We start from the raw sequence: 144,179 nt of genomic DNA, 5'->3' as shown, positions 1-144,179 counted from the left end.
CGTATGCTGCCCACGATTTAGTATGGATAGCGTTTTGCGCGAGAATCATAATCATTTCAAAATACACACTGTATGCTACGGCACACGGGTTTCGCCAGACTAGGGCGCAAAAGACGGTCTCCGTAGCGTCGTTTTACCGCTTTGCCGCGTGATGGGTGGCGAACACTAGCACAGCCCACCCTCCACTTAAAGCAGTTTTCTTCCAGATCCTGGATCGTCGCATAATGCCTAATCGACTATTTCACTTAGAATGCTAGTTTACGACTTAAATAATTTTTTCCTGCAAATTGTTTATTAAAGTTACAGGTGAAGTGCCACATTTGGCAAAATGAGATTTTTTTTTTTTTTTTTTTTTTTTTTTTTTTTTTTTTTTTTTTTTTTTTTTTTTTTGCTGACCTGAAGTAACTGTTTATTTCAAACATAGTAACAGTCTGTGCAGGAAAGTGATTTCTTTCAGACATTGAACATTGATTTACTGCTGCACATAATTTCGTTTTATGGCCCTGTATATCAAATCTTTTCTTGATAATTGTACAGGGTGTAAAAATTTTACCTAAAAAAAAATTTTGGGTATTTAGAGGACCCCAGCTTGGGGTCAATGAAAGTTTTTACGCTAGTGATGTTCAGAGACACTGTTCGGACAGCCGTGTGATGAACATTGTTTCAGAGATGTTGCTGGAAATGTCGTCTGTTTACGTGACTGTACAACTGCCATCTGTGTGCTGATGATTGTGCAACACGCTCAAAACATACAGGTGTTTCACGGATATTGGCCGGGGCTTCAGCCGCTCTGCTGGAGAGTGTCTGTGTCTCATGCACCAAACGCTTCATCAACCCGCCGCCCCCCCCCCCTCTCCCCCTCAAACAAAAGGAAACCTCGAGGGGTAATGTTCGGAGAACGCGGTAGCCAAGGTACTGGCCCACCCCTCCCAGCACAATAGTTTTTTTAGGAAGATACTGTCTAATTGTTGTCTGATATCAGCGGCAAAGTGTGGTGAGGCCCCTTCGAGCTGCATCCGTAACCGGTGTCTGACTGCTAATGGGACACAGAACGACGTTTCCGATACTTCTTCACAGAGAAAGATACGGTCATTTCCTCCACCGAGCATGCCAGACAGAACATATGGCCCAATCAGAACAATAGCACGTTGTGTTAGACGATCATCAGCACTTCAAGCACCAGTTGTGCATTAACGCAAATGGACAACATTTCCAACAACATCTCTGAAACAATGCTTGTCATACAGCTGACTGAACAGCGCTTCTGAACATCAATAACGTCACAAGCTTTATGGACTCCTATCGAGGAAATATTTTTGTCATACAAGATAGTGTTTGAAGTTAAAATCTTCTGGGTTATTAGGCCGCGCCATGTTTCTTCTAAAATGTTCGACGTTTCAACCCCTTTGCTGGGATCTTCCTCAGAATCTTTCGGTGTCCACTACTGCCAGAACACTGTCAGAGACGAGTGTCTGGTCCACTTATAAAGGGGGAATTTTCTGGCGTTCGTGCTGTTCGTTGACAATCTAGCCACTGATGACGACCAACCAATAGCGGTAGCAGGCATTTCAACCAATAACCCTTCTCCAGCATAGTGTGGAATAATGCCTTTCCATCCAATGACGATGACCGCCAATGGTATCCACAGGAGATGAGCTACCAACGCCATTTCTTCTGTATTAGCCTATGACTATGGCCCACCAATGGTAGCCATATGAATTTTAACTAATACTATCACTTCTCCAGCACGAACGTCAGAAAATTCCCCCTTTACAAGTGGACGCGACACTCTTCTCTGACAGTGCTCTAGTAGTAGTGGACACCAAAAGATCCTGAGGAAGATCCCAGCAGAGGGGTGGAAACGTCGAACTTTTTAGAAGAAACATGACGCGGCCTAGTAACCAAGAAGATTTTAACTTCAGTGACAACGGCCACGAAAGTCTGCAGACTTACATAAAGATAGTGTTTCTTTTTTCACCAACTGCGACATGGTCGTGTATACGAACAGTGATCCAATACTGCAAATCTTTTTTATTTCAGTCTTCGATCACAATATGAAATCTTTAGACGTTGACCGATTTCAGTCCGTAATAACCATCCTCTGATCTTTTTTACACCATGTCCTAAAGTGATTAGGCCATAATGGCATATGTTATGACGATGCCATTATGGCCTAATCACTTTAGGACATGGTGTAAAAAAGATGTGAGGATGGTCATTACGGACTGAAACCGATCATCGTCTAAAGATTTCATATTGTGATCGAAGACTGAAATAAAAAACATTTGAGTGTTTCTTTTTACCTCCTCTGAACACACAAAAATTTTGTACGCATTGTTTTTTTTTTTTTTACTCCCTGTATAAACTGATGTTGCTAAGTATCAGTGTGACGAAAACATGGAAACTGACCCAGAGCAATAGAGTTGAGCCGTGTCGTGGTGTTGCAGCTGATGAAGGCCTCCTACTCGTACTACACGCTGCTGAGGCAGCTGGACAGCCACTGACGCGGGACTCGCTTTCACGGCAAGGTGAGGCGAGCAGCGGGGAAGAAGACCGGGCAGCCGGGGCAGTGCGCGAGGCGTAGCCGGCGAGCACAGCTCAACCCGACCGCCTCGAACCAGAGATCACTGCAAGAGGGGAAGCTCGGCGAAACACATACGACGGCACTGTGGCTTCTGTCCGCTGCTCTGACATCTAAAAGAAAATGAATGTTGAGAATGAAATTGACTCTCTAACACTGCAAACTTTAACAAAATGTCTTTCATTTACACCTACAGAATTCCAACTCATTAATAAAAACGGCCTCGCCATTTATTCAGCGGATCTGTCGGTCTTGAATACATTTTCAGAAAATTTGAAACACGCTAAATTTCTTCTGTTCAAACAGGTCACAGATGACTCATCGGCGTTCAGCTGACTGTGCGCTAAACCGTGAATGACCAAATTATCAAGAAGACAGTCAACTGTTACCTTCCGCACTTCTGTTCTCAGATGTTATTACCTTGTTCCGTGCTCTGGGCACAGCCACTTCCCAATTGTCTCCACTCAAAACATCACGTTTCATAATATAGTAGTTCATAGTTGTTCAGTAACTTTGTTTAGACAAATAGCAACTTTTGTACATTAGTTAAAGTTCTGTCAAAGTTACAGTTTACTTTTAACTGCTCTTATCCCGCAGATATAAGTATTATTACTGACATAATTCTTCCTCTATAAAACGCTAACTTACTTCAGTGATCAATGCCATTCAATTCATTTAGTCTGCTTTCAGCTTTCGTAGTATCAGTCTGGACATTGCTCAATAACGTTTCCAAAATCATTCAGCTATTGGTTTTATGCATAATGATTTGCAGAATGGTGTATGTGGTACAAAATTGTGAAATATGGTATAGTTTGAAGAACCAGCCTCAATTCCTTAGTGAAGCTGTCTTACCGAATTGGTCACAAAACGAAGTGGCGTTTTTTCTTAAAATTGGGCTGTAGTAGAGCCACAATCTGAACCTATCTTTTATCATGAGTATTGAAATTTTGCAAGTTTCACACATCGCTGAACAGGGGAACAGCTATTTTAGAGCAAATAGAATACATTTACTGAAGTTAGTAAAACCGCGGCCAAGAAAAGTATTGTCTACTTTATCGAGAAAATATTGAGTTTGGTAACCTAAAATTGATACATACACATGCAAACATTTTTAATACTTAATACTTTGACTAAGGCTGCAGTGTGAAAGCAGTGTTATGACCATCCTAATTGGTTAAAATTGGATACTTTGCACTCAGTTAGTGAGAATTATGCTAACGCTGCACACTGTACTGTTTATTATCAAGTACAAGTCAAACAACAATAGGAAGACTGCATTCATGCCCGCACAGGCGCTTTTTAAAATTATTTTTTATGCAAAACTAATTGAATTACAATAAATGTTAAAGGTGTTGTGTTAATACTCTCTTGCAGATCATTCACTTTGTTTGTCTCCAATTCCGTATCTTAGTTCATGGATAAAAACGTTTTGTGGATTAAATTTAGATAAAGGCACATGTAATAAGAACAAGGCAGCAAAGGTCGCCCACCCATTGCTAGCAGTTTTCCCACGTTCTCTACATCCAGCAAGGCTCACGACAAAAACCTATAGTCTTTACAATGTTTAAATCACAAGAAGAAGCAGTTTCCAAAACACCAACGTTTTAGTCTCTTGGCTCTGTCTGTAGTGGCGCTACGTCAAGACTGAGAAAATGGCACCAGGAGCAACATAGCTAGCACACACGTGTTTTGTGCGGCCACTTACAGTTTGTATAAATAGATCAAAGAAAGGGAGGAGGCTTACATTCTTTCACTTGTTTTCATTCTTCAATATGTGCGGATGTGGTAAGTACATCGAGAAGCAAAAATTTCGCTGTCACATTCACCACAAGCAATATAGACGGTAATGGAACACTGGAGAAAAAAATATGGTTCAAATGGCTCTGAGCACTATGGGACTCAACTGCTGTGGTCATAAGTCCCCTAGAACTTAGAACTACTTAAACCTAACTAACCTAAGGACATCACACACATCCATGCCCGAGGCAGGATTTGAACCTGCGACCGTAGTGGTCGTGCGGCTCCTCGACTGTAGCGCCTTCAACCGCTCGGCCACTCCGGCCGACGAACACTGGAGAAATTGGCAATATTTCATTTCTGAGCTACTGTACATAATTTCAAATAAAAATTCAATGAACTATGGGTTTCAAAGAAATTTATTTCATTCGGTGGACTTCGCCTTAATATAACCCTCCGGTCTTCGAGCGCGTGCCATAAACGTATAGGTTGTGCCTAGTGTGCAAGGCTTTGAAATGAATCTGCTGTCGACAAAAATCGAAGAGTAGGAGCAAATTCAGCTACTTTCCTGACGTTTTATGTTCATAAAAAAAAAGAAATGGTGTGACTATTTCCGCCAGAATTACAAAATGGAGAATGACATCCTAGATCAGTTTCGGAAACCAACACCATCATCTGTATTCGGCTCTCATGCCGTTTATTTTTACCATTTCCGCTACATTATGTTTTTGTTCACCAAGAACGACTACACCCTTCTGTAATGTGCTTAACCACTAGAGTATTAGTAGTACAGCAGCACGTATCGATACATCGTTCTCTCCTAAATGAAAAGCTTTACAGACTATACGAATGCTCTGTAAGAAATAGCGTTGCAAAGTATGCAGGTACTGTGCCGGAAGTGTTTGCCACCAGTGTCGAGAGAGACCTTAACAAAACGTCTACTTGAAAATATGTCTGAGGCACAAACTTCTTTCCAGTGGATGCGGTTTGGAATGTAGTATATGCGATTCCAACGTTGTTTATTTGTAAGTACCTCATTTTTGACGAACGCGCATCACCCACGAAATCGATTACGGCCATTTTGCACTGCACATCGACGGAATGAACCGGAAGCCGACATCGTCGTCAAATGCAGGTCTGTTCAGATGAAACGTCAGCACATCATCACTGTACCTGGTCCAGCCCCAACCCTGAAAGTATCTTCCACGACTTAAAATGTCCGGAGATAGTATCAGAATTAAGGATCTAGCAATGTTTAAGTTTGTTAATGCCGAAAGTGGAAATTATAATGAATGTTCTTGACAAAATTTGTGTAGTAAATTACTAAGAAGGTCAGCAGTAGGAAAAATTCAAAACATATTTGCTATGGAAACTATTCATACACAAACACATCAGAGAATATTAATGAAGCAACACAAAGTACCTTTCTACCTTATCGATAGAGGTTTTTCTTTCTAAATACCAAAAAATGTAAAAAAAATCTCATTTTATCCTTCAATGCACTAACTTCCATAGTTAAAAACTATTTAATAAAAATGGTTTCACCCATTTGTATTCTTATTTATGCCCCATGTAGGCTTCCTCATGTCCAAGTACTCTAAAACACAAATCATTGTTCATTTTCATACATCTGTCCTCTTTTGTGGAGGAACACTCACAGGAGAAATATATCCAAGTAGTCGAGGAACCTTTGCAGTAAAATAGATACTAAGAACGTAACATGGGATGAAACTCACTACAAGTTAATATCACTCAAATCTGGCTCAGAAGTGACATCAAAATGACGTGTCACTTGGTGCGACCAAGAAAGTCAATAGTAGTCCACAAACTTCAACTTTCAGGACGCCATGTTGGTCATATTTCGCTGATTGCGTATTATAACTTCTATGCTGTAGCAATACCAGTAAACCTTAATTCTTGAAAGCATCAATCTCGCATGTATAAAACAGCTGAATCCTTTAATGTGTTTGGCGTTAGGCACGTAAGCGACAAAAAACTTGAAGTTATACTTAAAAGTTGGTGAAAGTCGCTTAGTGGTCTCATCATGAGACAGTGGATGAATATAGTCTGAGTAATTTGCGCTACATTTTAAGCAAAAGCAAGTTTTTGATGCATCTCAATGTTTATGAAGTCATACCTCTTGTGCTACAGTGAAGTAATGGCAGGTACATTCAGTGGTGTAAGCAATTTTTCTGCTAATTTTTCTGCAAATAGAGTTGGTAGTAAAGAAGTAATAAATTAAAATGTCATGCCTAATGTTGAAATTTTCACTGTTCGCCATTTTAAGCAGAAGGTAATTTCTTGTGCGTCTAAAGATCTACGACGTCATCTACCTTCGTGACATGCGCGCCGCGGCCTGTCTTTCTCGCCGACCTCGCCTGAATGTGTCGTACAATGACGCAACGTCTGCACGTACATTCGTGGTGGATACCGTCTAGAAACTGTTGCGAATAGTCTGTAATAAAGCAGTTATAAGAATTGGTGTGTAGGGCATTCACAACTGCGAGGCATGATAATTATTTTAGAGAGATTTACAACTAAAGCAGATTGCTTTCTGGCGGTGAAGCTATGTTGCACGAAAAGCGAAAATGGAGTAACCGCTTAAGTTTTTTCCTTTCATCATGTTATTGAAGATGTTGGCGAGAACATCTACATTTATTCTCCGCAAGCCACCCAACGGCGTGTGGCGGAGGTTACGTGACACTGTCATTACCTTCCTTTCCTGTTCCAGTCACGTATGGTTCGCGGGAAGAACAACTGCCGGAAAGCCTCCGTGCGCCCTCGAATCTCTCTAATTTTGCATTCGTGATCTTCTCGGGAGGTATAAGTAGGAGAAACCAATATATTCGATACCTCATCCAGAAACGCACCCTCCCGAAACCTGGACAGCAAGCTTCACCGCGATGCAGAGCGCCTCTCTTGCAGAGTCTGCCACTTGAGTTTGCTAAACATCTCCGTAAAGCTATCACGCTTACCAAATGACCCTGTGACGAAACGCGCCGCTCTTCTTTGGATCTTCTCTATCTCCTCCGTCAACCTGACCTGGTACGGATCCCACACTGATGAGCAATACACAAGTATAGGTCGAACGAGCGTTTTGTAAGCCACCTCCTTTGTTGATGGACTACATTTTCTAAGGACTCTACCAATGAATCTCAACCTGGCACCCGCCTCTCCAACAATTAATTTTATATGATCATTCCAGATCAAATCGTTCCGTACATGTTTCGTAAAGGTTTGAAATTGTGTGTAGAGTTTGTTGTAAGTCGCCAAGTGCTGTCATTCTCAAAAACAGAATTGCTCACCGTGAGTTGCTTGTCTTCTTATGTTAAACTTACAATATAAAATCACAACTCTTAATGAGTAGATTATTACAACATTTTAAAATTTATATTCGGTGAATAATTACGTGAAATACTGGTAGTCACATATCTGTTGCCTCTGAAACATGTAAGACAACAGCCAACCTGCAAGTGGTACCTGATTCTGAGTTCAGGAGTAGCCGTGTTTTAGTAATACGCAGTACAGATTTCAGGGTGGGACAAAGATTGGCAAAAGATTTAAATGTACTGTGTACTCATCAAATTTCGTATACCTGGAGGTAGCAGTTTGTATGAAATGGAGTGAGTGCATAGACCGAGTCGCAGTCAAGGCAGGATGGTGGGAAGGTGTTCCCAGTCCACAGTGGAGACTGGTCCAGCATGGTTCAGGTGTGTGGGGCCCGTCCTAAACAGGACAAGCGGGGCACGCTGAATGGCCACACAGGAGGGCGGCGCGACTGGTCACACGTCTGTTTGACTGGTGGCAGAGCGTCACGGAAACGTCCGGAAACCTGAAACTGCAGGCACTACCCATACGTTACATGTCGCTCCCGTGAGGACCGTTAAGACATGTGTTATGGTGCTAAGTACCTTCCGCCATGCACTTCACAATGGTTTGCGGGGTATGTATATCGATACAGACATAGAAGTGACGGAGAACATTTGGTGCTAAACAGTAAGTCGCGTGTGCCCGTGGTGTGACGTCACAGTTGTGTGTAATGGCGTGAGGCATGTAGCGATCAGTAGAGTACATAGTGGTTCTGTGAGAAACATTTTCTGCGTACGCGTTTTAGATGCTGGCTAGACGGTGACGAGTTCCCGGCACGGGACCCATGTAAACATTTGCAACTAGTAAGGAATATTACGAAATTTATTTAACAAAAATCGTTCAAATGGCTCTGAGCACTATGGGACTTAATTTCTGAGGTCATCAGTCCCCTAGAACTTAGAACTACTCAAACCTAACTAACCTAAGGACATCACACACATCCATGCCCGAGGCAGGATTCGAACCTGCGACCGTAGCGGTCGCGCGGTTCCAGACTGTAGCGCCTAGAACCGCACGGCCACTCCGGCCGGCTTTATTTAACACAACTGAAGCGAAGGGAGTAGTTAACTCAGCGAAGCGTGCCACATTTCTAAAATTTTTCGTAGTTTTCCACTTGGCTTAACTAACTATAACAGTCACAACACTGTTATTAGATCAAAACTTAGCGAAACATGTCTCTTGTACTGAACGAGTGCTCATAGCTTTTACAGCCCATGATTACTGGACTTTTTTCTCGTTTTGGTCCAGACTATCTCCTCCCAAAATCTGGAAAGCAAAGAGCTTGCAGTGGAAGAGATGTGTTTCATAATAACTAAGATCAACAAGTGGCCATGTCCCTTAACGTATACGCTTTAAAGCCCTTGTTTAACAGACTTTTCTTTCTCGTTTTGGTGCACCGAACCTGTCCCTAAAGTTTGTCGGTGTTTTTTGAGACTCCCTTAAAATATGCTGTTAAACAATAAAAGCGCTTTATATTTTGTGTCATCAGAGGACCCTCAGGGTTCAGATTCCGCAACAATCATTTCAACCTGAACGCCAGCTATTGTCTTGGCGTTGAGAGACTACACAGGAATTCGTCGAATTACGTGCGTCTCGACGTGGGGGAACAGCGCCGCAGAAACCGACGCCTTCTATGACAGCGCATTGGCGGTGAGTTTGTCCGAAAAAAGCCGCTAGAGATTCATCTACATCTGCGTACATACTCTGCAAGCCACCATATGGTGCATGGCGGAGGGTACCCTGTACCACTACTAGTCAGTTCCTTTTCTGTTCCACTCGCAAACAGAGCGAGGGGAAAACTGCTTTCTATATGCCTCTATTGAGTCCTAATCTCTCTAATTTCATCTTCGTGGTCCTTAAGTGTAATGTACATTGGCGTCAGTGGAATTGTTCTGCAATCAGCCTCAAATGTCGGTTCTCTAAATTTTCTCAATAGTTCTCCTCGAAAAGAATGTCACCTTCCCTCCAGTGATTCACATTTGACTTACTGAAGCGTCTTCGTAATACTCGCGTGTTGTCCGACCCTGCTGGTAACGAATCTAGCAGCCCGCCTCTGGCTTGCTGCGCTGTTTCCCTTTAATTCGACCTGGTGCGAATCCCAAGCAATCGAGCAGTACTCAAGATCGGTCGTACAAGTGTCCTACATGCGGTCTCCTTTACAGATTTTCCCTAAAAATTCTCCCAGTAAACCGAAGTCGAACGTTCGCCTTTCCAATTACAATCCTTACATCCTCGTTCCACCTCATATTGCTTTGCGACGTTACGCTCAGATGTTTAATCGATGTGACGATGTCGAGCAAGACACTACTGATTCTGTATTCGAACGCTGTGGGTTTCTTTTTCCTACTCATCTGCATTAACTTACTTTTTTTTTTACATTTAGAGCTAGCAGCCATTCTTCACACTAACTAGAAATTTTATCTAAGTCATCTTGTATCCTCCTCCTTCAGTCACTCAACGACGACACCTTCCCATACAGCCCAGCACCATCAGCAAACAGCCGCCGACTGCCGCTTAACCTGTCCACCAGATCATTTATTTATGTGGAAAATAACAGTGGTCCTGCTACACTTCCCTAGGGCAATCCTGATGATACCCTTGCCTCTGATGAACACTGGCCGTCGAGGACGACATACTGGATGGTAAGTTCTCGAGCAACTCACATATCTTTAAACCTATTCCGTATGATCGTATATTTCGTCGCCCTTCATCCGTGGTTCGCAGGATTTCATGCGAGAAAAGGGCAAGCTGAGCTTCCCACGAGCTCCTTCTTGCCGAAATACTCTCCTAACCTTTTTGTTTGATTATTTTAGTAACAAATGTTGCTCTGATGAGACATAGTGGTCACTAATCCCCGTCTCTATACTGACGCCGTCAACTAGGTTAGGCCTCTTGTAGCTGAGAGGTCTAAAATATTTCCGTTGCTGTGGGTTGTCGAACTAGCTGTCAAAGACAGATTTCGGAAAGTGTGTTCAAAAGAACTTCGCAAGACAGTCTGTCTGTACCCTCTGCAATGAATCCGCAGACGTCTACCTAACCTTGATTTGTTATTCAAACTTAACGCGGCAAGAATACGGATAGCGTCTGACAAGAATGTCGCCCCGAGCAACTCCTTCCCAGTAGTAAAGGTGTTTCCGGCCCAGAGCATGTTTCGCAGGATCTATAAATTCCACGTCATTTTGCATAACAGTAAGCTGAAAAGAGATGTGGTTACGGTGATGAATTGATGAGGCTTTATCGTTTATGTAGTTAAATCGGAGAGCGTACATTTCTTGCTATTGTTACTGGGTTAAGGGAGAGAAAACTATACATTTTCAGTCTATTCCCGAAGAATTGGGAGTTATCAAGACATTTAACCGAGTTGGTCAAGTTGCTTCATCGCGTCGATATTAACGGCGACCTCATTTAACAACATATCTGGTTTAGAAACGGAACTTAAGCCGTTATCAAAAGATTACTACCGTTACTTGCTAGAGACGCGCTCTTAGTTCCCAAATAAATTACTTCACATCGCAAGAGTCGAATACCAACAGAAACATAAATGAGGAGGGGTTAATATAATTATATAATGTTTTTTTGTTTTCATTCTGGTCGTAATATGTAGGTAAGGTACAAATGTAGCATTACCCCCCACCCCAATAAACCATGGACCTTTCCGTTGGTGGGGCGGCTTGCGTACCTCAACGATACAGATAGCCGTACCGTAGGTGCAACCACAACGGAGGGGTATCTGTTGAGAGGCCAGACAAACGTGTGGATCCTGAAGAGGGGCTGCAGCCTTTTCAGTAGTTGCAGGGGCAACAGTCTGGATGATTGACTGATCTGGCCTAGTAACACTAACCAAAACGGCTTTGCTGTGCTGGTACTGCGAACGGCTGAAAGCAAGGGGAAACTACAGCCGTAATTTTTCCCGAGAGCATGCACCTCTACTGTATGGTTAAATGATGATGGCGTCCTCTTCGGTAAAATATTCCTGGGGTAAAATAGTCCCCCATTCGTATCTCCGAGCGGGAACCACTCAAGAGGACGTCGTTATCAGGAGAAAGAAAACTGTCGTTCTACGAATCGGAGCGTCGAATGTCAGATCCCTTAATCGAGCAGGTAGGTCAGAAAACTTAAAAAGGAAAATGCATTGGTTACATTTAGATATGGTGGGAATTAGTGAAGTTCGGTGGCAGGGGGAACAAGACTTTTGGTCAGATGAGTACAGGGATATAAATACAAAATCAAATAGGGGTAATGCAGGAATAGGTTTAATAATGAATAAAAAATAGGAATGCCGGTAAGCTACTACAAACAGCATACTGAACGCATTATTGTGGCCAAGATAGACACGAAGCCCACGCCTACCACAGTAGTACAAGTTTATATGTCAACTAGCTCCGCAGATGACGAAGAGATTGATGAAAAGTATGATGAGATTAAATAATTTATTCAGATAATGTAGGGAGACGAAAATTTAACAGTCATGGGTGACTGGAATTCGACAGTAGGAAAAAGAAGAAAACGTAGTAGGTGAATATGGAATGGGGGTAAGGAATGAAACAGGAAGTCGTCTGGTAGCATTTTGCACAGAGAATAACTTAATCATAGCTAACACTTGGTTCAAGAATCATGAAAGAAGGTTGTAAACATGGAAGAGGCCTAGAGATACTGGAAGGTTTCAGATATATTATACAGGGTGGTCCATTGATAGTGACCAGGCCAAATACTCACGAAATAAGCATCAAACGAAAAAATTACAAAGAACGAAACTCGTCTGGCTTGAAGGGCAATACCAGATGGCGCTATGGTTGGTCCACTAGATGGCGCTGCCATAGGTCAAACGAATATCAACTGCGTTTTTTTAAATAGGAACCCCATTTTTATTAAATACTCGTGTAGTACGTAAAGAATATGAATGTTTTAGCTGAACCACATTTTTCGCTTTGTGGTAGATGACGATGTTGGTTATAAACTGTAGACTAAAACCGAAAAAACTGCAAAAACGTGGGAATTTAAGGAGACGGGACCTGGATAAACTTAAAGAGCCAGAGAGTGTAGAGAGTTTCAGGGAGAGCATTGAAGAACGATGGACTAGAATGGGGGAAAGAAATACAGTAGAAGAAGAATGGATAGCTTTGAGAGATGAAATAGTGAAGGTATCAAAGGATCAATTAGGTAGAAAGACGAGGGCTAGTAGTAATCCTTGAGTAACAGAACATGTGTTGAATTGAATTGACGAAATGAGAAAATATATAAATGGAGTAAATGAACAGGCGAAAAGGAATAAAAATGTCTCAAAAATGAGATCGACAGGAAGTGCAAAATGGCTAAGCTGGGATGGCTAGAGGACAAATGTAAGGCATATATCACTAGGGGTAAGATAGATACTGCCTACAGGAAAATTAAAGAAACCTTTGGAGAAAAGAGAACTACTTGTATGAATATTAAGAGCTCAGATGGAAACCCACTTCTAAGCAAAGAAGGGAAATCAGAAAGGTGGAAGCAATATATACAGGGCCCATACAAGGGCGATGTACTTGAAGACAATATTATGGAACTGGGAAAGGATGTAGATGAGGATGAAATGGGAGAAATGATACTGCGTGAAGAGTTTGACAGAGCACAAGGCCCCAGGAGTAGACAACATTCCGTTAGAACTACTGATAGCCTTGGGAGAGCCAGCCCTGACAAAACTCTGGTGAGCAAGTTGTATGAGGCAGGCGAAATACCCCCATACTTCAAAAAGAATACAATAATTCTAATCCCAAAGAAAGCAGGCGTTGACAGATGTGAAAATTACCCAACTATCAGTTGGCGGCAAAATACTAACATGAATTCTTTACAGACGAATGGAAAAACTGATAGAAGCCGACCTCAGGGAAGATCAGTTTGGATTCCGTAGAAATGTTGGAACACGTGAGGCAATAGTGACCCTACGACTTATCTTAGAAGAAAGATTAAGGAAAGGCAAACCTATGTTTCTAGCATTTGTAGACTTAGAGAAAGCTTTTGACAATGTTCACTGGAATACTCTCAAATTCTGAAGGTGGCAGGGGTAAAATATAGGGAGAGAAAGGCTATTTACAATTTGTACAGAAACCAGATAGCAGTTATGAGAGTCGTGGGGCATGAAAGGGAAGCAGTGGTTGGGAAGGGAGTGAGACAGGATTGTAGCCTATCCCTGATGTTATTCAATCTGTATATTGAGCAAACAGTAAAGGAAACACAAGAAAAATTCGGAGTAGGAATTAAAATCCATGGAGAAGAAATAAAAAATTTGAGGTTCGCCGATGACATTGTAATTCTGTCAGAGACACAAAGGACTTGGAAGAGCAGTTGAACGGAATGGACAGTGTCTTGAAAGGAGGATATAAGATGAACATCAACAAAAGCAAAACAAGGATAATGGAATGCAGTTGAATTAAATCGGATGATGTTGAGGGAATTAGATTAGTAAATGAGACACTTAAAGTAGCAAAGGAGTTTTGCTATTTGGGGAGCAAAATAACTGATGATGGTCGAAGTAGAGAGGATATAAAATGTAGACTGGCAATGGCAAGGAAAGCGTTTCTGAAGAAGAGAAATTTGTTAACATCGAGTGTAGATTTAAGTGTCACGAAGCCTTTTCTGAAAGTATTTGTATGGAGTGTAGCCATGTATGGAAGTGAAACGTGGACGATAAATAGTTTAGACAAGAAGAAAATAGAAGCTTTCGAAATGTGGTGCTACGGAAGAATGCTGAAGATTAGATGGATAGATCACATAATGAGGAGATATTGAATAGAATTGGAGGGAAGAGAAATTTGTGGCACAACTTGACTAGAATAAGGGATCGGTTGGTAGGGCATATTCTGAGGCATCAAGGGATCACCAGTTTAGAATTGGAGGGCTGCGTGGAGGGTAAAATTCGTAGAGGAAGACCAAGAGATGAATACACTAAGCAGATTCAGAAGTATGTAGGTTGCAGTAGGTACTGGGAGATGGAGAAGCTTGCACAGGATAGAGTAGCATGGACAGGTGCATCAAACCAGTCTCTGGACTGAAGACCAGAACAATAACAACAAGATAGTGTACGCCGACAAACTAAGAAACATAATTTTGGGGAAGAAATGAAATAATTTCAACATTACTATCTTCTGACCATAATTAAATGTAGTTTCATGTACAGGGTGAATCAAAATGAACATACTGGTTCTAAGGCATTTATTACGTTCAACTTACAATTGTAAATAATACGCCAAATGAAAGAGCGACTCAAACAGTTCTGTTTGTATACCTGTGCACAATGGGAAGATTATGGAATTACAAAAATAAAAATGTAAATGTCGTTTACTAGGGCCTCCCGTTGGGTAGACCGTTCGTCGCGTGCAAATCTTTCGATTTGACGCCACTTCGGCGACTTTCACGTCGATGGAGATGAAATGATGATGATTAGGACAACACAAAACCGAGTCCCTGAGCGGAGAGAATCTCCGACCCAACCGGGAATCGAACCCGGGCCCTTAGAATTGACATTCTGTCGCGCTGACCACTTTTTTTTTTTGTTCTGATATTGTTCGATATTGTTCGTTGCATTTTTTCGGTGCGGATGTCCCATGACAGCCGATCAAGTTCAGTGTTGAGCCGTTGACTCAGTTTTTTATTGCAGAGGGCAGCTAACCCTCTGACCGAACACGCTGAGCTACAGTGCCGGCATGAGTTACAGCTATGGCCCGTGCCTCAATGGGAAGAAGCTGAACAACACATTTTTATTTGGGAGTAAGATGGTGCGCCGCCTCACTGGCATAACTCAGCACGCGACTGGTTAAACGAAGTTGCATGCGACCGGTGGGTTGAGAGCAAGGGGCTGGTTGACACAGCACTTTATGCATGACCTCCACGATCACACACGATCTACGCGATGACGTGTTTATGCCTCCGATACCAGCCGATCTATCCGACTTCAGAAGCAGTGTTACCCCAACAGTTACTCTTGACACGTTGATCAAGATTTCGGAACAACTCGCCTATCGACTCCATGTGTGACCGGTGTTCTCACTGAATAATTGTAAGAAAAACTGTTTGCGTTTCTGTTTCGTTTGTTGTATTATTTATAATTGCAAGGTGAATGTAATATGTGCTAGAAAGCCTTAAAACCTGTGTATTAATTTTGAAACACCCTCTATCACAAATATTGCATAAACTGAAAGGTGTAAAATATTCTCTACCGATCGTTAAGTGGATAAGCTTAAAGATTGTAATGGTAGCTCGGAGTTTCGATATTTACTCGTATAACAAACAATCGAAAGCGCACTGTTCGTCGTTTATGGGAACGATCTGACTACGAGACACGCTTACCCACACACACCAAGTTTATTAGTGATAAACTTAAGTTTTCAACACGATGTCTACTTCTATACCTACATACACACCCCAAAAACCGCCATACGGTGCATGTACCACTGCGAAGCATTCCCTTTCCTGGCCCACATGCAAATGGAGCGACGGAAGAACACTGTCTACATGCCTCGGTACGAGCCTTGATTTATCTCATCTTGTCTTCGCAACCTTCACGCAAGCGTACCTCGGTGTGAGTAGAAGCGTCCCGTAGACACTCGCCAATGCTGGTTCTCTGAGCGTTCTCAACAGTGTTTCACGGAAATAACATCTCCTCCCTGTGGATACCCGTTTGAGTTCACATTTTCGCAGTCCCCGTGTTGATCGAACCTACCGGTGATAGATCTACCAGCAGCCTTCTCAGTTTTATCCGTGTCTCCCTGTAATCCGATCTGGTGAGGACCCTAAACACACTAGCAGTGCTCAAGAACGGGTCGCGCTAATGTTCTGTACGCGGTCTCGTTTATAGATCCACACTTTCCTAAAATTCTGCCATTAAACCAAAGCTCACCATTCGCCTTCCTTACAACCAACGTTAAGAGTGCAATCCATTTCGTACTACTTTGCAACGTTACTCCTAGACAGGTCTGTTTACTCGACGATACAGTGATTTTGGCTTGCCAGATGTGCTTGTCGTTTACTATACCATGGTTATGAAAGAATAGGCAGATATACGAGTCGCACCAATTCCTGGTACAGATTTGGAAAATGGACAGCACTCTTGATAATACAAGATAAAATAATAACTTCCAGAATTTGTAAAACCTCACAGCACAATTTCGTAAAGGAATATGCCACAGTAAGAAAACAGGTCGAGAATCGTCTTCTAGAAATGTAAGTAAATCAATGAAAACTAAATGTAAACCGCCAAGTTCAAAATGATCTGTTAAGTGCAGGGCCGTCTTTACCAGGCTGTACATGTGGTTCGAGGTACCACGACTCAGGTACCTAGACATCGCAAGGCGGAAGCCTTATACCGTGTGTAATCCGCCAGTTTTGAATATTACTGAACAGACATTAATTACACTTGTAAAAATACAGGCACCGATATTTTTTACAAATACGCCTCATGGAGCTTGAGGCACAGTTGCGACATGCGACGGGCAAGTATAAGTAACACAGGAGAAGAAGACGGCTCGCGCAGGCGGGTGGCGGAGTGAATGGAATAACCCGACTGCCGTTGCAGATAGTGGAGACGTGCGACAGGAAATGTTAACGTAATACACACACGGCGTTGCCAACCAATGCCTAGATTACCCATGCAATAATGTTGGTATAACTTCTAGCCCGATGCCGTTGGAAACAATCTAAAAGCAAGTAGTTCTGCTTGCCAGTCGAAGACGTATTCATTGGGTGTAAATTGTATCGAACATACAGTTGATGTGACGTTGAAACTGACTTTTCGTTGGCACTTCGCAATCCAGGCTTTCTGCCGTTGAATGTCATTCGGGAAAGAATGATAGATTACATCCGTACTTTTAGCCATTCTACTGTGCGACAGATTTCCTGTTACATCAGCCAGGCATTTTAACACGATACTTCATACCGCAAAAACGCGGGAAACTAAACCAGACAATAACAACAACACTAATTAAAAGAAAGAAAACTTGAAGAAAAAGAAAGAATTAATAAGCAGTCTGCTATAGCTCACAGTCTTTCTCTGTCTGATAAGTACATTTTAGTTAAGTTAAAAACAAACTGTTCGCTATGTACACTATGTGGTCAAAAGTATCCGGACACCTGGCTGAAAATGACTTACAAATTCGTGGCGCCCTCCATCGGTAATGCTGCAATTTAGTATGGTGTTGGCCCACCCTTAGCCTTGATGACAGCTTCCACTCTCGCAGGCATACGTCAGATCAGGTGCTGGGAGGTTTCTTGGGGAATGGCAGCCCATTCTTCACGGAGTGCTGCACTGAGGAGAGGTATCGATGTCGGTCGGTGAGGCCTGCCACGAATTCGGCGTTCCAAAACACCCCAAAGGTGTTCTATAGGATTCAGGTCAGGACTCTGTGCAGGCCAGTCCGTTACAGGGATGTTATTGTCGTGTACTCTGTGCCACAGACCGTGCATTATGAACAGGTGGTCGACCGTGTTGAAAGATGCAATCGCCATCCCCGAAATACTCTTCAACAGTGGGAAGCAAGAAGACGCTTAAAACATCAATGTAGCCCTGTGCTGTGACACTGCCACGCAAAACAACAAGGGGTGCAAGCCCCTCCATGAAAAACACGACCACACCGTAATACCACGGCCTTCGAATTCTACTGCTGGCAATACACACGCTGGCGGATGACGTTCACCGGGCATTCGCCATACACGCACCCTGCCATCGGATCGTCACATCGCGTACTGTGATTCGTCACTCCACACAACGCTTTTCCACTGTTCAATCGTCCAATGTATACGCTCGTTACACCAAGAGAGGTGCCGTTTGGCATTTACCGGCGTGATGTGTGGCTTATGAGCAGCCGCTCGATCATGAAATCCAAGTGTTCTCACCTTCCGCCTAGCTATTATAGTACTTGCAGTGGATCCGGACGCAGTTTGGAATTCCTGTGTGATGGTTTGGATAGATGTCTGCTTATTACACTTTACGACCCTCTTCAACAGTCGGCTGTCTCTGTCAGTCAACGGACGAGGTCGGCCTGTACGCTTTTCTGATGTACGTGTCCCTTTACATTTCCACTTCACTATCACATCGAAAACAGTGGACCTAGGGATGTTGAGGAGAGTGGAAATCTCGCGTAGAGACAATCACCGGACCACGTTCGATGTCCGTGGGTTCCGCGGAGCGCCCCATTCTACTCTCCCACGATGTCTAATGACTACTGAAGTCGCTGATATGGAGTACCTGGCAGTAGGTGGCAGCACAATGCACCAAGTATGAAAACCGTATGTTTTTAGGGGTGTCTGGATACTTTTGATCACATGGTGTATGTTGGATTTGGATAGATTTGTTTTTCATAGGCTACCTATGATGGTTGGATAGGTAGAAAAAAGGTTTAGGTAATTTTGCAAAAATGAAATGGCTGTGAGCACTATGCGACTTAACTTTTGAGGTCATCAGTCCCCTAGAACTTAGAACTACTTAAACGTAACTAACCTAAGGACATCACACACATCCATGCCCGAAGCAGGATTCGAACCTGCGACCGTAGCGGTCGCGCAGCTCCAGACTGTAGCGCCTAGAACCGCTCGGACACTCCAGCCGGCAGGTAATTTTGCAGTTCGGGGAGATAAATATGGCGCATATGCGCCTTATTGTTATTGCGATTAGCGCCTCCGTCTGCGCCTGTTTGATATTAATAAGTAATAACGTAACAATAACACTTTTTACTGTAAGACAAGCACAGTCAGGGGAGCTAACCATAATATTAAAAGCAGCACATGCGCCGACGCCATGTTTATTTCCTCAAATAAATTACCAAATTAGTTAATTAACCAGTTAATTATTTCATATAATATTACGCCTTGGTAATTTGGTAGTATGCTTGGCAAACGCTACATCTCTATCGCGTGACTATCGTGCTGCGAGGTATCGATTGTCACGCAGCACGCGTTAAGTTTTCCATTCTCTTGGGCGATATCATGCTTTTTCCATAAAAAAAAAAAATTATTCTAATCAGACATACGTTGTAATAACGCTTTTTAATGCGCAGGGTGTTAATTCTGATATGTAAACAGACGCTTACGAGCACGTGCGATTTTTTTTCCATTCAATAAAGATTGATTCCGAGGCTCAGGGAACACATTTAAAATCAGAAAATGCTTTCTTGACACAGTGGTATTCGCGTAAGCAACATAACATTACTTTTTGAAGCAATTGCTACCTGCACACAACAGTAAAGAAGAAGATATCGTGAAGGACATAGTCTGCTAATGTTGTGGAGTACATAATAGGGCAGCACTGGCTTCAAGACGAAGCACGGCGGAGGTCCGTGTCACCGTTATCCATATATGATCATGAGCTGTGGAAAAAGCCATCTCTCACATATAAAACGTTGGCGCTGCATGCGAATGTAAATAAAACCACGCAAGTCTGTGCGTGATAATATATTATGCTTCTGCAGTAACACGGCTTGGTACTTAACTGAGAATTAAACAGATTTATAATTTTCACAAGTGTTTACTTTCATATCGAAACTATCCTCACAAACATAAACATTTGATACGTTGGCTACATCATTTGGATCTCTACGAACGAACTGCAAACATATTTTACGTATATTCCCATTCTTAGCCATTTTAAAAACAAATTTACGAAATTTTTATATATGTACTTCTACAGTGTGGAACCAGACACAAAGTGTAACTCACTTTTTATGGCGCAGATTCCAGAACCGGGCACTATAGTGTATAGGCGTTTCGAGTACAATAAAGATAAAGGCTAATAAAAAATGACGCCACAGGCATCGCGTGACTCGAGGGAAACATTTTTGCAGGCTTTCAAATTATTTTAGTTTCAATTCGATTTTTTTGTAAATACGTACAATTACGAGGGAAAAAACTTATTATTGACATAAAATAACGCAATTAACTGTTAAAATAATTTCCTGAAAATATCCAAGTACAAAATACCCCATTATATTTCTGTATTGTCTCGGTTTTTAACAGTGGAAACCTTTGAGGTACGACATTTGGCTACCTGCCTAAATTGTTGACTTATGGTATGTTGCATTTCAGGGACATCTTTGTCAATCAGAAGAGGCACCTGCTTCAAAAGAGACACTTACTTCAAGAGAAAGGAATACTCTCGCTAATAGTACCTCGCCTGCTCCATATGAATCAATCATGACTCTGAATTTCCATTGGATGGACGATTTTCTGAAAATACCGCGAATGATCCTGCTCGCTGACCACAAATACGAGGGTTGGAACTTAAACAGTCGCAACTATTTATTCACAACCGATACAAAAGAGTTACATGTTTGGACCTGTTGCTATCCTTCAAAGTAGTCACCAGCGTTGTGTAGAACCAGTTGCCAGCGATGTGGAAGGTGTAGTATACCGTTAGCAGAGCCTGTTCTGTTGATGGTGCGAATGGAGCGGTCTACCGCCTGCCGAATCTCTGGAACAGTTCCGAAGCGAATACCACGAAGTGGTTCCTTCATCTTCGGAATCAAGTCGGAATTAAGCCCGGGGAGTGTGGTGGATGGTACAGTACTTCCCAGTCCCATCGACCGAACAGAGCAACCAGAGCTTGCGCTGTATGCGCCTTCGTATTGTCGTGCAAAATGATGGGTGGGTTGCGCAGAAATGTCGCCGCTTCTTTCGCAAAGCTAATCGCAGGTGATGCTTCAAGAACGGACAGTAATATTGTACACTGACGGTCTGCCGTGGAGGAACGTAAAGCGTTAAGGTAACACCATCACAGTCGTACACCAGAATCACCGTAACTCCGTCAGAGCCCCAGTATGGTGAAAGTTATGGTGATTCTCGTGTACAAATGTGATGGTGCTATCCTAACGCTTTACGTTCCTCCACAGCAGACCGTCAATGCGCAGTATTACTGTTCGTTTTTGTAGCATCACCTGCGACCAGCTTCGCGAAAGAGGCGGCGACCCTTTCTGCGCAACTCACCCATCATTTTGCACGACAATGCCCGGACGCATACAGCGCAAGCTGTGGCTGCTCTGTTCGGTCGGGACTCGGAAGTACTGTACCATCCACCATACTCCGCGGATTTAAGTCTTTGTTACTTTGATTTGATTCCGAAGATTAAGGAACCACTTCGTGGCATTCGCTTCGGGACTGTTCCAGCGATTCGACAGGCAGTAGACCGCTCCATTCGCGCCATCAACAGAACAGGCTCTGCTAACGGTATACTACACCTTCCACATCGCTGGCAATTGGTTCTACACAACGCTGGTGACTACTTTGAAGGACAGTAACAGGTGCAAACATGTAACTCTTTTGTATCGGTTGTGAATAAATAGTTGCCACTGTTTAAGTTCCAGCCCTCGTAATACCCGATAAAATAAGACTATCTTTAACAGAAAATTGACCATTTCACATTAAAATATGGACATATCCTATTGATAGCAACATTAGGTCGTTTAACGATACGTATTATAGTGATAATTTACAAAATAACGAAATTATTCGTCGTGTTTGGCTAGTTTATTCAACATTTACAGATTCGCTAGTTTGTATTCACTGTAAGCTTTTGACGCAAATCTCACTGGGTTTAATGGTCAGATTGGTTTCAAATGACTGGATGCATTTACCGAGACATTTAGAAAGGCATGGAAATAGTTAGGGTCACATATTTTCTTTAAAAAATATTAAAATCTAAAAAATGAGTTCCTAAATGGTCAAACAATAGATTCTGTACATCAAGCTCAAATGGACCTCGAGAAAAAGAGGTGAACGGCAGTTTTGGACAGGATAAACAATATTATATAGTTTTTAGCTCGTCAAATTTAGCTTTTAGAGGATATACTGAAAAATTCTTCGAATCACGTAACGAAAAACTTTTAAAGCTAGTGGAATGTATTTCTAACTTTGATAACATACCATCAGAACAAATTTCAGGAAATCAAAGTGCTCAGCATGGCATGCCCCATTATCTTGGCTATAATAGTAAAAAAAAACTAATTAATTTAATTTCTGAACAATTAAAACTCTATAGTTGTTCTTTTAAAACAATCTAAATTCTATTCTGTGATTCTGGATTGCACAACTGAAATGTCACATAGAGAACAGCTTACTATTGTTATAAGGTTCATTTATTTTCATCCATCAAGAGAACATTTTTAGGTTTTTTTACCTGAAAATGATACCACTGGACGAAGGTCGGCAACTTATTTTCCAGATTTCTTAAAATCATGCAATATTGAACTAGAAGATTTACGAGGCCAACGATATGATAATGGGGCAAGCATGAGAGGAAGAACTATAGGTCTCAAAAAAATTAATAAATAAATCAATCAATAAAATTTGACATGAATCCTTGTGCTTTTTACGTTTCGAGTGTGGCACATACACTCAGGTAGGTAGAAAATGATGCCTGCTAGAAGTGCGCTGGAAATCTCAAACTTTTTTTCTGTTGTTCAGGAAATATGTTTTTTTCTTTTTTTTGCATTACCTTCTAAAGCCTCTTTTAAATACCCAATGGTGCCTGATACAGTAAGAACTCTTTAGTTTAAAATGGATAAAATTGATGATGCATTGTACCCTACTTTTATCAGTGACAAGTATGACAGTGACACGAGAAACATGGCGAGTCATTAATATCAAAACTAACAACTTACAGGTTCAAATGTTCAGTTGTGGTATGGTACAACATTTTATCAAAAATTAATACTGTAAGCAAAACTTTGCAAAGGTCAGACGTTTTTCTTTCAGAGGCGGTGAAAATTATCGATCTGGTAAAAAAAAAAAAAGTGGGTGTCTGCGCATACATTGCATTTGAACAATTCCTAGTTGATTTAAAATTAATTGCTGAGGAATTAGAATGTCAATCTGAACTCACCCTAACTGCTCGTCCAAGTCCTCGAAGACGACACTTTGCTTACAGAGCTACAGATGAGTCCATATTAGACCCAAAAAATAAATTTAAAGTAAATTTTAATTTTTTTACTTTACAAAGCGATCTTACTGTTAAATGAAAGATTCGATCGGTTAACACAACAAAACAACAGGTTTTTATTTTTGTAAAATATTGAAAGCTGCAGAGAAGTGGAGGGTAACCGAAGAAAAACACAATGTCTCAACCTAGAACAAAAGTTAACACACGAAAGTAGATCAGACACTGATGGGGAAGATCTGTTTAATGATTTAGAATTACTTCTTTTATTTTTTTTGCAATGAAAAGCACAACACTGCTCGATGTGTTAAATCATATTTATTCCAATAATCTAACGTCTGTTTTTCCAAATGTTTCAATACATTTACGGATGGGATACCGCAATCACTGGTTATACAACGTTACTTGTAATCCGTCTTGATTGCAAGAATGTTGATTCACATGATCGGTTTCAGTTCCTCTAGAACCATCTTCAGCTCTGCAATTTCGGTTACAGGTGTAATCCGTCCACACACACAGTAACCTTCACATTCTAATGTGACGCAGCATGTGACGGTTGCTGTGTGTGGACGGATTACTCCTGTAACCGAAATTGTAGATCTGAAGATAGTTCTAGAGGAACCGAAACTGGTCATGTGAATAAACATTTTTTTCAATCAAGACGGATTATAAGTAACATTTACGGATATATTTAACACTTTCTGTGACAGTAGCAGAAGGAAAAAAGGTCATTTCCAAAATTGAAAATAATAAAAAACTATTTACGATCAACCATGACCCAAGATAAATGTCAAATTTAGGCATTGTAAGTATCGAATCGAGAGTAGATTTCAAAGCAGATGATGTCATTAAAAAGTGTGCCAACTTAAAAGGCAGAAAAACTGAACTCGATGTCTGAAAATGTAGCTGCCTTTATTTTAGAGTAAGAACTAAATAAATAATGGAACATAAAAATGAAATTTTGTTGGTCTTTTTCCTTTGTTGGCAAAGGGTGGGGGGCAGAGGCTGAATTTTCGCACCCTAGCGCCCATTATCGTTAAGACAGCCCTGGTTAAATTACGCCTTTAGTATGTTTTTAAAGAGTATTGAGGCTAAATCGAAACAAAAAGCATGCCCTTGATGTTATTTAACTTCATAAAACAATGAATCTTTTTGAGAAGTAGTTGTATTTTGCAAGTGAGAAGAATAACTCTTTCAGTTACTGGATACCAACCGTACAAACCACACAAATATTTTAAAACAAGGCTTACCTGATAGCGTTTTCAAAGATACTATACACAATATACACCATTTAATAACTGAAATGTTAATAGTTTTGCTGTAATTTCTAACTCCTATGTTTTTATTGATTGAATTGTGGTTGACATTTTATTAGATGCATCGTACTGCAGAGATAATTTTGATATACTTAGACGTACTCTATCCTTTTTTGTTGAATAAGTACAGATAATAGGCGTACTTAAAAATGTCCGCCCTTGTCGGTCTTAAACTCTCCCCAGTGTCGAGAGTCACTTATTCCAGAGCAGGCTAGCTGCTGCCACCCCTCCGTGGCCATTGGGTTAAAACCCCTTTGGCTGCGTGCGGAAACTGCCCTTTATCGCTGAGCGCTCAGCGCTGCCAGGGAAGGAGTCATCAGATCGTCAGACCACGTATGTAATAGTAACGAAAGTCGAGAATCAAAGAAACGTGCCAGAAACATTCTAGATAAAACTGGTTCTGTTATGAAATGTCTATTGAACGATAGTAATGCCGCATTTCATCACTATGCACCACAGGTTTCTCACGCTTACAGTAAATTAAATGTAAAGTGCGTTTCACCATTCAATTCATCTTTAAAAATTTACCCTGACTAGTAATACATCCTATACATTGTATTTCATAGGTACTGCACATACTGTAGGCCAGGGACACCGTACTCAGATCACCCGACAAACGCTAATAATATTAGCGCAAAACAAGATTTTTCATGAAATTTTCATAATTCAATGGAAGTCAGATTTCTGAGCAAACTATTTCCAGTAGTTCCGTTATATTTAAAATAGGAGAGTTAAATTTTTATGTATAACTCAAATAAATGAGAATATTCCCCACCATACGAAATGCATGAAACAAAATGCCGGAAGAAACACAAGATATGTCGGAAGGACAATATATATGCAAAGGAAAAAATACACTCGCGAAAATTTATAATTTTACGTTCACATTCAACATCCTGGCCTGTCCGCAGCTTCCAGATGCTGTACGTGTCCAATAAAGGTGTAAGCTAATGGACAGAACTGTTCCCCGCCATAATGAGTCGCAAGTCAAACAAAAACATCGAATCTCAATTTTATAAAAACTTCAGGAGACACTGAATAGGCACAAAATAGTTTATTAAAAACAGATGGCAAGCTCCCAAACCGAATGCCTCACCTTAAAAATTGCATTTATACAAAACATTTAAACACAGTGCTACAAAGCGCGCACTGCATCTCTTACCAAGATGTGTACATGCACTTGAAGGAAAAAAAAAACAAAAACATGACGTGTCACAACGGAATTATCTTGAGGTACATATACAGGCAAACATATGTTAACAGTTTCAGAAAAGATAGATAATTTATTCAAGAGAAGAGCTTCACAAACTGGGCAACTCGTTGGTCGACCTCTATCCCTTACACAAACAGTTATTCGGCTTAGCATTGATTACAAGAGTTTTTGGATGACATCGTCAGGGATATCCTGCCAAATTACGTCCAACCAGCGTGTTGGCTCGTCAAAACCCCGAGCTGGTTTGAGGTTCCTGCTCATACTGCTACGAATGTTCTCGATTGGGGAGAGATCATACGACGTTGTTGACAACTAAGCTAGGGTTTGGCAAGCGCAAAGACAATTTAGTCAGGCTGGTATCCCACCGCTGCCTGGGACGCCTCCAGAAACGTCCTCGCTGGTTCTAGGGACTCAGTTCTAGGCGAGTCTCGTCGCTGAAGGCAGTTCTACTCCAGTCAATGAGATTCCAGGACGAAGACGTGTCTGGTGACTCACCAGACAGAGCTTGGATACCAAACTGACTGTCGCCTACCATATGGCCTGACAACCGGGAGTTATGGTCCGGTTTCCCATTTCTTTTCATAGCAGGACCCCTCTGGCTGTCATTCGCGACACCCTTACGGCACAGCGGTACGTCGACAACATTCTGCATCCCGTATTGTTGCCTTTCATGGTGAGCCATCCTGGGCTTACATTTCAGCAGGATGATGACCGCCCACACACGACGAGAGTTTTTACTCGTGCTTTCCAAACCCTACCTTGTCCACTAAGGTCGCCGGATCTCTCCTCAATTGAGAACGTTTGGACCATCATTGGCAGAACCTTCCAACCAGCTCGAGACTTTGACGATCTAACGTGTCAGTTGGGCAGAATTTGGCACGAATTCCCTCGACAGGAAATCCAACAAGTCTATCAATCGATGGCAAGTCGAATAACTACTTGCGTAAGGACGAGAGATGGACCGACGAGTTACTGACTTGCCCAGTTTGTGAAGTTCCTTCTCTTGACTAAATCATCCAATTTATGTGAAATTGTAATTATTTATTTGTCTGTACACGTAAATCACATCTATCGTTTTCTTTTTTTCTGAGAGCATATATCCTTTTCCGACCGAGGTGCTAGCAGTACCTCGACAGAGATTTATCGCGAGACCCTTCAGTTGACTGATACATCTTAAAGCAATCCTGAAGGAGAATACGCTAGATGATAGGTTTGATGCTAAATGCCACGGGTGCGAGACTGCGAGCTTATCGTGACCTTGGGAAAATATTTAATCAGCATGTCAGAAACTACTAAAATTACACATTACGTTATCCTGAATTGAATAAATTTTCAGTTTGCAGATTAAACCGGTTTTTTCAAAATTTGGTACGTCGTTTGAATTATCGAGATGTGAAATGATTTCCCATGAAATTACGACTGTGCGTCACCCCAGCCCATAAACAAACGGAAAATGAAATGGTCAGTAAGTGCCTAGTTCGCAAACACAGAAGCAATCTTCACCGGCAAGACAAAAGTGCTTTCGTAGTAGGCACTCAAATTCATTCAATATTTGCCTCAGGCTGTTGCTACATAACGCCTCGACTATTGTTACAGGTTTTGCTGGTGGTAGGGACTAATGCACTGGAAAGTGCACTTCCCCATCGCAAGAGAACGCTGCGCGATTAGACGTTTCTGCCTGAGACGGAAATCTAGTTAAGGGCAGGGGGCTAACTGACAGTCTCAAGATTCTGTCACTTTCGTATCTTCAGATAAATACTAGACATGACCACACCGAACATAAAATTTAGTCACCTCCATGCGATTTTACGCCAATACCGTGTAAGACCGCATTTGTCCTAAAACAGAGGTTCAATATACGAAGGAAGACAATCTACACGTCTCTCCCGTATGACATGTCCAGTTTAAGCAGATAATCGATAATTATAACCCACGTAACTACCAAATTGCGGGAATGTTGACTGCAACAATTCACGCACTGTTCAGTATAGTCCCAAATATTTTCTGTAGAGTTAAGAAGTTAAGATGGAGAGTTTGAGTTAGCCAGTAGTGGTGCGACAGAATGCCTCGGCTTTCGTAAAACCATCTGCGTACGGGTTCAGCCCTGGGAACACGGCTGTTATCATCTGAAAATACACAAGTCTTCACAGAGATCTCGGCACGAAAATAAAGAAGAGAGGCCAAAACACGGACACCGTGAGTGCTGAAACAAGCGTCCCGGTTCAGTTCGTTATAATCTGAATGGGGCATAAGACTAGCTGGAAATATGCTCCCACAACATGACAGGACAGTCTCTGGCTTAACTAAATGCTCCGCACACTGCGTGTTAAACGACTTACTGGTTCGTCACTGCACTCGACGCCTGATATCATTTGGAAAGACGCAAACCCGTGAGCTGTGGCCCCTCAATCCGCACTAAACGCTTCCTTTCAGCTGCCGCCTAGCCGCTGTGTTATTTGGCCCACCAAAAATGTGCAGCCATATCTGCCACCGTGAAATGGACTCTGGCGAGGCATGGATCTACAGATGTGCATTCTACGCTATTTTCTTTGCAGTATTGGGTTGGGAATTTGTTGAGATTGGCCCGAATTAATGGCAGCAACTTCCATCTGCTTGACTTCGATTGTCGTTTCATTTCGCAACAATGGTCTTTGCCTCCCGTGAGTTAGCTTCTTTTACGGTCACTGCTCCTAAGCCGTGTTACACACGGTTCGCATAGACACACCAACAATTCGGGCAACTTTATTCACGATGCACATCGAAACACGATATGTCCTTTTGTCGTGTTTATTTTAACAACCATTTTTATCTGGGCGGAAAGGCGCATTTACTAGTCTCACGTCGAATCTGTCCTGAAAGTTGCGTGTTTTGTTTCCTCGGTCATTAACAGCTATGGATTTGTAAAAAAAAACGGCACACATTGAGTGACTTGTTACGTACTCTGTAAAAACGAACGTCGGTGCTTAATTACATCCATTTTTCCATGACAGTGGAAAATTCAACACCGTAATTATAATCATCTACTTCACCACACTAAACATTTTCCAAACACTGTCAGCGAGTATTTGGAACATAAACACTCCGATTTTGTCCGGCCTCTCACCACCTTCTTGTTAATAAGCTGGCTAAGATTTCTGAATGTTTCCTTCACTCATTTTGTCCACTCTTCTTTTGTCGTTCCGCTTGGTCTGTTCTCTTCCATCTTCATCTTCAGATCTACCTTAGTATCCTTGTCTCATCCAGTCTCTTCTCCTGTCCATACCATTTCAATATTTTTTGCTCAGTCTTCTCTCATTTTATTTCTCTAATACTATCATTCTCGATATACCGACTTAACTTCTGAAGAATTTGATCTCACGTTCTCGCACTTTACTTTCTTCCCTTCCTTTCACGTCACAGTCTTCTGTAGCGAACAATGAAACTAGTGTATGATACGTTTGCTACACCACCTTATTACTTTTCTGAGGGGAACTTCTTTGTTCCATATCGTGCATCTCACACTTTCTATTTCGTCCACTTATGTCTTTGTCATTATTTTGAGTTTCTTGTATTGCACTCCTCTGGTTCTTGAATCTTTCCACCATTTTCAGCTGCTTCCAACCCAGCTTATTATTTCACTACAAGTTTATTACGTCTACTGGTTGTGGCCACCATTTCACACTTATTTGCCTTAAATATTAGGCCATACTGTTCATAACTTCTTCCCAAACTACTGTTTTGATATTTTTCGTCAATCTTCCCTTATATCATCAAATCGTCAGCACTCACGATTCCTGTCCTTCTGTAGCCTATCTCCCTTACCACTTTCGTCATTATCTCAATCACCGGTATGAACTGTAACGGAGACGGTGGGTGCACTTCCTTGCCCCTACCTGTTTTTCTGAGTCGCACTTTTCCCCCTCACACATCCCAAACACTCTCCTCCTTGGAAGGGAACCTTACGTACATGACCTTTTCGATTACCGGTAAGCACGTTCATAGTTAGAGTATGTGAAGCTTATTGCCAGGACATTAATGTTTTAAAACTGTACGATGCAACTGTAAATGAACAAATACATTCAAAATTAGATTTCCGAGCGCTACTAAGTAAAATTATTTGTAACTGAGCAATAAAGTTGTCAGAAGGTGATGCTTACACAGATGCAAAAACTGTCTGTATATATAAGTGAGCACAGAAGGGAAAAATTCTGAAAACTTTCGAAAAAGATTGATCGTAGTTCCTGATGGTGGATCCGGTAAACTCTGTGTCTAATATTTGAAGCAACTAATCTCTCCTCATGCAGAGGTTATTGTTTCGTAGGTGGACGACTTTTGATCACAGGAAAAATAAGTTTTTAGTGATGTAATGAATGAATGAATGGCAAACACCCTAGTAACTCGAAAGTGCTGTGTAGTAGAGGAAACCAAGTAATCTTGAAATTATCTATTTTTAAGCAGATTATGTGTTAGCATACTTCTAGAGAGATATTGAAATAAAGCTTTTTGTAAATGTAGAACTGAACCTTTGTGATCAAAGCCTACTAGAATGTTCCTCACACTGACGAACAATTTTAGCATAATACCTGTGTTGAAAAGGTCAGATTAAAAATTGTATGGAGGAATAAAAACAGTTTAGTGGCTCTCCAGTTTCAGTTAACGTTTTTTTCTCGTTTTTATACGATATTAAAATTAATATCTAACGATTTGCTGATTACTGATTATTGAAGCAGCGTACATTTGCATTTACCTGTTCACTGCCAGGAAAGTTCAAAACGCTTTGCGGTACTCCCTGGCGTTTCCGCGGTTGCCCAAAGTCAAAACTCTTACCGAAATCGAACTTTCATTTAATCTTTCCTTATAGGATAGCTGCAACATACAGCCTTCTACGTTAATCGTCGAAAGAAATGTAACCCTCATAATAGGTTCAGTCTGGGATCTTCAAAAACAGGATTGGACGATCCGCTCGTGCCTTGACAAAGACAAGATAAAGTGAAGTTTTGTAGACATTTCGAAAGAAACGAAAATTTTTTATCGGTTAAAACTGTCAAAATGATAGTATGAACAGCAGAACATTAAAAGTGTAGGTACAGCTAATCCAGTACCATTAAATGTTTGCTCTCTTCCAACAAGCATAAAGTGAGTCGTCATAGCGAGCATGAAATAGGAGAAACAAAGCAACGTACCTAATACCACCGAGATGAAACTGGTTCAGTTTAGAACGATACTAACGCTTTATTACTTCACCATGCGACATAGGTTACAGCTGCTTAACAAAAATTAAATGTAAAGTACGTTTCACCATTTACTTCGTCCTACTATGATATGAATACTGACAGTGGCTGCGTTAAATTTACAACAGTAAAACTGAATATGTAGGACTAACTCAAACGAATTGGTCTATTTATAAAAATCTTCTTGGTGTTCAAGCCACGTCAAGTTGAATAAAATTTTCGTGCTACCGATGAGCACCTCTGCCATCGCCATCAGGAATAAAACGACTGACTACTAGGGCTGGTTTTTTTTTTTCTTTATTGTGATTTCATTCCCCTGCCCCATATTGGCAGGGGAGGGCTGTCAGCGGCACAGTCCGCTGCTCTTCAGCAGAGCGACACGACAACTAAAACCGCGGGTTCACGAAGAGGCACGAGACACGTGGGGCGGGAACTAGGGCTGGCACGGTTTTCTGCTTATATAGCCACGGTTACTTCCTCTGGGACCAATCAGAAAAGACCGAAACGACACGTGCGCACAAGCTGACTGGGTGGCTCGTAGCAGCTCAGGCCAACCACAGGGCCGAGGCCCGCGAGAAACACAGGCTGTGGCGCGTGTGTCTAGCAGCCGGCTCCGGCGGGAAGCGAGTAACTACGCTACTGGCCATTAAAATTGCTACACCAAGAAGAAATGCAGATGATAAAAGGGTATTCATTGGACAAATATATTATACTAGAACTCACATGTGATTACATTTTCACGCAATTTGCGTGCATAGATCCTGAGAAATCAGTACCCAGAACAACCACCTCTGGCCGTAATAATGGCCTTGATACGCCTGGGCATTGAGTCAAACAGAGCTTGGATGGCATGTACAGCTACAGCTGCCCATGCAGCTTCATCAGGATACCACAGTTCATCAAGAGTAGTGACTGGCGTATTATGGCGAGTTGTTGCTCGGCCACCATTGACCAGACGTTTTCAATTGGTGAGAGAACTGGAGAATGTGCTGGACAGGGCAGCGGGCGAACATTTTCTGTGTCCAGAAAGGCCTGTACAGGACCTGCAACATGCGGTCGTGCATTATCCTGCTGAAATGTAGGGTTTCACAGGGAGCGAATGAAGGGTAGAGCCATGGGTCGTAACACATCTGAAATGTAACGTCCACTGTTCAAAGTGCCGTCAATGCGAACAAGAGGTGTCCGTGACATGTAACCAATGGCATTCCATACCATCACGCCAGTATGGCGCTGACGAATACACACTTCCAAACACGGATGCGACCATCATGATGCTGTAAACAGAACCTGGATTCATCCTCTAACAACCCTACCACAACAAAGCTCAAACATTAATTATGATTGTAGTGTTGCTCACGCTGCTAGACATTGCATTTTCAGGGAACAACAAAGTTATATTATGTGGCAGGTGTCATTAGAGCGCAGTCAATAACGTCATTTCATGAAATAATGGGTTAACTAGGCACTCATCTTTTCGTGTTTCCCACGATGGTCTCGTTCTGAACTCATGGCTCAATCGACGAAAATCTAGGTAGTGATGATTCCAAGCTCGGGTGCAAAGAGGCCTCGGTGATATTCTGCGATATTCAAAAGTTTTATAGATGTGTTTCATAAACCATTCCTGAAGATTAAACTTTTGCAAGTTGGAACAATGGTGATGTAAAAAAGTAATCAGCACTCCGAATTTAAGTTACACTTCTTTTTCATTACTTTTGTTGCAACATCACTTCACAATATGAAACATACTTGAAAATATCTTCCTCACTGTTAAAGTTCACACTACATAAACTGACTACAATTTCCGTCTTTTCAACAAGACTACCAAGACTTGACTCTCTTATAACCGCTTACGCGCCCAAAAATCAGAGTTACAAGTACATCAAAGATCATAGTGACAAAAGAAAGGATACACATAAGAATAATACCATTGCAATATATACATATCGACGTATCGAAGTACCTCTACATTAATGAAATCAAATCTGAATGTTGTCACAGAAATATGTTAAATATTTTACAGAAACACAGTAGAATATTGCTGTTATCGAGAGGTTGAGGCGAGGTGCCGCAATGGTTACGTAATTCCACTACCATTACAATCCGAAAAAATGACTTTTGTCATTCGTGCATCCAGGTTCGTCGTTGAGTACACCATCGCAGGCTCACCTGTCTGTGATGCAGCGTCAAGTGTAACCGCAGCCATAGTCTCCGAGCTGATAGTCCATGCTGCTGCAAACGTCGTCGAATTGTTCGTGGAGATGGTTGTTGTCTTGCAAACGTCCCCATCCGTTGACTCAGGGATCGAGACGTGGCTCCACGATCCGTTACCGCCATGCGGATAAGATGCGTCTTCTCGACTGCTAGTGATACGAGGCCGTTAGGATCCAGCACGGCGTTCCGTATTACGCTCCTGAACCCACTGATTCCATATTCTGCTAACAGTTATTCGATCTCTACCAACGCGAGCAGCAATGTCGCGGTACGATAAACCGCAATCGCAGTAGGCTACAATCCGACCTTTATCAAAGTCGGAAACGTGATGGTACGCATTTCTCCTCCTTACACGAGGCATCACAACAACGTTTCACCAGGCAACGCCGGTTAACTGCTGTTTGTGTATGAGAAATCGGTTGGAAACTTTCCTCATGTCAGGCGTTGTAGGTGTCGCCACCGGCGCGAACCTTGTGTGAATGCTCTGAAATGCTAATCATTTGCATATCACAGCATCCTCTTCCTGTCGGTTAAATTTCGCGTCTGTAGCACGTAATCTTCGTGGTGTAGCAATTTTAATGGCCAGTAGTGTATTTCAGAAAAGTTAATTAATTTTTGACTGCGTTTTTAAATACATGGTAGCTTTCAGCAGCCCACAACGAAGTTAAGACCTTTAGTGGACACCTTTTCAATTAAATACTGAACTCCGGTGGCCCTTGCGCAGAGTCGAGCGTTCGGGAAGTGCGGCAGGCAAGCCGACTTGTGTGACGTCACAAGTTCGTCGTATATCTCGTCGGACCCGAAGCCAATCAGTGTGAAGTCACAAGACCGTTGTATCTCGTGGGTCCCGCCATGGGAGCGAATGCCATGAGGTGGCGCAAGGGGCTGGCAACATATTCGAAGTTGACACTCGCGCCTGGCTGTAACTGTCAAGCATTCGCCCTGGCTTCGTTTCGACATCCAAAGCCCGCCCTCGCGCCCTGTTGCGTGTGTACCCCCAGTCTCTGTTAAAATGGTTGCTGTTCACCCTAATCTCAGCCGCCCAGTATGTTGACACATGAGCCAACACTCTTGTGTTTTCAAACATTATTTTGTGTCTTTTTTCCGGGCTATGGCCGAGTTGTCAAGCTGCCTTTGTTTAATATGTCGCTTGTGCTCGCTAGAACGCTCTGCAACTGTGCGAATTGTCTGACCTGTACAGATGTTGCTGCACTCACAAGGGACAACATACGCGCCGTGCTCACGAAGAGCTGGGTCATTCTTACTATCTTGGGTGCGGGCCGGGACACTGGCCTTAGTCCGTGTCTCTCGCTCCAGGTAAATGCCGGGATGGTTCCTTTGAAAGGGCACGGCCGACTTCCTTCCCCGTCCTTCCCTAATCCGAAGAGACCGATGACCTCGCTGTATGGTCTCCTCCCCCAAACAACCCCCAACCCGTGTCTCTGCAGCTCTCGTCCTAACTCGCTGCTTTTTGCCCCACAGTATGTCAGGAAAGCAGCCGTCCTTCTCCCGTGGCACCTGCAAGTATCTGCGATGCCTCTCTTGCTATAACCATTCTCTCTGAACGTGCCTCACGTCCTGCAATTCAGACTGTACATGGTCGCCATCAGAAATAACTTTTGCTCTGCGTATTAGGCCTAACGTGGTCATCGCCACTTTCTTGCGTACATAGTAGTGAAAACTATCGGCGTTCAACTATCGACCATTGTGTGCTGGTTTCCTGTACACTGACCGACCAAGCAGGAATTCTGTTTTCCACTTTGCACCGATCACATACGCCGAGTTATTCACCGTTTTTGCAACGCTGCTGGGACAAGGAAGCAACTCGTTGCTTTACTGTAGTGAAGCACCACAACCGACCTGCGGCAGCGGACACAGTTTTGAGGAGCACAAGTCTCACCAGATACTGCAGACAAGGTATGAGATTTATCTTAATGCCAGAAACCTATGCCATCGTCAGCAATTTTGGTCGTCAACGTTGTCGCCATTCGCTTGGGAGTGGGTGGACGTAGCCACGGCAGCACAAAAGCGTGCAAGGCGACCTCTAGGCCTGGCCGCTTCACTCACAGGAGAACTGATGTGGAGAATGCAAGACCCGTAGGGCAGTCGCTAATCTCTCCGACCGACAACTGGACGACAGCTCTGTGGCAGCGCTGAGCAAAGATCTTAATTTTTCACCAGGCCCGCAATGTCTGCCAATTTTGGAGATTATTAGCAGAATGGAGCAGCGCATTCGGCATCTCTCGCACGACACAGCTGAGGGTGTCGGACCAACCACCAGCCATGTACTTGCGAAAGCTAAGCTACTGAAATCTGATATTAGCCAGGAGGAATGACGTGGCTTATGCTTACTGCATCAGAATGAGGGCTTGGTTGTGTTACCAGCTGACGAAGGAAATGCCACTGTGGTTCTGAACACTGAAGAATTCCAGCTGAAGGTGCTACATTTATTTATTAGAAGATGCCGCGATTTGATGTAGGCCGTCGTCAGGAAGACAGGGAAGTTATTAAAGGACTCTGGTTTACGAGACGAAGTGGTGAAGAAATTAATGCCTCATGCTGCCACACCTCTCAGGCTCTATGGACTGCCGAAGGGGCATAAGGAAAATGTCTCTTTTAAGCCCATTGTTACAGCAGCCATTTCGCACAACTACAGGCTCGCAAAACATCTTGCAGGATTGTTAGCCCCAAAACTCGTATATTGTGAACACTATGTTGTAAACGCGCAAAAAATTGTTGAAACACTCAAGATAATGAAAATGGCCAGTACAAGACACGCTGGATCTCCAATCTCAACAGTTTCCACCTGGAATCGTCAAATTGTTCCTTCATGTTCTAACTTCGATGTACTTCTTGTACCGCAATCAATATTATGAAATAACGGATGGCACAGCAATGGGCTCACCACTGTCTCCGGTAGTCGCTAATTTCTTCATGAATTTCACGTGACTTCTTTTCGTGCAGTTTTCCCCCAGTCTCACACGGTGAGTTACATCTTCACAGAGGACAAATGAGTCTATTCCACCTGAGGAGAGCTGTATGGAACAAACTGCCAAAAGATACATAAAATACGTCAGCAGGTTGAACTACGACAAAATCTAAGTCCACATTCTATCATTTCTAGGCTTTAAAATATTTCTGGATGTTCTCTCTGAGACATTAACATCACTGTACTGCTCTAGACTTGGATTTTGGAAGATACTCGAGACTTTGAAATGTTTCATCACCTGGCTTATGGCATTACTAGTGCTGAAATTAATTGAGAATTTGATTGGTTTTAACATTAACAAGTAACGTGTTCCCAAACTTAGTTCAATAATATCACATTATTGGTGAACATACGCTATCAAACTTTGTCGTTCTACCCACAATTTAAAAGCATTCAACATCAGCAGATCAGAGTCTTGTTTTGTGCAAATACTGCCATATCGGAGAGAAATTTATCTTATGCTGCCAAAATCCAATTCAGCCACAATGTTACACTTATGTAAGAGTCTCAGCTAACCAGAGACCGTCCATTGTTCCACTGACAACAAGTTGGCAGACAGCTGATAGTAGTAACTGGACGGCTAAAAAAGCTAGAGAAGGGAAAATGGCAAGAGAATGTGGACTGGCTAAAATGTATGGAATAAGAGACATAGTATATGGAAAGTGCTCTGTGAGAAATTCTACTACATGGCTTCATAACTGTGAAAGAATGTCCTGTGTATGGCAGATACCTGGAGATGTTGGAAGGTTTCAGGTAGGTTATATAATGGTAAAAGAGACGTTTTGCAACCATAGTTTAAACTACAAAACATTTCTACAGACCGATGTGGCTCTCATCATAATTTATTGATTACAAAATGCAGATTAAAGCTAATGAAATTGCAGAGGGGAAGGAAATTGAATAGATGGGACTGTGATAAATTAAAATGAACCAGAAGGCAGTTGTGTAGTTTTGGGAGAAATGTAGGGAAGGCAGCAGGGGACCAAATGGGCTCAAAGCCAAGGCCCAGTAGAAATCCTCTGATGACACACATTATATATTAATTGATGAAAGGAGAAAACGTAAAAATGCAGTAAATGGAGCAAGCAATAGGGAATACAGATACCTAAAATGTCAAATTGACAAATTGCAAGAAATGGCAAAGCGAAAATGGACAGAGGAGAAATACAAAGCTATAAAAGCATGCATGACTGCGGAAAAGGAACTTATAAATTCTGAATATAGTAATAACAAAGCAACCTTTGGAGAAAGAGAAACATCTGTGGCATAAAGTGGTGCAGGAGGCAGCAGGCTCGAAAAAGATGATGTCAGCAGTTGATGCGCGCAGGCGGCTGGTCCAAAAGAGAGCTACTAGACCAACAAGTTCGGTGTCCTCTGTGTGTGACTCAACAACCACAAGACTGGAACAAACTAAGATAACATCTAAGTTCCAGCACCACTAGCACCTTTTGTAATCTCCTGTAATCGGGGGTTCAGTCATGAAAGAATTCCCTTAGCAGGCAGCACCTCTGCAAAAGCCAACAGTTCTCCACACATGAAGTCACCAACCACTTATACAATTTTAAACATATTTACCCTGTCAGATCTACTGCTGAACTTACTAACCAACAATACAATTACTAGAACCACATCTCAGGCATTACAGCTCCTTGATTCTGGCCAGTATCGTGAGACAAGATACTGGAACAGGAAACAACCCCAGACATCACTGATATTACCTCCTCCTGACTCAGCTTGTCTTTTGGGATTCAAGAAAAACACGGGGTCAAGATCACTTACAGTAATACGTACTAGAGAATAACATCAGAGAACTGCCACGTCAACAGGCCTCATACCAAATACTAACAGCCAACGTGAACAAACCTGGGCCCCATGCAGCACATCATCTAAGCTGAGTCTGACATGATGCTGGATACCACATCGCCGCTGACGGCCACTGCACGGCCACTAGCGATGGCACAGCTGCACCCGCTAGTTGGTAAGCGCTCTCTATAGCAAGAAATCGAAGGAACTGCCACGGCTCAATATCTCTTACCAAAATTATATAGCTGCCCCCCTTCCAGGTCGGCACCTATGGCCGAGCAGTTCTAGGCGCTTCAGCCTGGAACCGCGCGACCGCTATGGTCGCAGGTTCGAATTCTGTCTCCGGCATGGATGTGTGTGATGTCCTTAGGTTAGTTAGGTTTAAGTAGTTCTAAGTTCTAGAAGACTGATGACCTCAGATGTTAAGTCCCATAGTGCTCAGAGCCATTTGAAGCCCCCTTCCAGGGTGCAGCTACTGGCTCTCCTTGACCTGACTAACATGAACTCACGATGATTTGCTTGTAAACAAATGATGCCCAAGAAGATTCCCTGGACTCAGAACCCTCACAATTTGATACAGTCTCAGGAAACGAGGGATAACTTACTAGTGAAACCCAATTCCCCTTTCATGCACTGCTGGTATTGAACATGAACACCCAGTCCCCAGCCATAGCCTCACACTGATGTTGGCCTTGATTGTAATGGTGGGCCAACCGCCTATGTGCAAGTTTGACGTTCTGTCTACTCCTCCTCCAATTCTGTTTTGGAGTAACTTGCTCCAGGAGGAGATCGTTAATAGACCAAAGATTAGCAAGGGGGGAACTAATCAGATAAACCAAAATAACAGACGCTGGGGAGGCCTTAGGAGACTCGTGTTGCACAGTATTGAATGCAAAGTTGAACCATGGTATTGATGATTATTATGATGATTATGTGTCTAAAGGGACTAAACTACTGGGTCATCAGTCCCTCCCCTTGATATCGAGAGAACCCCCTAAGGTGTAGTGGTGACATGCTGGATGGGATTCTCAAAGCAGAACCTTCCACATACCTTGGAAATAAAGGCGGGCATGTTCCATCCATTCTGGATGGCCCAAAGATGGAAAAATTCCAAGACAGACGATGAATACATAAAGGAGCCGTCCTCCTCGGCTCAGAACCAGCCACGAATATGGGAAAAGTCATCCACAACCACCAAGATGCACCTATTCCCAGCAGAGTACGAGGAAGTGTCCAAATGTAATTGACAAAAAAAAATTACCTATAGGATGCTCCTCCTTAGTTGACTGCAAAAACCCCTTACAGGAATTAGGGTGAGGCTTAGTGCTCTTACATATTTTGCACTCCCTAAATATCTTTATAAAGTTTTATAAATCCCCAAGTGCCTACCTGTCACAGAGTGTTGGGCAATCACACCCATACTTGTGGACCACAAACAGATCTCAAACTTGGGAATAGCCGAAATAGGTGGATTGCTAAGGGCAGTCTCATTGGCTTCAAAAGATTCCTGATGACTCTCGTACCACCTAAACATGACACCCTTCTTCCATATACCATCGAGAGGACCGGCTAACTGTCCAAATTCAGTACAAATTTATGAAAAAAATTGGCCATGCCAATGAATCTGGCAACACGTTTCTTATTTTTCTTATTATTAGGTGTAGGGAATTTTCACAGATCACTAGTCCACTCCTGGTCATTCTTAATGCCGTTGGCACAGACTAGATGCCCCAAAAAGGAAATCAGATGGCGTGCTAACATGATTTTAGATGGCTTCACGATCAGACCTGCCTCTCTAAGGCTGAGCAGAACTGTTTTCACATGTTGCAGATGTTCTGAAAAGGTTGTGCTGTAAATGAACACACCATCCAAATAATTATAGACACTCTTGAACTTAAGATCAACCAAAACACAATCTATAAGATGGGACAAGATGGTAGATCCCACTGACAAACCAGAGGGTACCCTGTTGAATTTGTATAGATTCCAATCAGTACAAAAGGCGGCAATGTGCTTGAAATCCTCAGATAAATTAAGCGGGTTCAGACTTGTATAACAATCTGTGGACATCACTTCCAACATATTTTGTAACTGCACAGCAGCTTTCTGAATACTTGTATAACTGAGCATTAACTAATTACTTCGACATAGCTTTGTAATACAGGGTATTTCTAATTTAGTTATAATATACCCACACAATAACATATTACCATAAAAAACATAGTTGTAATTTACTGATCCATTAACATTACACATGTGGAGAGAGTCATTTTATTGAGCAGAATACATGTGTAATCAGTTAAAAATTTGGTATAACGGATGTTACACAAACTGTTATTGTACCCAGGGAGTAGGTCAAAATTCAGAACCAGCATATTAAAAATAGTCTACTTTACAGATGTAGTCTGCAGTGGGTTCTTCTGTTTGTTGTTGTATAAGTTGACTCATCCCATAACCCTGAAAGACCTCATTCATGATGGGATCTGCACAGCAAAATGAATGAATTAATCTCATTCCCTGCTTGCTTAAATCTAAACTGACACATATTCACAGATACGCAGGTGATTTTAAAACATTTTTGTAGCAGTTTAAAAAAAAAAGTGCTAGGAATGATACATGTCATCTATGAATGCACACATATACCAACCTCTTGGATACCAGGGATAGCCCCATCAGATTTGAGGTTACAAGCTTTTCATGAAAATATGAGAAATCTGCATCAAGCGTGACACCGTCACTGATCCGGCACACAGATGGGAACTACAACTAATGGCACCCACACCTGCAAATGTGGAGCTTGAGTGTCATTGTCACTGTTCACGCAAAATGCCTTTGCTGACAGCTGCAGTGTGACTCTTAGCAACTGGCATCATTAAATATATTGTTGATGAGAAAGAAAAATAACTGACAGTGCTGAAGGAAAATGGGACAGGATGTGTGAGCTAAATTTTGAAAGTTATTTAAGCTGATAGTCTGCAAACTATGGCACTATGGAGACAATGACAACTGGGTTGATATTTGAGTATGTATGTGGAAGAAAAAGAAGCAGCAGCAAAACTCTCACAGTAAAAATAAAAACGCCAATATGAATAAATATCCTGTTGACAGTATGGATAAATGTGCTATTAGGCAACAACTGTTTCAAAATTACAATCAACTTAAAGAAACATCAACTTTACAAAAACTTAACAGCTTTCATTGCAAAGAACTGGATGTCAAGGCTAACAAGAATTTCTGAAAACACTTTCCTGCCATAGGGATGGTTTTGATAGATGCCAGAACAAGTAAGTTGTTACAAACGAATGAGAGGACATAGATTCTTCATGTTTTCATGCAAAAAAGGAAGTGAATGAGAGGACATAGATTCTTCATGTTATCATGCAAAAAAGGAAGCACCACAATTAAAGTGGCCAGTGGTTTATTCACACACATTACCCTGTGAATACATTTTGTCACAGGATACATTTGTAATGTAATGTAGTTGAATTAAGTCGGGTGATGCTGAGGGAATTAGATTAGGAAATGAGACACTTAAAGTAGTAAAGGAGTTTTGCTATTTGGGGAGCAAAATAACTGATGATGGTCGAAGTAGAGAGGATATAAAATGTAGACTGGCAATGGCAAGGAAAGCGTTTCTGAAGAAGAGAAACTTGTTAACATCGAGTATAGATTTAAGTGTCAGGAAGTCGTTTCTAAAAGTATTTGTATGGAGTGTAGCCATGTATGGAAGTGAAACATAGATGATAAATAGTTTGGACAAGAAGGGAATAGAAGCTTTTGAAATGTGGTGCTACAGAGGAATGCTGAAGATTATGGGTAGATCACATAACTAATGAGGAGGTATTGATTAGAATTGGAGAGGAGTTTGTGGCACAATGTGACAAGAAGAAGGGACCAGTTGGTAGGACATGCTCTGAGGCATCAAGGGATCACAAATTTAGCATTGGAGGGCAGTGTGGAGAGTAAAAATCGTAGAGGGAGACCAAGAGATGAAATACACTAAGCAGATTCAGAAGGATGTAGGTTGCAGTAAGTACTGGGAGATGAAGAAGCTTGCACAGGATAGAGTTGCATGGAGAGCTGCATCAAACCAGTCTCAGGACTGAAGACCACAACAACAACAAACATTGTTATACAGAAGTCTTGGTCAGTGTTTAGTTGTTATGTTATGCAGGTCACTGGCACATTTATGGTAGAGTGCTATGGTAATGTGTAATTCGTATTATTTGTGGAGTAAATCCACGGACGTCCTGTAGAAACCTCTTCAAAGAACTGGGTATACTAACTACTGCCTCTCAGGATATTAACTCCTTAATGAAATTTGTCCTAAATAATATATCTCTTTTCCAACAAACAGCTCAGTTCATACATACAATACCGGGAACAAAAATGATCTGCACAAGGACTTAAAAGCACTTACTTTAGTTCAAAAGGGGGTCTACTGCTCAGGAACACTCATCTTCAATAATTTGCCAGCAAACATAAAAAATTTAGTAACAAATAAAGATCAGTTTAAAAGGAGCCTGAAAGACTTACTAGTGGCCAACTCCTTCTACTCCATTGATGAATTTTTTAATAGAAACAAATGATGTATTGTATATATTCATACTATTAGTATTGTTACTTTAGCTTTAAAAAAATTGACATGTTCCACATCCATGAGGATCTCCTCAGCACGGATCTATGGAATGAAAAACTAATCTAATCTAATCTATATCTATCGCCACAACCAGACAAAATTCACAATCAGTTGTCAAACATCTCAACAAGGAAAGCAAAATACACATCCTTGAAATATTTACCAATATACAGCAATGCAAAAAAGTACTGTTCTCCATCTAGTCAAATCTGAAAAGGACTGGCTTCTTCTGGACAGCTATGGACCACTCTACCTGACCTAATGGCTTGTAAGCCATTGGAAAGAATGGTAAAGTGATGGTGAAACCCAACTTGAACTCTTCTCGCATGACATGTTGGAAGTCACAGACAGAAGCAATAACATGGGCAAAGTGTTTCTTAACTTTCTTAAAGTACTCAGCACCACACTAATGATTATTAATGAAAGTAAAGGAGCTGGTCAAAAACATGAGAACACCAGCAGAAAGTGAACGCTTCAACATCAATGCAGATGCCTGCAAAGCCTGCAGGCTGCGTTGTGGCCCCTGTGGAATGCCTTCAATATGTCACAAGTGTCAGTCACGGTCAGAATGGTGTTCTGTGCAATTATGAGTACATTATGTTGAAGTTAAGTTATTTAAACATAGACAAATTGTTGACACTTGTACAATGGGAGCTTCTGCAACCAATGGAGCTGAAGTGTTTGGCGTCTGATGAGGCACCATTTATACAGCATACAGTGGAAAAACATCATCCTCTAAGCCACGATGTCAACAAAAGTCAGTGTTGATTGATCATGACAGATGGACGTTCAAGAGCACTGTGATAAAAGAGGATGACAGCAGAAAGAGTCACTGCAGAACTGAATGTCACACTCATAAACCTTGTCAGCATCAAAACAGCACAAAACGAGCACCACAAGCAGCAAATTGGAGGGTGAGCTGGAATTCCAAAACCACTCATCAGTGATTCAAATGTCCACAACACGAAAATGTGCTACTGAAGCCATGAAAGAAAGTCATTTGGTCAGATGAGTCTTGTGGCACATTGCTTCCAACTTCTGGTTGAGTTTACATTCCAAGAATGAAATATGGCGGTGGTTCGGTGATCATTTTGGCAGTCATGTCATGCTATTCCATGGGCCTCAATGCAATGTCATATTACTGCCAAGGATTATATGATCATTTTATCTGATCTGGCCCATCCCATGGTACAATATATGTTATTTAATGGTAATGCTGTGTTCCGAGTTGAGAGAGCTCCTGTTCAGGCACTTCACACAATCAAGGACCAGCTTTGTGAACACAAGGATGGATTGTTCCATCTCTCCTGACCCCCACAGTCACCAGATTTCAATGTTATTTACATTTTGTGGCCTACTGTGGAGAGAAAGGTATGTGATCAAACTTGTCACTCTCTTACAGGAATAATGATACAACATTCCATTGAAAGCCAAGCAGGACCTTTGTTTATCCATTCCAAGATGACTGGAAGCTGTTTTGAATGCCAACGGGTTTCCTATACTGTATTAGGTTTGGTAATGTGTTGTGTTTTTGGTGTTCCTGAATTTTTGTCCACCAACTGTACAGTCATATGTGGGTATCAAATGAAATTTATGACTGGGTTGAGGATTTCTTGGTACTGAGGATGCAGCATGTTGTTCTGGGCAGCCATCTACAGATGTAAAAGTAACTTCAGGTGTGCCCCAGGGACATCAAATAACCAATGTGGCCTCCACCTGAAAAGCTTGCACCAGGCCATTGATCCATGTGACATTATTATTATCATCATTATTATTATTACTACTACTACTACTACTACTACTACTACTGCTACTAGCTATATGCCCATATGAAGAAGGGCCTTCACATACCATCATTTTTTAGGGTTCTGTGCATCAATCAGTAGAAACGAAACCCTTACAGGATCAGTTTGTCAATAAATTTGTTTTACCTAGCCAAAAAATGAAATATAAATAAGATTGATTGAAAAAAATAAAAATAGAAGGAAAAACAAAGCAAATTCATTATGTTTGTAGTGCACAAAGCAAAATCAATAAATCTGTGTATCCTAGCCAACTAAATTTGATGTCGCTTTGTATTCTTAAAGATAAGACTGGGGTGCTTAATTCTGACATAGACCTTCAAAAATACTCCTGTCACTGAGGTAAAAAAAAAAAAGCTAATAGCACCACTATTGATTCTCTGGTATACTGTGCAACTAATAACACCAACTACTGGCTCTCTGGTGTAGGGTAAAGTTAGGAAAACTGTATCTGTTTTTAGATTTTGATTTTCTGTATTTGTATTTTTCACAACAAGTAATTTTTTAAAACATTACTGTTTTGGTTGCTATCTAATGAATGTTAGAAAAAATATTAAAAGTCTAATCTAAATATTAAAAAAAGCAGAAACCCAAATGTCACAGAGTTGCAGTGGTCCATATAAGCTCTTACAGGGGGCTAACAGAGCCATGCAGTGGCTGAGCCACTCAAGCCACTGTCATTAAATGGTATACATTCAGAAACAAAATACACATCAAAGCAGCCAATCATTGCACCCTTCAGAATACAGTATTTTGATATACAAACTAATAATAGAAAAGGCTAATAAATTACCAATAAAACTAGAAGTCACCCAAATCACAGCTAAAATGAAACATATTTGCAAACTTAGGTAGCTGATCTTCATGAAATATGTTAGGTAATTTCAATACAACATCTGTCTCTTGTAGAAAACTTCTTTTGTGTGTTCTCATAAATTCCATTTTCCAGTCACACATATGTAAAATGACACATGAGTCTTATCTTTTGGGACTATCAAAACATTAGTAACACAATGTCTGAAATTTGTAGTCTTTGCCATAGACTTTCAGAGTCATAAGATGCCCTATAGAACACACCATGCTTCCTTCATCTGCATAAGGACTCACTGCTTGAAGATGAGTCACCATAGGTAATATATCCTTCACAACCTGTGGATTTTTCCAAATTAAATACCTTCCACTACCAGATATTATTTCTTTCATTTATAGATGATTTTCCTATAGGCCTAATAGCTTTCTTCATTTTCTTTCCTTCTGTCAATCTAACTTCTTCTTCAAAACTGTTTTTGATGGGAGTGCATGTCAGAATTGCTAACTTAGTTTTCTTAGTTTGTTTTTTCTTGGAAGAGTGAGTTTGAGATGAGGTTAAACGTCTTCTGGAGACATTTCCTCACTTCTTTTGCCACTGACCTTCTTCAGAAGACTGACAAGTGTTAAAATCTGCAGTTATGATCTTGTTGTCAGGAACACTAGAAGTAGATGTCAATTCTTTGAGTAGATATGGTTGGCAAACATTGATTACTTCCTGGCTGATTAAAACTGTGTGCCAGACTGAGAGTCAAATTCGGGACCTTTGCCATTCACGGGCAAGCGCTCTACCATCTGAGCTACCCAAGCACGGCTTATGACCCATTCTCACAGCTTCAATTATGCCAGTGCCTCCTATCCTACCATCCAAACTTCACAGAAGCTCTTCTGCGAACCTTGAAGAACTAGCGCTCCTGGAAGAAAGGATATTGCGGAGACGTGGCTTAGCCACAGCCTGGGGGATGTTTCCAGAATGTGATTTTCACTGTACAGCGGAGTGTGCACTGGTATGAAACTTCCTCACAGATTAAAACTGTGTGCCGGATCGAGGCTCAAACTCAGGAACTTTGCCTTTCATGGGAAATTGCTCAACCATCTGAGATACCCAAGCATGACACACAACCCATTGTCACACCTTCAATTCCGCCAGTACCTTGTCTCCTACCTTCCAAACTTCACAAAAGCTCTTCTGCGAACCTTGTAGAACTAGCACCGAAAGTGCAAATCTTTTTCTGGAAACATGCCTCAGGCTGTGTCTAAGCCATATCTCTGCAAAGGTCCCGAGTTCATGTCTCAGTCTGGCACACAGTTTGAATCTGCCAGCAAGTTTCATATCAGCACACACTCCACTGCAGGGTGAAAATCTCATTCTGGAAACATCCCTCATGCTGTGGCTAAGCCACGTCTCCACAATATCCTTTCTTCCAGGAGTGCTAGTTCTACAAGGTTCGCAGAAGAGCTTCTGTGAAGTTTGGAAGGTAGGAGATGAGGTAGTGGCAGAAGTGAAGCTGTGATGAGGGGTCATGAGTCATGCTTGGGTAGATCAGATGGTAGAGCGCTCACCCGCGAAAGGCAAAGGTCCCGAGTTTGAGCCTCAGTCCGGCACACAGTTTTAATCTGCCAGGAAGTTTCATATCAGTGCACACGCTGCTGCAGGGTGAAAATTTCATTCTGGAAATGTCGATTAGTCGAATAAGCTGGCTGACAGCTCTCAGGTCTGAAAATATCTGTATCCTGTGGTTCATTACCACATGCTTTAAGCCACACGTATGTGATGGCAAGGGGAATGCTCTGCCCACTAGCTCATCAACATCACAGCTTTGAAGGATATCTCTGTTCTTGCCATCAGATCTCACTATACTGGATTTTGGAATTTCTTGAAAAAACCAAAACTCCCAAATCAAGAGGATGTAGCTTATGGCTTGTGTGAGATGTCTCACTAAGCAAAGACCTACCACTGCCTTTCACATATAATACTGGTGCAATGCTCATGTGGCTTTCTTAAGTGTCCAGAATCATGGGTTTAGTGTGTTATTTTGTGGCCCTTTCAAGTTTGACAATGCCCTGTAGAACTGTTGAAGATAATCCACTCTTCATACAAGCTGACACTACGGCTCCACCCTCAGTGCCAGAAGGGGCACTGTGCAGAATGTAATCTATAAAGTGTGCCTTAGGAAACACAAGCAATGAGGGCACAGCACTAATTATTGCAACCACTGTCACAAATGAATCTCTTTCAGCAGATATAGCTTGTTCAACTGCACTGCAACCAGTTTCAGTCAAGCCAGTATTTTTTATCGCACAGTTTCTTCCAGATTGTACAAGTCTTGCAATTTAGACGTGTATTTTTATTTCAGTAAGACAATTTTCCCCCCCCCATGAACCATGGACCTTGCCGTTGGTGGGGAGGCTTGCGTGCCTCAGCGATACAGATAGCCGTACAATAGGTGCAACCACAATGGAGGGGTATCTGTTGAGAGGCCAGACAAACATGTGGTTCCTGAAGAGGGGCAGCAGGCTTTTCAGTAGTTGCAAGGGCAACAGTCTGGATGATTGACTGATCTGGCCTTGTAACAATAACCAAAACGGCCTTGCTGTGCTGGTACTGCGAACGGCTGAAAGCAAGGGGAAACTACAGCCGTGATTTTTCCCGAGGGCATGCAGCTTTACTGTATGATTAAATGATGATGGCGTCCTCTTGGGTAAAATATTCCGGAGGTAAAATAGTCCCCCATTCGGATCTCCGGGCGGGGACTTCTCAAGAGGATGTCGTTATCAGGAGAAAGAAAACTGGCGTTCTACGGATCGGAGCGTGGAATGTCAGATCCCTTAATCAGGCAGGTAGGTTAGAAAATTTAAAAAGGGAAATGGATAGGTTGAAGTTAGATATAGTGGGAATTAGTGAAGTTCGGTGGCAGGAGGAACAAGACTTGTGGTCAGGTGACTACAGGGTTATAAACACAAAATCAAATAGGGGTAATGCAGGAGAAGGTTTAATATTGAATAGGAAAATAGGAATGCGGGTAAACTACTACAAACAGCATAGTGAACTCATTATTGTGGCCAAGATAGATACGAAGCCCACACCTGCTACAATAGTACAAGTTTATATGCCAACTAGCTCTGCAGATGACGAAGAAATTGAAGAAATGTATGATGAAATAAAAGAAATTATTCAGATTGTGAAGGGAGACGAAAATTTAATAGTCATGGGTGACTGGAATTCGAGTGCAGGAAAAGGGAGAGAAGGAAACATAGTAGGTGAGTATGGATTGGGGCTAAGAAATGAAAGAGGAAGCCGCCTGGTAGAATTTTGCACAGAGCACAACATAATCATAGCTAATACTTGGTTAATGAGTCATGAAAGAAGGTTGTATACATGGAAGAACCCTGGAGATACTAAAAGGTATCAGATAGATTATATAGTGCTAAGACAGAGATTTAGGAACCAGGTTTTAAATTGTAAGACATTTCCAGGGGCAGATGTGGACTCTGACCACAATCTATTGGTTATGACCTGTAGATTATAACTGAAGAAACTGCAAAAAGGTGGGAATTTAAGGAGATGGGACCTCGATAAACTGACTAAACCAGAGGTTGTACAGACTTTCAGGGAGAGCATAAGGGAACAATTGACAGGAATGGGGGAAAGAAACACAGTAAAAGAAGAATGGGTAGCTTTGAGGGATGAAGCAGCGAAGGCAGCAGAGGATCAAGTAGGTAAAAAGACGAGGGATAGTAGAAATCCTTGGGTAACAGAAGAAATATTGAATTTAATTGATGAAAGGAGAAAATATAAAAATGCAGTAAATGAAGCAGGCAAAAAGGAATACAAACGTCTCAAAAATGAGATCGACAGGAAGTGCAAAATGGCTAAGCAGGGATGGCTAGAAGACAAATGTAAGGATGTAGAGGCCTATCTCACTAGGGGTAAGATAGATACTGCCTACAGGAAAATTAAAGAGACCTTTGGAGATAAGAGAACGACTTGTATGAATATCAAGAGCTCAGATGGAAACCCAGTTCTAAGCAAAGAAGGGAAAGCAGAAAGGTGGAAGGAGTATATAGAGAGTCTATACAAGGGCGATGTACTTGAGGACAATATTATGGAAATGGAAGAGGATGTAGATGAAGATGAAATTGGAGATATGATACTGCGTGAAGAGTTTGACAGAGCACTAAAAGACCTGAGTCGAAACAAGGCCCCTGGAATAGACAACATTCCATTGGAACTACTGACGGCCTTGGGAGAGCCAGTCCTGACAAAAATCTCCCATCTGGTGAGCAAGATGTATAAAACAGGCGAAATACCCTCAGACTTCAAGAAGAATATAATAATTCCAATCCCAAAGAAAGCAGATGTTGACAGATGTGAAAATTACCGAACTATCAGTTTAATAAGTCACAGCTGCAAAATACTAACACGAATTCTTTACAGACGAATGGAAAAACTAGTAGAAGCCAACCTCGGGGAAGATCAGTTTGGATTCCGTAGAAATACTGGAACACGTGAGGCAATACTGACCTTACGACTTATCTTAGAAGAAAGATTAAGGAAAGGCAAACCTACGTTTCTAGCATTTGTAGACTTAGAGAAAGCTTTTGACAATGTTGACTGGAATACACTCTTTCAAATTCTAAAGGTGGCAGGGGTAAAATACAGGGAGCGAAAGGCTATTTACAATTTGTACAGAAACCAGATGGCAGTTATAAGAGTCGAGAGACATGAAAGGGAAGCAGTGGTTTGGAAGGGAGTAAGACAGGGTTGTAGCCTCTCCCCGATGTTGTTCAATCTGTATATTGAGCAAGCAGTAAAGGAAACAAAAGAAAAATTCGGAGTTGGTATTAAAATTCATGGAGAAGAAATAAAAACTTTGAGGTTCGCCGATGACATTGTAATTCTGTCAGAGACAGCAAAGGACTTGGAAGAGCAGTTGAATGGAATGGACAGTGTCTTGAAAGGAGGATATAAGATGAACATCAACAAAAGCAAAACAAGGATAATGGAATGTAGTCTAATTAAGTCGGGTGATGCTGAGGGAATTAGATTAGGAAATGAGACACTTAAAGTAGTAAAGGAGTTTTGCTATTTGGGGAGCAAAATAACTGATGATGGTCGAAGTAGAGAGGACATAAAATGTAGACTGGCAATGGCAAGGAAAGCATTTCTGTAGAAGAGAAATTTGTTAACATCGAGTATAGATTTAAGTGTCAGGAAGTCATTTCTGAAAGTATTAGTATGGAGTGTAGCCATGTATGGAAGTGAAACATGGACGATAAATAGTTTGGACAAGAAGAGAATAGAAGCTTTTGAAATGTGGTGCTACAGAAGAATGCTGAAGATTAGATGGGTACATCACATAACTAATGAGGAAGTATTGAATAGGATTGGGGAGAAGAGAGGTTTGTGGCACAACTTGACCAGAAGAAGGGATAGGTTGGTAGGACATGTTCTGAGGGAACAAGGGATCACCAATTTAGTATTGGAGGGCATCGTGGAGGGTAAAAATCATAGAGGGAGGCCAAGAGATGAATACACTAAGCAGATTCAGAAGGATGTAGGTTGCAGTAGGTACTGGGAGATGAAAAAGCTTGCACAGGATAGAGTAGCATGGAGAGCTGCATCAAACCAGTCTCAGGACTGAAGACCACAACAACAACAACAACAAGACAATTTTACATTTGCCTCTGTAAAGCTAGTGGCCCTCATGTACTTGTATCTTCTGGTGCACATTTATGAAAGTCTGTTTTGTTTAATGAGTGTCATGAGCCATGCTATGTTCCCACTTTCCCAGCTCTTTAGTACAGACTTTCCATTCCTCTTAGGAAATTCAAATGCCGGAATTCTATCAGTTTTTATGGTTAAGCCATAATGAATACTGTGTGAGGAAATAATATATTCAGAAATGTTTTTCAGCTACTTTTATGGAAATTTTAAAGTGTTCATCTGATGGCAATTACTAGAAGAAAAGCCTTTTCTTTGTATCATTTAATGGTTAACCTAGGAACACCAATGCCTCTTTCTACTTTCTGCAAAGAACCTCTTCCATGGATATGTTGACTGATTGTATGTTCCAGTAGCCTGGTTGATAACATCAAGAATTGTTGGTTTGCTACCTTATTCTTGGTGTTACAAATCCTGTAATTCACAGTATGCCTAATATTATGCTTAATAACGCTTGGATTGGTGCATAACAGGGAATATAAGAGTAGGTAAAGGGCAAGTTTTTAATGAGGTTAACTGACCAGCTAACACCAAAATGTGTCATTCCCTAAGCCCCAAATGCACTAAAGAAATATATTTTACAACAGCAGCATATAAACCAAAAGAACATTTGAAAATGAGGTAGGGGATGTTGGACAACATGGGATACTTAACGTAAAATGTCATATTTTGTCTAAGTTAATGTCAAATAAAAGTCCATAGCTTAAATTGGGACTCAACTACAGTTTGCACCAAAATAATTTGTAGTAAGTGGTGTAGTAACAAAACTAATAGTAATTTCTTGTAAAGTGGTTAAGTGTCTCATTTTGTCTGATTACTCATATAAAACAGGACACCTGGAAATTTTCTTGTGATTCATCTTTTGAAATAATTTATTTCAGCAACAATAATCAATAATGGACTTATTATTTCATAAATATATTATGCAGCATTGAAATGCTGATGTATCAACCAGTACACAATCCAGTCATTGAAAGTTATTTATAAAAATCACATTCTGACTCTTCACAGTCATCTGGTTCAATGCCACTGCAAGCTTCACGACCTCATCCTTCTCACTTAGAGTACTTAATCTACCATTCCAGAGATTCTGAGCTAGAAAACAAATCATTGTAGTAGATGCATGAGGTATCTCAATTATTCTCTTCTCCTATGAACTGTTGTTGATTTGAACAGAATTTCTTAAGTTAGATGTCTTAGCCTTTTTTGCCATTTTCCCCATGGACTTTTTAGTGTTTCCTAGTTTTAATGACCTTGGGAAGTTTCTTTCCTTAGGTGCTTCTGCACCAGTCAGTTGTTGTATGTATGGAGATAAAGTCAGTATTGCTGCTTTGCCCCATCTTTTGTCATTTAGGTTACGTTTGTTCTGGACTTGGGGAATCTTTTGAATATTTTTCAGAGGCAAACTGAATGTTGACTCTGAGCTACTCAGCCTACCCAGTTCAGCAGAATAAATTGTGACATGTGGGGCCATTGCCATAATGTTTGATTCTGTTGGTAGTAAATTGGTGGTATCAGGTATGACAACATGCATTTGTGTCGGTTGCTGCTCTGGTATTTCTTGATTAACATCCTCAACTGGTCTGTCTGTAGTGTTGGCTGGAGTAAACAACCGATCAGAGAAGACCTCTTTGTTGGAAGGGAAAATCCCTGGGCTACAAAACCCATTTATGGCTGTTTGAAGAGTGGTGGCCTTGATGAATGCTACACTATAGAATTTCCCTACTTGACCGATAGTGACAGCATGACCTGGATGATACAGAAGCTAATTTTTTTCTTCAGTAGAATAGTATGTGCTCTATTAAATGGGCACCTAATTCTGATTTAAAAATAATTTTGTATGTAATAAAAAACAAACTCACACTTTCCTTCTACAATGAGCATTGTATGATAGACATGATCAGCAAGATTTGTCTGCGTTGACTCCACAATGTGAAAACATAATTTCAAATATATGCCAAAACACTAGAGAAAATGCATCTGATGACCCATTGGAGACACATCTGATATAAGGCAAGTTGTAGTTTAGCATTGTTACCAAAAAAGCGTGAAAAGTTCTTGACTGTTTTACTTCAAATTTTTACAAGATACTCTAATAAACATTTTGATGGACATAGACTACATATTTTAATATTTATGGTGTATAAATATCTATATACTATATACCAATATCAATGAAAGGATAGCTTCAACTCACCATATAGCGGAGATGCTGAGTCACCGATAGGCACAACAGAAAGACTGTCAGAAAGGAGCTTTTGACCGACCAGATCTTCATTGAAAATAGACAACATAAACATACAGACTCACGCAAATGCAACTCACATAAACATGACAACAGTCTCTGGCCTCTGAAGGCAGACAGCGAGCATCAGTGCATGATGGACGATGCAACCAGGTGGTGAGGGTAAGGAGAAGGCTGCCGAAGAGGAGGAATAGCAGGGTAGGGGTGTGGGAAAATGAAGTGCTGGTTGTGGGAGTGTACTCGGAAGAGATGGAGAGAGGATACAGCAGCTAGGTGCAGTTGGGATGTTAGATAGAGGGCAGGGGCTAGTAGAAAAGGAGGAAGTAAAAAGACTGAGGGTGCATTGGTGGAAAAGAGCAGTGTGTAATGCTTGAATGGGAACAGGGAAGAGGCTTGATGGGTAAGGACAATGACTAATGAAGGTTCAGGCAGGAGGGTTATGAGAACGTAGGATATACTGCAGGGTGAGTTCCCAAATGCACAATTCAGAAAGGCTGGTGTTGGTGGGAAGGAACCATCTAGCACAGGCTGTGAAGCAGTCATTGAATTGAAGACCATGGTGTTGGGCACCATGCTCAGCAATGGGATGGTCCAGTTTTTCTTGGCCACAGTTTGTTAGTGTCCATTCATGTGGACAGAAAGCTTGTTGGTTGTCATGCTCACATAGAATGCCATACAGTGGTTGCAGCTTAGCTTGTAAATCACATGACCAGTTTCACAGGCAGTCCTGCTTTTTATGGGATGTTGTTTCTGACCATGCTGAAGTAGATAGTGGTGGGAGGCATTTAGGTCTATTACAGGAATATGAGCCATGAGACAAGGGATTGGGGGCAGGGGTTGTGTCGGGATGGACGAGATTGTTGTGTAGATTTGGCAGGCAGTGGAATACCACTGTGGGATGGGTGGGAAGGATAGTGTGCAGGAATTTTCTCATTTCAGGGAATGATGAGAGGTGGTCAAATGGTGGTGAATGTGATTCAGTTTCTCCAGTCCTGGATGGTAATGAGTCACAAGGGGAATGCTCCATTATGGGCAGATGGTGGGACTTTGGGAGGTGGTGGCTGATAAAACATGGTTTTGTACAAGGTTGGGAGGGCAATTACAGTCTATGAAGGCCCCAGTAAGACACTAAGTACATTTTGAAAGGGACCACTCGCCACTACAGATGTGATTGCTATGGGTGGCTAGGCTGTATGGAAGGGACTTCTTGGTACAGAATGGGGTAGCAGCTGTTGAAGTGGAGGTATTGCTGATGCTTAGTAGGTTTGATATGGACAGAGGTACTGATACAACCATCTTTGAGGTGGAGGTCAACACTGAGGAAGGTGGTTGAGTAGGACCAAGAGAAGTGAAAGGGGGAGAAGGCATTGAGGTACTGGAGGAATGTGGATCTGGTGTCTCACCCTCAATACAGATCACAAAGATGTCGTCGATGAATCTGAACCAGGTTATGGGTTTGAGATTCTGCGTGTTTCAGAAGGACTCCTCTCGATGGCCCACGGGGAGGTTAACATAGGATGGTGCTATGCAGGTGCCCACAGCCACACGTTCGATTTGTTTGTAGGTCATGCCTTCAAAGGAGAGGTAATTATGGGTGAGGATATAGTTGGTCATGATGACTAGGAAGTTTGTTGGCCTGGAATCTGTCAGGCATTGGGAAAGGCAGTGCTCAATCGTAGTAAGGCCATAGGCATTATGGATGTAAAGTGGGATCAGTAGTGATGAGCAGGGCGCCATGCGGTAAAGGAACAGGAACTGTGGAGAGTCAGTGAAGGAAATCTTTTACATAGGATGGTAGGTTTCAGATAATAGCCTGAAGGTGTTGGTCTATGAGAGCAGAGGTTCTCTCGGTGGGGGCACAGTAATCATCAACAGTGGGGTGTCTGGGATGGTTGGGTTTATGGACTTCAGGAAGCATGTAGAAGGTAGGAGTGTGGGTAGTGGTAGTGGTGAGGAGATAGACTCAGGGGACAGGTTCTGGGCTGGGCCTAATGACTTGAGTAGGGACTGGACATCCTCTTGGATTTACTAGGTAATGCCTATGGTTCAGAACTGCAGCCTTTGTTGGCATTTAGGGTGGTGGATTACAGTTCTTTCTACTGATGTAAGGTAAGGCTGGTGTCCCTGTTGATGAATGATGGTGAGGCATGGTCTGAGGTTAAGAAATTCTGGAATGTTAACAGGGATGGATTTGGAGACAGTGGGGGTGTTTCACAGTTACATGGAGGAATGAACAGACTCAGGCAGGGTTCAATACTGGTTTTGAGTTGAGTATGATTGGTAGGGTTGATGGCAAAAAAGTGCTTCCATTGTAGGGACCAGTATAAAAAGAGAAGGCCTTTAACAAGTTGAGCATGATTGAATTTGAGAGTGGGGTAAAAGGTAAGGCCCTTAGAAAAACTGCTACTTCTGCAGGACTAAGGATTGTAGAGGAGATGTTCATGCCAGTATTTCAGGTCTGTTAGCTTCTGGTTTTTGCATGATGTGGAATGGAGTTTCACATGATGTTGTAAATGTAGGTTTGTAGGCTCTAGTAAAGGTGGCGGAAGTGGTAGTCCAAGGTGGGAGTAGGAGGTGAACAGATTGTAGAATTTTTTTGAGGTGGTGTTGTGCATGCTGCTCTAGTTCCTGGAGGGCAAAAGTTTCAACTATTTAAATAGTTCTCTCATGGAATGATTAAACAACACACATTCTCATAATACTTTGAGTCCTGAACCCTTTGGATCATGAATGGAACAGAATCCCAGGCATTTTTGGCATCTCTTTAACTACCACTTCATTCTTATAATCTTATGTAAAGATATGAAAACATTTTTTTTTAAAGGGAAAGGTTCCTATTTGATCCATTTGTAAAATTAAGCACAATTTAATGAACTCTTTTAACTTAACTGCACTGGTGGACTTTCCCACTAAAGTCACAGCTAGTTCTACAAGTCGAATTGACAATATCTTCTTAGACAGCAGTAGAATTCTAAACATAACTGTAAAATGTATATTGAATGGGCCTCCCACACCATGATAGTCAACTACTTTCAATTGATAATGTTAGCCCTCTTTGTATGGACAATTCCTGCAGTAAAACTTTCAGAGTAATTAACACACAGCCTATCAATAGCTTCTGTAATTCCCTACAAGAAGTAGACTGGGGCCAGATTGAGCTCTTTGACAATGTTAATGAGAAGTACAATGCTTTTCTAAATGAATTTATCTGCCTATTCGAATCGGCCTTTCCTAAAAGCACTGTCAAATCCAAACACGAGACGTACTCTAACAAAAACTGGCTAACTCTGGGCATTAAAACGTCTTGCAGAAGGAAAAGGAATCTGTATGCCTCACTCAAATCCAGTTATAGTGTAGAAAAGGAAAAACATTACAAACTATACTGCTCTATCCTTTAAAAAGTTCTAAGAAGGGCAAAGAGTATTTCTATAAAATCAGAAATTGATGTCTCTAATAACAAAATTAAAACCATATGGAGCAGAATAAAAAATCCCTGCTGCAGAAAACACAATAGAAATTAAAACAAATTATACCATTCATGACAATGTTTAAATAATTACTGACATTTTTAAGAACCACTTTCTGGCGTCAGCCGTACAAACTGGAAAAACATATTCTGCTAATGAAGCCATGTTATCCCTTCAAAACGCTATTAATAAAAAAACCAAGCAGATTAAAGTGTCTCCTGTCACAGTACATGAAATTGAGAATATAATTAGAGAGATGAAGAGCAAGAATTCTGTTGGCATAGATGGTTTCTCTTCAAGATTATTGAAGGAGTGCTATAAGCTGATAATCAAAATACTGTGCCACATATTCAATGAATCCATCCAGCACGGAATTGTTCCTGAGAGACTTAAGTATGCTATTGTCAAACCTCTCTTTAAAAAAGGCGATAAAGCCGACGTTACCAATTATCGGCCTATCTCCCTTAAACAGTAGCCAGTTCGGATTTCAACAGGGAGAATCAACAGAACATTTTTTCCTTCACTCATCAAATCTTAGAGTCTTTTAATAATAAAGTATCACCCGTTGGTATCTTCTGTGACCTTTCTAAGGCCTTTGATAGTGTTAATCATGAAATCCTCTCAGCAAAGACTGAATATTATGGTACAAGTGGCTCAGTTGGCTCATGGATTAAATCCTACCTAGCTGGAAGAAAGTAGAAGGTCATGTTGAACGACTCTGAGAGGTACTCTGTGTCATCTAGCTGGGGCTCTATTGGCTGTGGTGTTCCTCAGGGCTCTGTACTTGGCCCCCTTCTCTTCCTCATCTTTGTCAATGACCTTCGCTTGCATACTAGCTTTAAAACTCACTTTACTGTTTTTGCTGATGGCACCTCTATCCTCATCAACAAAACTCCCAACCTTAATCTTGAGGAATCGGCCAATATTGTCTTTAGTGAAGTATGTAACTGGTTTGTAAATAATGGGTTATCACTAAATGTTAATAAGACCCAGTTTGTGCATTTCCAAGTAAGAAAAAAAGTTGAGGATCAATGAAGTATTACATTGAATGGGACTGAGTTACTACAAGTTGAGTCAACAAAGGTTCTGGGTGTACACATTGACAACAGTCTAAAATGGTCTGAACATATTTTGCACCTCCACCAACCTCAGCAACATTCACTGTTCGTATTATTTCCACTGTATGTGACCGAGACACCACAAAAAAAGATTATTTTAGTTATTTACATGCATTATTGCTGTATGGCATAGTTTTCTGGGGTAATCAGCCACTATCCAAAAAATTATTCATTGCCCAAAAGAGTGTTATTAGGATAATGAGTGGAGTCCAGCCTAGACATTCTTGTAGGAACCTTTTCAGAAAATTAGGGATACTGACAACTGCATGCCAATATATCTACTCCCTGTTATGTTTCATTGGTAAAAATGGACGATCATATAAAACCAATGATTCATGCCATACCCACAATACCAGGAGTCAGAAGGAAGATGGACCTCCATTATGAATCAAAAAACCTTACTATTGTACAAAAAGGAGTCCATTACATGAGCTGCAAGGTGTTCAATGCTCTCCCACCATCACTGAAATTACTTATCCATGAGCTTCCCAAATTTAAACAACAGCTCAATCAGTATTTATTAGAAAATTCCTTCTATTCAGTAGTAGAATATTTCAGAAGAGTTAACTGTAATTGATTTTTTCATTTACTAATTTGATGTGCTATTGTGCATTATGATACTCACAACCACTGTTAACATTACTGTGTCTTTCATTTAGTTATTAAGATCTACCATATTTTCTAATGCAATTTTTTCTATACCTATTAATGTGTATTTTGTCTTATACCAGTAATCCTCTTCCAAGGGGTAATTTTATGTAATAATTCTGACACGTCCTACATCCATGCGAATGCCTCGCAGTATTGGATTTATGGGATATAAATAAATAAATAAATAAAATAAAATAAATACAAATTTAGGACACAAATTTTATTTACATTTCAGTATAGATTTAGTGAAAAAAATTATGCGCAGATTCTTATCTGTACATTTAATAATAATTTGGCCTTGTATGGTACAATTTGAAACACTATGGCATGCACAGTGGAATTTTACAGTCAGGGCACCACCATACTGTTTCTTTTCTTGAAGACTTTCCATTGGACAGTTTTGGTTTTTCTGCACAAACTTTGCACACTCTTGTGGGATGCACCTTCTTTTCAGTGGAAGGAATCCTGTCTGCAAAATGCATTCCTAGAAGTCTGCTGCTACACACATTTTGGGGAGTAGCAGTATGTTAATGTACAGCACCTTTCTTTGAAAATTCTTCACCTAATTGCAGAAGAAAATTTGCCTAGTGGCAGCCTTTGTTCTGATTATTTCTTGTTTTACGGTACAAGATGAAAGCATTCACTGCTGCCATTATAAAAATATGGAAAAACAGTTTCTTCCACCATTTCATTTGCCTTTTCTTGAAAGGGTAGTAAGATATAAGTTGATCATTTCTGTCTACACCTGTCTTGTTGAGGTTGTAGTCTAGAATGGCATCAGGTTTCATTTTCTCTGTAAGCCCCATTTTGCTACGTACTTCTACTTCTGTTTTGGTCATCTTAGGAAGACTTGACAAACAGAGAACATCTCTTGTATCCCTCCACTTCAGTTATTGCTGACTACACCTAGCTTAGGAAGTCCTCTAAGATTAGGCATGCACATCCCCACAGCCTTCATCTCATTCTTCCACAGGAAATCAAAAACAGCAGGTGAAGTGTAATGTCTGTCCATATAAACAGTATGTCCCTTTTTGAGGTAGCCAGACAGAAGTATCTGAAAAAGGGCGGTGACTGAATTGTCTTCCTGCCCTTTATCTGTGTAAACTTCAGTGCATAAAACATATCCTGTCTTTACATCACACAAGGTAAACAGTTTGATACCATACTTGTCAGGTTCACTTTTTATATAGACACGAAAAATGACTCTTCCCCTGAATCCACCTTCCACCTTCATCTATAGTGAGGTTTTCTTCAGGTGACAACGATGCTGGAAACTGTGTGAGTAAATGATTCAGGAATGGTCTGATTTTGTGCATGGGATCATGGACAGGTTCGTTTCTTGAAATGTACGAAGCATTGTTGTTTACATATAGGCAAGAGAGAATAGCAAAAAATCTGTTTCTAGCTAGAACTGAACCCAGAAAAAGGTGTGGAAACAAAGCTGTTTGTAGACCAGTAATCATGCAGCTTATTCTTCTTCACCAGGCACATGTGGAATATGACAGCAATGAACAAATACATTGTATGAAGCTGTATCCCTAGCCCATGACGCCGGCCGGAGTGGCCAAGCGGTTCTAGGCGCTAGAGTCTGGAACCGCGCGACCGCTACGGTCGCAGGTTCGAATCCTGCCTTGGGCTTGGATGTGTGTGATGTCCTTAGGTTAGTTAGGTTTAAGTAGTTCTAAGTTCTAGGGGACTGATGACCTCAGAAGTTAAGTCTCATAGTGCTCAGAGCCATTTAAACCATTTTTGAACCCAGTCCATGAGCTCCGCATGCTATTGGGTTTCATTTTGCCTGATCTTCTCATTTTATCTGCAATAGATTTCGCATACCTGTTAATTTCTGCCTTGATGTGTTTTACCATTGATTCAGGGATAAAAATTGAAAAAATATCGAAAGGACTGCTGCTGTCATCCACTTCCGCCACAATCCTTTGAATTCAGGCAATGAAGGTTGCATGTCTAATGTAGTCCACCCTAATTCCGCATCTGAAGATTTTGGAACACTAGAATGCCATCTCTTGCGTGATGACTCTGTAGATGGCACTACATACTTCAGTATTAGGCAGTACGTTATATACCAACGGAGGTGAAATTTCGCCTGAAAATGCAACAGGCACGTAACCTAGATAGCAGACTTATTACACAAAACAATGTATAACAATGGAAAGGAAAAATTATGTTGCTTTTGTACCCGAAATCTGCTTCAGAAGCAAAATCACTGTATTCACTTTCAGAAACGTCCCCTTTGGAACCGGAATCTTCAAATGTCTCGTTCAAAAGCTTCTCAATCTCAGTATTAGTCAAAAACTTTGACATATTTATTGCAAAACGCACTGCACGTGCAACAAGAAATACACGAAAACTACGGCACCACGCAACAGTACAATGGTTTTGAACAACTGAAGATTGTCCTTAACAATGCCAAAATAGTTTCAGATATATCCACACGATGGCAGCACCATGCACTGGGCAGATCACAGCACGCCAAGCCTGAATATTAGACGCGAGCTCAGTAGAATATTGTCTTCATCCCACAAAATGGATGAGATCACAGGGGTGGGAGCAACAGGAGAGAGCTAAACAACAAGGAGCCATCGCAAAATAGTCACAAGTGCTGCCAATGTACAGTCACGAACAAGTCACCTAATTTTCAATGTGTGTGGTGTGGAATGGTACAAACACAACTACTTCCAACAAATTGGCATTGACTGATAGAACCACTGATGCATGGAGGACTTTCTTATGATCCACTGTGCAGATTACCCAATGCTCACACCACATTCACCCACAATTTTATATGGCCTCCCCTTGGCAGGAGCCCTTATACAGCAGTACGAGGCTGACATTAGGACAGGGTGTATACGGGGACAAGGAAAAAATTCCTGGATATCCCATTTAAAAAATATGCTTTTTCCTGGGCGAAAATACACTTTTTCCGTACTAAGTGACAGTACATTTTCCATAGATTTTCCCTCAGAACTGTAAAACTTATCAATCCTTTGAATGGTTAACATTTTATACACTCGTGTGTAAAAAAAGACAGGCAGAGAAGATTTGGAAAGACTTTTAATGAAAAAAAGAGAGAAGTTTTGGAAAGACCTTTGATTCGCAGCAACATATACAGCGCATATTTTCATATTACAAAAGTATGAATTCCAAATGCACCAAACACAGCGCGTTAGTTTCCGGTGCATTGCGATGTCCTTTTGCAAGCCAATCATATCTCATGCCACGTGATCTCGCCAGCTGATGACAGCAGAAATTCAGAGCATAGGACACATGCTATAGTCAGCCAATAGCAAGATCACTGGTTATGTAGCGTGATCACACAAGTGGAAAAGTTAACGGTTTACATTAATGTACATAGTATAGCTACAAGGAAAGCTAAGCTTTCACATATAATATTGGTCTCTAAGATTAACAAGCTACAACAGAAGCTAAGCTTTCACATGTAATATTGATCTTTTTTTGCATGTGTTATGCTTTAAAATATATCACACAAATGTGCCAGTAAATTTAAAATTATGACATAAATGTCTGGGTTCGGAATTCTTGTAAGTGGCTGGTCCTCAAACTGCTTAATTTTAAAAACTCTATGATTTAGAAATCCATCGCACTTTCTCACACGTAACATAATTCATCTTGCGTAAAAAGAAATTTACTTTGAATGTAACACTTTTCGAACCACCATTCGCAATACTATTCGGAGACTGTTAGAAATAGGTTCGATTTACCAATTGCCAGAGAGCGCCAGAAAACACATTATTGCGCATGCAGCTGCAGTGGTGTAGGAAGCTCGCAAGTTCGTATGTATAAAGCACTAAGGGAGCTTACATTACATCATAAAAGAAACAGGGCATCAGAGGATACTCTCAGGCGCATCGGAATTTTGTAAACCATACTAAAACGCATAATTCAGCTTGAAGTGCACATTGGTTTTTTCCAGATTCACAATGAAGTAGATCCCATCCGACATTAAGCTTTTCATTGTGGTTTTTGGCATGTAAATTTTCTTGGAGTACCAGTACTCTATAATCTCATTTTTGGTTCTTTATTGTGGCATAATGCCATACATAGCAGAAGATGATAATGTTGTGTCTAGACAAGACAGCCTAGACACAATGAGAGGAAGCCGAAAGGCACGCGCTAAGCCAAAGCAGGGTGCGTGAGGTCTGAAACAGGATATGTAATGAATGCTATAAAGAAAAGTACGTAGCTTCTGGAATACTTAACTTTAATCCATCCTATTGGTACATCTGGAGATTGTGGCGATACAAGTGAGACTCTTTAGATACATGCAATGTTACTAATGGTGCCTTGCTAGGTCACAGCCATTGACTTAGCTGAAGGCTATTCTAACTATTTGCTCTGCAAATGAGCGAGGCTTCATCAGTGTGCATCGCTAGCTACGTCGTCCGTACAACTGGGCGAGTGCTAGTCCGTATCTCGAGACCTGCCTTGTGGTGGCGCTCGGTCTGCGATCACACAGTGGCGACACGCGGGTCCGACATGTACTAATGGACCGCGGCCGATTTAAAGCTACCACCTAGCAAGTGTGGTGTCTGGCGGTGACACCTGAAATTCAGCGAACAGTTGGAACTAGCCAATACTGTGGAATGAAACACTTCGTTTCAAATGAAATTATTGCCTCAGCGGAAAGATTAATAGAGCCAAATTTCTTTAGCAAACTTGCAAAAATAACTTCATTGTTCTGCAAGGTGCTTGACTGCTAATAAGTTAGAAATAAAATAAAATCAGAAAACTGAAAATAATAATATATTTTTGCCCACCATAATTATATGAATGTATTTTAATTCACTTAATAGCTCCCGGCCACAGAAATCCATTTTGCTTTCATTTGACGTGGAAACTGTAAACGTAGAAAAGCAGCAAAATCACTCAACATAAACACAGGTCACGTGGAGACTAACCCCCTCCCCACTACAACTCAGACAACTCTGCGCCTATGCGAATCTGGCAGCTACGGCACGCGAGAAAAATTTTTCTCGTTTGGTTCAAAAATGGTTCAAATGGCTCTGAGCACTATGGGATTTAACATCCGAGGTCATCAGTCCTCTAGAACGCAGAACTACTTAAACCTAACTAACCTAAGGACATCACACACATCCATGCCTGAGTAAGGATTCGAACCTGCGACTGTAGCAGTCGCGCAGTTCCATACTGTAGCGCTGGAACTGTTGTGTCTAGACAAGACAGCCTAGATACAATGAGAGGAAGCCGAAAGGCATGCGCTTAAACTCACGCAGGCTGGCGTGAGGTCTGAAACAGAATACGTAATGAATGCTATAAAGAAAAGTACGTAGCTGCTGGAATACTTAACTTTAATCCACAATTGGTGAACATTGGTCTTGTTGATACAGTATTATCATCTCAATATAACTTGGTGATGGCGCCTTGCTAGGTCGTAGCAATTGACTTAGCTGAAGGCTATGCTAACTATCGTCTCGGCAAATGAGAGCGTATTTGTCAGTTTGGCGTCGCTAGCAAAGTCGGCTGTAAAACTGGGGCGAGTGCTAGTACGTCTCTCTAGACCTGCCGTGTGGCGGCGCTCGGTCTGCTATCACTGACAGTGGCGACACGCGGGTCCGGCGTATACTAATGGACCGCGGCCGATTTAAAGGCTACCACCTAGCAAGTGTGGTGTCTGGCGGTGACACCACAAGAACCGCTCGGCCACCCCGGCCGGCCATTGCACTTCACAAACTCCTCCTGTATGTAACTTCAACTAAAACATTTCCCTTTCTAAATTCTGTTACCTACCTACTCGATTAAGGGAGCTAACATTCTTTCTCGTTTGCATCTGGCTACTGCCGATACAGCTAACAGCCACACTTCAAGTGACAGGAAACGGGAGAAGGTACTGCTTATAAGCGAGTCAACTGTGCATGCTCATCAGCCTGCTGGCAACTGGTCAAATGAACCTAATGTGAACAGTTGTGATGTCATGCTCATAGCAAGCAGTTTGTTGTTATGAAGAATTACAGTGTTTGCCCTACGGCCTTTAACATATTTTTGATATTTGCAGACACTTGTGTGTGCAAGGTGTTTTGTTGTTGTAAATTGCGCATTTCCTTTGCCACTAAAGTTTATTTTTTTCCTCTCATTTACATTTTATTGCTGCAGTAACATTCTTTGCTAGAAAGTCAATTCTTACCAGTCAAAATTAAAAAAAAAAAAAATTAACTGATAGCTAAAACAATGAAAAATTCCCGGAATTCCGAAAAATTGCCAGGTTATTCCCAGTTTTCTCCCAGACGAAAAAATTCACAGGCTGTCCCGGAAAGAAGCCGGTCATATTCCAAAACTGCAATGATGAGCAGTCCCTCTCCAAATATGCTAAAGCTCTCACTGAGGTCTACACATAGTGAAATCACCCTCCCAACCTCGTCCACAAAGAGATATCCCCTGCCTTTATCTTTCCAGTCATCTACCACCCCTACATATCCACTTTTCAGCCACAAAGGAGCACTCCTTTCATGACTTTTTTTTTTTTTTTTTTTTTTTTTTTTTGAGCAAAGAAATTTCTCTTTGTTCTCTAATGCTCTCAGGTGATTTTAATGACTTTAGAAGCAAGTCATTAATTAAAACTTCCAGGTTAGGACACCATCATCAAACAGTAAAAATTCTTCCTCGTGATCTTCCAAGGTGAGCCATCAACTTCCAAGTATTTTGGCGACCGTAAGTGCTGCATAATGCTACATTCAGTTACTGATATTTTTAGAGTTATGCAGCACTTGTGCATGGTGAAACGATTGTAAAATTTCATGTGCATGTAAACTTGAAGTGCTAATGTTCCACAAATACTATTTATTGGACTTGTAATTAAGTTTTGTGGTTGTACTGCAGGTTGTATTGTATGCACTGTGGTTTCATATTTCTGTCATTGCAAATTATGTCACAGGGAAATTCAACAAATATTTTGTTGTTAATTTGTGCCCAGATTATTTCTCTTCCAAAAATATTGATGAAGGAAGAGATGTGCAGCTCATTATCTGTGTAACTGTGATCTATTAAACTGAGACTGCAGACAACAATGTTACAGTGCCAATAAAGAAGTGAAACAACCTTAAAACTTACCTTTGTGTGTACTACATCATTTGGCATTATCATTTAGAGAATCAGTTTTCAGCATGTTATTCCAGAATGCGAAGATTTTGAACTTAAGACACGTAAAACAGAGTGCACCAACAGGTACAGCCCAACACCTTCCCATCCTCACCCCTAGCTCTAGGTGTGGTAGGGATACCTTACTCACACAGTATTTTGACACAAATAATGAGTCACATAGATACCAAATTTGGATGAAATTATTCCAGAGTTATAGTTTTATGTCACCCTGTTTTGAAGTGACCCTCAGCCATAGTGGTGCTGGGAGTGTCTGACTTCCATTGTAATTTTTCCAGACAGCAAGTGATACATGTGCCATGTTTGGTAGAAATTGCTTCAAATGTTACAGAGATACACTGCCAACGAGTCACTCTATTTGCAATGCTACCCCTCCGAGCCCGAGAGTGAAACATAATTGGGACTGACACCCACGAGCCAAGCAGCCCCGAAACCCACGGATTCGATACTAATATCAGCTGTCATAGAATATTTTTAAGCGTCATGGCCTCCCGTTCCCACACCTACAGTTGGTAATTCAGAAACTTTGAGAACACATGCACAATAGATCATCAAAATTTCATTTCAGTCGAATGGAATAGGAACATATGTACGACAAAAAAAAGAATATATATCTTGTGGTCCTATCCTTAGGGCTAATTTTCTGTACAACTCTGTAGTAACTTTCAACGCTGAATGCATATAGCAGTTCTGACTACATCTCTGCTTTGGTTTGTTTTTCAAGACACACATCTAAGGATGATTATTCTTCAATTTGTTTAAAATTAGCCGATGAGCGTTTAAAACTGTGCTTCCACATCTGATACATCGCATCTTGTGTGCAGATACTTATTTGTGCTGTGATGTTCAGCAGTTATGCTGGGGTCTCATTAATAACACTGCCACATTAATATGACATGAAGTGCTCATATGAATATTTTGTAAGTCTTAGGTTATACAACACCATGTGTAATTCATTGTACTGTCTACATTTATGGTTGTTTCAAGCTTTTTTGTTGAATATAGGTACTAAGACAATCGTTATTGACCATAGCCGGTAGTGATAATAAAGGGCATACAGACAGCTGTGTATCATGCATTTCATAACTCAACAAACTCTCCCAACACTATTAATGTGCAACACTGTTTTTATCCACCACCACCAGACACTGTTTCCATTCTGTAATGTTTGGTTTAGCTGGGCACAGAGGCAGTGCTGCCCCTCCTCACACCTCTCTGGCTCAGCCTGTCAGCTCCTGCCTCGCCCTGACACTCCTAAACAGATCCACATTTCCCTTACTCGCTTAGCGCATTAAAAACGTTGACTCACTGAAGTTGCTCCAAGATTTTGCCCTTTAAACTTGTCCTCTGCAATACTGTCAGCTGAACATTCTGTGGATGAAGGACTGACGATCGTAGTGGTGCCGTAAGTACCGTAAGGCGGTGCATGTATAACAGACTTAGATGTAGATGTAGATCTAGACTGCAACAACACACCATTCTGAAACCAGTGAAAATTCTCACTAGCCCTCCAGCGCTTCCCTCGGAGACTGCCATAGTTGGTGACATTTACACAACCCAAAACATTTTCTTCGTTTCTTTGAACATGAGCAGTTTTGTGAACAGGTTCAGTATCAACACACACAATTCTTGTAATGAACTCACCAGGGCCCACACCACAGTGGATGTGAAGAGTACACTCTCATCTTTCTAACAGTGACCAAATACTGTAACTTATTTTATAACACACTCACTTTCTTTTCCTTTCTCTGTTGTTTTTAAAAACAGAAGCTTTCACATCTACACCCACTGCAGTGGACAGTGAAAAAGGTGCAAGTCATGATGTACAAACTAACAGTATAGCAGTGGTTACTTAATGGCAACTAATGACACAATTATAATGTTCAAGAAAAACATACACAAGAAAACTGTAAGGAAAGCACAAGTAAAACTCAGTACATGCAATCAGTGCTTTCTGAAAGCACTATGGGCAAAATAATTTTCATGTTTATTTCATAAGCATGATTTTTTATGCTCCTCATTTCAATTTTTCGTTACTCTTTAAAAGACAAGATCATATACCATGGGGCCACATTGTTTGAAACAATCACCACCATCATCATCAGCAGCAGCAGCAGCAGCAGTAACACACCTGTACACTTTTCAGTGCATTTATGAACTCGGCATAGACCAATAATCAATATTTCAGAACCCTAAAGCTGCCATCTCTGCAGACATACTCCTGCATGAGATTTATGGTTAATAATAGCAAAAACTCTTTCAAAAAACACACTAACACATTCACACAATAGTACACTAAACAGGGAAACAATTAGCACTGAGATACTGCTTTCTTAGAGTGATGAATGTGCACTATTTTACAATTTCTATTTTCAATGTGTTCCCAGTAGAACTAAACACTCCTTTTATTGTGTCTGGAGAAGTATAAGAACCTTTCACTTTATGGTTTTACTTATTCACATATCTCTTGATTTCTTGTCTCTCCCTCTTTCTTCCTCTAATATTCTGTGAATTCTGATAATGAGAAGTCCTGAATGGGCAACACACACAGATAGAGTGAGTGAGGGAGGGAGGGATGCGAGTAAAGGGTGGGGGTTCTGGACACAGTCTGTCACTCTCAGTTTTTATAATCTTTTTCTCCCAATTTCTTTTATTGATATCATAAAATATTTACAATAGCACAGTCAGAAATCTTTTGGCAAGATCACATCCTGAAATTTTATCTTTCACACTGATGAAGTACAGAATCACGAAAACTTCCAGTTACTTTTATTTTGCACATTTGATGACACTATTTACTGCTAAATCATGCATTTTTTATCTTGTTCTGAATAGCTCCAGGAAAACTGTCAATGTGTTCTTTAGCACATGTAGTACAGTATCTCCTACAATAAAAAATACTGCATTTCTGAAATTGGCATACAGGCTGGTGACAACTGGAACACTTTGAACCTAATAACAGAAAATCATTTTGTCTAGGTGGTGTAAATGGGTTCCTCATAATGTAACTGTCTTCAGTAAACAACATCTTTTTCAAAAATGGTGGTTTCTGTCCAAAATAGTCATAGTGCTCTTCCAGACCACATATATAACAACAGAATACGCCACTTTCATCTGGCTTATCTGCAACAGGAGCTTCCACTATATTTCCTTCATTTTGTCTATTCTGGCCATCTGTTTCTGCCATCATAGTGAATCTGAAATACAAGGAAAAAAGAATACTTAGAGGAAGAATCATCAAACAATGGAAAATACAGGAAAGGATGTAACAATATTATGAATATAGCAGAGATGCTGAGTCCCAGATAGGCACAACAAAAAGACTGTCAGAAAGAGAGCTTTCTGCCAACAAGGCCTTCGACAATTTGTCGAACGAACACACATATACACACACACATACACACTCACACACACACAAATGCAGCTCATACAAACATGACAACAGCAGCCAGAGACTGGTCACACATTGGTGCGTGTGGGTTGCAAGTAGCACTGGCATAAAAGCCAATGTTACAAAGTGTACACTGATAATATGTAAGTGGCAAAATTATACTTCACTGAAAATAGCATGTCATGTTTGTATGAGTTGTGTGTGTGTGTGTGTGTGTGTGTGTGTGTGTGTGTGTGTGTGTGTGTGTGTGTGTCACTGAAAATAGCATGTCATGTTTGTATGATGTGCATTTGTGTGTGTGTGTGTGTGTGTGTGTGTGTGTGTTCGTTCGACAAATTGTCAAAAGCCTTGTTGGCAGAAAGAAAACGAAGTCATTAGAGACAGAGCACAACCTCAGATTACACTAGGATGGGGAAGGAAATCGAGGGTGGCCTTTGCAAAGGAACCATCCTGGCATTTTCCTGGAGTAATTTAGGGTAATCACTGAAAACTTAAACCTGAAGAGCCAGAAGGGTATCAGAACCATAATCCTCCCGAAGGTTAGTCCAGTGTGCCAACCACTGCACCACCTTATTCGGTTATGTGATGGAATCTCACAATAGTTACTTTTCGATTATAGGTAATTTTGATACTTACAAAACATCCCTGTAAATTACGTAACATTGGTTTTTATTTAGGTACTGCTTGAAAATGAATAGTAGCTCAAATTGGTTCTGAAGTAAGCACATTAAAGACAATATTGTGCAGCAGAGGTGGGACTATTGTTATATCCTTCTTACAACATGTGATAACTGGAATCACGAAAATATCAACCAAATGTTTAATATGAAAAGTAAAAAAAATAATCTCAAATAAAAATGGCAATGTCATGTACAACATTATAGTCATCTCACCACTGATACAATTTCCATTTTACCACCTAAAACAAAGAATATTTCTTGCAAAATGTTCTAATTAGTATTTTATTAAATGCCTGTTTTATAACCTTGAAGGGGATATTTGCAGAGTTGTTCTCTGTGAGAAACCCAACAAAACAAACGTTTTATCTATTTACTAGCTGATTACAATATGTTCTCCAGTTACTTATTTGTGTATTTGTGCCAATTTCTCATAAAGGAATATAAAAATGATATCATGTGTATTTCATCCCTTTTGAAAGGCTCTAAGGAGATCTGTTTGTTTTACTGGAGTAAACTTGGAAATACAGGGTGGCGCAGGGGAACGGGAAATTTTGAACGTTACAGTTGGCACCACTGTAGCGCCGGCAGATGTTCGAAATTTTGCACAATTGATGTGAACACATTGCCATTTAGTAATCATGGAGAATTGGACTGGTGCGGAACATACAGTACCTATGAGAGCGTTTTACAAAAATGGTGATAGTGCGACTGCCGCGCAGAGAACATTTCGACAGCATTACCAGCTTGGACGTGTCCCATCTGCGCATGCGATTACAACGTGGGTGCGTAATTTTGAAGAAACAGGATCTGCCTTGAAAAAGAAACCTCCAGGTGGCATTCCAACGGTACGTACCCCAGAGAACTTTGCAGCTGCTAGAGCTGCAATCGAGAGAAGTCCTCGCCGCTCCGTTCGACAGCATGCATCTTCGCTAGGGATTAAGCGATGAAGCTTACAAAGAATACTACACGAATTACACTTCCATCCGTATAAGTTGCAGATTCTGCAACACTTACATGAACGAGACCCAGCGTCACGTATGGAGTTTAGTAGCCAGATATTGGCTAAAATCAACGAGGACGCGAATTTCCTTGGTAACTTATGGATATCAGACGAAGCCCATTTCCATCTGAACGGATTCGTGAACAAACAGAATTTTCGTTATTGGGCACAGGACAATCCTTGTGAGTTTCGCCAGCGACCACTACATAGCGCCAAGGTCACAATATGGTGTGCTATATCATGTCATGGTGTTATCGGCCCTTATTTTTTTGAACGTGAGGATGGTAGTGCAGTGACATTAACATCCGCTCGATATGTTGAAATGCTTCAAACATTCTTTACACCGAGACTGTACGAGCTTAATCTTAACGTCGAAAACATGTGGTTTCAGCAGGACGGAGCCACGTCACACACTGCTTGACAATTGATGGCAGCAGTTCGTCAATTGTTTGGAAGACGCATTATTTCACGTAACAGTGACATTGCATGGCCTGCGAGATCCCCTGATCTTAGTGTGTGCGACTTCTTCCTGTGGGGATATCTTAAAGGCAAGGTGTACCGTTCACGTCCTGCAACAATCCATGAACTGAAGGAGAACATTGAAAACGAAATGACTGCCATTCTCCAGGATTTGCTACACCACGCACTCCAGAGTTTTCATAACAGGCTGTTAGAGTGTGAACGCCGAATGGGAGCACATCTTTCCGATGTCATCTTTAAAAAGTAAAGAGACACTTTTGGACATTTTGATTGTAAAGACATACTGAATAATGGTATACTGAATACATTCACTTTCATTAATAAATTATTAGTTTTATGAATTTATTCATGGAAATGTCGTTATTTCGAAATTTCCCGTTTCCCTGCGCCACCCTGTATCACTGAGAATATCTGCAATCAATCCCGGAACTCAGTCACTTTCCATCATTTTTATGCATCAGTCTCTTCCCACACTTAAGGCTCAATCAGACAGACAGCGGGTTGACCATGCAGTCAGGCCATCCTGTTGCCTGCCATAGTCAGCTGGGGTCAAACAGAGTGTGGGCATGATGCAGCAACCGATATATCGAATGCTGCTCATTGCGAGTAAATGAGCTGCTGCATGTCAAACATGAGTAGCAGTTCTGGCAACAACCAAGAGTTGCTTTTATTTGCTCTCAGTTTGAGGAAGCAAAAAAAGTGAGTACATGAAATGAATGCTTAATGATAAGATTATGGTAAATTACATTCATCATCCATGTTACACTGCCATACATGGCTACACTCCATACAAATACTTTCAGAAATGAGTACCTGACACTCAAATCTATATTCGATGTTAACAAATTTCTCTTCTTCAGAAACTCTTTACTTGCCATTGCCAGTCTACATTTTATATCCTCTCTACTTCGACCATCATCAGTTATTTTGCTCCCCAAATAGCAAAACTCATCTACTACTTTGAGTGTCTCATTTCCTAATTTAATTCCCTCAGCATCATCTGATTTAATTCAGCTACATTCCATTGTTCTTGTTTTGTTTTTGTTGATGTTCACCTCATATCCTCCTCTCAAGACACTGTCCATTCTGTTCAAGAGCTCTTCCATGTCCATTGCTGTCTCTGACAGAATTACAATATCATCAGTGAACCTCAAAGTTTTTACTTCTTCTCCATGGATTTTAATTCTTACTCCGAATTTTTCTTTTGTTTCCTTTACTGCTTGCTCAATATACAGATTGAATAACATTGGGGACAGGCTACAACCCTGTCTCACTCCCTTCCCAACCACTGCTTCCCGTTTCATGCCCCTTGACTCTTATAACTACCATATGGTTTCTGTACAAATTGTAAGTACCCTTTCACTCCCTGTATTTAACCCCTGCCACCTTCAGGATTTGAAAGAGCGTGTTCCAGTCAGCATTGTCAAATCTTTCTCTAAATCTACAAATGCTAGAAATGTAGGTTTGCCTTTCCTTAATCTATCTTCTAAGATAAGTCGTAGGGTTGGCATTGCCTCATGTGTTCCAACATTACTACAGAATCCGAACTGATCTTCCCCAAGGTCAGCTTCTACCAGTTTTTCCATTCGTCTGTAAAGAATTTGTTTTAGTATTTTGCAACCATGACTTACTAAACTGACAGTTCAGTAATTTTCACATCTGTCAGCACCTGCTTCCTTTGGGACTGGAATTATTATATTCTTCTTGAAGTCTGAGGGTATTTCGTCTGCCTCATACATCTTTCTTAGCAGATGGTAGAGTTTTGTCAGGACTTGCTCTATCAAGGCTGTCAGTAGTTCTAATGGAATGTTGTCTACTCCCGGGGCCTTGTTTCGACTTAGGTCTTTCAGTGCTTTGTCAAACACTTCACGCAGTATTATATCTCCCATTTCAACTTCATCTACATCCTCTTCCATTTCCATAATATTGTCCTCAAGTGAAAAGCCCTTGTATAGACCCTCTATGTACTCCTTCTTACCCTTCTGCTTTCCCTTCCATGCTCAGAACTGGGTTTCTATCTGAGCTCTTAATATTCATACAAGTGGTCCTCTTTTCTCCAAAGGTCTCTTTAATTATCCTGTCGGCAGTATCTATCTTTCCCCTAGTGAGATATGCCTCTAAATCCTTACATTTGTTCTCAAGCTGCCCAGCTTAGCCATTTTGCACTTCCTGTCGATCTCATTTTTGAGAGGTTTGTATTCCTTTTTGCCTGTTTCACTTACTGCATTTTTATATTTTCTCCTTTCATCAATTAAATTCAATATATCTTCTGTTCCCCAAGGATTTCTACTAGCCCTCCTCTTTTTACCTACTTGATTCTCTGCTGCTTTCACTATTTCATCCCTCAAAGCTATCCATTTTTCTTCCACTATATTTCTTTCCCTCATTCCTGTCAATCGTTCCCCAATGCTATCCCTGAAACACTCTACTACCTCTGGTTCTTGAAGTTTATCCAGGTCACATCTCCTTAAATTCCCATGTTTTTGCAGTTTCTCCAGTTTTAATCTACAGTTCATATCCAATAGATTGTGGTAAGAGTCCATATCTGCCCCTGGAAATGTCTTACAATTTAAAACCTGGTTCCTAAATCTCTGTCTTACCATCTATCTGAAACCTTCCAATGTCTCCAGGCCTCTTCCACGTACACAATCTACTTTCATGATTCTTGAACCAAGTGTAAGTTATGATTAAGTTATGCTCTGTGCAAAATTCTACCAGGCGACTTCCTCTTTCATTTCTTACCCCCATTGCATATACACCTACTACGCTTCCTTCTCTTCCTTTTCCTGCTTTCGAATTCCAGTCACCCATGACTATTAAATTTTCGTCTCCCTTCACTATCTGAATAATTTCTTTTATCTCATCATAAATTTCATCAATCTCTTTGTCATCTGCAGAGCTAGTTGACATATAAACTTGTACTAGTGTGGTAGGCGTGGGCTTTGTGCCTATCTTGGCCACAATAATGCGTTCACTATTCTGTTTGTAGTAGCTTACCACACTCCTATTTTTTATTAATTATTAAACCTACCCCTGCATTACACTTATTTGATTTTGTATTTATAACCCTGTATTCAACTGACCAGAAGTCTTGTTCCTCCTGCTACCAAACTTCACTAATTCCCACTATATCTAACTTTAACCTATCTATTTCCCTATTTACATTTTCCAACCTGCCTGCCCGATTAAGGGATCCGACATTCCAAGCTCCGATCTGTAGAATGCCAGTTTTCTTTCTCGTGATAACGATGTTCTCCTGAGTACCCCCACCCAGAAGTACGAATGGGGGACTATTTTACCTCTGGAATATTTTACCCAAGAGGACACCATCATCATTTAACCATACAGTAAAGCTGCAAGCCCTTGGGAAAAATTACGGCTGTAGTTTCCCCTTGCTTTCAGCTCCTGTTACTATAAGTTTATTATTCACATGACTCTCATCCTGCTCTTCTTTATCTAATAACCATTCCTTCATAAGTAGGGTTGGTACAAATGCTATGAGCTACCACAGTTTTTGGTGGTACAAATGCTTGGAGTTGTGTTATGCGTTGTCATGTGAACAAACATCTGAGGGTTGTTATTCTTCACCTACTGCTACATTGTTTATTGTTGCCATAGACAAACCTTGTAACTTGACAAAAGTTTGCTTCTCTCCTTTTCTGGGATTTACTATTTATTCAGTTACTATTTATATCATCGTGATTATTATTGGCTCTCTCACTATTCATCGTATCTAAACTTTCTACACAGGATAACAACTCTTTTACTGTTGTCCATCCTCTACATAAAATCTCTTTACATAGTAGGGTAGTCTTCTGACTAACACTTTTGCTAGATATACTTCTTAAAGCTCCCCCATGAACTATTATAATATTTAGGGTCAAGCAGTTCTAATGTTAGTTCTTCCTATATACATTGAGACAAAGTCTTCCATTTAAACTTTTCTTGGAAGTTGTTCCAAGACACAAATTCTCCTGAGTGAGCATTTCCCCACATTTCAAAACAAAACTAACTGGTTACCAACCTCAAATTCTTTGCTTCAAAAATGAAAACGGCAGCTTGGCTCTTAAGAACAAGGAAAAATGTAAGGTACTTGCTAATTATTTTGAAAAACTATTGAACGTCCAGAACCAGCGAATAAATTCCACCCACAGCAAATTAATAACACCAACCCTAACTTTAAAGCACCTGACGAAATTGAAATAACTAAACAACTTAAAAGAGATCCCTCAACTAATAGGACATGTCTGGCAAACTGAGAAAATACCAGAGGACTGGAAAACTGCCCTAATTCATCTATTGCATAAAAAAGGGGATAGGACCAATGTTAATAATTACCGAGGAATCTCTCTCCTCCCAGTGACATACAAAATTCTCTCACAGTGTTTACTTGATCAAGCCCAAGAACAGCTAGAACCTAAAATTGGTGAATACCAAGCAGGCTTTAGACCAAACAGATCCTTCCCTGAACAAATTCTTTCTTTAAAACTAATCCTCAGACACCAAAGGATTTCTAGTAACAATATTGTATGTACATTTGTGGATTTTAAAAAGACTTATGACTCAGTTGATCATGAGTCTCTTTTCCAAATTTTAAAGGAACAAGGCTAGATAATAAAACTCTAACACTGATTAAGGAAACGTTAACCGACAGTATACCTAAAGTTAAATTCATAGGAGAGATTTCTGAACCATTTCAAATAAAGACTGGTGTTAGGGAGATGGACTCTCTCCATTATTGTTTAACTGCGTTTTGGAAAAGGTAATTACAGAATGGCGAGAACAAAAGTCAATTCGAAATATAGACCAATCAATCAAGTTAGGCAGAAGTTATATTAGAGTAGATTGCCTTGCCTTTGCAGATGATCTGGCAATTTTAACTAGGTATGTTACCACATCCCAAAAACAAATTGAAATTCTTAAAGAAGTAGGACTACAAATATCATTCAAAAAAACAAAATACATGACATGCAACAAACAAGCACCAAAGTTTTTGAATACAAAATATGGAAAAATATAAAGGATGTCTCAGTTTAAATACTTGGGGGAAATCCTGCAAGAAAACAGTCTGGAAAAAGCTGCAAATGTAGTCTGCTGTCAAAAGATGGCAACTGCATTCAGATTAACACAAAACATTTATAATAAAAAATCACTTTCTAAATCCACTAAACTTAGACATTACAGCACTGTAATCAAACATGAATGTCTTTATGGAGCATAAACTTTAATTTAATTTAATTTAATTTAATTTAATAGGAAGAGGGATACTGGCGAAATTCGAAAGAAAGAAAGAAAGATTGTTAGGAAAATATTAGGCCCGAAAATTACTGATGGAGAAACTTACAGGCTGAGAAGTAATAAGGAAATAGAAGAACACACAGACATATATGGTGACATGAGAAAATGAAGACTTAAAGAATGGCACCCACTAGGTTGACAAAACAAATAGTAGAATTCTACAAAAACTGAAGTAAGGCCAAAACTGAGCCAATGAAATGGATTGCTGCAATTAAGGAGGATCTTAAAGCAGCCGGTATAACTCAGACAGACCTTACAGATAGGAAAACATTCAGACAAAAGATATTTGACTGGAAAGTTGGTCAGAGGGAAATTAGAAAATGGACTGGAACATCATGATCTGATGAAAGAAAGAGACTTCATTCTGAAAGGATGAAACAAATTTGGGCACAAAGAAAGGCCAACCATCAAACATGACATTGATGGATTGTACCTCATGTGATCCTACTGGGCCCATATGTGAATAATAATAAAACAGATTTCACACGTGTTTTCCTGTGAAAGAGGTAGTTCAAAATGATGTGCCACATGACCTCCTCCTCATCTGAAACATGTAACTCACATCCAAGATAGCGAATTTCAAAATGGTCTCCACTGTCACCACAGCTTCTACAAGTTGTGCCTCCACCTAAGGACACCCCATACCAGATGCCATATGATTCCTTACACTGCTCAAGTTTTATAGCAGTGTATCCAAATTTTGACTCACCCTGTACTGTCCCACCTTTGTGATAGCTCATTGGTAATCTTACCATTACTATCTCATACTAGTGAGAGTTTGTTACTAATTTTATTATTGCTATATTTTATTTTCTTATGTCCGCAGCTCTTGGTCTTGCGGTAGCATTCTTGTGTTCCGTGCACGGGGTCCCGGGGTCAATTCCGGCAGGCCCAAGGATTTTCCCTGCCTTGATATGACTGGGTGTTGTTGTGTCATCTTCATCATCATCATGAATCCCCATTATGGTCATAGGAAGGCAATGGTAAACCACCTCTGCTAGGACCTTGCCTTAGGAAGGCAATGGTAAACCACCTCTGCTAGGACCTTGCCTAGTCGGCAGTGCGGGTCTCCCACATCGTTCCCTACACTCCTCGGCATATGGAACCTCTCATCATCATCATCTTATTTTCTTATTAATACTATCCTCTTAGTTTTTGAACATCTCCTCGATTGCTTGCACCCTGTACTGCCCGCATTTGTGATAGCTCACTACTAATCTTACCATTACTGTCTCGTGGTAGTGAGAGTTCATTACTAATCTTATTACTACTATCTTTTACACTGAAGTGGCCAAAAAACTGGTATAAACATGTGTATTCAAATACATAAGTATGTAAACAGGCAGAATACAGTGCCACAGTTGGCAACACCTTTATAATGCAACAAGTGTCTGGCGCAGTTGTTACATTGGTTACTGCTGCTACAATGGTAGGTTATAAAGATTTAACTGAGTTTGAATGTGGTGTCACAGTCGGTGCACAAGCGATGGGACACAGCATCTCCCAGGCAGCGATTAAGTGGGGATTTTCCCATACAACCATTTCACGAGTGTACCGTGAATATCAGGAATCCAGTAAAACATCAGATCTCCAACACTGCTATGGCTGGAAAAAGATTCTGCAAGAACGGGACCAACAACAACTGAAGAGAATCGTTCAACATGACAAAAGTGCAACCCTTCCACAAATTGCAGCAGATTTCAATGCTAGGCCATCAACAAGTGTCAGCATGCAAATCATTCAACAAAACATCATCGATATGGGCTTTTGGAGCTGAAGGCCTACTCGTATATCCTTGATGACTGCATGACACAAAGCTTTATGCCTCGCCTAGTCCAATCAACACTGATGTTGGACTGTTGATGGTTGAATGGTTGAAACATGTGTCTACTCAAAGCCGTGCGGGATTAGCTGAGCGGTCTAAGGCGCTGCAGTCACGGACTGTGCGGCTAGTCCCGGCGGAGGTTTGAGTCCTCCCTCGGGCATGTGTGTGTTTGTGTGTGTGTGTGTGTGTGTGTGTGTGTGTGTGTGTGTGTGTCCTTAGGATAATTTAGGTTAAGTAGTGTGTAAGCTTAGGGACTGATGACCTTAGCAGTTAAGTCCCACAAGATTTCACACACACACACACACACACACACACACACACACACACACACACACACACACACACACACACACACGTCTCTACTCAAAGTGTATTTGGGCGGATGGATGTGTACGGGTATGGAGACAACCTCATGAATCCATGGATCCTGCATGTCAGCAGCGGATTTTTCAAGCTTTTGGAAGCTCTGTAATGGTGTGGGACATGTGCAATTGGGAGTGATATGGAACCCCTGATACGTCTAGATACAACTCTGACTGGTGACACGTTTGTAAACATCCTGTCTGATCACCTGCATCCATTCATGTCCATTGTGCATTCTGACAGACTTGGGCAATTCCAGCAGGACAATGTGACACCCTACACATCCATAATTCCTACAAACTGGCTCCAGGAACACTCTTCTAAGTTTAAACACTTCTTATGACCACCAAACTCCCGAGAAATTGACAATATTGAGCATATCTGGGATGCCTTGCAATGTGCTGTTCAGGAGAGACCTCCACCCCCTCAAACTCTTACAGATTTATGGATAGCCCTGCAGGATTCATGGTGTCAATTCACTCTAGCACTACTTCAGAATCAGTTGAGTCCATGCCACATCATGTTGCGGCACTCCTGCATGCTCGGGCGGGCCCAACACGATATTAAGCACATGTACCAGTTTCTTTGGCTCCTTAGTGTATTTTCTTATTAATACTATCCTCTTAGTTGTTGAACATCTCTGACAATTTCACAAATAAAGTCATCATATATATTCCTTGTGCTTTCATGGCCATTTTCCTAGTCCACATAGGCATATGCTAGACTGAAGAGCCAAAGAAACTGGAAAAACAGACTAATATCACGTAATGTTCCCACGAACACACAGAAGGGCCACAATACGACATAACATGGACTTGACTAATGTCTGAAGTAGTGCTGGAGGGAATTGACACCATGAATCCTGCAGGGCTGTCCATAAATCTGTAATAGTATGAGGGGGTGGAGATGTCTTGTGAACAGTATGATGCAAGACATCCCAGATATGCTCAATAATGTTCATTTCTGGGGAGTTTGGTGGCCAGCAGAATGTTTAAACTTATTCCTGGTGCCACTCTGTAGCAATTCTGGATGTGTGTGGTGTCGCATTGTCCTGCTGAAATTGCCCAAGTCTGAAGGAATGGACATGAATGGATGCAGGTGATCAGGCACGATGCTTGCGTATGTCTCACCTGTCAAGTGTCATATCTAGACCTATTTTGGGTCCCGTATCACTCCAACTGCACAAACCCCACACCGTTACAGAGCCTCCACCAGCTTGAACAGTCCCTTGCTGACACACGGGGTCCATCGATTCATGAGGTTGTTTCCATACCTCTACACGTCCATCCACTTGATATAGTTTGAAATGAGACTCGTCCAACCAGCCAACATGTTTCCAGTCATCAAGTCCAATTACGGTGTTGATGGGCCCAGGCAAAGTGTAAAGCCTTGTGTCGTGCAGTCATCAAGAGTACACGAGTCAGCCTTTGGCTCTGAAAGCCCATATCAATGATGTTTCGTTGAATGGTTCACACACTGACACTTGTTGATGGCCTAGCACTGAAATCAGCAGCAGTTTGTGGAAGAGTTGCACTTCTGTCACACTGAATGACTCTCTTCAGTCATCACTGGTCCTGTTCTTGCAGGATCTTTTTCCAGCCACAGCGAAAGCGATATCGGAGATTTTATGTTACCAAATTCCTGATATTCACATTACACTCATGAAATAGTCAAACGGGAAAATCCCCACTTTATTGCCATCTCGGAGATGCTGTGTCCCATCTCTCCTGCACTGACTATAACACCTTGTTCAAAGTCACTTAAATCTTGATAACCTGCCATTGTAGCAGCAGTAACAAATTTAACAAGTGTGCCAGACCCTTGTTGTATTATATAGTTGTTGTCAACTGCAGCACCATATTCTGCCTGTTTGCATATCTCAAAAAATGATATTGTTACTATTTACATATCTCTGTATTTGAATATGCATGCCTATACCAGTTTCTTCAGTACTTCAGTGTATTATCATACTGTTAATCAATGTATACCATAAAAGTAAGTGTACAATGTGTGTGCCACTAAAACTCAGAAACGAATCTCAGAACGATCAAGGGAGTTATATGGTGTGATAGCCCTCTGCCCCCATCCATGAAGGAGTTTCTCATTTTCACCTGAAGGGCATGCTTTTGAAGATATAAGGGAAGGGCTGGGAAGTTTCACCCTCTAGAAATTTCCAGAACATTCAAGCGTATTCAAGAACATTCCATAACATCTGTGAGTATTAGAGAGCATTCCACATCATTCAACAATGATCTGGGATGTTTTTGAATGTTTGGGAATAATCTGGAAGATTCAAGAAGATTCGAGAATGTAAAGGAACATCCCAAATCATTGTGGAAGATTCCAGAACACTCTCGAATATTGTGGAATGTTCTGGAACATAGTGGACCATTCAAAGTCTTTTTGGTATGTTCTGGAATTCACCACTGGTGGGGCTACCCATTGGTAGGGGTATATACAGCAAAACCAGTCATAGGTTCAAACATCAGTTTCATATCAGAGACAAAAGGATGAACAAAAAAAAAATAGTGCAGTGACTGAATAAAAAAAATTGTGAAGTGTGAGTAGTCAAAGTGATACAGTGACTGAATGTAAATTGAAAACAAGGCATGAAAACTGTGCAAAGTGTACTCAGTGTACCTGTTACTAAAAAGTTGATTTCATTTATGTTTTGAACGATGCCCAAATGTAAAAGAGGACAAGATATTGCCAGTTCTGAAGCAAATGGAGAAAACAAAAAGAAGAACACAAAGCATGTGTAAGTTCCCAACGAACGGCAACCAAAGATCAACGAAATTAACAGATTGAAGAATCAAGAATTGTAACACAATTTTATAATAAAAGATGGCAAACTCAAGCTAGCCATGAATATATCACTCAACAAGATGAGGAAAGTAAACAGTACAACCTAACAAATGAAGCATTCCAGTAAGTGATGAAAGAATATAATGAACATAAACACGTCGTAATTGGAAAAAAGGATAATGTCTGCCAATTCTGCAATGCAAAAATGTTCAGTAGAGAAAACCAGGATTCTGCTGCTTGGATTACCACAACTAGAAGCACCTCCACAGAAATTTTTATATTAAATGATTGGGGAAACTCCAGAATCAAAACACTTCCTTCAAAATATAAAAGCTTACAACAACTGCTTCCAAATTACTTCTTTTGGTGTCACTTTGAACAATACTAACAGAGATGAAATCAATTGTGTTTTTTTTTTTTTTTCCATCCAAGGACAAGTCTATCAAAATGCAGGACCATTATTACCACTACCCAATGAAGACCATAAATTTCTGCAAGTATATTACGTCAAAAATGAGGGAAAAGAAATTGATCAACAATGCACAAATATCATTGGGTTGAAAGGAGAAGTATTCCAAGATGTACAGAGGATATTACACAAATACAAACGGCTGATTCAATATTCACAACAGCACTAGACTGAATGATTTCTGATGACTATAAAGTTATAATTGAAGCCAATAAAAGACCACCTGGAGAATATGAATGTTGATTTAATGCACCTCAGGTAGACAAAGTCACCATCACAACTGTGGATGATGAAAACACAAGCCGTCATGTAATTGTACAATGAAGAAAGAAGTACTACAGCGCATTGCAGAGACAACTTTGATAGGATGGCCTCCAATATTTCTGTATGGTGAGGAGGGATTTCATACTATGTGAAACAAATCCAACCTGAAATACAACAAAAAAACAAACAAAAAAGTCACTTCCAACAAGTTGTATGCTTACCGCTTAATGATCAGAGACGATGAAATATATGATCACATTCTCAACACTCACCATTTATACCAACAATTCCTGGTAGATATGTCTGCAAAAATAAAAGCAGAACAGATGCTTTACATAAGACTGAATCAGAAAAAAACTACACACAGAAGAACACATCCATCTTCAAGACGCAATCATAAATGACGGAAACATTGACGGCATTGGAACAGTGGTAATCTTACCCTATTCACACATAAGAAGTCCGAGACACAAGCACAAATACACTCAAGATGCCATGACCTACATAAGAAAATATTGATGACCTGACCTCTTCATAACATTCACAAGCAACTCATCGTGGCCAGAAAGCAAAGAACAACTAAGATTTGAATAGCCCCTATGTATCACCACGACATAATAGCACAAGTTTTCCAACAAAAAAGAAATGAGATTTATTGAAGTCATCATAAAATACCACATCTTGGAAACCGTCAGATCCTGGATGACCACAATTGAGTGGCAAAAATGAGGACAGCCTCACTCACACAATCTCACATGTCTACATGACAGAATTCATCCCATAGATATCGACAAAATTATCCAATCTGAATTTCCCAATCCACAAGACGACCCGCAACTGTGCTACATAGTAGTGAAAAACATTATTCACAGACCACGCTGGCATTTAAAGCCCAATTCGTCATGTATGAGTGATGGAGGGGGGGGAAAAAAAAAAAAAAAACAGAAAACAGAGCCATACTTGGACAACGCACAAACCAGAGTTGATAGTTATCCCAAATACAGAAGATGATCACCCAAAAATGGCGGCTACACTGTAAAAATATGAATATCAGGCAGCAACGAACTGAAAATAGGTACTCAATGGGTAGTATCACACAACACATTATTTTCCAAAATGTTCCAAGCACACATAAACGTAGAATACTGCAATTCAAAGAAATCCACAAAATATGTCTGCAAGTATGTGAACAATGGCAGTAACATGGCAGAATTTAAAATAGCCAAAGACTGTAAACAACAAAACAAACAACAAGGATGTCATGCACGAAATGGGAAGATACATAACAAAGCAGCATGGCATTTTTTCAGTTTTCCCATACACGAACACAAACCAACCGTGCAACATTTAGCAGTACATTTGGAGAATGGATAGAGAGTTTACTTTATAAAAGATATTACCAGAAAAGTTGCAAGCAAATCAACTTAGAACACAACATTAACAGCTTTTTACCAACTGTGCCAAACGGATCCATTCACAAAAACATTACTAAATGACCCTCCAGCCTGCTTGAATAGCTTTTTAAAATCTTCACCAAACTTTTTAAAATCTTTACCAAAAAGAGCAGCATCATATGAGGTGTGTATTACAAAATTGTATGCCATGTTGGCACATAAAAATCATTAAATGTGAAACCATGCAAGCCAACAACAAAATTATTACTTTTTAAATCCATTACCAAAAACAGTTAACTATTCAAAACCACTGGGCAGTAAAACAAAACAGCACCACTTACGGTGCGTATCACAAAGTTGTATGCAATGTAGCATGAAAAAAAATCCCTAAAAATGAACAGCAATATTGGTATTAAAACAATAGGAGACCAAAAATCTCCACCACTTATGACCACTTACAAGCATAAAAACTTAAGCACACAAAACTCTGCAAATTCTGTGTAGATAAAACAACTTTTTCATAATATGTTCCACGGAAAAACAAACATTAAACCACATGTTGTCTTTTTTCAAGGCACGAAAAGTATACTTGCCATCCTGAGGAAGACAGCATAACCATACCCAAGGGCATATAGGGTGAGAGAGTGGGAGGAACATTGTAATGCCTTGAGAATTTCAGCGTAAATTCTAGAGACACTCGGTCTTCCACCGTCTCGAACACTCAATATTTTAAGTATGAGTGTGGGAGAGTGGAGATGTGTCTACCACACCACCGGTTTTTGTGTGTGCGGGATGGACGTGTATCAGGAGAATACACGTCAATCTGCGCAGCCAAGTGTTTGCCGCTCACGCCATAGAAGCTGTATGTGACGTAAAAGGAGCAAGCATGCGTTATTCTTTGATGGTGTAATGATTGTAATTGTTATGAAAAAATGAAATATGATTTGACCAGAGACTCTTAATTCGGGTGTTAGATTTTCTAGAAGCGAGAACCGTCTTTGAATTTCTGGTGGTTATTAAACTCACCACATTGTAAATATACTTAATTGTATCTGACGGTTAAAGACGCAATTGACTTGCAAGAATTTGTATACTTATGTGAGACTTGTGGAGATGGGAGAGGGGAGTTTTTCTTTTAATCCCTCTAACCAGCATTATTTCTTTGGAGAAGAAGTTGTGGAGATTGACGCAGCCGTGTATCCAGAGAAGAGGATCGGCTGAACGTTTCAAGTAAGTCAATTGTAATAAGAGAAAAGGAGAGTATGCAATGCAGTTTTGCACCACTTTTCTTGTCACCAAACTGTCAGAACGTGGTCACCGATGTGATCAGAACTCGAAGAAAGAGGACTTTTAAAACGAAATCAAGGTAAGAAGATATTGTGAGTTGCCATAGCAACGAATAGTAACAGGACAGAGAAATTGTTTTGCAGAGTTGGATTCTGCATAAATGGCAAAAAGGATGAAAGTTGATGAATACCAGACAAAAGAAGAAGTAAGGAAAATCTCAACAGTTTAAACTAAGAAGAGTTATGACGGGATCTATGTGATGAGGTTCCAGTGTGGAGAGTAAGCAGCCCTCATACAAATCGCGGGGGCGTGGACACAGTAACCAGCAACCAATGCCAACGGCGCCAACTGCTGCTCACCGGCGCTGGCGCCAACTGCTGCTCACCGGTGCTGACTACAAATCTGTTAACCGACACTGCCACTGAAACTAGCCTTCAACGTTGCCGGCGCCCATGCTGTTCACCAGCGCCAATTCAACACCTGCTCACCAATGCAGGGTAAGACTCTATGCCTAGCAGAACCAGCAACAGCTGTTAAAGTGACTAGGGAAATGCCAGACTGGTCTGAAATAATGAATTTAATTAAAGCCCAGCAGGCAGAGTCAGCAGCTGTAAATGCTCAACTAGAATTTGATATTGAACATAAATGTAATAATGTAGGATCTGAATTTAGTGAAAAATTAGTATCATTTCAAAGCATATGCAATGTACATTTGATGCTGTGAAACAAAGATTACACACTTTAAAGGAAAGTATTGAAAAGCAGGATAAAGTAATTCCTGCAGTCCAATTGCAAATTGCAGGCGTTAACACGCTAGTTGATAACGTGGAAAGAAATTTTAAAGTGAAACTAGCCACTTCAGATATAATAAGTATCAGTAATCATGAGGAACAGGTAGAAGAGATGATAGACAGAAAAGCTGATGCGAGAGTAACCTCCAACAATGTATCTCCAATCTTATCTTCTGAATTTAGTAATACCAAGCAGGATGTAGATGAACTGTGGAAGGAGTTCAAACTTATGCAGGGCAAAGTAGATAATAGAGTGACTTCCCCCCAATGTAGTATCAACTAGTGAAGTCATGACAGAGTTACAATGGGGAGCAAATTCAGGGTTATCTAGACAGTTCCCTAAGTTTAAGCTGGATGGGTAAGTACATCCTACTCATTTTCTGAATTGGTTTAACAAAGCCTTGCCGAAAAACTGGAAAGATTAAAAAAAATATCGAATTTGGAGTAGGGTACCTTTTAGGAGAAGCTTTGTAGTGGGGCACAGGGAACATCTAGAACTTTTTGTCTTGGGCAGACTTCCAGCAGTACTTTAAGGAGAAGTATTGGTCAACTAGTGCCCAGAAAAAATTAATATCTCATTTGTGGGACCCTAAGTATTATAACAGTATGTGGGGTACGATGAGAAAGTATTTCGACTGGCATTTAACACGTGCGAAGTACTTAGATAAGCCCATGGTGGAAAAAGGGTTGGTGCGAATTTTAATAAGACGTCTACCCATTTATGCCAGCAAAGATATACTGTGTAGTGGGTGGAAAACAGTAGGAGAACTGTTGTCTTTTGTAGATGCACTTGATGCCTTAAACAAAGACCGCAACGAAAACGTACATCAAAGTGAAAAACTGAATTGCAGAAGAGGTAGTTGTAATAGTAATTTTAAGAGACATGAGACCAACTCAGCTAGAGTACACCAGTGTAACCAGAACAAGAGTAGCGAAAATTACCAAAAGAAACATCCAACTTTGAATATAGGCCCAGTGGCATTGCAAGAATTTGTACCACTCAGTAATAAAATACAAAGCGGTAATGTAATAACCCAATTCAGTAACCAACCAGTGATTATCAATAATGAGGAAAATGTAGTGCGATCTCGATCCAGGGCCAGGACCCAGGTCGTAGAAATACATTAGGGGGGCTAGTCCATAATAAGTATGTTAATTTCACGCATAAAATACCAACCAAAGAATAGTTGTTACTGGAAGAACCGAGCTTAACCACCATTAATCCACAACCAATAATAATAGGCTTTTGAAGTTAACATATTTATAGATTCCGGGAGTGAAGTGTCACTTATTTCTAGCACTTTCTTTAGCACATTACGAACTAAACATCACTTACCGCTATTGCCAGTAACGGGGGTCTATGTAGTCAGTATTACTGGAACGAAAAGCAAAGTCTTAAAACACAAGACCCAGGTGAACTGAAACATTGGGAATATCCCATTTCATCAGACACTGTTAGCAGTAGAAAATATCAATAGGGATGTGTTGTATGGCCAAGATTGGCTGTCAGAATTTAACATCATATTGAATTTTGAGGAGAATCTTCTTTATTATGGTAAAGGTGGCTACAAATATTGTGTACCATTTGCAACGGACAGCTATATTGGTAAACAAACAACCGAGAGTCAATGTTTACGATTAACAGCGACAGCACAATTGTCACCAGAGATTGAAAAGGCAAGTCACGTGACACATTGAGTTGACATACAGGGCAAAGTAAATCAATCACCAATATTAACCAGTGAACAAAAACTAGATTTATATAAAATTCTAATGGAATATGAAGAAGTATTCTCCGATCGCCCCGGTAGTATTAGTGATTACATATGTAAATTTAAAATCAAAGATAGTACTCCATTTTTCTGTAAGCCATATCTCATACCACTAAGTCTAAAAGAAGCGGTTATGGAAGAAATTGACGAGATGATTGACAGTAACATAATAGAACGTAGCTCTAGCATCATGAATAATCCCTTGGTAGCAGTAGTAAGAAAGGCTACAGGAGGTGTGTGATTAGTGCTAGGCGCATGTACTTTGAATAAGCATATAGAGATGGAATGAGACAGACCAATTCAGAAAACAAAGTATTTTAGCATGATGCACCTGACTGCTGGAAATTGGCAAATTTGGTTACATCCTGAATCAAAGAAATATACAGTGCTTCTATTTGATGGGAAATCATATCATTTTAATGTGTTACCATTTGGGCTAAATATCCATGTTTATACGTGCACTGAATGAGGCATTAGGAAGGGAATTGTTAAAAGATTTAACAATATATGTAGATGATATAATTTCATCTACCTTGAGTAAAACTCTAAAAAGTTTTAAAGAAAAAGGTATTGCAATAAAATTGTCTAAACCGCACTATGGGAGGCAAGAGCTTAAGTTTTAGGGCAAATCGTAGGAGTGCAAGGAATTAGACCAGACCCGGAACGTATATAGGTCATTAAGGAGTGTCCACCCACTAGAAACATAAGACAGTTGAAGAGATTTATTGGAATGGCCGGGTACTATAGACAATATACACGAAGTCAAGAGCCGAATGGCCCAAGACTTCTACTTTTTTTTAAGGAAGGGAATACTGTGGGTTTTGGACCAAGAGGCCAATGATGCATTTGAAAATGTAAAAACAGCAGGGTGAGCCATTTAAAATTTCAACAGATGCATCCAACTATGGTATAGCAGCAAAACTTTTCCAAGGAGAGTCAGGTCTGGAAAGCACAAATCACAGTTCTATAGCTTTTGCTAGCTGGAGTTTCGACAAACACGAATTAAACTGTACAGCCAAAGAAAAGGAACTATTAGCAATAGTATAGGGTATCCAAAAATTCCAAACACTAGTATGGGGATCACCAAGCTCTATCATTTTTAATGGGTATTGATTACTAGATAGTAAATTAATGTGGTGGATTTGTTCCTACAGGAATATGACATTAAAATACAGTATATATTAGGTTCTGAAAATATTGTACCTGATGCTTTGTCTAGGTTACCTGTAGACATGAAAGAATTGAAACATATGGAAGGGCCCGGCGTAATTTCTGTGATTAATTTTTTGACAGTAGAATATCCACATAATGGGGTACAAGATAAGGCTTGAAGAATAACCGAAAACATTCATCTTATACCTACTTCACAGATATATATGCTATGTGTAACAAGAATTCCTTACCTCTTAATCAAATAGGGAGGTGCCAAATTATAGCACATAATTTATTTTGGAGGGACAGTATAACATCTCAACGTTGGTGCATATGTATTCCGAAGTGAATGGAGGATCAAATTGTGTGGCATGTTCATATGGGACACGGACACTTCGGAATAAAGAAATGTATAGCTCATATGAATAAGTTCTATTATTTTAAGAAGATAGGACAGAAGGTAGCATCTTTAATTAGGACTTGTGAAATCTGTCAGAATGTAAAAGAGAGTAACACACATGTTAAATACAAAATGTATCCAATCATTCCTAAGGTGTTACATGATCTCACAGCAGTAGATTTTTTCGGACCAATTCCAAAAGGGAAGGGAGGAGTATCATACATTTTTGACCTCATAGAGTGTTGCTCAAAGTATGTTAAATTATATCCTATTAAGAAAGTAAATACACAAACCATGATTCACTGTCTGCAACAATAATTTCTCGAGGTAGGCAAACCAAAACGATTTCTAACAGACAATGGTCACAATTTGTCAGTAATGAATTTAAAGAATTTTTAGGGTGGGAAGATGTTTATCAAGAACTAAAATCCAACTATAACCCATCATCAAATCCATGTGAACGAGTAATGAAAGAGATTGGGAAGTTATGTCGCACCTTCTGCCATGAAAAACATACGTTATGGGCAACGAAGAGCAAAGACTTTGAACTTATTTTAAATGAACTACCACATTTATCAACAGGATTAACACCTTTAGAAGTAATAGGCAAACCCTTTGCAGGAGAACCTCTTATTAAATGTTTCATTTAGCCTGAACAACCTACTGACGATTACCAAGTTAAACAGGAAATGGTCTCTAAAAATCTAGTTGACAAAGCACAAGAACGAGTGAGTAAACATAATGAGAAGGCTATTGAACCTCAGTACAAGGTCGACGACCTAGTTCTCGTAAAACAGCATCTTCAGAGCTCTGCCCTGAAGAAGGAGACATACATTTTTCCAAAAGTATGAAGGACCTTACCAAGTACAATCGGTAATACATCCCAAAGCCTTACTTTTAGTAGATCCTATAAAAGGATCAGGCGAAGGAAAATACAATATAAAAGACATAAAGTTGTATATTTCCCAGGGATGTTAACGTTCTGTGTTAACAGGCGGAGTGATGACCTTTGGATCCCTAGTTGTTTTCGGTGTTTCTTCTGTGCTATATTTTCCTGCACCAAATTCCCTTCAAATATTGAACTATACTGTAACCTATTCTTGAATTCTTAAACTATCCTATAAGTTTAGTACGAAGAAAATCGGATATGATGGTAAAGTAGAAAACTTAAGAGAACCACAAATGAACAGTGATCTCTAAACATGAAATGAAATGAATAAAATATTATTTGGGTGAAAGGTATAATATGATGATACTATTTAAACTGAGTGATGTCTAGGTGACATAAACTGAACAGAGTGTTTTATCTGTACATGTAAAATATAGTGTAAAGTGATTAACTAAACAACTATTTGATTGCAGTGTATAATTTTCTATTTTTATAGAACATTTTATACCTTTCACGAGATGTGATGTAAAGGGGAGGGTTTGTATTGGTTTTGGAAGGGGTGGGTATTATAGATCAAGGCATGATTTACACTAACAAATAAATCAAGGCTAACACAGAACACACACCACACCTTTCAAACGACTCTCACAAATGTTTGTGACTGATTCTTCACCGTCTGCCATTCCATAGGGGTTGCTAAGGTGAGAATGTCCGTTCTGTAGGAGACGTTTAACACCATACCTCCTCCAGCTTCTCCCTCAAGTACTGGCGAAGTAGGGATCCTGGGGAATGGGGTGAGAAGGGTTTCCTGTCTTTAGGACTATCTTATTTCTCTTCTTCAATCTTAACAACCATTTCTACTTTTTCCTTTCTTACTTCTCATCTGAGTACCGGTCTATCTTTCCCTCTTTACATATTCATATACTTCTATCACTGAAGTCCTTCTTATTTTCCATGGTTTCCAATACCCTTCAACTTATTTCATATAAGTAGGCCGAAGAATCAGGATACACAGACACACTTATGTGTACACACAACGAAACACAAAGATGCAAACAATCGAAGTACAGATAAAAATGATGTAAGAACCATCAAGTGTTGTAGGGGGGCAAAGAATGTGCACGTAGAGAAATATGCACACATGGCTGTTTATTGTGATGGTTCTACATCGCCTAGTTACTTGAGAAAACTATCAAGTAGATATTTATTAATACATATACATATACATAGGAAATATATGTATAAGAACAATGACTATTCTATATCGCATATGTACATAAGGATATAAAACCTATGATAATTCCACATCAGGGATACATAAGAGGGAAGTGTGAGTAAATACGTAAGAGCTCGATTGGTTAGCCATGCGGTCCAATGCACAGCTTTCCAGGTGGGAAGGAGCGCCTGGTGCCCAGCACGAATCCGCCTGGCGGACTTGTGGTGAGGTCCAGTTAGCCAACTAGTCTGTGGATGGTTTTTAGGCAGTTTTCCATTTGCCTCGGCAAATGTGGGCTGGTTCCCCTTATTCCACCTCAGCTACACTATGTCGGCAACCTGCGCAAACAAGTTCTTCACATACGCGTACATCACCATTACTCTACCACGCAACCATAGGGGTTACAATCATCTGGTGTGAGACGTTCCCTGGGGGGAGAGGGGGTGGGTGGGTGGGGGGGGGGGGGGGGGGACTGGGGGCAGAACCACACAATGACCCTGAAAGGGTGGTTCGGTGTGGGGTGGCAGAGGGGTGAAGTGGACTGCGGTAGTCGTCGTGGGGTTGTGGACCACTGCGGCTGCAGCGAGGATGGAGCCTCTCCATCGTTTCTAGGCCCCCAGTTAACAGACAATGTAATACAATGCAAATACATAAGAAGGAAGTGTGAGTAGTTAAGGAGAATATAAGCGAAGGAGGAACTAATGAGCATAAGCCAAGGATGAACTAATAAGCATAGGCCAGGGAGGAACTAATTGTGATAATTATTCAGGAATGTTAGTCAAGCATTTGTTTTGACGATTTGTAGGATAGTGGGACAAGTATAGCATAAGTAAATGTATGATATATTGAATAATATATTTGTGGTGTATATTGGAAGCATAGGAGTGGAAGTGTAACGGAGGACTCTAGGGAACTAAATGAAGTATTAAGAAGTGAGTGTTAAGTGTGAAACAGATTTAGTTTCCAGACAATATTTAATTATAGTGTACATAAAGATGTATACTAGGGTAATGAACCATGGTGCCTACTCAGGAAGGATAAGGAGGGTGCACCCAGCATGAATTGGATATAAAAGAGCAGGTATGTAGATCTAAGAAAGGCTGACCTATACTGTGCGGACAGGGCCACCAAGAAGGGGACTGACCTGTACCATAGGAAAATCGTCACCATTGCAGCCACACTCATGACAGGAGGACTAACTGCCCAGTCCGCCCCAACTGCCATTGAATATATCCAATGAACAATTCCCGGTACGCAAAATCTCAACAGCTTCTGAACAGGGTGAACTTCTAAAGCAAGCTAAAATTATCTTCTGGGATGAATGCATGATAGCACATAAAACATAACTCAAAGCCATGGACAGAACATTACGGTACTTGTGACGAAACTCTGAAATGGTGGGAGGAGCTATACTCATACTCTCAGGATATTTTCAACAAACACACCCAGCAGATGAGATCAATACATGCTTTAAAAAAATCGCATCTCTGGCCACACATATAAATGCTGCAACTAACAAAAAATAAGAGAGTTGACTTATCTCAGCTCAGTACAGCCGATAGATAAACATAAAACAGAACCGAAAATTTACGTTCCTAGCTTTCGGAACAAATGTTCTTTCATCGGGGAGGAGAGAGGGGAAAGAAAGGGAAGAAGGGAAAGGAGATTCAGTTACTCACAACCCAGGTTATGAGTAACTGAATCTCCTTTCCCTTCTTCCCTTTCTTTCCCCTCTCTCCTCCCCGATGAAGGAACATTTGTTCCGAAAGCTAGGAACGTAAATTTTCGGTTCTGTTTTATGTGTATCTATCAACTGTACTGAGCTGAGGTAAGTACTGGCCAGCCCCTCTATCTCTCTGTTAGTATTTGTTTCACATCTTTATATGAGATTTTCCATTAATCATCTAGAGTTGACTTATCAAAACATAAAACACCACCACATTTTGCTCAATAAATTTTACAAATAGGCGAAGGCACATATCCTACTAACTAGATGACCGGCCTCATTAAACTCAACAGTGATTCCTACTAAATGGCAACTGCTTAAAACAAACTCATCAACCACATTTATCAAAACAATCGCGTGTTCGAGCTAAGGGGAGGGATATATAGTGCCTCGAGAATTTTGGGGTGAATTCTAGAGACACTCGGTCTTCCACTGTCTCGAACACTCAATATTTTAAGGATGAGTGTGGCAACTAAAAATAATATTATCAATGATATCAATTTGAATATTCAAAACAACATTCCCAGTGAAGAGAAAATATACAAATCAATTGACACAATGGTAAACACTGAAGAAAGTGTGAACTCCCTCACAGAATTTCTAAACTATTTGCAAGTACCAGTAATACCATTACACTGCCTTTGACTTAATATTCGCTCTCCAATCATACGACTCAGAAATTTCAACTCACCAAAACTGTGTAATGGAACAAGAATGATCATCAAACAGCTATCAAATAACATCACTGAAGCTGAACTTATGACTGGAAACTACAAAGGACACACACTATTTATTCCTGGAATACCTCTGATCTCTACTGAAATGCCATTCCAATTTAAAAGACTACAATTTCCAATCAAATTAGCCTAGTTTTACAATTAACAATATGCAAGGACAAATTTAAAAAACTGTTGTATCAACCTCAAAGACTTCTGCTTCTCTAATTTTCAACTATACGTAGCTTGCTCTTGAGCAGGAATTTCAAAAATTTCTACATATATATCCTGGATAACAAAATGGAAAATGTTGTTTATAAACAAGTATTGTAAATAGTTAGAATATGTTTTCAATAATTTTCTTTTACCTCTTATACTTTAAAGTTTATGCTTTTATTCGAACTACCATACAATCTCATATCAACTTCCTGACTGAAGCCGGATATCCCAGTTAGTTATTAATAATTCTTATTGCTTCCCACTCCATGTTACTGGCTGGTTATTCTAGTCTCCTTTTACCACAATACAAAAAAATAGTGCTTTAAATTATAATAATCACATCTGATCTACTGACAAAACAGTTGGCTTGGGATGAACTGTGAGTGCTTTGTGGCTATGTCGTACTGAACAACTGTGTCAAACTGCTGCTGGACTGTTACTGATTACACAGTGTCATGTGACTGCCCAGTGCATTTTCAGTTGGTAAAATTGTCATTTCATATAGCCAGTCCAGATTGGTACAGTTGTGAACAATGTTTGGATAAATTTGGTCAATGTGTTTGTTCCTTCCCTGTTTAACATTAAAGTAAGTTATGGGAGCTGGATATACTTTTACATCTTTAACATCTGTGCTACCATCAGTTGCAAGACAAAAGGGGTTTTCTTGTAAGTATTATAGTACATCACTCTGTGTTCCAGATGACAAAGAATTTATAAATTCAGTTGTTTTAGTTCTTCCACAACTTTATTTTTAGCAATGTGAGAATCAGGATACATTTTTTTTTGAACAGCAGTGAAATATAATCTGCATAAGAAAGTGGCGAGCTGTGTTCAACAATAAATGAACCAAAAAGCATTGGGGACAGAGTCTTCCTCACCAGATTTTATTCCAAATGATGACAACGATGCATTTGAAGACTGAAGGTTTGCTAGCTCTACAAATACTTCAGACAGAACATGATGACAGCAGTCATCACGACCGGCATGCTTTATAGAAATATCTACTGAGCACACTACACAAAAAACATTTTGGCCTGATTTATTTGATTTTACCAAACATGATCATTCTTTACTATACTGTTCCTGAAATTTCTGTCCAGTTTTACATTTTTCGTCACACTGCCATCCACTGTACTAACACTTTGGTGTTCCACAATATTACTGTCTGAATTTGGTACAGTGTTTTTCTCACTTGCAGTCAGGATATCTTTCACACAGTTTAATTTCACATCATCAGTTTTGTTATGCTTTCCTTACAGACACTATTAAAAATTGCTGAAGAAACAAAAAATTCTTAATTCCTTGCATTTTTAACAAACAATTAAAACTTTCCTTAGCAGCTACCACAGTGTATTCGAATGCCAAATGGACGAATATTACCACCAAACACAATGTAACTATTACCAAAAATACCATCAGTCTATACACAATTCATGTCGTACAGTCCTGCTGTGTTTCCATGCATGAGTCACTCATCTGAATTTAAATATTTCAAAGAGTTCACGGTTCCTATCTATTAAGTATTTGTTTATTATTATTATTCATTACATAATTTTTGCTCTCTTACGAAAAATCAGGGAACTACATTCTGGATGTATGTACACTTTATCACCACCTAGTATGTATGCACAGATTTACAGGTGGTTACAACTTGCACACATGGATGATGTGTCTATCAATTTTCTTAGTTCCACTGCTAGATGGCTGTCACATTAAACTTGTACGTTGAAATCATTCATAGACAGGTTAACTACATACTTTACAAAGAAATCATTACAATCTGTACAACATTTAGCAGCATATGACTGGCGGAAAGCAAACAGTATCTTTTCCATTTCTTTTTTCTTTTTTTTAAACATGAAATCGATTATGTCCATTTCCATAATTTTTAGTACGTCTCCGTAACTCCCTAATGAAGGTGATAAATCCATAATAATTACAGACAATCCATACTAGTTGGCAGCTATGACGTAGCACTGTATGAAATCTTATCAAGATCTGCAGCTTTTTTGAAAGTGGTGCTTCAAAGATTCAGAAAGGTAAATACCTGGGTGTAAAAACTGTAGAAATATGAAATGGAATGATCACATAGGCTCAGTCATAGGCAAAGTAGATGGCAGACTTGGGTTCACTGGTGGATTTCCAATAAAATACAATAAGCCTACAAAGGGGATTGCTTACAAAATACTGGTGTGACCCATTCTAGAATACTGCTCAAGTGTGTTGAAGCCATACCACATAGCATTGACAGCAGATATTTAATGTATATAGAGAAGGGCAGAACAAATGGTCACTGTTTTGTCTCACCCATGGGACAGTGTCATGGAGATGCTGCACAAACTGAATTGGCAGACACTAGAAGATAGATACAAAGTATCCTAGGAAAACTAACTTGCAATGTTTCAAGACTCACCTTTAAATGATGAATCTATAAATATTCTACAACTCTGTACATACTCTCCTGTAAGAATTGTAAGGACAAGACTAGATTAATTACAGTGTGTGCAGATGCATTTAAACTCTGATTCTTCCCAGGTTTCACACTCAGAACGGAATGGGAAGATGCCTTAATAACCGGTGTAATCGGATGTACCCTCTGATATCCGCTGCACAGTGGTTTGCAGCATATGGGTGTAGATGTATAAAAAGGTCTATAGATCCTAAGAACTGTTATAAATCAGTCATAGCATTTTGATGCCTCTCAATGGGCTTTCACAAGAAGTGTGTTTTTATATACTTCCAGCTGGCAAACTACTGTTAACAAACACACAGAACACTACATTGTCAGTGTGTTAATAATGCAGATAAGTTCTACTTTATTTGTGGTGCAATTACATTTGCTTCATAGCAGTGATCAATTACATCACCTATTTAAAGAAAGGCATATTTACCGTATTTTGACTATAAGACAGGAGACCAGGACATGGGATGCACTACACGTTCATCAAACCTCAAAACGGTTTGGAGGGCGATCACCAATCATCACTGATGACTTATTTCTGTGTAATTCCCATTTTAAAAAAATGAGTCTCCCTGAACAAAAATACCTCCGCAACTTCCCCCGTACCTTATGACAAGGTACACCATCTTTCTGAACCAAGAAGTGAACTGTAACGAATGTTTAACTGAAGGTGAAAATCCTTTCAGTCCAAGAAATGTAAACTTCTCTCTTAAAGCATGTAATCCTGGATACATATGATGACGCATGGTAAGTTCAATGATTTCACTGGGAGTCTAGAACATTTTACAAATAAGGAAAAACTTTTGGTATTACATTTGAAACAGTGAAATTATCTATATGACTCTGCCGAAGTGACTACATTTTGAAACAGAACTAAGGATTTGGAGAAGTTCTTTAAAACTGAATGACCTCTCATACTGCAAAGATATAGATGTACAGTCCTGATCTGTGGAGATCCTTCACTGATGCTTTGAAGATAAGTCTTAACCCTGTAACTGCTATGGATGTGTTAACATGCACACCTTTGTACCTGTCCCTGTGTGCTCTGAACGTGTTTATGCGCACCACCAGTCCTTCTACATGGTACTCTGAACATGTCTATGAGTAGACACATTCAGAGTACCAGGTAGAAGGTGCGCGTAAACAAGTTCAGAGCATACATGAACAGGTACAAAGACACGCACGTTAACACGTCCAGAGCAGTTAAAGGGTTAAAGCCGTACTTTTACACAACAGTACCAACACAAAAGAAATTACTCCAGTCAGGCTATTTATCATATTTGGGTATGACTGTGCTAGATACAAGAGGAAAATGTGTGGGGGTTTCAAAGCTATTGCCATATTACTAGGTCCGTACGCCTGATGCACCTAGCACAGTTGTTTCCTGTGCAAGAGGAAACCACTGTGCTTGTGACAGACATTACTTGCAGAAAAGTCAGCCACAGAAAGAGGTTTTAACTCCTTAAAATGTCGTGCGTGGACTATCAATGTATCCAAGCAAATATTTTGTTCTGGCACTACACATAAGACTGTGATTTACGAAGGGGTGTTTTTTTTTTTTTTTTTTTTTTTTTTTTTTTTTTTTTTTTTTTTTTTTTTTTTTTTTTAATGGCCCTGCATTGATTTATTTACATCAAAAATTCCCCAGGTTCAGTTCGAAAAAACTTACATACAGATGTGCGGATGGATATGTGTGTGTGTGTGCGCGCAAGTGTATACCTGTCCCTTTTTCCCCTTAAGGTAAGTCTTTCCACTCCCGGGATTGGAATGACTCCTTACCCTCTCTCTTAAAACCCACATCCTTTCGTCTTTCCCTCTCCTTCCCTCTTTCCTGATGAAGCAACCGTGGGTTGCAAAAGCCTGAAATTTGTGTGTGTGTTTGTGTGTTTTTTATTGTTTTTATTGTCTCTACCAACATACCAACGCTTTCGCTTGGTAAATTACAGCTTCTTTGTTTTTAGACATATTACATTAAATATATTCGCACTTGCAAATAGGGACAACCAACAGCTGTAGAATGGCATGACGACAACGAAAATTTGTGCCAGATCATGACCCGAACCCGGACTTCGCACTTATCGCAAGCAAGGTGACTTACAATTTGTCTATCTGGGCATGACTCGCAGCCTGACCCACTCTTCCATACATTGTCAACCGGGCCATGAGTTGAGCACAGATAGCCAAATGGTAAGGCAACCGCTTGTGGGAAATCCCGATTTGATTCCTGGATGGGCACAAATTTTCGCTGTTGTCATTCCATTCTACAACTGATAGTTGCCCTTATTCGCAAGTGCAAATACATTTAATGTATTTCATAGCGGCTGTAGTCACTGCAACGCCTGCATGCCAGACCCGAGGAACTCTGCATCGTAATCAGAATAAAACAGGGACTGCAATATCATATCATCTTTACAGTGAGTAGCAATCTATCCTTTTCAGAAGTACTGATATTCCAAACTGGACTTTCCATTGTTTTATTAATTAAATATGATTACATCTTCCACTGCTCTTTGTTCCTTTGTCCTTTTGTTCATTTTTTTTTTGTCTACTTGTAATTTCTGACATGCACCTCTCAATTACCTTCAGGTTTGGTATAGTTTTCACACTTAAAAGTCCAAGGCCTTTTGCCAGGAGAAAAAACAATGATACTGATTGCAAACTTTCCTTTTCAGACACAATGAAGCCTTCATTATAAAAACCTATTTAGTTTACTAAAACCACTCCAGGCTACTTTTTACTCATACATTTATGTCTTCCTCTACACATCCAACTGTCTTCCTCAGCAGCTCCAAATACAAAAACTCAATCTGTAACCTATTAGTTTATTGTTAATTTGTGAAGGGTTCGCAGAAGAGCCAACACCGTGTTGCTAGAGGAGGCCGAAATGCACGCTTTTAATCTCACGCAGATTGGTGTGAGGTCTGGAACCAGGTAAAGTAATTATCCTATAAAGAAAAGAACGTAGTTCTTGGAATACTTAACTTTAATCCACAATTGGAGAACATCGCTCTTGTTTAGACATTATTACAATCTCAATATAAACTGGCAATGGCGCCTTGCTAGGTCGTAGCAAATGACGTAGCTGAAGGCTATGCTAACTATCGTCTCGGCAAATGAGAGCGTATTTGTCAGTGTGGTGTCGCTAGCAAAGTCTGCTGTACAACTGGGGCGAGTGCTAGGACGTCTCTCTAGACCTGCCGTGTGGCGGCGCTCGGTCTGCAATCACTGACAGTGGCGACATGCGGGTCCGGCGTATACTAATGGACTGCGGCCGATTTAAAGGCTACCACCTAGCAAGTGTGGTGTCTGGCGGTGACACCACAATTTGTATTCTTTTCTTTTTTACAATCTCACTGTATATTACTTTTTAGTTTTATTATCCCTGATTCTCAAACCCCTGCCCAATCACCCACCCAGAACTTTCACCCCCCCACCCTTCTACCCCCCCCCCCCCCCACCGCCACCCCACCCCCATTCTCATTCTCTCTCTCTCTCTCTCTCTCTCTCTCTCACACACACACACACACACACACACACACACACACACACACACACACACAAATGAAATTGAACTGAGAATGTCAAGATATCCATTTTAGCAAAGTACATCTCAATGTGAACAAAAAATTCAACATACCCATGGAAACAAACACTATTACATTAGTTTCCTATTATTTCTTGATGACAACAGGAGAAATCTACTTGTTTATCCACCTGCAACAGCATCTGTAGAATAAAAGAGGAAAATCATATACAATTTGTTAACATAATCAGCATCACACAAATTACTCTTGTTGGGATACATATAATAATTTTAAACACAAACAGACTCAAAGACTGAATGCATCGGCAGAGTAGCAGAGGTCTCATAGTTTACTGAAATTACAATTCTTAGAAAAGAGCCCCACAGACAATTTGAATTACTGTCAATCTTGAACAAGACACATATTACTTCTGTGTAAAACTTCATACACTTTAGGATATTCCTTTCATTTAAAGTTTAAATTACATGTGTGCTTTATGTAACTCAAGCCATTTCGTAATTTTATCTCCATGTGAAAATTCAATGCATTAAATAATAAAAAAATAAAATAAAAATAAAAAAAACTAAGACTGGGAATAAAATTGCAAAATTGTACAAATTATTTTCTGTAAATGTATCTCATTATGGGCCTAAAAACCAAAATTTCACCAGGTGCACATGAAGCATCAGTGTGATCAAAAATAAATGCTTCATATAATGTGAAGGAAGTCATCAACAACGAATAAGTGCTTTCCCAGAGATTTGAAATTCCAACACTGATATCACTATCCACAAAAGCACTAAACTGTTGGTAGTTTATGCTTCAATTAAATGACAAAATTATTTCAGGCAAATTAGGAGGTTTAGGAATTCATAGGAGGGGAGAAATGTGGTTCAAATCATATTTCCAATACTGAACAAAGGTTGTAAAAATCACATCAGTTCATTTTTATCATAAAATGAAAAGCATTTGATACAGTAGAGCTATACAGTGATGTTTCAGATCCTATGCGTTCCTTGTACATAAATGGTGTACTGGTCTCAGGACAGTTCTGGAAATTCTCATTGTTCATTGATGATGACAGTGTAACAGTAAGCAGCACAACAGAATTTTGGTATACAAATACTGCTCAAGTGAAACTGATTCGATGCAAACAGGTTGAGACTTAATGTAAATGAAACAGATTGCATATAATCTGCCATCTGAAGTGTGAGAAAACTTGGCTCTAATAAAATGAAACCACAAAAATATTGCTGGAAAGAAACAAACAACAGTAGTAATTACAGACACACGAATGAAACTTAAAAGTCCTTCATTCCTGAGTGAATGAACTCACAGACTAAATAATATTATTTATATTGGCATAAAATAAAGGTAATGCAAAAGCTGTTGTAGCCATAATGATTCATAAAAACTAGAAATTGAGGATTGTGAATTACAGATTCATTAATGAGGGGTATGTTTCTGCCATGTAAATGCTAGCATCAATTGTCAAACAGTTATGCTCTGACACGGTTATACCTACACGACTCTTTTGGTAACGGACTAATGGTGACAATGTTATAATCGAAATATAGATCTGCAATAAATTACAGATTATGTGATTGACCGCTGTCCTCCTTTACATTTGAAGTACAAAACATTCCAGACAGTGTGAAACAAAACAGAGAGACTGAAAGGAAATATGAAAAGGATCAGCTAGTTGATACTGAGAAATATTCTGAGGGAAACAACACATGAAATTGCTATAGGAACTTCAAAACTAAGCCCACAGAGTTTTAACCACAAAGTCTCTGATTCCAGAAAGACAATGGGCAATCTGCTCTAACAATCAAGAACATTGCAATGAACTCACCTGATAGTTCAAAGAGCTAATTAACTGCCCAGAGCCAACCCAAAGAGACCCACCAAAAGAACCTGAGGACACTAATCCAAATTCATTACCATCAGATGAAGTAGAAACTGTCAGTCAGAACAAAAGACTCAAAAACAATCATAGCACTGGGGAAGGGAAGAGGGAATCATAGTAGAAATCCTCAAATCAGCAGACTCGAATGCCATAAGAAATCACAAAAATCATGCGAGACATTTGGAAAACAGAACAAATTATAGACAACTGTGAAAATGCATTAGTTCATACGTTACAGAAGAAGGGAGACAGAACAGATGTAAATACCTACAGTGAACTCACAAATATTAATTGCATACAAAATTCTATCCCAGTGTCTTCTTGATAGAGCACAGGGACAACTTGAATAAAAAATTGGAGAATATCTGGATATAAGAGAGGATTCAGAGAAGGTCATAAGAGAAATTCTAGGTACAAAACTTGTAGAGTTTTGTTTACAAGTTTTCTACCTACAATTTTTCTTATAGTTTTGCATTCCTTCCCCTAAGTGTTTTCAATGTCTACTTTTGTCTTCCAAATTAGCGTTACTGATGCATAGAGGCATTCTGGTTTAATTATTGTATTGTAATGTCTTAGTTTTGTGTGTCTGTAGATACATTTCGTGTCATATTTATTGTGTATAAATTGTAGGCCCACGTGGAGTTTGCTGGTCTCCCATTGAGCACCTCCCCTTGTGGCAGATAGGGGAATGCTCACCAGATATGGTGGGTACCAGGGAAATAAAATACCCAAGGTGGACCAAGACCAGCAGTTGCTGCCTTGTAGTATGATACTGGCTTATCAAAGTCTGAGGTGAGTTAACCCTGAAAGAAAATCCTCAATTAAGTTAGGCCTGGGAAGCCAGTAAAGGAGATTATTTGTAGTTGCTTTCAAGACACATAAGAGCCTCAGAACGCAATCAACTCAAGATACCAGCATGAGCAGACTCATGTCAGGGATGATGGTTTAAGGCCTGATAATAGCCAGGGTCTTGCAAAATGCAAAGATCATGGAGAAGACTTACACGAATTGGGACCATCAACTTACTCAGCCACAACTCAGCCACACAGGAAAATGTGAAGAAATAGTGGACCTTATGGAAAGGAGAAAATTAATGATGCTGGGGGACGAGTGAAACAAAGTGGAAAGGGAAAGGCATGAAGAAATTAAGGAAACAGTACACACTGCATTGGCATGGAAATAACAAAGAGATGAAGAATGGTGTTGGTTCTATCACGAATAAAGATCTAGAAGGAGTCACTGACATTGAATACATTAGGGAGACAATAATAAAGATGACTGTACATTTAGGGAAAGAAAAGCTAACTTTCGTACAGGTGTATGCAACTCAAACTGGATGTCAAGAGGATAAGACCAGTTTCTTGAAGATTTGGAAATAGTGATTAGTAAAGATAGAGAGATCATTATAGGAGACCTAAATGCACAGACTGGGACAGATAGAACAGGATATGAAAATGTAATGGGACCGCATGGATATGGTAGAAGAAATGTAGAAGGTGAGCATCACCTAGACTTCTGTATGAGGAATGGGTTGGCGGTGAAAAACAGTTGGTTTGAGAAGAGAGAGATCCATAAGATTACACAATACAGTTGGGATGGATTACAAAAGACTGCAGTTGATTATGTCGTCATAGATCACTGATGTCAGAGTAATCCCTAGTGAGAGCCTTGACAGTGACCACCGTCTATTAGTAGCAGACCTGAGAAACTTCCATGTGCCAAAAGTACAGAACAAGAAAATGCCAAAAATCAAAGTATGGGAACTCCAGAAAACAGAAGAGAGCTGAATATCAGAATCAGATAAAATCCCTATTACCAAGAGATGAAAGGAAAAATGGAGAGGCAGAATGGACCACATTAAGGTACACATTGGTAAAGGAAGCCACTGAAGTTTGTGGGAAGACAAGTATGATGACAAGAGAGAAGGAAACACCTTGGTGGAATGAAAGTGTGAGAGCAGTAACCATGGAAAGAAATCTCTTCAGGAAAGAGAGGGATTGAGAGAAAAATAAACCCAAACTTATTAGAGATGAGGCAAAGATCAGAAACCTCAAACAAATGCACCGAATCAAGAAACTGGAAGTTATAAGAACAGTTGCAGAAGAAAAGACCAAGGCATGGAAGATATTCACTCAGAAATTGGAGGAGGACAGTAGAGGCAATAAGAAACTGTTGTATAGGGTTATCAGAGGTAAACAGAAACCAATGAAAACCACAGAAGCACTTGAAGACGAAAATGGAAATCTGGTTAGGACAGAAAGTGACATGAGAGAAGTCCTGAAAAACCATTTCCATCACCTTTTAAATAGATCTACATCTACATTCATACTCCGCAAGCCACCCAACGGTGTGTGGCGGAGGGCACCCCACATGCCACCGTCATTACTTCCCTTTCCTGTTCCAGTCGCATATGGTTCGCGGGAAGAACGACTGCCAGAAAGCCTCCGTGCATGCTCGAATCTCTCTAATTTTACATTCGTGATCTCCTCGGGAGGTATAAGTAGAGGGAAGCAATATATTCGATACCTCATCCAGAAACGCACCCTCTCGAAACCTGGACAGCAAGCTACACCGCGATGCAGAGCGCCTCTCTTGCAGAGTCTGCCACTTGAGTTTGCTAAACATCTCCGTAGTGCTATCACATTTACCAAATAGCCCTGTGACGAAACGTGCCGCTCTTCTATGGATCTTCTCTATCTCCTCTGTCAACGCGACCTGATACGGATCCCACACTGATGAGCAATATTCAAGTATAGGTCGAACGAGTGTTTTTTAAGCCACCTCCTTTGTTGATGGACTACATTTTCTAAGGACTCTCCCAATGAATCTCAACCTGGCACCTGCCTCACCAACAATAAATTTTATATGATCATTCCATTTCAAATTGTTCCGCACGCATACTACCATATATTTTACAGAAGTAACTGCTACCAGTGTTTGTTCCGCTATCATACAATCATACAATAAAGGATCCTTCTTTCTATGTATTCACAATACATTACATTTGTCTATGTTAAGGGTCAGTTGCCACTCCCTGCACCAAGTGCCTATCCGCTGCAGATCTTCCTGCATTTCGCTGCAATTTTCTAATGCTGCAACTTCTCTGTATACTACAGCATCATCCACGAAAAGCCACATCGAACTTCCGACACTATCTACTAGGTCATTTATATATATTGTGAAAAGCAATGGTCCCATAACACTCCCCTGTGGCAAACCAGAGGTTACTTTAACATCTGTAGACGTCTCTCCGTTGAGAACAACATGCTGTGTTCTGTTTGCTAAAAACTCTTCAATCCAGCCACACAGCTGGTCTGATGTTCTGTACACCCTTACTTTGTTTATCAGGTGACAGTGCAAAACTGTATATAAAGCCTTCCAGAAGTCAAGGAAAATGGCATCTACCTGGGAGCCTGTATCTAATATTTTCTGGGTCTCAGGAACAAATAAAGTGAGTTGGGTCTCACATGATCACTGTTTCCGGAATCCATGTTGATTCCTACAGAATAGATTGTGGGTTTCCAGAAATGACATGATACGTGAGCAACAAACATGTTCTAAAATTCTACAAAAGATTGACATCAGAGATATAGGCCTATAGTTTTGCGCATCTGCTCGATGACCCTTCTTGAAAACTGGAACCACCTGTGCTCTTTTCCAATCACTTGGAATCTTCCATTCCTCTAGAGACTTGCGGTACACGTCTGTTAGAAGGGCGGCAAGTTCTTTTGCGTAGTCTGTGTATAATCAAATTGGTATCCCATCAGGTCCAGTAGACTTTCCTCTGTTGAGTGATTTCAATTTCTATTCTATTCATTGGACATATATTTCAATGTCACCCATTTTTTTTGTTCGTGCGAGGATTTAGAGAAGGAACTGCAGTGCAGTCTTCCTCTGTGAAACAGCTTCAGAAAAAGGTGTTTAGTATTTCAGCTTTACGTGTGTCATCCTCTGTTTCAATGCCTTTATCATCCCAGAGTGTCTGGATATGCTGTTTCGATCCACTTACTGATTTAACGTAAGACCAGAACTTCCTAGGATTTTCTGTCAAGTCGTTACATAGAGTTTTACTTTCGAATTCACTGAACGCTTCACACATAGCCCTCCTTATGCTAACTTTTACGTTTTTTAGCTTCTGTTTGTCTGAGAGGTTTTGGCTGCATTTAAATTTGCAGTGAAGCTCTCTTTGCTTTCGCAGCAGTTTCCTAACTTTGTTGTTGAACCACAGTGGGTTTTTCCTGTCCCTGACAGTTTTACTCGGCACGTATCTGTCTAAAACGCATATTATGATTGCTTTGAACTTTTTCCATAAACACTCAACATTCTCAATGTCAGAACAGAAATTTTCGTTTTGATCTGTTAGGTAGTCTGAAATCTGCCTCCTATTACTCTTGCTAAACGGATAAACCTTCCTCCCTTTTTTTTATATTCCTATTTACTTCCATATTCAGGGATGCTGCAACGGCCTTATGGTCACTGATACCCTGTTCTGCACTTACAGAGTCGAAAAGATCAGTTGAAGAACCAAATACAGAACTGGAAATACACACTAACAATGCAGAAACTCCCATCACATGAACAGAAACAGAGGCAGTCTTAAAATCTATGCCTAAAGACAAATCTTCAGGTGCAGATGAAGTGAACGCAGACATGATAAAGCCAGCAGGTATTCAAGGCATACAATGGCTGCAATGAGTACTCAATGCCATAAGGATACATAACAAAATACCTGCAGATTGGAGCAAGGGTGTAATAACTCCCCTGTTTAAGAAAGGTAGCAGACGGAAACCCACCAACTATAGAGGAATAGCCATATTGTCTCATGGACTGAAAATACTTGAGAAGATCATAGAAAACAGACAGAACTATTGTAGAACCACAGCTGGAGGAGGAACAATATGGCTTCAGAAGTAACAGAGCAACAATAGATCTAATTTTTAGCACCAACATGTTGATGGAAAAGTATTGGGAGAAAGGCAAGAACCTGGTCACTGTATTCCTGGATATAGAAAAAGCCTATGATAGTGTTATAAGAGAGAAGATCTGTGAATGCCTGAAGAAAAAGAATGTGCCTGAAGGACTAATAAGAAAAATTCAGATGTTGTACAACGATTGTACTAGCTGTTTACAAATTGGGAAAAGACGATCATCATGGCTTGAGACCAAGAGTGGAGTTCAGCAAGGAAGTGTACGGTCCCCACTACTATTCAACAAGTAAGATCACTTTTATGGGATGACTTGATTCCAAAACCAGCCAAACTGTTGATGTTTAATAGCTATTTCATACCAATATTGACCTATGGTATCGAAACATGTACCCTCACAAACAAGAGAATCATCAAGCCTGCAAGCATCAGACATGAAATTTCTTAGATCCACCATCCAGAAGACCAAGATGGACAAGTTAAGGAATGAGGAGATGAGGAAAGAAGACAGAGTAAAGACATTCCGATTAGATTGAATTGGCACATCTAAACTTCGATGGTATGGGCATGTGATAAGAATGGAGCCAACTAGAACAGCCAAAATAAATTTGGAAAGACAGGTGGATAAGAACAGACCTCAAGGAATACCTCAAACTCGATGGGTGGACTAGATTAAGGCAAATCTAGTGATCAGAGGATGGACAGTGGATGACTTTCTCCGTGAACAGGTGTATTTGGACAGGACGAAGTGGAAGAGGCTCATTACCAGTACCTGAGAAACTGGAACTGTTGAACGATGATGACAAAATTTGTAGACAGATCATACCAATTCAGAAGCAATCAGGAAATCAAACAATATACAAATATTCACACTGACATTAGAAAATGATGGCTAAGATTCTAAGAGCACATTAAAGGAATGAATCTAGACAGATTTACAAAACAAATAGTCAATTTAAAACAAGTGTACGGCCAAAATAGACACGATGAAATGAGTTGGCAAGGTCAAAACTGACATGAAACTGGCAGGAATTACTCCAGAATATAAACAAAACCATGATACCTTCTGGTCGAAAATTCACAAACAAGTTGACCAAATACAACTGTCACCAGTCTCTAATCTAGTGGTTTTCATATTTTAAGCTGTAATATCCATAGTCTGAGAAACAAATCTTTTGAACTTGAAGCTGCTATTAAGAGGCCAGTATTGATTGTAAGTGTATTGTGGGGTTTAGGGATGGCAGTTATTGCTGGAACAACCAGGTTTTGGTTATATCAGCTTTCTTCCACATCAGTTTAACGTGACATTTAAAAATGTTCAAAATAACCATTTTCTGATATGACCAGTTTTCAGTTTTTTATTCATATTATTTCTTCTAACAAATGTAAAAAAAAAAAAAAAACTGAAAAATTTGACACTGTTTCAAGATACATAGCATCAAGAATCAAAAGCTTAGTCTATTCACCGTTCACTGCTTTTGTCAAAAAGTAATAAGTTGTTGAATACCAAAAACAATGACCAGTTTCACCTATTGAATCTAATTTTTTTTACTTAAACTCTGCTCAAAAATCATTTTGTGATTGGGGATCATACCACTATTTGGGCGTTACAAACAGACAGTGATAAAGGGTGAAAACTGAGGTTGAAAAACTGTTTTCTCATCTTAATGTGTCTTTTTTTCTAGGGCTACAAGAAGATAAAGGCATATTATGTGCACACAGGCAGCATATCAGCTACTTTCTATTTTTATTGTACACATTGAATGAATTACTGTTAAGTTTTTAATGTGTTACTATTACAATAATTTCCCTCCTCTTCTATTATGTCATGGAAACAGCAGGCAAATCTTTAATATTTTAAAGCAAATGAAGCATTGTACTTCATTGCTAGGTCACTACCTAAAATTATGAGGTTAATTCAAATGCAATCTGGTCAGTGCGTCTACCTTTGCCTTACACATAAGGTGGCACCACGTAACTGCAGGTATGGTGGCGCCATCTATTGGTAGCGAGAGTGATGCGTGCGCGCTCTTTGATGTTGCATAGTGCCAGTGTGGTTTCACACCGAAGAGAAACTGGTCACACAAGTTATCATCCACTACCGAACATGCAGGCAAGTAAGCAGGAACAATGAGAAGTGATTTGATTTTTGGTGGCAGAGGGAGTTGGAGGCTGTGAAATGTATTGAAGGATGAAAGTTGTGTAGGGTGATTGGTTGGTTGGTCTGGGGAAGACCAGACAGCGTGGTCATCAGTCTCATCGGATTAGGGAAGGATGGGGAAGGAAGTCGGCCGTGCCCTTTCAGAGGAACCATCCCGGCATTTGCCTGGAGTGATTTAGGGAAATCACGGAAAACCTAAATCAGGATGGCCAGACGCGGGATTGAACCGTCGTACTTCCGAATGCGAGTCCAGTGTCTAACCACTGCGCCACCTCGCTCAGTGTGTAGGGTGAGTACAGCCTGAGTTGTTCAAGTGTTGCGGAATGGTGCAAATGATTCCTTGAGGGGCACTAGTAAATGGAAGACGATGCTCGTCCTGGAAAGGCTCATCATGTCATCACACTGGAAATGGTTGCGGAAGTGAATGCTTTAGTCTTGGAAAACTGCAGAATCACCGTGGACGGGATCCATCAGTTACTGGGTATTAGCGTGGGGCACTGTCCACACCGTAGTGCATCAACACTTGAACTTTTGAAAAATCTGTGCACAGTGGGTTCCCCACCAACTGACCGCCAAACAGCGCAGTACTTGTATGGCACTGTCTTTGAGTCATCTGCACCTCCAACTCCCTCTGCCACCAATATGGCTTTCTGTCACGTAATGTCACAGGTGATGAAACATGGTGTCACCATTTTGAATCGGAAAGCAATCGTCAGAGCAAGCACTGGAAACATGCGACTTCAGCACCTCCAAAGAAATCAAAGGCTGTGCACACCAGTTCTGGTAAGGTCATGATGTCCTTCTTTTTTGACCACAAGGGCCCACTGCTTGTCGAGTTCTGGAACGGGGAACCACCATCAATGCAACGCATGGCCAATAAGGTGAAGACAACATCACAGCAGTTTTGGTGGGAAACTGCTGGAATATCCACTGTACAGTTCCAATCTTTCACCGTGTGACTATCATGTGTTTGGACCTCTAAAACAAGCTATTCATGGACATTGATTCACAACGGACGTTGAAATGTGGGACTCAGTCGAGGCCTGGATCTGACAGCAGCCTACTAGCTTCTTCAAGGATAGAATCGACCAGCCAGTCTTGCAATGGGATAAATGCGCCAATAGTTTTGGTGACTATTTTTGAGTATGTGTACTGCATATAGCTCCTTTTTTGAGTTAAAAAAATCATTGCCGTTACTTTACATTAGTGATCGGGTTTCATTTGAATGCCCCTTATATTTCCAGAATAGGGTTGATGCCATCAAGCAATTCTATGGATGTCTGGTGATGACAGCAAAAAGCTACCATATAGAAATGGTAAGAGCAACTCTTGCACACTGCACCTACACGCATACGTTAAGCCACGACACATGGCAACAGGAACATTATTGTCTCAATGACGCTGTACCAGTTCTTATGCCACATGTTTGACACTTGTTTCTGTTGGCACTGTTACTTAAATAGCACTGATCACTTTTCCCATATTCTATAACACCACAATATTTCAAATCAATGCAAACTTTATGAATAAAAATTGCTCCTTTTTTAAAAATAGTTTATTGAAAAACAAAAAAACAAAATCAGCACTGTTGCTGTGGCTAACTGACATTTTGGTTTTTACCTGGTTATTAGCAAAATAGTATGCAGCTTTACTGTATGATTAAATGATGATGGCGTCCTCTTGGGCAAAATATTCCGGAGATAAAATAGTCCCCCATTCGGATCTCCAGGCAGGGACTACTCAAGAGGATGTCGTTATGAGGAGAGAAAAAACTGGCGTTCTACGGGTTGGAGCGTGGAATGTCAGATCCCTTAATCGGGCAGGTAGGTTAGAAAATTTAAAAAGGGAAATGGATCGGTTAAAGTTAGATATAGTGGGAATTAGTGAAGTTTGGTGGCAGAAGGAACAAGACTTTTGGTCAGGTGAATACAGGGTTATAAATACAAAATCAAATAGGGGTAATGGAGGAGTCGGTTTAATAATGAATAAAAAAATAGGAGTGCGGGTAAGCGACTACAAACAGCATAGTGAACGCATTATTGTGGCCAAGATAGACACAAAGCCCTACGCCTACTACAGTAGTACAAGTTTATATGCCAACTAGCTCTACAGATGATGAAGAAATTGAAGAAATGTATGATGAGATAAAAGAAATTATTCAGATTGTGAAGGGAGACGAAAATTTAATAGTCATGGATGACTGCAATTCGAGTGTAGGAAAAGGAAGAGAGGGAAACGTAGTAGGTGAATATGGATTGGGGCTAAGAAATGAAAGAGGAAGCCACCTGGTAGAATTTTGCACAGAACATAACTTAACCATAGCTAACACTTGGTTCAAGAATCATGGAAGAAGTTTGTATACATGGAAGAACCCTGGAGATACTAAAAGGTTTCAGATAGATTATATAATGGTAAGACAGAGATTTAGGAACCAGATTTTAAATTGTAAGACATTTCCAGGGCAGATGTGGACTCTGACCACAATCTATTGGTTATGAACTGTAGATTAAAACTGAAGAAACTGCCAAAAGGTGGGAATTTAAGGAGATGGGACCTGGATAAACAGAAAGAACCAGAGGTTGTACAGAATTTCATGGAGAGCATAAGGGAACAATTGACAGGAATGGGGGAAAGAAATACAGTAGAAGAAGAATGGGTAGCTTTGAGGAATGAAATAGTGAAGGCAGCAGAGGATCAAGTAGGTAAAAAGATGAGGGCTAGTAGAAATCCTTGGGTAACAGAAGAGATACTGAATTTACTTGATGAATGGAGAAAATACAAAAATGCAGGAGGTGAAGCAGGCAAAAATGAATACAAATGTCTCAAAAATGAGATTGACAGGAAGTGCAAAATGGCTAAGCAGGGATGGCAAGAAAACAAATGTAACGATGTAGAGGCTTATCTCACGAGGGGTAAGAAAGATACTGCCTACAGGAAAATTAAAGAGACCTTTGTAGGAATGAGAACCACTTGCATGAATATCAAGAGCTCAGATGGAAACCCAGTTCTAAGCAAAGAAGGGAAAGCAGAAAGGTTGAAGGAGCATATAGAGGGTCTATACAGGGGCGATGTTCTTGAAGACAATATTATGGAAATGGAAGAGAATGTAGATGAAGATGAAATGGGAGATATGATACCGCGTGAAGAATTTGACAGAGCACTGAAAGACCTAAGTCTAAACAAGGCCCGGGAGTAGACACTTTTGTGGCGGCGTTCGTAGCGACAAGCAATTCGCTGCAGAAACGGCTTACGAAGTCACCGCCACACTTTTAATAGCGGGCCGACCGGTCCGCTGGAACAGTGAACAGAAAGATGAAAACCCAAACACTCTGATTAAATAAAAGTCGGTACTTATCTTTATTAACGAAGATACAGAAACAGTAGTGAACTCCGTGTCTACAGAGCTCTGTCTAGTTCGAGTCAGAGCGGCTAGGTCAGCGTCGGCTGACGACAAACAACAACTCTGCTGCGATGAACACACAACTGACTAGCAAGTACACAATTCGGTGGCGAGTATACAACTGAGCGGCGAATACAGAACTGTCTTAGCGCTCGTGACTCCAGCCCTTAAGAAACCAGAAGCCAGCGGTGGCGCGCGCAGACTTGCGGCGATTTCCTGTATCACTGGCGCTGCTTATGCGGACGGTGTCCGGACTTTGATGCTGCCAACCTTTTGGCAGCGGGCTCGGGTGGCATTGCTGGCTAGGATATAACAGACACCATTCCATTAGAACTATTGACAGCCTTGGGAGAGCCAGTCCTGACAAAACTCTACCATCTGGTGAGCAAGATGTATGAGACAGGCGAAATTCCCTCAGACTTCAAGAAGAATATAATAATTCCAATCCCAAAGAAAGCAGGTGTTGACAGATGTGAAAATTACCGAACTATCAGTTTAATATGTCACGGCTGCAAAATACTAACACGCATTCTTTACACACGAATGGAAAAACTGATAGAAGTCGACCTCGGGGAAGATCAGTTTGGATTCTGTAGAAATGTTGGAACACATGAGGCAAAACTGACCCTAAAACTTGTCTTAGAAGAAAGATTAAGGAAAGGCAAACCTATGTTTCTAGCATTTGTAGACTTAGAGAAAGCTTTTGACAATGTTGACTGGAATACTCTCTTTGAAATTATGAAGGTGGCAGGGGTAAAATACAGGGAGAGAAAGGATATTTACAATTTGTACAGAAAGCATGAGTCGAGGGACATGAAAGGGAAGCAGTGGTTGGGAAGGGAGTGAGACAGGGTTGTAGCCTCTCCCCGATGCTATTCAATATGTATATTGAGCAAGCAGTACAGGAAACAAAAGAAAAGTTTGGAGTAGGTATTAAAATCCATGGAGAAGAAATAAAAACTTTGAGGTTCGCCGATGACGTTGTAATTCTGTCAGAGACAGTAAAGGACTTGGAAGAGCAGTTGAACGGAATGGGCAGTGTCTTGAAAGGAGGGTATAAAATGAATATCAACAAAAGCAAAACGAGGATAATGGAATGTAGTCGAATTAAGTCGGGTGATGCTCAGGGAATTAGATTAGGAAATGAGACACTTAAGGCAGTAAAGGAGTTTTGCTATTTGGGGAGCAAAATAACTGATGATGGTCGAAGTAGAGAGAATATAAAATGTAGACTGGCAATGGCAAGGAAAGCGTTTCTGAAGAAGAGAAATTTGTTAACATCGAGTATAGATTTAAGTGTCAGGAAGTCGTTTCTGAAAGTATTTGTATGGAGTGTAGCCATGTATGGAAGTGAAACATGGACGATAAATAGTTTAGACAAGAAGAGAATAGAAGCTTTCGAAATGTGGTGCTACAGAAGAATGCTGAAGATTAGATGGATAGATCACATAACTAATGATGAGGTCACCAATATGGCGAAAAGGACCATTCACAACAACTCCCTATCGTGACTATGATGTCATGAAGTAAACATGACAACAAACACATAAATAGATCGAAAAACCATCACATACATATTCTGCTAAAAATATAATGAAACTAATGGAACAAGCAAGGGAAATTGGTGGTTTTTGGGTGGGGACAAACTAAAAATAAACACAAGCCACTAAACCAAACGACAAAAATGATAAAATAAAATGACCATAACCTTCCAAAAATCAACTAAAAACAATATCCACTGGAATCGAACACTCCCCTTGAGCTATATAGGTCAACAGTAACTATCGATACCAATTCATGAAACCCAAAACTACAACCACGTCCACAATCATCACTACCTCAAAAAACACAACAAACCAACAAAATTGGAATCTAACACTTCCCTTGACCTATATAGGTCAACAGCAACTACCAATACCGCTCTATAAGTCTCAAAACTTTCACCATCACCAACCATAATCTTACAAAAAACGCTAGAAAATCAAAATTGGAATCGAACACTTCCCTTGACCTGTTATCCTTACGTCATCTCCACATACAACCGCCCCTGATCTGAGACGCTGGAACTTTAGTAAGCCCCTTTTTTTCATAACACATTGAACACTCCATGACTTTAGCCAACAGCCCGAATAGCTTAAGAAATTCTATTAGAGACAACGTACTGTCCCCCACCATCACCGACAACCGAAAACTGTTGACCTTGTCAGTCATATCCATACCTACCAAAGACATAAACAAAGTGATTTAGCAAAATTCACACATGACGAACAGAAAAAAAAAAGAAACTACAATAACGTCGACATAACAAAACCAAAATCGTTAACTCACTGAAAAATATTCCGCTGAAGGGACAGTCACCACCGATACGACACACGTGCAATGCTACCATGGAAGTGAATCCCATACACCACATAACATGCTAACCATAAACACACCACCAGAGAGAACCACTGACCGCAACAATACGCCACCTATAAACATGCCACACACGCAAACTAAACCTAAAACATCACCTAACACACAACACATAAACACACCACAAGAGAGCACCACCGATCACATCAGAACGACACCTATAAACACGCCACTCTCACAAAATAAACTCCGCGCTGTCGCCATGTCACACACCACAACAGCCTTATGTCACAGGTCAAAGCCGACAGGTGGAATTGGATGCTTCAGCTGACCCAACAGCAGTAATAGCTTCAAAAATAAATTGAAATCATATCTAATTGACAACTCCTTCTATACCATAGGTGAATAGGAATAAATAAATCCATAAATATAGTATATGCATTTTGTGCCACTTAAGGGAATGGGATAAATAAAAGAAATATTCATCTTTGGCTCTGTATCGTAATATATATATTATAAAAATCTTTTTTCATGTGTGCATTTCTTGTGCACTTGACACATTCCACATCATAACAGCTACCGTACCAGGCGATTGATCAATGAAACATGCAACCAACTAATTGCAAAATAGCTATGAATCTGCATACCTAAAGTGAAATGACCACATAAAACTACACGTAGGGAAAGCAGACGCCAGACTGAAATTCACTGGAAAAGTAATTCATCCCATACCTCCAAATATGACTCCAGCGCCTTAACCTATGATCCTCCTTGCTTGGTGGTGTAAATTCAGGTCAAATAGGAAAGAGTTATATGGTAGGCAGAACTTTGTCATTACACTATTAAAACATGGAGGAGGAGTGTAAACTTATATGGAAGTGGAGTGTTGTTGTTGTTGTGGTCTTCAGTCCTGAGACTGGTTTAATGCAGCCCTCCATGCTACTCTATCCTGTACAAGCCTCTTCATCTCCCAGTACCTACTGCAGCCTACATCCTTCTGAATCTGCATAGTGTATTCATCTCTTGGTCTCCCTCTACGATTTGTACCCTCCACGCTGCCCTCCAGTACTAAACTGGTGATCCCTTGATGCCTCAGAACATATCCTACTAACCAATCCCTTCTTCTAGTCAAGTTGTGCCACAAACTCCTCTTCTCCCCAATTCTATTCAATACCTCCTCATTAGTTATGTGATCTACCCGTCTAATCTTCAGCATTCTTCTGTAGTACCACATTTTGAAAGCTTCTATTATCTTCTTGTCTAAACTATTTATCGTCCATGTTTCACTTCCATACATGGCTACACTCCATACAAATACTTTCAGAGACGACTTCTTGACACTTAAGTCAATACTCGATGTTAACAAATTTCTCTTCTTCAGAAATGCTTTCCTTGCCATTGCCAGTCTACATTTTATATTCTTTCTACTTCGACCATCATCAGTTATTTTGCTCCCCAAATAGTAAAACTCCTTTACTACTTTAAGTGTCTCATTTCCTAATTTAATTCCCTCAGCATCACCCGACTTAGACTACATTCCATTATCCTTGTTTTGCTTTTGTTGATATTCATCTTATACCCTCCTTTCAAGACACTGTCCATTCCGTTCAACTGCTCTTCCAAGTCCTTTGCAGTCTCTGATAGAATTACAATGTCATCGGCGAACCTCAAAGTTTTTATTTCTTCTCCCTTTCATGTCCCTTGACTCTTATAACTGCCATCTGCTTTCTGTACAAATTGTAAATAGCCTTTCACTCCCTGTATTTTACCCCTGCCACCTTCATAATTTGAAAGAGAGTATTCCAGTCAACATTGTCAAACGCTTTCTCTAAGTCTACAAATGCTAGAAACGTAGGTTTGCCTTTCCTTAATCTTTCTTCTAAGATAAGTTTTAGGGTCAGTTTTGCCTCATGTGTTCCAACATTTCTACAGAATCCAAACTGATCTTCCCCGAGGTCGACTTCTATCAGTTTTTCCATTCGTGTGTAAAGAATGCGTGTTAGTATTTTGCAGCCGTGACATATTAAACTGATAGTTCGGTAATTTTCACATCTGTCAACACCTGCTTTCTTTGGGATTGGAATTATTATATTCTTCTTGAAGTCTGAGGGAATTTCGCCTGTCTCATACATCTTGCTCACCAGATGGTAGAGTATTGTCAGGACTGGCTCTCCCAAGGCTGTCAGTAGTTCTAATGGAATGTTTTCTACTCCCAGGGCCTTGTTTCGACTTAGGTCTTTCAGTGCTCAGTCAAACTCTTCATGCAGTATCGCATCTCCCATTTTATCTTCATCTACCTCCTGTTCCATTTCCAAAATGTTGTCTTCAAGAACGTCGCCCCTGTCTACAGCCTCTATATACTCCTTCCACCTTTCTGCTTTCCCTTCTTTGCTTAGAACTGGGTTTCCATCTGAGCTCTTGATATTCATGCAAGTGGTTCTCATTTCTCCAAAGGTCTCTTTAATTTTCCTGTAGGCAGTATCTATCTTACCCCTCATGAGATAAGCCTCTACATCCTTACATTTGTCCTCTAGCCATCCCTGCTTAGCCATTTTGCACTTCCTGTCAATCTCATTTTTGAGATATTTGTGTTCATTTTCGCCTGCTTCACTTCCTGCATTTTTGTATTTTCTCCTTTCATCAATTAAATTCAGTATCTCTTCTGTTACCCAAGTATTTCTACTAACCCTCGTCTTTTTACCTACTTGGTCCTCTGCTGCCTTCACTATTTCATTCCTCAAAGTTACCCATTCTTCTTCTACTGTATTTCTTTCCCCCATTCCTATCAATTGTTCCCTTATGCTCTCCCTGAAACTCTGTACAACCTCTGGTTCTTTCAGTTTATCCAGGTCCCATCTCCTTAAATTCCCACATTTTTGCTGTTTCTTCAGTTTCAATTTACAGTTCATGAACAATAGATTGTGGTCAGAGTCCACATCTGCCCCTGGAAATGTCTTACAATTTAAAATCTGCATAGACATGAAGAGACTATATGCTTCTGAAATGTGGTGCTGCACAAGAATACTGAAGATTATCTAGAAAAGTCATGTAGCTGAAGGGATCTGGAAACGTTTCTAGAAAGCATGCAGGGGTAGTGACAACAGAATAGCCGTTTGCCAGAAATGATAGCATAGTGTAAGCACATACTTAACCCATCCATGACACAATTGGAATCCATTACATATTACAATCTGCACTAACTCATGAGGCTGTTGCAGCAACAATAATTACTTGTGCATAAAGAGCAGCTAAATCAAGTAAGAAGATTTACATGTTGAGTAAGCTAGATAAAGAGGCAGATGTGTCATGTCTCAAAGAGGAACTCAAAACATTTACCTTTTGGCAGGCGCATGTAGAAAGTCTGGGGCTCAAGTTTCAAAGAATGTGAATTGGACAGATACGTAAGTAGTAGAATAGTTAATGATGGGAGGGATCCTCCACCGTTTACAGTCACTGTAATGGAATTCCCCAAGCAATGACTACTGCATAGTAGAGCTATGAAGATTAGATTAGAGAGATGTTGAATAAAACATGTTTTGATGTCAAGAAACCAACACGTTAAGTTTTCAATGACTACTGCGGAAGAATCTTATCAAAAGATCTCTCACAAAACCCAAAGATACCGAAGTCACACATAAAGGATGTCAATGAAACCAAAGGTTTCACATTCATGTGTGACACAGGAACTGAAACTGAAGATAGCAAAGTAAAAGTAGAAATGGTGTACAGTCTTTTCAAATGTTCCTTTACTAAGGGAGGTACAGAAGTACTCCCCCAATTCACTTCCTGCGGAACTGCAAAGATGAGTGATATAAGAAGTAGTGTTCATAGCTTTGAGATACAGTTCAAATTGCGAAAATTAAAGTAGACTCCAGGGCTCAATGTAACCCTCATCAGATTGTACACAGAATATGCAGCTCAATTAGCATGCATTTTAACCACAATATATCATAGATTCATTAAATGGAAAACTGTGCCTAATGACTGGAAGAAACACAAGTTATATTTGTTTGCAACAATGGTAGCAGAAGTGATCTACAAAAGTACCACCCAATGTCATTGACATCTACTGGTTTTTGAAGTGCGGAACACATTTTGAATTCACACAACCTCTAACAGAATCACCTCCTCCATGTCAAACAGCAGGGATTGTGAAAACACTGATAATGGGAAAACCAACTTATACTTTTCTCAAATGACATCCTGAAAGTAATAGATCAGGTCAGTCAGGTGAATGCAATACTTTTAGACTTCTGAAAAGTGTGATTATATGGGGTATCGTATGAAACTTGTTGCCTCAGGTGTGCTGTATATTCATGACTTGCCAGAAACTATTAACAGTAATCTCAAACTTTTTCACAGTTTTGCTGTGACCTAATAATCACAAATTTGAAACTGTGTGCTTTACAAAACACTAAAATGTAGTATCCTATGACAACAATACAAAAGGGATCAGCCAACTCATACACACAGCTGTGTAACACTTTGTATATATACAAAATGGAATGACCACATAGGTTCAGTCATAGGTAAGGCAAGTGCCAGACTTGAGTTCATTGAGAGGACACTGGGAGAATGCAGGCAGGCTGCACAGAGATGGCTTACAAATCACTTTTGCACCCAGTCTTAAAATACTGCACAAGTGTGTGGGACCCATAGCAAATAGCACAAACAGAGGTTACTGAACATATACAAAGAAGAGTGGCAAGAATGGTCACAAGTTTGTCCGACTCATTGAAGAATGTCTTGGAAATGTGGAAAAACCTGAACCGGCAGGAGCTTGAAGATAAGATGTCAATTATCCCTTAAAAGCCAACTTACAAAATTTGAAGAATTTATATTAAGTGAGGATTGAAGAGCTATTCTTCAGCTCCAGACATATCACTGATGATAATGGTGATGCTATTTGGTTTGCGGGGCATTCAATTGCGTGGTTATTGCTGCCCCAGACATATCACTACTGTAAGGATCATGAAGGTAAGATGAGACTAACTGTAGCTAGCACAGAAGCAGTTAAGTACTTCTGCTAGAAGGAGCAGATAAGCAGTTGCTAGCATCCCACTCAGACAATGAATTGATATTCAGTTAAAGTATGATGGCCACGCATGAATTACGGGCAAAGCTTACATGGATTGTAAATCGTGCTCTGGAGAAATATGTGTCAAATAAGTGGATTAAGGACAGAAAAGACCCACCGTGGTTTTAAGCGAAATTCAGTAAATACTAAGGAAGCAAACCCATTGCACTATGGGTTCAAAAGAGAACATGCTAGTGACAACAGGCAATAGCAGAGAGTCATGCAGTTGTAAAAAGATTAATGTGTTAAGTGTACAACTACTATCATTGTCATAACTTAGCAAAATATATTGCCAAGAACATGAGACAATTCTGGTCCTACATAAAATCACTAAGTGGGTCTAATTCAGTCACTTTTTGAACAGTCTGATGGGGCAGTGGAAGACAGCAAAAGGAAAGAGGAAGTTTTAAAATTCAAGTTTAAGGAATCGTTCACACTGGGCAATCGTACACACACACATTCATCCGACCGTCCCTCAGACTCCTGGATGGAGGACATGTAAATATGCACCCCAGACAAAGTTGTTCTTTCATTTGCCTATTACATTGTTATCTCTGTGTAATATAAACTTATTCACATCAATATCTTAGTTCTGAAAATGGCTTAATGCCAAAATTGCAACTGTAAAATTAAATACTGACATCTGCAAGCAAGATGACTTCATTCAAAAAATTTATAGATGCTGTGGAAACTTATTACAAGAAATTAACAGCAAATGAAAGAGTTGAAAACAAGTCAGTCACCAGGTACAGACACAATCCAAATTCGGTTTTACAAAGAGTAATCCACAGCATTCGCCCCTTACTTATCTTGGATTTATCATGAATCTCTCGTCCATGACAAGGTTCCAAGCAACTGGAAAAAAAGCACAGGTGACTCCTGTATATAAGAAGGATACAAGAACAGACCAATAGCCTTAACACTGGTTTGCTGCAGAATTTGTCAACATACTCCCTGTTCGAATATAAAAATTTCCTAGAGATGGAAAAGCTTCTCTCCACGAATCATCACGGTTTTAGGAAACATCACTTATGCGAAACTCAGCTTGCTCTTTTCTCATGATATGCTGTGAGCTATGGATGAAAGACAGCATGCAGATCCCATATTTTTACATTTCTGAAAAGTATTTGACAAGGTACCCCACTGCGAACAGTTAACGAAGGTATGAGTATACAGAATAGCCTCCCAGATGTGTGAGTGGCTAGAAGACTTCTTAAGTAACAGAAGCCAGCATGTTGTCTTCGATGGCGAGTGTTCATCAGAGGCGAGAGCATTGCCATAAGTGCCCCACAGGAGGAGGATAGGACCACCCTTTATCTTCTATATACATAAATGATATGGCAGACATAGTAAGTAGCATTCTGTGGTTGTTTGCTGATAGTGTTGTGGTGAACAGGAAGGTGTCATCATTGAGTGACTGTAGGTGGATACAAGATAACTTAGACCAAGTTTCTAGCTGGTATGATGAATGGCTGCTACCTCTAAGTGTAGAAAAATGTTAGCTAATGCAGACGAGTAGGAAAAACAAATCTGTAAATATTTAACATTCTGTTTTCTCACTGTTTTTGAAAATATGACAATGTACACCAAAACATAATTATGCCATGGGATGATACCAACATCCTGTATCAATACAGTATCAACTGATCCACATCGGGTCAAATATGAGTAAAGCCTCAACCTTCGATGACATCCTCCATTGTCTTCATCAGTAACAACATACTAATCTCAGAAACTTGATCTCGTACATAATATTACTGCCCTTGCTGAACACTTAAGGGCAGGGACAGTGAAGTAGCTTATGCAAGTGCAGAAAGCATGCAACAGATCTACCTTGCAGATAGTCTACATTACCTGTGCCTGTATGAGGCTGAGTTGATGGGTGCCTACAGGCATCTGTCCCCAAGAGGCAGCATTGGAGGAGCCTACTCTAAGGCTTACAGCTCTTTTGTGACTATTTGTTGTTTTGCACACTCAAATCAGCTTACTAATGGTCACTCCTACATCAATAGCTACGCAGTGAATACATGTTAAAGCAGGTGTGAGGCATCACATGTTGTTCTGCCTTTCATGACAGTGGGATTGGAGTGGTTGAGTGCAGGAAGAAGGTTTTACAGCATAAATGATTGCAGGGATAGTAATGTCGTACAGTTCGATAAGAATGTTATGAAGGTGGAAGTGGATGGTACTGGAAAGACATAATTTATTATTTTCCAGGTTACATGTGAGAAACTCACAGCTTCCGCAGGTCAATATATTGAGGCACCTGGGGTCTGTGTGGTACTGGGTGAAAAAGGAATGGGGGTGGGGGCGTGCTTCTAGAAGCTGAAGCTGTATTTGTTGGAAAGGGAAAGCAGGAGAACACAGGGTCCACGAAACAGTTGCTCAAGACAAACACGTGAAACAGGTGGCTGGTATAGGTATTAAGGGTCTTGGCGTTGGAGTAAATGCATTCGTCACGAATGCCTAGGTTGTAGTAGAGGGAGTATTTGATGTTGAAGGGAAGGTAACAGGCAATTTTGAGGAAGTGTTGCTTATTGTCTGGTTCTACACTGACTGAAGTTCAGTGGTAAGTACCAATGAGATTCAATTTCATTTATTTATCCATCAAGGATAATCTTACTTAGACATATGATTTCTCATCATTATACAATGAAAATAAATTGCTCAAAATATGCATACACCCAGAATATATAGGTACGCATTTATGAGGAGAGGACAGGTGATTGGCCAAGGCCACTGTGAAGGAACCAGCCAGACATTTAAATGAAATGATTTAGGGAAAATACGGGAAACCTAAATGAGGAGGGCTGTACAGAGCAAACTCCATCCTCCTGAATACAATGCCACTTTCTTAACAACTGCACTGCCTCAGTCGGTTTGTCCCTAAATGTTCTTTAATTTACACACAATCTGCTCCAAATAACATATAATAAAATATATGTTTTCACTTCATCAGTGCACACACCAAAACCACCCTTTGATGACTCCTGGAGCACAAACATGTTGCTATGCCCTTTGCACTAACTATAGTCTGTTCAGAAAACAGACTCAGGCCCATAAATATGCAACTATGACCTGTGCATGTCTTCATGTACCCCTCTTGATCTGCCTAAAACAGAGTTAGCATCACCTAATGATGAATGACATGTTTAGCTCAGTAGAAATTCCTGTTTTTTTTCTGACTGTTAGTGGATAAATAGTGTAATCACACTGAAGACAACCCTCCCCCCCCCCCAACCCAATGTAAGTAAATGACAAGATATTTATAAAAGGAAGGAACAGGAGCAAGGAGGGAATAACAGAGAGGATAAAGAAGATGGGGTCAGCCTCCTGTATGACGAGAGAGATATACAATAAAAAGAATATATCCACAGAGGCAAAGGTAAGCCACTACAAGGCAACAGTGAGGAATGCAGTATTATATGCTGCTGAGATGATGAGACTAGGAATAAATGGCCAGAACAACTAGAGAAAGAAGAGAGAAATATACTAGGTCCCAAAAAAGGTGGATGCAAAGACATAGGGAAGAGTTGTACAGGAACATGAGAACAATATCTGGGGAAATCACACTCAAAAGGGCAAGGTTTGCTGGACATGTAGTTAGAATGAGTATGGACAGAATGACAAAGAGAGAGTGGGAAACAACAGGGAGGACAAGGGGAAAGAAAGGAACCAAGTGGTTTGTTGAACTTCGGGAGGACTGGTTGGAATTGCGGATCAAGGTCGAAGGAAAGGAAAATTGGAGGAACAAATATACACTGACCAATATGCCAGAGATCAACGACAGAGAAGAATACAGGAAAAGATTAGAGTGTCACCAGTGGAGCCGACAGGAGAAAAGGACACTGAAGGTCTCGGAAGAAGAGTGGAAGAGAAAGAATGAAGAGGTTCTGGGAGAAGAAAAGGAAAATGCAGTCCATGAAGGGGCTACCCATGGCCCTACAGAGGCCATAATGCAAGAAGAAGAAGAAGAAGAAGAGAAATGACAAGATATTATTATCATGTTCTATAGATCTTCGCACATGATTTTCTTTGATCAATAATTTTAATGTGGCAGGATGAACCACTACTCTGAATCATCTAAGTAATCTTTGCTTGTGTAGTATGCATTATCCTTATGAAGAATGTTTTAGCTGTCTTTCTGCAGTCGGTGCTAAGGAAGGTCACTTTGTGTTTGGAAAAGGACAAGTTGAATTTCAATTGTGAAAAGGAACTGAACTACTGCACAAAGCAAAGGGTTTCTTCACCAGAGTTCCCAACACAAAATGATTACAACGATAAATCTATACCGAACCAGAGGGCTCAGCCTCTGGGTACTGATGAATCTCTCTTCCACAAAATCCATGAGCAAGTTGAGGCCATCCTGGTTCCTGCAGCTAAACCTCTTATATGTTTGTAACTCTGATCCACAGATGTGAAGCAGTTTTGGGTAAGCATGAAGTTCGGGAGGCAGTCAGGTGGCTAAGAGGCCATTTGTGTTACGGTATTGAATGAGGTTGCACTGACGACGATGTGAAATGTTCCAGGTGGGAGAGGAGTGAGAATATATTTGAGATGTTTTATGTTTGCTTTGCTTTATAGTTTGGGTATATGTTGCTTCCCCAGAGCTGAAAGTGTTCAGTAGGGACTTTGAAGCCTGCTACAAGGGGACAGCCAAAAGTACAAAACAACCAGTCCTGCAAGAATAACCATCCAGAGACATTGACATTCCCACGTCATTCTGAATCATGCTCTTTCTTAAGACAGTTGTGAAAAAAATGGGCAGGAACAGGATGAGAAAATGGAACATCTGATACTATATTATTTTTTGTCATAATGAGAGAATGATAATTTAGAGGCTAGATTGTAACTGAGAGTTGAAACTACATATTGCTAGAATAGCCTGTTATTAAAGAAAGTATAAGTCATACACTATGCACTAAGTATTAAACAATATAAGAGCAAATTAAAAATGAATTTGAGTGTTGTTAAATAAGATACATTTACAAACTGTGACAGAAATTATGAAACATTTAAATATGTAATTCTTCTAAAAAGTGGCAGTAACCACAGAAATTAAAATTAAATGCAAGCACATGAAAGTACTCAACAGACACTGTGTATCCAACAACAGAAATTAGTTACAAACACACAACCATTAAGGTGATTACAAAGGTCATTAAATCACTAAAAGCTAGGAACCTGTTCGTATATTACATTATTTCTGATATAAAAGCTGGTATTTTCAGCAATCAAGCCGATTTTTGTGGAAAATTATGTTTGGCATTAGGCTGTTTGATTTACTGGAACACGCACAACTAGCCGGTTTTGAGCTATTGCCAGTTTCAGATGCAAATACTCATCAATGTATTGCAATGTGTGTCAATCCACAATGGCATGTTGACTGAAAACTGTTGTTTGAACCATTAACAACCCTCTAAATAGGCCTCAGTTCTTGCAGTAAGTATATAAACTTTATTCTCTGACAGTTTTCACAATACTTACTGCAATATTAAGAAAATGAGGGGAGAACAACTTCTCAGTAAGATGATAAAACAGATGTTTTACTTCCAAAGGAGCAGTTTTCAGCAAACTGTATAACACCATTGTAGGGCATTACTGAACACCATTAAAATTGAAGGTTACAATCGAGCAAACAGGAAAAATCAAATATATAACAAAATATACATACAACAACATTTTTCAAAACTCACTCATGCTTCCCGGCTCACAGCAAGGCGATCCTTCGGAGCTTCCTGTGGCCACCACTGTGGTTTGCAAGTCTCTCCTATAATGCCCATCACAGTAATATTTTTTGCTGCTATGGCTTCTGTTACTCTCAACAGCCCCAGGCCAACTTTACCTTCCACGGCCCTCAATTTACCGACTGATTTTTTGGAAGAGTCTAGTAGCTGTATAGGTGCATCAGATGGTATTTCTATTTCTGGTTTGGACCTAAAAAACACTGGCATCAAGCGTTTCCTAACAACACCAGTATGGTGCGTTCGTGCTGTAAGTTCTTGTCCTATATAGCAACCTTTGTGAAAGCTTACACCATGCAGATAATCACTATTTGCTTCCAAAGGGAAAGACACTCCAGGTGGTAGGTCACATATGCCTTCTCCTATTCCTAAAACGTATCTGTGGACTCTGTAATTCAAGAATCCATCATATAATGAACCACCACCTAATTCTTTTGCAAAAGTATCACGAACAATTTCATCTACGGGGGCAACAACACGATATCCCAGTGCCGCTACTCTTGGATCGCGACATATGATCACATCATCACGATGACTGTAAAGTCCAAGAGTTTCAGGTGATACGATATCCTTGGCATACGAAACTTTCCCTTGTGAGAAATCTAATTCATCAATCGGTCTATAAAAAACCCATACTTTCAATTTATCGTCAGCAACATCTATGTCGATTTTCCTGCGTACTCTGTATAACTTAAGATGTTTTTGAAGTAAATGAATGTAAGACGAATCACATTCAATCAAAAGAACATTTTCTTCTCTAGTTTTATAAATTATTGTATCACACATAACACGTCCTTTTACGTTCAGAAACAACGTGTAAATAGAATTCATACTTTCTAAATGACGGATATCATTTGTTATTAGTCCTTGCAAAAAGTTGTGAACATCAACTCCTTGCACCTTCAGAAGCCCACGTTGCGTAAGATTTTCTACAGCATAAACATTTCCTCTTGATTTGGAAAATGATTCAGTAAATGTTCTATTGTTCAATGCGGTAAGTTGAAAACATTTCAGTGATCTCCTGCTCAGTAGCGTAAACATTCTGTATTCTTGATTATGTACAGTTCAGAACAGTCTCCAAGATGAATCTGATTCTTATCTGTAAACGCTTGAAAAAATATGAGAACAACGGTTTACTTACAAACAACGTCAACGATAAGAGATATCTCATCGTATGGTCTGATTTACATTTTGCGGGAAATTAACGATCTACATGAACGACATGAATCCAAACATACCTCTAAACACGTAACACTCACTACTATGTAAACAATAATATTATTGTCAGGTTCCGACAGTAGCACCAACATACAAAAAAAGACATGATTTGTCGCCATACTGTGAAACTGGGCCACCACTGGCAATGAAAACTTGCACATGCCATGACATCAGAAGCCAGTTTCCACGTGTGCAATAAGTATTTCTACTGGCATCGTTTTCTAGATGGCATCAACCGAAATAATTCGTGCGGGCATAAATATTGTTCTACATATTTTAGTCCTAGATCTTACAGAAACATTAATTAAATGAAGACGCCCGTACAAATATTGAGTGCGAAAATGAATTTCTCGTAGAAATCTTTCGGTAGCCTGAAACACACTGATCGTAGACTAATCGGCAGGGGAAGAAATCTAATCCATAAAACATCTTCGATTGAATGAACCTAAGTTTGAATACCAACTGGGCAGCATCTCTTCCTGTATACAAAAGTCAACCGTTTACATTTCCTGTGAGTACCTTGGGAAATAACTTCTTATTTCAACAGCTATGCTCTGTTCTAATTCCTAGAGTTGGTCAGGGCCAGAACTGTTGTAAATTTAGCATTCCCTGTACTAATACTTAGTTTTGTAACCAAACTTTATACTATTGAGAAGAACCTCTGATCAGTCAATGATTCAGCCTATTTTAATATCTCTAAAGACTTATTAGTTTACTTACGGCCAGTTGTACAACTCCGCATGACAGCCAGTTAAGCTCCAATCTCGGAATAGCGCGAGAAATGCGTTGTGAGAATCTGGAATAACACCTAACTGGAGAATTAACGCGGGATAACTTAACCGTCGATTTCTGGCCTATTAGCGAGCTTAACTGGGGAATAAGAACTCCACAATTTACAGTGACCTAAAAACACAAGCCATATTAAATGGCCTCTCTGATCACGATGATCAATTGTGAACCTTAAAATTCGCCAATAGAAAAACAGTAAGTGGTCATACCAAGGTTAAACATATTAGAATAATAAATATGTAATCTACTAGCTTGTTTAGAAACAGTTTACACCACGAACAATGGGAAGAAGCGCACCAGGTAGACACAATGAACGAGAAATTCAATTCATTCCTGGAATTATTTCTCAAACATCTTGTAACCTGCTTCCCTCAAAGACAGATTAAAATGAAATCAGCCTGTTGTGGATTCTGTAGTCTCCTATGACATTATCTTCTGGGGAAATGCTTCAGGAGTTGAAGTAGTCTTCAGACTACCCAAATGATCATTCAGGTTAATATGTGGGGGTCTCTAACAGAATATCCCACAGAGGTCTCTTTAAGATTAGCAGGATATTTACTATTGCAAATCAATTTAAGTATACTCACTGATGAAGTTTGTAACCAGCAACAAGGAATTATTCGAGAACAATTGTAACATTCAGAAGCATAACACAGACAAACGAAAAATTTCCACCTAGGCCCTGCACCCATAACAAACATGCCCCTCATCAATATAAAATAGGAAATTAATAACTTCCACACATTCAAAGGGAAACTAAAAACGTTCTTTTTATAAGATGAACGAATTCCTAGAGTAATAAGCCAACTACACGAGCAAAAATACAGGAATACACTTAGATTAAAAAACCACTGTTAAAAGAAAATCTTTACTATATCATCATGAAGACAAAATTGTGAATTCTTAACATAAATTATAATGATAAAATGGAAATTTATTTATACCGTAGGTTAAAATGTGTACTACTATATTTTCTACACTGTTAAGTAACTTGAACTTATTTATGTGATGAAAATAAAAATTTTGTATTTTAATTTAAATCATAATGAAAAATGTAACTTTATTTATTTATTTGTGGTACTGGGATAAAAGTGTGTACTTCTATTCACTCTGCTGTTTTAAATATTCACTTGAAATTACACCAGTAAAATGCAGGTTGTAATACTGTTTGCAACCAATCGTTTATAGAAAATTAGTATTTGCTTGATATATATAATGCTCACATGATCTTGTATTATTTGACTTGCCCTATATTACGAATACACCCTTTGTAGAATATGGAACCAACAGGCATAAATAAAAAAATCATATCAAGACAGCAGGAATAGTGACAGATGCAGACAGCGATGACGAAATTTTAGCTGAACTGTTCACGAGAGTGAGGAAGGAGAAGAAAGTGGAATGACGCCAATCCCGAATTGATATCCATATTTCGCTTGCGAAAGGAAGCCATAGGTCGTCTTTTCAATCTATTACATGTGAAACTGGAGCATATGACGGACAAGGGAGCTATTTCTCTGTTTTCTTAAATAATACTGTTTGTTTGTAGTAATATAAATTTAATTACAGTACTTTGCGAATTCCATCGTGTTATATGTGTAAATCAAGCACATTAAAATGACGTTTCGTGCAAAAATTGTCTTGTTTATCTGACATCTGTTATTTTCGCTGCAGCAGTGGAAATGACTGTTTAGTTTTATTTAGCAGACAGCGTTATAATAGATTTAAACAAATCGAGAAACCACACCTGTTATGTGTACTGTTTGTACTAACAGCTTTTTCTGTTTTAGACAAAACATCGATTTTTCATGATGCCAAGCGTTTTTAGAAAACTGTAGGGAACCAGTTTAAATCTAAAAAAAAACCCAGTTCATACATTTCCATGGGCCTCACAAAGTACAGGATGACATAAGTCTAAGCTGTGATGATCAAGATGTACGTCAAGTTTATGCAACAAAATTTGTAGATCTCCACATTGACCATAAATTAAATTGGTCTTGCCATATTTGGGACTTTAGAAAAAGACGTAGTTCAGCAACTTGTGCTCTACGTATTATAGCAACAGCTGATAATGGTGATGCTGTTAATGCTGCTTATTTTGGCTATTTCCCTTAATTTTTATCCTATGGCTTAATATTCTGAGGTAACCAACCAATGGCAAATAAAGTATTTGTAACTCAGAAAAGAGGAATTAGAATTATATGTGGAGCTAACAGGAATCATTCATGTAGAAATCTTTTTAAAACACACAAAATATTAACAATGACCTCACAATATATCCTATCCCTTATGTGCTTTTCAGCTAAGAACCTACACATGTACAAAACCAATACTTCTTATCATGACTATGACACAAGAACAAAACATGACTTTCATGTTGACAGAAAAAACTTGAGTCTGATACAAATGGGAGTATACTACTCAAGCATAAAGGTGTTTAATGCACTTCCATCTGAGACAAAAAAATCTTACCAGTGAAATGCCAAAATTGAAGAGTAAATTGAAGGAATATCTTTTGGAAAAAGCGTTTAACTTTCATAATCAATTCTTTAATGTAACATTGTAACTTGGATGTAATACTTTACTTGTAATATTTGGTATTGCCACTTTGTAACTTAATACATCTTACACCAGTATGGGAATTCGTGTTCATGCAGTTGGCACTGCTAATGTACAGTTTGTAAAATGGAAAATTGTAATTTATTATTTTATCGTTTTATACCTCAGTTTTATGATAGAAAATGCTTAAGCCTGTAACTATTAACATGCTGTTTACTACTATTAACATACAATACACCAATTCAATTTACATTTGTTAGCATATAAAAGTAGGCTACTGCGTTAATTTATATTGTGACTAATTCCATATCCATGCAATTCTTTTGTATACTGGATCCATGTAACAGGAATAAACAAATAAAAAAATAAAAAAATTCACCCCCATTATGTCAGTACCAGAAAATATTGTTCGTCTCCATTTTCCATTGGGAATACCCCTTTTTCTAGACACCGTAGTAGGATCATAACAACTTTCCGCCTTTTAGTAAAAATCTAAGGATCACAGACCCGTTAATGGTTCAGAGCAGCAACATTGTCTCCCACCTAACATTATTCACTAAAACCTGTGAACTATTTGTGATTACTCATGCCAAGTCTAACACAGTAAGACTAAGACGAAACATAAAATTGTTTCTTTCTTTTTTTAAAAAAAAAGTGTATGTGAGGCTTCACCAGCTATTGTGTTCCTCAGTTATTGGTATTATCCTCATAAGCCCACTGAGACTTGCCGTAAAATAATAGCTGTATGTGTATGTTATAAGAGCAGAATAGGAATTTAGTTATTGAAGCTGCATAGCTGCAGCATGAGGAAAGAGTGCCTGGAATGTTAAATTTTTAACTTTGTTGAATATCAAGTTATTTTCAGTGTCCTCCTTTATGTCAAATTTCAGCTAGTTTAAGGTAACTTAAATTCAACTATCCTTTATTGTACTTGTATGAAGTACCATTTCTTCTGAAATTGGTGGCTTATTATGATTGTTTAATGTAAAAAAAGTTTAATAGTACGGTAATGTTCTGAGTTCATTCAGTCTCATCTACAGCAGAAAATATTTGTCACTCTTACCTCCCTTTGATAACAACTTACTGTCTTTTAGTAACTGCTTCAGAACAACAAAATTATCCACCATCCAGCATTATTCTCATGAACATGTAAATTATTTGTGCTTACTCAAGCTAAGTTTAACATGGTAAAATTAACAGGAAAATAAGATTTTTAACAGAGCTACAGCAGACAGCTGTTGTATTTCTCAGTTATTAGCATTATCCACATGATCACATCCATATTTACCATAAAGTAATTGTTTTCTTTGTGTTATAACAACATAGGTACTTCTCGTTAGCTAACAGGGATGTTTGGTTATGGAATCTACATAATCATAACAGTGGAAGGCGTGGCTGGGAACCTAAGTTTTTAAATTTTTCTTGAACTGTCTCATGGCATTCTTTTCTTTCTTTCAGAGATCACACTATTCCACCAATGGACCAACTATTATGAGCACTCAAATTTCGCCTCTGGTGATTTTCTTCTTTCGACTGGAGACATCATTGGTACTGGCAAGGGGACAGCCAACAGGATTACTAAAAGGGTGTTAATGACACTGGAAAATATGCACAAGAGAGAGTTTTTTTAATTATTTCACTTCTCTGATGTAATTATATGAAAATAAAATAAACAAATATATATGGATTAATATATTTTTATTCTGAAATCATTTGTTTTAATTTTTTATTTTCTGATCCTAATGTTGAGCTTTATGCTCTTTTGTTAACAATACAGCACGTCCTCCCCTCTCTGGTTCTTGTCAAGCAACTTTTGAAGCAGCACCATCTGCAATTCTGGTAGTTCTTTCACATTTGGGAGCAGGTATTTTTATTCTGAAAACGAAACTGACCGTTATATGCTGAGACAACTATAGAACGTAAGGTAGAACACAGTGAAGGTCTACTGTTCCTCAAACTATTTGGATGAGATACAATAACAATAACCTCCAGTTAGATATGTACCATTGGTACATTTATTCCCCTGGACTGTAATAAAACAATGGTTGATTATTGTAAATGTTAGCATCTTAGTCTTCATATACATCCTCAATATCATTAATAATCGCCACATTATAGAAACAGGATTTATATTTGCCCAAGAACTGCAAAACAAAATGCACAAATAGTGTTCAATAATCCAGCAAGGGCAGCTTTGTAGAACACACGTTACTGCTGTAACAAAGTAATCATCCTAAGACAAATACAAGAACAAGCTAACCAGTAATGCCTCTCAGAATTTTCAGTCAAATCAATCTTCATGTTGTCTGTGTTGTCACAGTTTCTTGGAGAAACTAAAAAGCAAACCACATTTCACAGCCGCTTCAATATTATCTTCTCACTTACAATTCACCATCTACCATACAGCTATATTTCATGGAATACTATCAGGTGTAGAAAAGTTGCATCTGAATCGAACTGTCTATGACGTCCTTCTGTTGACAGTTTTATCAAATCATGTATTTCATTGTACACAATTTGGAACTTACATTCCATGTATTGGGTGCCACCAATCTGTTACATCTGTTACATTTTCTGAGCATCATACTTACGTGTTTCTTTCTTTAAAAAAATTATACATCTGTCATAGCTGCTCTCTGCATCTTTCTAACGTTGCACATTTTTTCCCGAACTTCATTCGGAAATCTACAAAAATCTCTTACTGGTCAAACAACAAATACCTGAGCCTTTCATTAATATCAAGGCAGATTTTTGTATTCTTATGCCTATAAACATCCTACCAATTTAGTTAAATGTTTTGTACTCATATTTTCATTGAATGAGAGTGGAGCAGTTTTCGTGTTTTCTAGTACACTCTTGAAACCACTTGCAGCATCTAGGAGCCTCAAAGTACCCACAAGCGAGTAGCTCTGTGATGTGGAACGCTTATCACTCATGTTTGACACACTATTTCCGCAGACGGCGACTAACATAAGTGAATATGAAATGATGTATCCGAAAATCCCCAGAGTGCTCTTCAGTTGTTGATAACTCAACTGGACATTAATACTGTTCCCGGAGTAAATAACTGGGGAATAAAATGGCGTCATACAACGCGAACTACAAGTTAACCTATAGTTAGCATCATATAGCCTGTAATTGTGCAACTGGCCCTTGAAGAATTGTTGCTTGCTTTTTGAGAGACATCAGGGTAATAATTTATCACCAGTGAATGCCAGAGATGCTCTGAGCTTGAAATTTTTACTGTGGCTGCAGTTCAACTTTCCAGAATGAAAGGCATTTTTCTCAATTCCATGACCTTGTATCATATAAGAGTTACTGGACCATCAATTAAATGTGAGGATCTTGGTAATTTATTCTTCTTATTACACGGTTAGAAGTACCCATACTTAAATACTGATGAGCACATTGCATGGAAATTTCATACTTGGAGGAATGGCAGAATGTTTAAATGACTGACTGTTGTGTGCATGAGCATGCACTCTTTGTATGAATGGTTGTTCACTGCTTAATTAAAAATAAATAACAGCACTGACAGTCAATTCAATAAATGGTATAGTGCACTGCACATCACAGGAATGAGTAACCAACAATAATGAGAAAATGGAAAAAATAATTAAAAATAATTCAAAAGAAATATCTCGCATTACTGTCACAAATATAATATTGTACAATACATTGAAAACACTATAAAGTCTCCATGAGATTTTATTTTGAGTCAAGTAGAGCCTTAAATCCTTGAAGTGAAAAATAAATATTCTATTTCCAGTTAATTGGAACATTTACATTAAATGACCACAGCAAAAATTGTTATCATTATACAAAAATCAAAATGCCTTACTACTATTGATAGTTGTGCTATAAGATGAAACTCATCAAGATCATAGTCTTAGTTACAATACTTTGAGAATACACAGTGTTACAGCAAAATGCAAATGATACTGTGTTACCTTAATACTAGTCAATGATTAAAAGTAGTGTGTAGACTGAAATCAGATTCCTATCACAACACTGAAGAACTCTTTTTAACTTTCTAATCTATTTGATTTATACACTTGAAGACCTTCATCACAAAATGGAAAGTAACCCACACACTATTCATATTAAAACATATCCTCGATTTTTATAAATGACCTCAGTAATTTGTAATTTGCATATCATGAATAAATTGATCTTAAGTAAATCTGTGCTAGTCATATTCAATTTTTCTATAACAGGTTGTGTACCCAAACCATGCCAAAATGAGCTATACCGATTTCTAAAGGTGATAGAAGAAATCCAATGGACTTGTGGAAGAAATACTTTTGCTGAAACGAATTGAATTCCACTGAAGTGTACACAAGCTAGTGTACAGTGTGTGTATATGGTGTAGTGCTATGTACAAGTGGAGGTTCTGTGCAAGATCATCTTTGGCTCAGCCTACGATAAGGGAACATTCCTTTTGTAACACTTCCTTTAAATGTGATATCACTTTGGCATCACACACAATATCAGTGACCTCATAATCGGTTATCAGCTTTTGTTAGCGTTCAGTACAGGCTTCTCACAAGACTTCATGCACATGTATTAGAGATTTATAAAAACACATCATTCTTGGAATAATTTATTATATTTATTGCATTAATTAAATTTCAAATAATGATTCATCGACATTTAATGCCATCATAGAAGACTGTTCTCTCAGGAGTGAGTTGTTATAATCAATAACTTACAAATTGAGGATGAAATAGTTTGTATTATAATGTGAAGTATGCCATTTCAAGGTAAAGGAGCACTGAAAATTTATCACAAACTTGTCACTATTATCATTAAGTGTCACTTACAATACATCAACGATATAAACCTTCAAGAGTCACCTTGATAACCAAGGCAGGAGACAGATATTATACAACAAAGGACTAGCGTAAGAGATTATGTCGTGGCCTCTCTCTTCCCATGCAGATTTTTTTCATGTTACCGTTGGTAAGGCATTCTGGTATTCTCTTATGAATGTAATACATGTATGTTCTGCAATATTTGATGTTATTGACATTCTATCTGATTTGAGAACGAAGGATGAAATAAATATTTAGCAATTTCCGAGTGTGTGGTTAGGTAGGAACCTAAGAGGCCAGTTAAAATTGCTGCAACTGAAACGAGCTGCAATAAGAATCATATTCATCCTTCTCACAAATACTGGGCTGTTTATTTCCGAATATGTGTCACATCTGAGTGTGCGGTTAGGCAAGAACCTAAGAGGATAGCTTAAATTACTGTGAGTGAACTGAGGAGCAGCAACATTCATATTCTTCATTGTCGAAGCTCTATAGTCAATCATGCAATCGTCGATGTGGCGTGTGACGTCAAATTGACGTCACCTTTGTAGAAAGTGTTGTGAAATGAGTGTTACCCCCTATGATCTACATTTACTTTTCTTCTTCCTGGTATATTATGCTGTTGTTTTGTTCACTCTATCACTTGAATGTCATTTTCTGTTACAGGTTGTTTCAAAGCTAATAAAGTGAGTTTTGCTAACCTGCAACAGTTGGTGACTCCGATGTGATACACGACGGTCACAGACGTTAAATTCAACACACGTCTTCACTCCTTACTGCCCCATGTCACACAGAGTACAGTTGTGTCAACAACATCGCTCGTCTTCCGCGCTCCAAGGCAGCTGCGCCGGGCGTCTGTAGTCTATTGATTCTGCAGTGCTACTACGACGGCAGATCGAGTTCCTGTGTTAGCTGCAGATGCACCTGCAGGTGCATTGATAAACCGCGTCGCAGTAAAACCACCACCGTTCTGGGAGCAAAATTCTGTGCTGTGTTTGTCCTAGCCCAGGTCACTGGAGACTATACAGGATATATTTATGTTGTGGCAGCACTCAGTGAAAAAATGGCCCTGGTGGTGTAGAATATTCCGCAGTCAAGCCAAATTCGGACCGATATCCGGCAGTTAAGTACGCCCTAATCACACGACTTTCGCTGTCTGAGGCGATGAGACTAGAAAAATGACTTCGGGTCGAAGATCTGGGTGACCGCATGCAATTACAGCTGCTGGGCCGTTTACGTACTTTGGCAACACAATAAGCGATGTCATTCTGCAAAACATTTGGCTATCACGCCTACCACCTGGCGGGTGAAAGATTTTAAATGTCTGTGTCGGCGGACTTGATGCACTAGCGCAAATCGCCGGTAGAATATTTGAAATGTATCCATCTGTGAGTGTTGCAGCAGTTAGCCCACAACTGCAGACAGCAAAATTGCTGCGTTACAAGCTCATATCACTGAACTTAACCTCGCAAGTCTTTGCACTGTGAACTCAGAGCAACATTCACCGATGTCGTCGCTATCGCTCGCCCGGGAAACGCAGCTTCTCACCTATGCCTACGAAATCATGTTGGGTCTGAGGCATGGAAGTGAAGCCCACATTCCGAGCAGGAAAACAAACAGGAGCTTTTGATGACGGCCACTGAGCTCCGAACGACATCCGTCGATTGTTTATCGTAGATCAAGGTATGAAATTGCAGTTCTTAGTAAACCCGGGTCCAGACGTATCAGTCTACCTGTACGCCCATTTGCCACCTTTAAATGTGCTGGTTACACATTCAATGCAGCCCTACAATAGCTACATGTGTTTGTACTACATTGATGTTAAACCCAGTGCCACGATGCAGGCTTCAGTGGCAGTTTGTTGTAGCAGACATCACACATCATATACTGGGAGCAGATCTGCTATCGTTTTATAGATCGTGCCCAACCTTCGGCATTGGTGTCTGCTGGACATTAGCAGACGACTAGTATGTTATGTGTAAGATGTTGGTATCTGGGAGATGACTGGAGATTCTCCATTTATCGAACTTTTGAAATGGTTCCATGAGATCATGTCAAGCCCACACATTATCTCTCATGCACCACTCTCATAGTGTTCTACATTTTGATCACACCAGAGCCACCCCTTTATACTGGAACTTGTCGTTTAATGTTACAGAAACTGAAAGTGGCTCATTAGGAATTCACACCCATGCTCATGCAAGGGATCTACCATCTGTCAAGCAGCAGCTGGGATCTCCCCCTTCCATTTGGTACTGAAAAAGAACCACAGATTTCAAGTCCAATGTCTACGGTAGGAGCATATTTTCTATGCTGGACCTCGTTAGACCTTTTTAGCAAATATCTGTAGCATTAGACGACAGTCTGCAGCTCGTGGTCTAGTGGCTGGCATTGCTGGCTCTGGATCACGGGGTCCCAGGTTCGATTCCCTGCTTCGGGACTCATCATTTCATCATCATCCTCATAATTCGTGACAATGGCTAGATTGGACTGTGAAAAAAATTGGACTGTGAAAAAATTAGGACTTTGTATGGGAGCTGACGACAACGCCGTTGAGCTTCCCAAGAACCAAACATCATCATCATTACTAAACGAAAGCTGTGTGCACTGGTCGTTTGAGTTCACTCACAAGCCTTTCGGGCTACGTAACGCTGCTCAGACTTTCCAAAGATTTATGGACGAGGCTACACACGACTTGGATTGTTGCTGTGTATATATCGAACGTGTTTTTGTCATCTCCCGTTCAGAAGCTGTGCACTTGTCACATCTACAACGACTCTTTACCCGTCCGTGTGAGTATCGCCTCATTATTAATCTATTCCAATGCGTCTTGGGGCAGCAGAGTGTCAATTTCTTGGCTATACTATTAATGCTCAAGGAATTCAGTGATCAGATGAGGAGGTAGACATAATACTTGATTTCCCATGACCTACAACAATCAAGAAACTACAACAGTTCTTTGGTGTCACGAAGTATTATCGCCACTTCGTCTTTAACACACCCTCTCCTAGCTGCGCCACTGAACAAATTCAGACAAGGCAAACCCAATCAAAGAATAATCAAAGGAATCGAGAAGCCAAAACTGCATTTTCTAATTTGAAGACTGCCATCAGCTTGAAGATAGATTTGGAGACTACTATCCTTTTGTAGGTACTAGCTCATTTTACTCTAAGGAAAAAGTCTCCATAAATCACAAAATCCCTCGAATTCTGTGAGAGTTTCGTGATTTATGTCTTTTTTATACAAAAATAACCCAGAACCTACAAAAGGATTCTACTTCCTTTCCAGTCACCCACCTCAGTCGCCTTAATCCTAAGAAAAATAAATAAGTAAATAAATGGGGAAATGATCAATTTTAGGGATCATATTTTTATTTTATATTTATTTACTTTTATATTTTTTATATTTCATTTCATAATATTTTTAGTAATTCCAGGAAGATGCTCACTCCTTGTGAGATTCCATACAAATTTTTCTCTTCAGACAAGGTACGCAAGGTAAAAATTTTAATGGAATTCTCACTAAAAATTCTAGCTCACAAACGTTACTACTACAATTTTTAGATTTTATACATTCCATTTTATCCCAGTTTAACCTGCCTATCTGCAAAAAAATGATAACCCAGTCAGTTATTAATTTGAAGTATCTATCTCGTAAACGAACCTTAAACTCATTATTAAGCTCCATAGAAATTTTCTCCCCATATGTAGTACTGAAACATTCATATCCAATAATGTTATACAAAATATTTACCTGTAGCTCACTAATATTTTTTAAGCAAATTAGAATTGCTGGCATTATTGAGCTCCCTGAGTAGGGGCTCCATTTATTCAGAAAAAAGTATTTATTATTAAAATTTAATTTTATACATTACAGACAGACAACTCAGAAAACAGCAACAAAAAACCTGTAAGGATTTATATTGTTGGGGACATAGCTGAAATGGTACGTAAAAACCTGAGTTATACTATTCTCCTTTTAAAGTGGAAAAAGAAGAAGAGATTCCTGATTTTGAGGTCAGTGATAATGAAGAAGAGGTTACATGGCAATGTATCTATTTTATCGTCTAAAGCATACACTGCTGGCCATTAAAATTGCTACACCACGAAGATGACGTGCTACAGACGCGAAATTTTGCTGCCAGGAAGAAGATGCTGTGATATGCAAATGACTAGCTTTTCAGAGCATTCACACAAGGTTGACACCGGTGGCGACACCTGCAACGTGCTGACATGTGGAAAGTTTCCAACCGATTTCTCATACACAAACAGCAGTTGACCGGCGTTGCCTGGTGAAACGTTATTGTGATGCCTCGTGTAAGGAGGTGAAATACGTACCATCACGTTTCCGACTTTGATAAAGGTCGGATTGTAGCCTATCGCGATTGCGGTTTATCGTATCGCGACATTGCTGCTCGCGTTGGTCAAGATCCAATGACTGTTAGCAGAATATGGATTCGGAGGGTTCAGGAGGGTAATACGGAACGCCGTGCTGGATCCCAATGGCCTCGTATCACTAGCAGTCGAGATGACAGGCATCTTATCCGCGTGGCCACGTGTAGCCACGTCTCGATCCCTGAATCAACAGATGGGGACGTTTGCAAGACAACAACCATCTGCACGAACAGTTCGACGACGTTTTCAGCAACATGGACTATCCGTTCGGAGACCATGACTATGGTTACCCTTGACACTGAATCACAGACAGAGGAGTGCCTGCGATGGGGTACTCAACGACGAACCTGGGTGCACGAATGGCAAAACGTCATTTTTTTGGATGAATCCAGGTGCTGTTTACAGCATGATGACGGTCGCATCCGTGTTTGGCGACATCGCGGTGAACGCACATTGGTAGCATGTATTCGTCGTCACCATACTGGCGTGATGGTATGGGGTGGCATTGGTTACACGTCTCAGTCACCTCTTGTTAGCATTGACGGCACTTTGAACAGTGGACGTTACATTTCAGACGTGTTACGACCCGTGGCTCTACCCTTCATTCAATCCCTGCGAAACCCTACATTTCAGCAGGATAATGCACGACCGCATGTTGTAGGTCATGTACAGGCCTTTCTGGATACAGAAAATGTTCGACTGCTGCCCTGGCCAGGACGTTCTCGAGATCTCTCCCCAGTTGAAAACGTCTGGTCAATGGTGGCTGAGCAACCGGCCCGTCACAATACGCCAGTCACTAATCTTGATGAACTGTGGTATCATGTTGAAGCTGCATGGGCAGCTGCACCTGTACACGACATCCAGGCTCTGTTTTACTCAATGCCCAGGCGTATCAAGGCCGTTATTACGGCCAGAGGTGGTTGTTCTGGGTACTGATGTCTGTGATCTATGTACCCAAATTGCGTGAAAATGTAATCACATGTGGGTTCTAGTATAATCTATTTGTCCAATTAATACTCGTTTATCATCATCATTTATTCTTGGTGTAGCAATTTTAATGGCCAGTAGTGTATATTTTACCATCGTGTGGACTCAACGCTTCTTTTATTTACCTCAACTGAATAAATTTCGAATGTAAAACTTTGTATTAAATCCATAGTTTGGTATTATTCAGTATTATTAAACAAACAATCTTTATAATCTTCTAAGTTTCCTTTATTTTAACAACACATTTCTTGGTTCCTTTAGATTTTTCTCCTCACTGTTGCCAACTTTATAAGCATAAAGTTTTTGCTCTTGCATCACAAAATTCTTCCATTCGTTTTCCATTACATTCATCTTTCACTTTTTCTAAAACATTCTTATTTACTTGTGGAATACTGTACATATATTATCTGTTGGATAACCGCTAGTATCAAATTTATCTGAACTGATGCATCCCCCACTTCCCAGCCTGTGTGCCTCAGTGGGAGCAAATGAAGCTGCTTGCAGCTACTTACATAGTAACTAAGTGAAGAAGAAACCATATTCAAATATGTGCTACTCCTGTTTATTTTGGGTTCAAATACATTATTTTCTATGGATTATAATCCATATATTATATGGATTATAATAATTATTGCATCTTTTTAGAAGAGAGGAATTCTGAACAATATATAAGTGTGAATATGAACACACAGATAAAGATAAAAAACAATATTTTACGGGAATAACGATGTGCATTCCTGTGTTCTTGTGAATGGAGACTAATTTAGCGTCATCTGTGAATGAAGTCATTAACTGCACTATAAACAGCACAGACACTGTGTGCAAGGAAGAAGGAGCAAATAGGAGATTGATATCCTGATATTTAGAGGCAGTATGCAGTGCTACATCAATCAACAGTGCCACCTGCTAGAGGTACAAGTTATGCAGCAGCTGCTGCCTGCTAGCACGCAGTGCCAGCTGATTAGATACATTTTTGTTTATTTCTCAGACAAACATTGTGCAATTTTAAAAATTCAAAAATCTACGATAATCTAAATGGAAAGGGCTATCCAGAGAAAAAAATAATAAATAAAATCGGACATACTCTTCTAACTGACATACTAAATGTTTCATTTTTATTTCATTTATCTTTCTTAAAATGCTAGCAAACGAAATGTAAAAATGTGGTTACCAATTCTGTATTTTTTCTAATTTTTATTCATTTATATAATTAAAAATTTTCAGTTAATATAATGTGCTGTGCATCATGTACCGAATTTTTCTTTCCATACATGATAAGATATGCTAGCGTATTTGCAGGAAACGTATCACTAAAAGCTGCACAAAGTTTCTTTATCGTTTTTTGTGTTGCAGTTACATTCTTATTAAAATTCATATTTGTGGCATAAACTTGATAATTCGTTATGAAATTCAATAGATTCGTATCAACATCGCCTTTCAATTGTCTAACTCGTTTAAAATCTAGAAGAGAACCATAAGCCTTTAAATAATTATATGGTGGATCTAAGTTACTCATTTCTTGTGGAAAAACTTCATTTCTTCCATTCTTCAGTTAAATCGTGCATAGCTTAACATAATCAAATGTTAATGAATCAAACTACTGATTACTTTTTTCTGTTTGTCTGAAATGTAACAAATACAAAGTAAGGCATATCAAATTCTGCTGATATACAGAAATTCGTAATATCTAATTCAAAAGTTCTTCTTCCCACTCAATGTAGCAATGTCTACAGTTTGCAGTTCATAAAAGGTTATCAGAATTTTTGGATTTTCAAAATACCTTCTTGTTGATCAAGGTCATAACTATTTAACTGCAGGTACACGAATTTCCTTAGATTCTACAACAAATCGGTCTTCTTTTGGAAGAGTATCTCTTGCTTCAATTCCAGTATCATTTCGACGAGCCCATTTAAGAATCACATTCAGCCAGAGTGAAATATTCACTCTGCAGTGGAATGTGCACTGATATGAAACTTCCTGGCAGATTATAACTGTGTGCCACACCAAGACTCGAACTCAGGATATTTGCCTTTTGCAGACAAGCACTGTACCGACTGAGCTACCCATGCATGACTTATGACCCGCCCTCACACTTTACTTCCGCAAGTACCTCGTTTCCTTCCTTCTAAATTTCACAGAAGCCCTTCGGCGAACATGCAAGACCAGCACTACTGGATGAAAGCATATTGTGGAGGCATGACTGAATCACAGCCTAGGGGATGTTTTTAGAATGAATCTTCCACTCCACAGCAGCATGTGTGTTGATATGAAACTTCCTGGCAGATTGAAACTGTGTGCTGGAGTTAGACTCAAATTCGGCACCTTTGTCTTTCATGGGCAAGTGCTCTACCAACTGAGCGACCTAAACACTACTCATGACCTATCCTCACAGCTTTACTTGCGCCAGCACCTCGTTTCCTACCTTTCAACTATTCAGAAGCTTTCCTGCAAACATTTCAAGACAGGCATTCTTGGAACAAAGTATATTGCAGAGACATGGGTTAGCCACAGCCAAGGGGATGGTTTCCACTCCACTACAGCATGAAAATTTCATTCTGGGAATGAATGTCTCCACGATATCCTTTCTTTCAGGAGTGCTAGTCTTGAAAGGTTCACAGGAGAGCTCCTGTGAAGTTTGGGTGGTATTTTGTGAGACAAGGTACTGGCAGAAGTAAAGCTGTGAGAATGGGCTGTGAGCCACGACTAGATAGCTCAGTCTATAGAGCACTTGCCATGAAAGATGAAAGTCCAAGGTAAACTCTTGGTCTGGCACACAGTTTCAATGTGCCAGGAAGTTCCATCATATTCAGCATTTGAAGACTATGTAAAAAGTCGCAGAAAAATCGCATTCCGAAATGGCCTCTTTACAATGTTTGAAAATCCATTAAGCATTGCAAGTGGATAAAGCACCTCACTTTTCTTGCTCTTTTTTTCCATTATTAAGTATATGACCTTCCATGCTTATTTTAACAGCAAGAGATAAGTCAAATACAACAAAATTGGTGATGAAATACAAGAATCTTGAATTCTAGAAAAATATTATTTGCTTAGTGGCTATAAAATCAACTAGCTTTGCCACATAATTATCATTTGATTTTTTTATTGTATTTGTGTCACATGCTGCCTAGTCTGATCCATCAGTTGCAACAATCCTAAAGCTGGTTAGGTTGAAGCCAACCATCAACAATGTGAATCTTAATCCCCACTGTCCTTGTTAGATACGTTTAGGTTACATTTACTTTTCTCGTTCACAGGTAATGAGTAAAAAATGATAGCCTTCAATGTTTTTCATTTAGTAAGGATAAAATTTTACTAAGCCATTTGTAAAAAAAACGAACTGTCACACAAGCACCACTGAAGTCAATTAAACTATCATTTTCGTTAGATATTTGTAAATGCTGAATAGTATCAAAAGCTGGCGTGTATAAACGATAATGTGTTTTATGAATTGGTAGTCCACAAAATTCAGCATTCGACTTGAATGAAACAATATTAAATTTTCATTGCAAGTGATCAGCATGGTTCACAAATCATCCATCAGCTACATTACAATTTATGTTGCTTAATTTGAATGGAGTAATTTTAGGAACATCATTAGCAACAGCCTTCTCATTAGAAAGAATAATTTGGCAATTAATTCAAATTCCAATACTGTCATTTGTATCCATATAAAAATTAACATCTCTTTCAATAATAACTCTATTACAATATTACTATAGTTGTCTTGTATAGTTACAACCAATCTTTTCCATAACAGGTGACTTCCCACTCAGTTGAAATTGGCAACTCTTATCTACTAAT

At 39.9% G+C, this 144,179-nt stretch overlaps 1 protein-coding gene across 5 annotated transcripts; it reads right to left on the bottom strand.

Moving 5' to 3' along the window:
- Nucleotides 1-68,992: 68,992 nt before the first annotated feature.
- Nucleotides 68,993-126,933, bottom strand: LOC126481440 (putative transferase CAF17 homolog, mitochondrial). Of its 5 annotated transcripts, none has more exons than XR_007587557.1 (4): nt 126,856-126,933; nt 125,570-126,725; nt 100,160-100,248; nt 69,074-69,121 (listed from the first exon to the last, which is right to left on the bottom strand). XR_007587557.1 is itself a non-coding variant. In XM_050105197.1 (3 exons), the coding sequence occupies exon 2, from the start codon at nt 126,656-126,658 to the stop codon at nt 125,570-125,572; it is 1,089 nt and encodes a 362-aa protein (XP_049961154.1). In that variant the 5' UTR covers nt 126,659-126,725; nt 126,856-126,933; the 3' UTR covers nt 68,993-69,121. The 5 variants fall into 5 exon arrangements, 1 of the variants encoding a protein (XP_049961154.1); XR_007587558.1 differs by lacking the exon at nt 69,074-69,121 and adding an exon at nt 87,328-87,346; XM_050105197.1 differs by lacking the exon at nt 100,160-100,248 and having other exon boundaries at nt 68,993-69,121.
- Between the last annotated feature and the right edge of the window lie 17,246 nt (nt 126,934-144,179).

The sequence above is a fragment of the Schistocerca serialis genome, chromosome 5, assembly GCF_023864345.2.
Source record: "Schistocerca serialis cubense isolate TAMUIC-IGC-003099 chromosome 5, iqSchSeri2.2, whole genome shotgun sequence".
NCBI lineage: Eukaryota > Metazoa > Arthropoda > Insecta > Orthoptera > Acrididae > Schistocerca > Schistocerca serialis.
The sequence above is the reverse complement of the archived record's forward strand: the minus strand, read 5'-3'. Positions and strand labels throughout refer to the sequence as shown.

What these genes read in the sequence shown, in the direction of transcription:
- LOC126481440 (XM_050105197.1), bottom strand. Translation starts at nt 126,658, where the DNA reads ATGTTTACGCTACTGAGCAGGAGATCACTGAAATGTTTTCAACTTACC.